The 130000-nt window shown below is 42.2% G+C and overlaps 1 protein-coding gene across 5 annotated transcripts; it reads left to right on the forward strand.

Annotated features, from left to right (window-relative positions):
• The first annotated feature begins 48703 nt into the window (after positions 1-48703).
• On the forward strand, positions 48704-88692 carry LOC147425858 (uncharacterized). Of its 5 annotated transcripts, XR_015186119.1 has the most exons (15): positions 48704-48953; positions 82079-82568; positions 83025-83185; positions 83255-83445; positions 83564-83741; positions 84454-84693; positions 84799-84915; positions 85037-85146; positions 85228-85738; positions 85831-86190; positions 86303-86404; positions 86584-86646; positions 87013-87092; positions 87756-87822; positions 87903-87973. XR_015186119.1 is itself a non-coding variant. In XM_086498012.1 (14 exons), the coding sequence occupies exons 2-14, from the start codon at positions 82160-82162 to the stop codon at positions 88160-88162; spliced, it is 2769 nt and encodes a 922-aa protein (XP_086354138.1). In that variant the 5' UTR covers positions 48705-48953; positions 82079-82159; the 3' UTR covers positions 88163-88692. The 5 variants fall into 5 exon arrangements, 4 of the variants coding, with proteins under 4 accessions (XP_086354140.1, XP_086354138.1, XP_086354139.1 ...); XM_086498012.1 differs by lacking the exon at positions 87013-87092 and having other exon boundaries at positions 48705-48953; positions 87903-88692; XM_086498013.1 differs by lacking the exon at positions 87013-87092 and having other exon boundaries at positions 48706-48953; positions 83046-83185; positions 87903-88692.
• The last annotated feature ends 41308 nt before the right edge of the window (positions 88693-130000 follow it).

A 130000-nucleotide genomic window follows, 5' to 3' on the forward strand; every position in this document is an offset into this window, starting at 1 on the left:
AGTTAGGCTAGCTTGACTATTTGAATAAGTTAGTGAGCTAACTATCACTACGTGGTTGAGACCTAATTAACTCATAGCCTAACTAGATCACAAAGGAAACCTAACTAGATTAGGCTAAGTCTATATCCTAAACATGGATTGAATTGGGCCTTAATGTTGGGGACTTGGGATGTAATATACCCAAGGGCCTATACCCTGGGCCGATTTGAAGGAAGAATCCTTTTGCATGCACGGTGACCTGGGAAATAAAGATACGCCCAACGCACAATTATAACATCTTTACTATAGTTGAAATTGACGACAGACGCCCTTAAAATTTATGACATTTGAAAAGAAGTCCACCTTCATAGCATGGTGCACATGCCTGTTTTACAACACCTTTAAAGCAGAATAGAGTAAGATACTACGAGCAAGAGACGAACAAAGCTACTGGACCATCTGAGATACCATAAAAATTAGTTTTTGCTTTACTTCTCCTCTAAGGTATGGAGTAGTGACTAAACTGAGGAAATGAACATGCATGGTCTATGTATGGTAATTGTTTGTACAAGGTCTCTCTCTCTCTCTCTCTCTCTCTCTCTCTCTCTCTCTCTCAGGTTGTGTGCACTTGTGACGTTTTTAGCGACGGAAATACATTGGGTTTTTATACTCCCCGGCGTCGCTAATAGCGTCACTACGAGAACATCGCTATAAGCGTCACTAAAACCGTCGCTATAATTGTCACTATATAGTGATGCATATAGCAACACTTACAGGCAACCTATAGCGACGCTCATAGCGACGTTGCAGAGCCTTATATAGCGACGCCCGAGAGTAAAATTTTTTGGTGGCAAGGCTAATAGAGTAAACCTAAATGAATCCAAGATAAGCCCAGATTCACATTTGAAAGAAATTGCAAGGTATAGACCCAAAGTAGTCACCCACAAGACAATATAACCATTAACTCCATCATCCATAGTGTTGTTTGCAGAATAAAGATACAAACTGACAAAAGTAAATTGATGAAAGTAAATCAATGACAATTGTACACATCATAGGCAAAATCACTTGATTGTTAAGCTTTGCAAATGTAATAGTTACAACACCGTTGTCATTATTGACAAAATATACATGGTTTTCCACTAGTTACAAAAAGGCGTACACACGTCATCTCATTATACATATGCTACGATAAACGGAAACTAATGCTATCTAGCTACGGCTAGACTGATGTCGTCTAATCAGACGTCTCATCGCGTCCAAGTAGTATATCTGTCGGGTGCTGCAAAAAAAACAATAAGATAGCTTTTTGTAAGTATAAACATATAATTTAGAAAACAATACAACAAATAGAAAAGAGAGAACCCTAATGCTAACCATGCCGCCGCGAGAACTCAGAATGTCCATCAGGGCGTTTAAGCCCTTTTTGCCTACATACTCGTGCTCGTACGGTGTGTGGTCACGTCCTGTCATCAACCACTGTTCAAAACATACAAAGAATCCATTATGTTAGAATTTAAAAATACAAATAGACGTAACTACCAAACCTAAAGAGCAATTCAAAAACACTTACAAAATCGGCCTCAAATGATGCCCACCCGACGCTCCCCAAGTGGTGCGAGCTCCTTGCCTCTACTCGTGCTTTGGGTGCCTCCTTTTGTTGCTCCCACTTGTCAGGATTCTCGTGTGCTGCTCGCTTCGCATTCTTCCAATCTTCTTTGGCCAGCCAATCTGGTGTGTTCCACCCATGCTTTATTGCTTTTTGCACTTCAGAACGCTTGTGCTTGTAGTATTCGTGCATTCGAACCTTCATCGGGTCTTCATTGAAGCGGTCATCCCGTGTTGACACGCGAAACTCGTCATGCAGCATGCTGATGACTCTATCTTTTAATTCACTTAATACTTCACTCTAGGTGTTTAGTATGTAGTGTCTAAACACCTGAGAGCAAAGACCACGCATGCAAAAAATCACCTTCTTGCCTTCATCATCCAAGATGATGCCGCTGCTGAAGTTGACAGAGTACGGCAAGCCTTCTCGCCTGTGATGTGTGAACCTGGGTGGCCCGGCAGGGGTCTCTAGCGGCATGTCGATGGGGGTACGGACGTCAGGTGTCTCCACTAGAGTTTGGGCCCCGAAGCGAGGAGTGTCGAGACTGGGGTGACTCCCGGAGGAGTAGGTAGTGGTGTGTAGCCTGGAACGGCCGATAGACCTGGCATAGATGGCGATGACATGGCTGGTGTGGAGGCGGGCAAAGAAGGAGAAGGTGAAGAGCCTCGTCCAACACGAGACGGTGTCGAGGCATCAGCGACGGCATCCCCACAACAAGCGCCGCCGCCACCACTAGAGCGTCGATGCCTAGACGAGTGTGAAGATCGTCTCGTTGACACCGAAGCTTCGGAGCGCGCTGAATGCTCCGAAACAGGGGGAGACGCTAAAGGAGTAGAACGACGTGATGGTGCTCCAGAGCAATGACTATCCTCGTACCATTGCCTTTGCTGAGGTGACAAAGAAGAAAGAAACTCGTCATCATCTATGCCTGCATTAAGCACACGAACATTTAATCTTACTATTGAATGGAGAAGAAAACATGGACAAGTAGAGAGAGAGAGAGAGAGAGAGAGAGAGAGAGAGAGAGAGAGAGAGAGAGAGAGGACTCATAAAGGGGGAGGGATTCCTGTGTAGAGAAATTCATGTGAAGTTCTAATGAATTTGTCTCCCTTGTGCATTCTACGTATCTTGTAAAAGCACTGCGCTTCGAGTGAGATGGAGACTAAGACTGGGAATGTGGTCTGCATGATCATCCTCCAAGCTGTCAAAGGCTACATCTTGTGGCCTCACGTATGCTGCTTGACCAAAGCGCTTGCAAACACGTCTATTGGGTTGCAAGATTGTTGCCTGTTGGCCAGCGTCAGAGTCCGACGAGTTATAAGTGGCAACAACTCGATCTATAATACATGGATCAAACTCGCCAAATTTACGAACGTGCTGCAAAGAAACGGGTCTTGTCCATCGCACAACATGCATTGATTACAAGGACATATGATCCTTGTTGAGAGATAGGTGTTTCAGTTGGACGGCCCCACATCCTCGTCACTACTCATAATGAAGGTAAAAACCTTATAACGTGGACATAAATTTAATCTTCTATTGGCATCCTCCGTCTTTCTCCGTGTCTCTCTCTCTCTCTCTCTCTCTCTCTCTCTCTCTCTCTCTCTCTCTCTCTCTCTCTGTTCACACTGTAAACTACCTCACATTCTCTAGTCATGTCCAATCCTCGCACATCTTGGTCTAGAGGTGCACGGAGATCAGAACAACCGGGTTATAATCTTGTCTTATTGGTCAATGCCTATATTTGTGGGTATGAGAAATCTACACACCCACGTCTACATGATAGTGCATGTAGTGGACCAAACCCCTTTGCCTCTTCTCTAGCTGTAGCAATTCACAGCATCTTGACATCTCTTCACAACAGATCTTTGTTCGAGGGATTACTTAACACATTACATGTTGGCCTCCAGTCTGAGTATCATGCCGTTGAAAGCTTTCCAACTTAAGGTCGCATCTGTAGAGAGGAAGAGAGGGATCACAATTCGCCTAACTCTAATTTTTTGACTGTAATCCCGAAGGTAGACTCTAATAAAAAAACTCAATCCAAAATCTAATCTTAAATCTAACCTAATTGAACATGTGGTGATTCACGGTTAATTGAGTATGGTTAGTGTGTGAGTTAATAGGTGTCAGATTCTAATGGGAATATACATATTGTTGTGTAACGAGTGTTTGCTCTTTGGGCAAAGCGCGCCTTCATTGACATGCACTAAAATCTAACCTAAATTTACTCTAATCTTAAATCGAACATAAACCTAGATCTAATCTAATCTTAAACTCAAAATAAAGCTAAATCTAATCTAATTTTAAATCTAACGTAAACCTAAACATAATATAACTTAAATCTAAATTTAATTTAATTAATCTTAAATCTTGTCTTAATCTTAAAGCTAAATCTAATCAAATAAATTTAAACTCAACATAAACCTAAATCTAATCCAATCTTAAATCCTAAACCTAAATGTAATCGAACTTAAATTTAACATATCTTACTAATTTTAAATTTTGCCCTAATTTTAAATCTAACATAATCTTAATCTAACGTAAATCTAAATTTAACATAATCTTAAACTCAACATAAACATAAATCTAAATGTAATCTAATCTAATCTTAAATCTAATTTGAATCTTAATCTAATCTCTCTCTCTTTGTTTTCTCCCCTTACCTCTCTCTTTCGTCTTCTCCCCTCTCTCTCTCTTTGGTTTTTTATTCTCTCTCTCTCTTTCTCCCTCTTTCTCTTTCTCTTTGTTTTCTCCTCTCTCTCTCTCTCTCTCTCTCTCTCTCTCCGTCTCTCAATGTGTGTGGGTATGCATTCTTTGTTTATGCATGAATGTTTTTTGTTTATGCATGTGCTCTCTCTCTCTCTCTCTCAAAGACACAAAGTGTGTGTGTGTGTGAGAGTGAGACAGAGAGAAAGAGGGGAAGGGAACGTGAGAGAGAGGAGAGGGAAGGAGCATACCTGGCTATCCTTCCTCTCCTCGTGTATGTGTGTGTGTTGGGGGGGGGGGGGGGGGGGGGGGGGGGGGGGGGGGGGGGGGGGGGGGGAGAAAAAGAGAGAGAGAGAGAGAGAGAGAGGGAGAGCGCGGGTTACCTCTTTTGCTTGAGCGCCGAAAACTCAGATATGAGATTTGAGTTTTTGGTGCTCTCGGTTTATTTTTTACCCCTCTCCGCGTCACTATGGGCGTCGCTATGTAACAAATAGAATAACGACGCCCATAGCTACACTGTGGATTTTCACTTTTGAGCGTCGCCCTACGAGCATCGCTACTGTGAAGTACCTCTTGTACTCTCTCTCTCTCTCTCTCTCTCTCCCCCCTTCAACAAAAAACGCAGTCGTTTTTTGACCTAGTAGACAACAATTCACTCTTTTGATCATAACTTCTTCATCCGAACTCCGATTTGGGTGATAGCCTCAATTGAAGAGTACGACGCCCTCTACGCATTGATGTAAAGACATACACATTGATGTAAAGACAAAAAATTCACAGTTATGGAAGGCGCTTTTGTAGCAACATTTCCGAAGTGAACAGGTTCAAGAAAGTTGACTCTCATCTCTTATTTTACATACAATGTCTTTCGACACTCGCAAAGGTTCTTCTTCTTCAACAAGGTCCACAACCATTGTGAAAAATGATCCAAAATTTCCTAAGTGTGGAGATAGCCACACAATCACCCAATCAACGACATCAAAAACCATGATCATGGTATACTTGGTATCATTGCAAGAAACTGTAAACAAACAAGTTACGAGCACTTGCAATGGAGAATGGAACACTAAGGGTACTTGTGGTTGAGAATGAGAATCTCAAGAGGACACTTGAGATGCAAACAACACATTTGATGCCACTTGAAGAGGAAGTCAAGAAATGTAAACACTCTCTTGTGGACTTGAATGCTTTGAAGGAGCGCATGAGCAAAGTAGAGCATGACCATGTATTGAAAGAGGAGAAATTTGACACCATGATCCGCGATGTATGCGACTGATGTATATGGTAACAATGTGGTTCCTAATTCCTCACTCATGTAAGCTATGGTTCAAACAAAGAATGTTGAGAATGTGGATGTGGAGGAGTTGAAGGAACGGGAGCGACTTTCCAAGAACATTGTTATTCGTGGAATTCCTGAAGAGAAGTTAGAGACACCTCCTTCTCTTGCCATTGTTATCAAAGATTTCTTCAAAGCCCACTTGGACATGTCCGGAGTTATGGTCTATGGAGCGCATAAAGTAGGGAAGCAAGGAGCTCCTCCCTCAGGAAAACGGCCAATTGTATGCACCATGTTGGATGAGACCAAACAAAATATTATCCGGGCACCAATGTATATTGAAATGGTTGAGCAAAAGTTATGGATGACAAAGCTTCAATATGACGTACCAAGAAAGTTATTTGTTCTTGTGCCGAAGAATTCTTTGCCATAAAGCATCTCCATGGTATCAACAAAGATAGATAACGCAAAAGGTAGTTTGATAAAGAATGTCAAGATGCTCAAAAGTCCATGATAAAGGTTGATGCAACTATGGACAAAGACAACTATCAAATTCATTTGCATACATGATTCAAAAGAAGAGAAGAAGATGGAAAGTAAAGTAATAACTTTTTCAAGTCCAAGAAAAGGCACATGCATGTGGAAGATTTTGGAGAAACTTGACGGGCAAGCGGGTTGTTAATTTTGGTAACTTGAGTCTTGTGGATATGTATACACATTGTAGGCAATTATATGAGCAAGCAGATGCTGAGAAAATGTCATTCTATGGTTCACTCTCATGTATGCCCTCTTTTTTACTATTTACGATGTATGTGGCAGGCTTGAAAAGTTGGCCACTCGCAAAGAGGGAGATCTTCAAGGTATCAAGCCGGAGATGATCAAATGGACGGGAGATTTTACCCATCAGTGGATGTGTGATATGTTCAACCTTGCACTTCAACATGTTATGCCTTATGATTGCAGTACTAATTGGGTTAAGCCTTTGCATAAAGGAGGGGATGTAAATAATGTAAACAACTATCGGACTATAATGATTGGGTCTCTTATGGAAAAGTTGTTTGGGTGCATAATGAAGATGAAATTGAGTGATTGGACTAAAGAGAATGACAAGCATGAAAAAGGACAAGAAGGTTTTTGTCGATGCCATAGCACCATTGATCATCTTGTCACTCTTTGTGTTCTCATGGAGGAAAGTCAGTTGAAAGGCAAGCGATTGTACTGTTGTTTTGTGGACTTTAAGAAAGCCTTTAATATGATTCCATGTAACAATTTGTGGAGAAGGATAGAAGAACTCCAAGTGCCAAGTGAGTTTATGCTTGCGGTGAATCTATGAGAAGGTGATTTGTCAATTGCACATGGGAAGAGAAATTTTAGAAATTTTTGTAAGCATTATTGGGGTTAAACAAGGATGTCCGTTGTCACCAACTCTCTTTGGTCTATGCATGGATCAATTGGAACAAATGGTACTTGACTTTGTGCAACAAGAAGGCATTGAAGAGGTCACTATTTGCAATGTGGTAATCATGCTTTTGTTGTATGCGGATGACGTAGTGCTTCTAGCACACACTTTAGAAGATGCACAAAAGCTTACGGTTGTCCTTGAGAACTTTTGCTTGCATAGTGGGTTGATTGTGTTTGTACAAGTCTCTCTCTCTCTCTCTCTCTCTCTCTCTCTACCTTCACAATGGAGACTTTCATAACTTCTAGAGTCTCCATTTCTCTTGCTCTCTCATTTTCTTTCTTTCTCTTTTATAACTTTCCTAACTTTCAAGATTTTGTTGTATGGCGTGATGACATATTTTTGAATGTCTTTGAAACTTCTCAGCATGCCATTTGGACAATTGGCAATGATGCAACTATACTTCTCTCTCTCTCTCTCTCTCTCTCTCTCTCTCTCTCTCTCTCTCTCCACATTCACTGAGATAGACACTCCATGCCTATAAATGCTTAAATCTCGTATTTCTTGAAAATATACACTATGATATGGGCACATGGCTCTACAATTGAACTTAGAACTAATTGTTAGTCAAGTTAGTTATGCTAGTTACCCGCTAGTTAGGCTAACTTGACTATTTGAATAAGTTAGTGGGCTAACTACCACTACCTGGTTGAGACCTAATTAACTCATAGCCTAACTAGATCACAAAGGAAACCTAACTAAGGAAATCTAACTAGATTAGGCTAAGGCTATACCCTAAACATGGACTGAACTGGGCCTTAATGTTTTTTGGCTTGGGGACTTGGGATGTAATATACCCAAGGGCCGATTTGAAGGAAGAATCCTTTTGCAGGCATGGTGACCTGTGCAGTTAAGATAGGCCCGAAGCACATTTATAACATCGTTACTAGTTGAAGTCGATGACAGGCGCCCTCAAAGATTTATTAGGTTTGAAAAGAAGTCCACCTTCATAGCATAGTGCGCATGCCTGTTTTACGACACCTTTGAAGCAGAATAGAGTAAGATACTCTGAGCAAGAGAAGCATTACTTAAAGGTGAGCTCATTAATTTGAGCTCACTTAGTTTCCATTTCGATATTTCCTAACAGCAAATGCTTACTATGTGCGCATAGCACGGGCTTCCTTTATAGTATAACATTTATGAGTAAGATATCAAGTAAGAGTAAATCATTAGCTTTACACCTCCTTCTCTGAGTGAGTGGGTAAGTAGAATATACTAACATTGAACTTGGAAGTTTGAAGTTTCAAACCACTCTGCCATGGTGTTGAACAAAGCTACTGGACCATCTGAGGTACCATAACAATTAGTTTTTGCTTTACTTCTTCTCTAAGGTATGGAGTAGTGACTAAACTAGGGAATGGACATGCATGGTAATTGTTTGTACAAGTCTCTCTCTCTCTCTCTCTCTCTCTCTCTCTCTCTCTCTCTTCACAATGGAGACTTTCATAACTTCTACCCTCTCCATTTCTCTTGCTCTCTCATTTTCTCTCTTTCTCTTTTATAACTTTCCTAACTTTCAAGATGTGGCTGTATGGTGCGATGGCATATTTTTGGATGTCTCGGATACTTCTCCGCACGCCATTTGGACATTGGCAATGATGCAACTATACTTCTCTCTCTCTCTCTCTCTCTCTCTCTCTCTCTCTCTCTCTCTCTCTCAGTGCAGCCGTTTTTAAACCTAGTAGACAGCAGTCCACTCTTTTGATCATAACTTCTTCATCCGAACTCCAATTTGGGTGATCTATAGCCTCAATCGAAGAGCACAAAGTCCTCTACGCATTGATGTAAAAACAGAAATTTTCAGAGTTATGGAAGGCGTTTTTGTAGCAGCATTTCCGAAGTGAACAGGTTCAACAAAATTTATTCTCATCTCCTATTTTACATACAATGTCTTCCGGCACTCGCAAGGGTTCTTCTTCTTCAACAAGGTCCACAACCATTGTGGAAAATGATCCAAAATCTCCTAAGTGTGGAGATAGCAACACAACCACCCAACCAACGACATCGGAAACCATGATCATGGCGTACTTGGGTCATTGCAAGAGACCGTAAACAAACAAGGCGAAGACTTACGAGCACTTGCAATGGAGAATGGCACACTAAGGGTACTTGTGGTTGAGAATGAGAATCTCAAGAGGACACTTGAGATGCAAACAACACGTTTGATGCAACTTGAAGAGGAAGTCAAGGAATGTAAACGTTCTCTTGTGGACTTGAATGCTTTGAAGGAGCGGATGAGCAAAGTAGAGCATGACCATGTATTGAAAGAGGAGAAATTTGACACTATGAGCCGGGATGTATGCGACATGAAAAATGTATGCACAAACAAGTCTTGGGCTGATGTATGTGGTAGCAATGTGGTTTCTAATTCCTCACTCATGCAAGCTATGGTTCAAACAAAGAATGTTGAGAATGTAGATGTGGAGGAGTTGAAGGAACGGGAGCGACGTTCCAAGAACATTGTTATTCGTGGAATTCCCGAAGAGAAGTTAGAGACACCTCCTTCTCTTGCCATTGTTATTGAAGATTTCTTCAAAACCCACTTTGGCATGTCCGGAGTTATAGTCTATGGAGCACATAGAGTGGGGAAGCAAGGAGCTCCTCGCTCGGGAGAACGGCCAATTGTATGCACCATGCCGGATGAGACCAAGCGAAAGATTATCCTTGATAATAGTTGGATCTATTTGAGGAATACAAAATGTTTTGTATGTGAAGATCGCACTATTAAGCAACAAAATATGCGTCGCAAGGCATATGAGGAAAAGAATAATAAAAACAAGGAAATCTCTTATGAAGAAAATGTGCCCAAGGAGGAGGCAAGTCTCTCAAGCAAATAGGGATGCGTGACCTATGAGACCGAGTTACAATTGAAAATATGCTTTTGGAATTGTAATGGATACCCATGGAATGCGGGGGTTGGCATTGATGAACTAACAAGCAAAGCCGATGTTGTACTTCTTGTTGAAACTTGGGAGCATGATACACAAAGGATTAACGGCTTGGAGGACTACAATGTACATTCATTGATGTTGTCAAAGAATCTCAAGCAACGAAGAGGACAAGGAGGGTTAGCATGTATGGTTAAGAAAGGATTGGAAGATTTTGTATCAATTGTGAAAGATGACAAGTACAAACGTTATGTATGGCTTAAAATTATGACACCAAAAAGAGCACCCATTTTTGTAGCCGGTTGCTACATTCCTCATCATGATTCTCCCTTTTATGCTTGCATGGATAGAGATCAACCATTTTTTGATTTGGAAGAGGACATTGCTTATTTCAAAGGTGAAGGTGATGTTATTGTATTTGGGGATATGAATGCTCGCACAAAAACATTGCAACATGATACTCAACAATTTGATATGCCATACATTTCAAGGGAGTTGGAGGAATTTCACTTGTATGATCGTACTTCAATGGATGAGAAAGAGCCGGATCACTATGGAAAGTTACTTTTACACATGTGTAATAGCACGGGTATGCTCATTGCCAATGGTGTATCTTTGTGGAGTGGAACCAATGGATTTACGTGTAGAACACATAATGGGGATAGTGTGATTGACTATATGCTACTCTCTGAAGCCATCATGTATCGCATAAAGAGTTTTATGTTTGGTCAATGGACCCCGGAATCCGACCATCACACCTTATGTATTGACCTTTCATGTGGAGAAGCAACTAAGCATGATAATCAAAGCCAAAGGAAAGAGAAGTTATAACTATGTATGGATTTCAAACGGGCACCAATGTACATTGAAATGGTTGAGCAAAAATTATGGATGACAAAGCTTCAATGTGATGCACCATTGGAAACTAAATGGGAAGCTTTGAAGAAAGCTATTTGTTCTTGTGTGGAAGAATGCTTTGCCATGAAGCATCTCCATGGTATCAACAAAGATAGATCTCGCAAAAGGTGGTTTGATAAAGAATGTCAAGATGCTCGAAAGTCCTTGATAAAGCTTGATGCAACTATGGACAAAGACAACTATCAAAGTCATTTGCATACATACAAGGCATTGATTCAAAAGAAGAGAAGAAGATGGGAAGTAAAGCAACAAGAATTTCAAGTCCAAGAAAAGGCACATGCATGTGGAAGATTTTGGAGAAACTTGAGAGGCAAGCGGGTTGAGAATTTTGGTAACTTGAGTCTAGTGGATATGTACACACATTGTAGGCAATTATATGAGCAAGAAAATACTGAAAAAATGCCATTTTATGGTTCACTCCCATGTATGCCGTCTTTTTTTACTATTGAGGATGTATGCGGTGGGCTTGAAAAGTTGGCCACTCGCAAAGCGGGAGATCTTCAAGGTATCAAGCCGGAGATGATCAAATGGACGGGAGATTTTACCCATGAGTGGATGTGTGATATGTTCAACCTTGCACTTCAACATGGTATGCCTTATGATTGGAGTACTAATTGGGTTAAGCCTTTGCATAAAGGAGGGGATGTAAAGAATGTAAGCAACTACCGGACTATAATGATTGGGTCTCTTATGGCAAAGTTATTTGGGTGCATAATGGAGATGAAATTGAGTGATTGGGCTGAAGAGAATGACAAGCGTGCAAAGGGACAAGCGGGTTTTCGTCGATGCCATAGCACCATTGATCATCTTGTCACTCTTCGTGTTCTCATGGAGGAAAGTCGGTTGAAAGGCAAGCGATTGTATTGTTGTTTCGTGGAATTTAAGAAAGCCTTTGATATGATTCCACGTAACAATTTGTGGAGAAGGATGGAAGAACTCCAAGTGCCAAGTGAGTTTATGCTTGCGGTTTCTCGAATCTATGAGAAGGTGATTTGTCAATTGCGCATGGGAAGAGAAATTTCAGAAATTTTTGTAAGCACTATTGGGGTTAAACAAGGATGTCCATTGTCACCAGCTCTCTTTGGTCTATGCATCGATCGATTGGAACAAATGGTACTTGACTTTATGCAAGAAGAAGGCATTGAAGAGGTCACTATTTGCAATGCGGTAATCATGCTTTTGTTGTATGCGGATGATGTAGTGCTTCTAGCACACACTTTAGAAGATGCACAAAAGCTTATGGTTGTCCTTGAGAACTTTTGCTTGCATAGTGGGCTGATTGTAAATGAATCCAAAACAAAGGTTATGCTTGTGAAAACCAACCATAAGGAGAAGCCATGCATTGTGTACAACAACGAGACACTTGAAGTTGTTGAGAGCTTTAAGTACCTTGGCCTTGAGGTTCCATCCAATCACAAGTGGCATGAATGTGCTATGCGTCGTTTGGAAGCGGGAAAGAGAGCATATTATGCATTTGAGAACATGTGTAATGCGGGAAACATCAAGTGTTGGGTTCTCAAGAAGTATCTTTTTGATGCATTTGTGACACCGGTTCTTCTTTATGGAGTTGAAGTGTGGGGTGGGAGCATCTCAAAGTCTACTTGGAAAGAGTTTGAGAATGTCCAAAAGCGTTTTCTTACAAACTTTCTCCAAGTTAAGACACAAACACCATATATGCTCCTACTTCTTGAGTCGGGATCTCTTCCAATTGAGGTTATGGGCATGGAAAGGGTTGTGGAGTACATGATAAAGATGCGTCAAAACCCCTCACATCGACTTCCTACAATTGCATGGGAAGCAAGCAAAAAATTTCAAAAGACGCATAAAAGCAAGATCTTGAGCACGGGATGGATGTAAGACATAAAGAAGTGGTTTGGGAGATGGGATGCATTACACTTGCTACATGATGCTTCAATTGACTCTCAAGTGAATGAAGCTTTTCTACAACGCCAATGTATTATGGCTTGGGAGAAATCCGGTGGGTCACGCTTCATACATTACACCACCTATATTGCCCCCAACTACAAAACCATGTTCTTCGTTGAGAGAGGAAACTGTACTCACACTTACATGCTTGAGCCTATTCCCTTGTCCGCGATACGCACTATCGCAGCAATTCGGCTTAGCTCCCATTTCCTTCAATGCGAGATAGGGCGTTGGGGCAATGGAGAAGAGTCAAATCGATTGTGCACATTATGCTCACTGCAAGTTCGAGAGTCTGAGTACCACACACTACTAGAGTGCTCAGCTTTTGATCACATCCGAACTTGCTTCTCTCACATTTTCAGCCATAACTTAGACCTACACACTTTCCTCTCCCAGCCAAAGTGTGGGCTCTCCATTGCGACTCTCATCACTACAATTTTGGAGCATCGAGAGTCACTCATCAGCCATACACATACTACATCACATGTAACTTTGGTCCCATAGGTCATATTTGACCTCCGAGGACGATAATAAAATCTATCTATCTATCTCTCTTAAATTTCATAAAAATTGTCAGGATGTGGTTGTATGGCACGATGGCGTATTTTTAAGTTTCTTTGAAAACTCCTCGCGTGCCATTCGAACAATTGGCAATAGTGAAACTATCTCTCTCTCTCTCTCTCTATATATATATATATATACACACACACACACACACACACACACACATTCACTAAAATAGACACTCCATGCCTATAAATGCTGAAATCTGGTATTTCTTGAAGAAATACACTATGATGAGCACATGGCCCTAAAATTGAACTTAGAACTAATTGTTAGTCAAGTTAGTTATGCTAGTTAGGCTAACTTGACTATTTGAATAAGTTAGTGGGCCAGCTACCACTACCTGGCTGAGACTACTTGGTTGAGACCTAATTAACTCATAGCCTAACTAGATCACAAAGGAAACCTAACTATATTAGGCTAAGGCTATACCCTAAACATGGACTAAACTCTGCCTTAATGTCTTTTGGCTTGGGGACTTGGGCATGGGCCGATTTTAAGGAAGAATCCTTTTGCAGGTGTGGTGACCTAAGCAATTAAGATAGGCCCGGAGACACAATTATAACATCTTTACTATAATTGAAATCAATGATAGACGCCCTTAAAATTTAGGAGGTTTGACAAGAAGTCCACCTTCATAGCATGATGCGCATGCCTGTTTTACGACACCTTTGAAGCAGAATAGAGTAAGATACTCTGAGCAAGAGAAGCGTTACTTAAATGTGAGCTCATTATTTTGAGCTCACTTAGTTTCCATTTCAATATTTCCTAACAACAAATGCTTAAATGTGCGCATAGCAAGGGCTTTTGCTATAGTAGAACATTGCTGAGTAAGATAGCAAGTAAGAGTAAATCATTAGCTTTACACCTCCTTCTTCTCTGAGTGAGTGGCTAAGTAGAATATACCTACATTGACCTTGGAAGTTTGAAGTTTCAAACCACTCTGCCATGGCGTTGAACAAAGCTATTGGACCATTTGAGGTACCATAACAATTAGTTTTTGCTTTACTTCTTCTCTAAGGTATGGAGTAGTGACTAAACTCAGGAAATGGACATGCATGGTCTATGCATGGTAATTGTTTGTACAAGTCTCTCTCTCTCTCTCTCTCTCTCTCTCTCTCTCTCTCTCTCTCTCTCTCTCTCTCTCTCTCTCTCTCCCCCCCCCTTCACAATGGAGACTTTCATAACTTCTACCCTCTCCATTTCTCTTGCTCTCTCATTTTCTCTCTTTCTCTTTTATAACTTTCCTAACTTTCAAGAGTTTGTTGTATGGCACGAGGGCATATTTTTGAATGTCTTTGAAACTTCTCCGCATGCCATTTTGACAATTGTCAATGATGTTTTAACTCTCTCTCTCTCTCTCTCTCTCTCTCTCTCTCTCTCTCTCTCTCTCTCTCTCTCTCTCTCTCTCTCTCTCTCTCTAACTTTCAATAAAAATTGTCAAGCCGTGTCTGTATGGCACGATGGCGTATTAATAAGTTGTATTTAAGAACTCCTTGCGTGCCATTCGGACAATTGGCAATAGTGAAACTATACTTCTCTCTCTCTCTCTCTCTCTCTCTCTCTCTCTCTCTCTCTCTCTCTCTCTCTCTCTCTCTCTCTCTCTCTCTCTCTCTCTCTCTCTCTTCGTTTGAACTCCGATTTAGGTGATCTATAGCCTCAATCAAAGAGCACGAATCTCTCTATGCATTGACGTAAAGAGAGAATTTTTTTGAGCAATGGAAGGCTTTGCTGTAACAGCATCTCAAAATTGAAAAAACTGTCAAAACTTTGCATTTTTGTTGCCGACTTGAAGGCAATGTCGGACAAAACTTGCAAGGGTGGAAAATCCACACTCGCCATGAAAAATGATGCAAAATCTCCAAGGAATTTGGATGCTAATCCAACCACATCGTCTACGACAAAGGAAGCAATGATCATGGCTTACTTGGTCTCATTACAAGAAATCGTCAACAAGCAAGGTGAAGAGTTGCGCGCACTTGCAATGGAGAATGGCACTTTAAGAGTTCTTGTTGTGGAAAATGAGCACCTCAAGACGGTTCTTGAAATGCAAACAACACCCTTGATGCATCTTGAGAATGAAGTTCAAGAATGTAAGCGCTCTCTTGTTGACATGAATGTATTGAAAGAGTGCTTGAGCAAAGTTGAGAGTGATCATGTATTGAAAGAGGAAACGATAGATACAATACGACATGATGTATGTGAGATGAGAAATGCATCTAAATCATGGGCTGATATATGTAAGGATAACATGGTTTCTACATCTCCTATCGTGCACTCCATTGTCCAAGCAAAGAATGTAGAGAATGTGGACACTCAAGAATTGCAAGAATGGCAAAAAACACTCAAAAAAACATCATCATTCATGGAATCAAGGAGGAAAGCATGGAAACACCCCCAATCTCTTGTTGTTGCTATTGAAGAGTTTTTTGCTACATACTTTGGCATGCCGTCTGGAATCATGGCTTATGTTGCACATCAAGTTGGAAAACAAGGAGTCCCTCGCTCGGGAGAAAGACCTATTGTATGTACCATGGCTGATGAGGTAAAGAGAAAGATCATCCTCGACAATAGTTGTATCTACCTCAAAGGAACAGGTTGTAATGTATATGAGGATCGCACTCTTATGCAACAAAATGTACGTCGCAAAGCATATGAGGAAAGAAGCAAGAAGGTTAAGGTGTCATCTCAAGAAGAAAAATCACTTGAGAAGGATGTAAGTCCACCCAACAAATAGGGACACATGATCTATGAGACCAACTCACGCTAGTGAATAAGCTTTTGAAATTGTAACAGGTATCCATGGAATGCGGGAATTGGCATTGATGAGCTTACCAATGATTCTGATGTGATACTTCTTGTCAAAACATTGGAGCATGATGTGCAACGAATTCTTGGATTTGACAAATATGATGTGCATTCTTTGATGTGGGCCAAAAATGCAAAGCAACATAGAGGTCAAGGAGGCGTAGCATGTATGATCAAAAAGGGTTTGAAAGATGTTTCCATTGTCAAAGAAGATAAGTATAAACTCTAATTATGGCTGAAAATCAGCCCACCAAATGGTCAAGTCATGTTTGTGGCTGGTTGCTAGATTCCTCACTATGACTCCAACTTTTATGCTTGTTTGGATATGGATAGAGATCAACCCTTTGTTGAACTAGAGGAAGACATTGCTCATCACAAGGACCAAGGGGAAATCATTGTCTTTGGAGACATGAATGCTCGCACAAATAACACGACACACAACAAGTTGACATGCCGCATGTCTTAAGAAGAATGGATGACTCATACATGTATAATCAAAGGTCTAATGATGCAAAAGAAATGGATCACTATGGAAAGCCACTTCTATATATGTGCAATAGTATTGGAATGCTCATTGCAAATGGTATATCTTTATGGCAAGGCACCAATGACTTTACATGTAGAAAGCACAACGGTGATAGCGTGATTGACTATATGTTGTTTTTGAAAGCCACTCTAGAATGCACACAAAGCTTTACACTTGGTGAATGGAATTTGGAATCGGATCATAGGATCTTATATATTGACCTCAAGTGTGGTAAACGACTCCAACATGTAGCCTCCAATCATGATGTGAATCATTCGTACCTACGTCTAGACTTCAAACAAGCACTTATACATGCTAATATGGTGGACCAAATGTTAAGCATGACAGAGCCTCAAGAGAGCCCAACATTAGAATGCAAGTGGAAAGGTTTTAAAGAAGTAATTTGCTCTTGTGCGAAGGAATGATTTTTGGTGAAACACATGTCTTGCAAAAGGTCTAAGAAGGGTAGCACCAAGAAGAAATGGTTTGACATGGAATGTAGTCAAGCCCAAAAACACTTGCTAAGGTTGGATGCAAGCAAAGACAAGGAATTTTACTTGGAACGTTCTCACACATACAAAGCACTTGTTAAAAAAAAGCGGAGAAGGTGGGAAGTAAAAAAAAAAAACTCTTTTTAGCGCAAGAGAAAGCACATGCATGTGGCAAGTTTTGGTGAAATCTAAAAGGCAAGCGTGTTGAGAGCTTTGATGACTTGACTCTTGAGGATATGTATAGGCATTGCAAGAATCTCTATGAGCAACCCAATGTTGATAAGATGGAGTGTTGTAGCTCCCTTTCGTTTATGCCTCCCTTCTTTACCATTAAAGATGTATGCCGTGTACTTGAGAAACTTGGTACTCGCAAGGCACGGGACCTTCAAGGTGTCAAGGCTAAAATGATTAAATGGACAAGGAAGAAAACACGATATTGGATATATGATATGTTTAACCTTGCACTTGAGCATGGCATGCCTCATGATTGGAGTGTCAATTGGATCAAACCTTTGCACAAAGGAGGAGATGTAAACAATGTGAAAAACTATCACACTATAATGATTGGTTCTTTGATGGCAAAGTTATTTGGATGTATCATGGAGATGAAGATAAGTGAATGGGCTGAAAAGAACGACAAACGTGCGCAGGTTCAGCCATTACACCAAACACATTGCCCCAAACTAAAAATCTCTCTTCTTCTCTGAACGAGGTAACCAAACCCATCCCTACATCCTTGAGCCCATCCCGTTGAGTGCAATCCTCACCATTGCCTCCATTCGTTTTAGGTCCCATTCTCTACGCTGCGAGATAGGACATTGAGGCACTGGCAAGGAGTCTCATCGACTTTGCACCTTATGCCCTCGTCAAGTGCGAGAGAGTGAGTACCACACACTACTTGAGTGCTCAGCTTTTGACCCCATTAAGTCCTCTTTTCCCCATATATTCAGCCATGAGCTCTCCCTAAATACCTTCCTCTCCCAACCACGATGTGTGGACTCTCTATTGTGACGCTCATTTCAGCCATTTTTGAGCATCGAGAGTCACTTATGACCTCCACTCACATCACGTGACATGTTCATTTGGTCCCATAGGTCATATTTGACCTCCGAGGACAATAATAGAACTCTCTCTCTCTCTCTCTCTCTCTCTCTCTCTCTCTCTCTCTCTCTCTCTCTCTCTCTCTCCACATTCATTGAGATAGACACTCCATGCCTATAAATGCTTAAATTTGGTATTTCTTGAAGATATACAATATGATATGGGCACATGGCCCTACAATTGAACTTGGAACTAATTGTAATCAAGTTAGTAATGCTAGTTAGGCTAACTTGCCTATTTGAATAAGTTAGTGGTCTATCTACCACTACCTGGTTGAGACCTAATTAACTCATAGTCTAACTAGATCACAAAGGAAACCTAACTAAGGAAACCTAACTAGATTAGGCTAAGGCTATACCCTAAACATGGATTGAACTGGGCCTTAATGTTTTTTGGCTTGGGGACTTGGGATGTAATATACCCAAGGGCCGATTTGAAGGAAGAATCCTTTTGCAGGCATGGTGACCTGTGCAGTTAAGATAGGCCCGTCGATGGCACATTTACAACATCGTTACTCTAGTTGAAATCGATGACAGACGCCCTTAAAATTTATTAGGTTTGAAAAGAAGTCCATCTTCATAGCATGGTGCACATGCCTGTTTTACGACACCTTTGAAGCAGAATAGAGTAAGATACTTTGAGCAAGAGAAGCATTACTTAAACGTGAGCTCATTAGTTTGAGCTCACTTAGTTTCCATTTCAATATTTCCTAACAGCAAATGTTTAATATGTGCGAATAGCAATGGCTTCCTTTACAGTAGAACATTACTGAGTAAGATATCAAGTAAGAGTAAATCATTAGCTTTACAGCTCCTTCTTTTCTGAGTGAGTGGGTAAGTAGATTTTCGTTGCGCATAGCCTAAGCAGGTTATCATTTCCTCGACCAACATTGAACTTGGAAGTTTGAAGTTTCAAACCACTCTGCCATGGTGTTGAACAAAGCTATTGGACCATCTGAGGTACCATAAGAATTAGTTTTTGCTTTACTTCTTCTCTAACGTATGAAGTAGTGACTAAACTCAAGAAATGGACATGCATGGTAATTGTTTGTACAAGGTCTCTCTCTCTCTCTCTTTCTCTCTCTCTCTCTCTCTCTCTCTCTCTCTCTCTCTCTCTCTCTCTCTCTCTTCTCTCTCTCTCTCTCTCTCTCTCTCTCTCTCTCTCTCTCTCTCTCTCTCTCTACCTTCACAATGAAGTCTTTCATAACTTCTACCCTCTCCATTTCTCTTGCTCTCTCGTTTTCTCTCTTTCTCTTTTATAACTTTCCTAATTTTTAAGATGTGGTTGTATAGTGCGATGGCGTATTTTTGAATGTCTTTGAAACTTCCCCATGCGCCATTTGGACAATTGGCAATGATGCAATTATACTTCTCTCTCTCTCTCTCTCTCTCTCTCTCTCTCTCTCTCTCTCTCTCTCTCTACCTTCACAATGAAGTCTTTCATAACTTCTACCCTCTCCATTTCTCTTGCTCTCTCGTTTTCTCTCTTTCTCTTTTATAACTTTCCTAATTTTTAAGATGTGGTTGTATAGTGCGATGGCGTATTTTTGAATGTCTTTGAAACTTCCCCATGCGCCATTTGGACAATTGGCAATGATGCAATTATACTTCTCTCTCTCTCTCTCTCTCTCTCTCTCTCTCTCCCCTAAATTTCATAAAAATTGTCCGGATGTGGTTGTATGGCACAATGGCGTATGTTTTAATTTCTTTGAGAACTCCTCACGTGCCGTTCAGACAATTGGCAATAGTGAAACTATACTTCTCTCTCTATCTCTCTCTCTCTCTCTCTCTCTCTCTCTCCTAAATTTCATAAAAATTGTCAGGATGTGGTCGTATGGCACAATGGCATATGTTTTCAGACAATTGGCAATAGTGAAACTATACTTCTCTCTCTCTCTCTCTCTCTCTCTCTCTCTCTCTCTCTCTCTCTCTCTCTCTCTCTCTCTCTCTCTTCACATTCACTGAGATAGGCACTCCATGCCTATAAATGCTTAAATCTGGTATTTCTTGAAGAAATACACTATGACATGGGCACATGGCCCTAAAATTGAACTTAGAACTAATTGTTAATCAAGTTAGTTATGCTAGTTAGGCTAGCTTGACTATTTGAATAAGTCAGTGGGCTAACAACCACTACGTGGCTAACTAGTTGAGACCTAATTAACTCATAGCCTAAATAGATCACAAAGGAAACTTAACTAGATTAGGCTAAGGCTATACCTTAAACATGGACTAAACTAGGCCTTAATGTCTTTTGGCTTGGGGACTTGGGATGTAATACACCCAAGGGGCTATACCATGGGCCGATTTAAAGGAAGAATCCATTTGCAAGCGTGGTGACCTGGGCAATTAAGATAGGCCCAATGACACAACTATAACATCTTTACTATAGTTGAAATCGGTGACACACACCCTTAAAATATATGAGGTTTGAAAAGATGTCCACCTTCATATTTATGACACCTTTGAAGCAGAATAGAGTAAGATACTTTGAGCAAGAGAATCAATACTTCAAGGTGAACTCATTATTTTGAGCTCACTTAGTTTCCATTTCATTAGTTCCTAAAAGAAAATGCTTAATATGTGTGCATGCATAACAAGGGCTTTATTTATAGTAGAACATTGCTAAGTAAGATATCAAGTAAGAGTAAATCATTAGCTTTACACCTCCTTCTTCTTTGAGTGAGTGGGTAAGTAGAATATACCAACATTGAATTTCCCATGTACTTTTATTGGCCTACCATGAAAGCGAACATACAAGAGTATGTTTCAAAATGTGTGGTTTGCCAAAAGACAAAGTTTGATAGAGAGAAGCAACCTGGTTTGCTTCAACCTTTGCCAATCCCTAATTCACCCTGGGAGAGCAAATCCATGGATTTTATCTTTGGATTGCCTAAGTCTATCTATGGGAATATGGACAATAGTAGACAGGTTGAGCAAACAAGTGCATTTCATACCTGTCAAAAAGACTATTAAGGCCCATCAAATGGAAACCCTCTGTATATCATAAATATTTAAGTACCATGGCTTGCCAATGTCAATAGTGTCGGATAGAGATCCTAGAATGACCAACAATTTTTGGAAGGGTCTCTTTGAGAATTTAGGTACAAGGCTAAATCTCTCTTCGGCCTATCACCCGCAAACGGATGGCCAAAGTGAGATAGCTAACCTAACAATTCTTGATCTACTAAAAGCTTATGTCACTGAAGTACATCAAAGGTCCCAATGGGAGAAGTACTTACCTTTAGTGAAGTATGCTTACAATAACACAGTACATACATCCATGGGAAAAGCACTTTTGAGGTAATTGAGGGAAGATCATAAAGTCCCCTACTACTTAAGGTACATGGGAAGATCTTCGATGTAGAGAATATAGCCGTGACCTACGAGAATCTTTCCAAAAGATTAAAGATGCTATATCCATCTCACAGCAAAGGCAAAAGGCTGCTGCTAACAAGCACAGAAGAGCCTTGACCTTTAAAGAAAATGATTGGGTCTTGCTTAAATTTCCCAAGGCTCGATTAAGGCACACGGCGGGCAAGAATCCTACGGGACACCAAAAGTACTATGCTAAACTAGCAAAAAGGTACTATGGCCCCTTTCAAATTCTTAAGCCAATCAATGAGACTACTTATCAGCTCAAGTTGCCCAACCACTGGCTCATACACAATGCTTTTTTCCATGTGAGCATGTTAAAGCCTTACCAAGGAGAGCCATCCCAAGAAGCAACCATAGAAGACCCACCGGAGATTGAAGACCAAGAAGAGGTACTACAGCTCGAGTCCATTCTCTGACACGAAGCCAAGGTGTTGAGAGGTGGTAAGATTATCCGACGATATCTTATTAAGTTTAAGAATTATCCTTTTGAAGATGCTAGATGGATGCAAGGCATACAATTAAAGGATAAGCTAAACCTTGTCAATACTTACAATGATTCCTTAGAGTAAGCAAATGTAAATATGTTTTCAATGATCAATGAATTTGTCTTATAAGAATCTCTTTTTCTTTATTGTGCACAAATGTTAAGAAGTATGCATGCTTAGAATCATGTAGAGCTTGTCACTCTACTATGAAAGATTGATACGGACTAATGAGCAGACATGCTTGCGGGAGCTAAGTCTCTCAAGCACCAAATGGATTAGTCATCCATTCTAGAATGATGTCGTAGGGTAAAATAGGGATCCTCTATCCACTAGCAAACGGACTAATGATTAGGCTTTATCTTCTCTACCTCATAGTTGAGGACGACTATGATATCAAGAGAGAGGTAATGTCATAAAAACCTAATATCTACTTTCCCCAAATGATTTTCTCATATTAAACTGATCATTTGATATAAGAAAAAACCAGGGGGGATAAAAGGTTGGATATTGGAACGGTTGCCAAACCGGTCTCAACAGAGGATCCAACAGACGGGAATTGGGGATGATGGGGATGTTCTGCTAAAGAGCACAATACATCAATGGAGTTTAAAAGACCCCTAGGTTTAACCCCATTAAGACTTCCATAGGGAAAAGTTCCAATTTTTTAACTCTACAGGTCATAGGCCATGGGAACTTGGCTTAGTGACTAAAAGGGCTAACTCTAGAAGTCAACAAAAGACAATCAGCAAGAAGACAAAGGAGAGGGCGAGCTAGGAAGAGGACAGATTGGGAATCATACACACACACACACTACACTTTCCACAAAGCAAATAGGACACATGTCAAGCATGCATGAAAACCCCAATTCTTGTCTGAATCCTAAGGTGGACCAATGAGGGCTCAGCTAGTGTAAACTAAATTTCTTATTTTATAAATGCTTTAAAAAACAACCAACAAGAAATAGTCTCCCTAAAAGACTATTGGATAGTCAAAAGGTCCAATGAGAATTAAGCAGCTCCTAAATTTGCTTAATTCTATTCGCCAGAAGACTAAAAGTTCCAATAGGAATTCAGATAATTAAATTTATTATTTGAGCATTTACAAAAAATGGAAAAGGGTGCACACTTGTCACAAGGATTTTGAGTGGGCCTCTCAAAGTCTATTGGCTAAAATATTCACGGGCCAATAGGAAGCCAACTAGAGTAAAACTCTTGCTCAAATGCTATTGGCCAGGCTTTTCAAGGGCCAATAGGAAGCTAGCATGAGTAAGTGGCAATAGGGGTCGACCAAGATGAGAGAGGGGGCTGATTTGGAAAGGCATTATTCCACACACACACACAAGCTCATGTATGAAGCGAAGAAATTCCATCTCCTTCTCAAACTTTAATGGAAAGCTCTTCATCTACTCCAAGCTTGTGAGAAGTGAGGCCTACACCAACAAACTCTTGGCTTGGGATGCAAATCCGACCAAGAGAAAAGCTCCAATGCATGCTCATCTCCTCTACCATGCTAATTACTAAGCTATGCTAAGCTATTATGAGTGATTATGAGAGGAGAAATACTTCTTTCTCGTAAGACTACTTCTTTTTCTTCTATGATCTACTTTCATACCCCGCTAGCTCTCACCATCTTCAAAGGTGTGTGAGGTCTTGGGTCTGAGACCAACGAGAAATTGATGTTGTGTTTTAATAAGTGTAAACTTAGTGCCTGAAGCTTCTATCTTCATTGCACTAGCAAGTTATTGAAGGAACACAAAGAATGTATTGTAAAATGTCTCCATTGATGGGGAAAACCTATAATACAAAGCCTATTGGAGGGGGGACCGGCTCCATGTGCATCCGGTCCTCAATTGTTGTCAAGTATTAATCTCTCTCTCTCTCTCTCTCTCTCTCTCTCTCTCTCTCTCTCTCTCTCTCTCTCTCTCTCCAACCAAGCACTCTTGCTATGCTCATTAGGAATCTCTCTTAATGAAATGCTCACTATGTCTATGTAATTTTCGCTACACATGAGTAATTATCCATTAAATGTTACATTGGTATCAGAGCACAAGGTTTCTCTTTTCTTGCTCAAGAAGGGAGGTCCTCAAACTTACTATAAATGGTTGGTATTATTAATTGCATGAGGGTAAGTAGAATAGGGATTTATTATCCTTGAGGTGCATCTGCTTCATGCAGTTAACGAAGTATCACCATCGAGAGCTATGGTCTTAATAATGGAGTCCCAAGGGGCTTGACTACGGCTTAACCATTATTGAGCTATTAGAAGCTTCACAGGAACCGGTGTCGACTGGGCTATGATAAACCCTCTCTTCTCTTCCTTACAATTAATGATATTCGAGCTGCATGTACAACAGGTTGAGTGCTTATCTTTATAAGTGAAGAGGAGTAGCAACTAGGGCTTGAAGTGCCAAAGTACAAGTAAAAATTTACACCTAAAACTTAGTTAGAATGGCTGACAATAGTTGCGAGAGTGAAATTAATGTTGATGGCTTTGATTTTGCTAATGATCAAGCTACTAATGATGCTCCTATGCTTGTGAACTATCTTGTTACTAGGCTTCAACAAGCCATGGGCAACCCATCCCTCCAAGGAGAAGTGCAACAGCAACTACGCATCCATGGGATTCTCCAATCTCCTCACCTAGAAGAGGGAGTGCCTATGAAAGCTCCTAGTGAGATTTCTAAAAGAGGCCTCTCTACGGTGAGGGAACATGAGGACCCATATGAAGGGCTCGAAAGCTTACAAGTTGATGGGGCAACTCCCTCACAAAGGAGATCCCAAATCTCAACGGTAAAGCCCCCACCGAAAGAACGAGAAAGAAGTGAATCTCCTGCCACCTCAACGGAGATGGCACCACAAAGACGGCAGGAAAAACGCTCTGCAACACCCCCTAAACGAAGAAGACCATCGCATAGTCCTTCACACCATAATTCAAAGAAGGAAGAAAGGAAGTATGAGAAGAAAAGGTGAGAAAGAGATCACCCTCTTCTCCATCTTCATCATCCTCCTTTTCTTCTAAAGGAAGTGATGGTGCAGCTCCCAAAGAACTCAAAAGGAGAGGCCATAGGAAATCCTATGCCGCTTGGAAGAGGTTGTCCAAGCTCAAACAGTTCAAGGAGGGAGGAAAGAGTATCTCTTTTCTTATCTACGATGGCATCTTTGGTGCTACAGACAAAGTCTTGGCCTTTATTCAATAATTTGATGCGGCATTCAGAGATGAGGGCTTCGCGGCGTCCTCTAAGATACGTCATGTAGCCATGCATCTCCAAAAGTCCGTCAGGCAATGGTGGTTTAGCCTACGAGTAAACGGTGAATCTCCACGAACATAGAAAGCTTTAACAACTTCCATTCTGAAGCAGTTTTTGGCTAGCGATGCCAAAAACAAAGTGCTCACCGAATGGCGAAGCTTGAAGCTCTCTCCCTACGAATCTATTCACAAATACGTAGGCAATTTTGCGATCTACATCTCAAAGCCACTGTCTACAAAAAGATAGATTTTGCAGAGCAAAAACAACAATTTTGTGCGATTTTATCTGAAGATATGACGGAGTATGTCAACTCCCAAAGGCCTCGCACTATTTCAGCGGTCATACACCATACTATGGTGGCTTCATGAATCAACTTCCAACAAGGGGCTAAGAAAAATCTTAAGCCCATGGAAAGCAAAGACCGTAATGAGCCTAAGGGGAAGGACCATGTCCAAAAGTCTCCCAAGGGCAGCTTCAACAACAACAAAGCTAAGGAGAAGGGAGTCTACAAAGGCAAAAATAGACTCAAATGTGGGGAGCAAGGGCATGCTTATCGTGCTTGCCCACAAAAGAATACATGCAATGAGCCTCCTAGAGCTTCCATAGTTGAAGTTCAAGAAGAAGATGCTCATCGCAAAGGATTTCCTCTATGCCATGCTTGGGGAAAGGTAAGAGAACATGATGCTTTCATTCTCTTCGACAATGACTCTACTCACAATTTCATATCCACGAGTTGGCCACTAAGCTAGGCATCCAAGCCTTTGAGATGGGAAATACCCTATTAGCCGATGGTGCTTTCAAGGGAGAAGAAGTCCAAGTTACTCCCTTAATTGGGAAATTGAGGCTTCATGTCCAAAGCTATGTGGACAGAGAGGATTTCTCCATCTCTCCCCTTAAGCAAGAGGACATAATCCTAGGGGCACCATGGTTTGATCGCATGGCGGCCAACATCAAGTTCCCTGAAAGGCAAATTTACTTTAAGTACATGGACAAAGACATGTACATATATGCTAACGAGTCAAGTAACACTATACCTCTTGTACATAAGCAAGCTTTTGATAAGTCAATAAAGAGCTCTATTTCCATGTACATGATATTTGTAAAAGACTCTTAAAATGAACCTAATGTTTTGTCAAAAAATAAATAAAGGGAATAAAAAAGAATTAGGGTTATCTAATTTCCTTAATGAATTCCAAGATGTTTTTATTGACGACATCCCTAATGAATTGCCTCCAAAACGAGGGGATGATGACCATGCAATTGAGTTTCTTCCAGGAAGCTCACCGCCTAATAAATCTCCTTATTGAGTTTCTCAAGCTCAATAAGAGGAAATTATGCGGCAAGTGCATGAGTTGGCTGATAAAGGAATGGTTAGGCCTAGTTCATCTCCATTTTATTCACCAATTTTGTTAGTGCAAAAGAAAGACGGCACATATCGTATGTGTGTCGACTATAGAGCACTAGATAGGATTACTATCAAAAATAGGTTTCCCGTTCCGCGGGTAGAAGACCTATTTGATAAGCTACAAGGATCGACCTACTTCAATAGGATTGACCTCAAAAGTGGCTATCACCAAATAAGGATAGTGGATCAAGACATTGTAAAGACCGCATTTCGCACTACGTTTTGGTCTCTACGAATTCATTGTCATGCCTTTTGGCTTGACCAATGCACCAACTACATTCAACCACATGATGGAGAAGCTCTTTAGGCCTCACCGCAGTTACACTAGAGTGTTCTTTGATGATATAATCATCTACTCCAATTCCTTGGACGAACACAAACAGCACCTCTAGAGAAGTTTTCAAGTTCTGCAAGAGAATAAGCTTTACAGAAATCAAAAGAAAAGTGATTTTTTCTTACAAGAGATTCAATATTTACATCATATTATCTCTACAGATGGCATCCAAATGGATCCATCAAAGTTAGAAGTTCACTCATAGCAGGACCATTGCATGACCTAACAAAAAGAACGTTAAGTATGCATGGTCTACCAAGGAGAACACTGCTTTTGAAAAGCTTAAAGAGAAGCTTATCTCTCAACCTGTGCTTACACTACCGGATCTCTCAAAGCCATTTGAGGTCCAATGCGATGCTTGTGGTGATTGCCTTGGAGCCGTGCTGCTCCAAGAAGGGCATGCCACAACATATGAAAGTCTAAGGCTCGACCCAGTTGAGCAAGCACTAGGCATATATGAAAAGGAACTATTAGCAGCTCTACATGCCCTAGACATGTGGAAGCACTATTTATTGGAGACTCCTTTCATTCTGCGAACGGATCACCAAAGCCTTAAGTACTTCATGATGCAGACCAGGCTCTCTCTCTCTCTCTCTCTCTCTCTCTCTCTCTCTCTCTCTCTCTCTCTCTCTCTCTCTCTCTCTCTCTCTCTCTCTCTCTCTCTCTCTCTCTCTCTCTCTCTCTCTCTCTCTCTCTCTCTCTCTCTCTCTCTCTCTCTCTCTCTCTCTCATAACCCTAGCGCAGACCAACATCTTCTCCCTCAGCCCCCCCTGGGCGAAGGGCTGCCCTGGGGGAGGCGTTAAAGCTTTAGCCTAGCCCCTCAACAGCCAACGAAGATCTGTGCCAAGCTCTACGCCTGCCCTACGACGGCCTCAACCCTGTGAAGTACAGCAGGCCGTGGCGCCCATCGACAGGGAGAGACTCCAGCATTGCGCACCCTTGCAGACCGAGCTTCCACTCTACGCTGCTGCTTTTCGACAGGGGAAGGGTCTGCGTGTCATGATACACTCAATAGAAAACCTTTTCAAAGGTTAGTTAAAGCCTTGAGCATTACAGAGGCCTTTTTCGGCACTGGTTTTTTTTTTTTGCCTCGGCCATGCAAAGTAGAGCAGGTCGTGATGCCCTCCACACAGTTAAATCTGCAGGTCACGACACAGTTAAAGCCTTCTCAAAGTTTTGAAGTTCATAACTTTTTCAAAGGTTGAAGCCTTGAACATCCTCAAAGGCTTTTCCCTCTGGAATTCCCAAGTCACTGGTTGGTTCCCTTTATTTCCTCAAGCACAAGGATGGCTACTCCAAAGACCCCCGCCAAAGCAAGACCGAGCTTTGCAACAGTGCTGGCAGCCCCTAACAAACTTGATCGCATCGCGCAGTTGCAATCAACTCTTGATAGAGTCTTGGAGGAAAACTTTGAACTCAAATCTCGCTTGAGCAAATTAGAAGAACAATTCAAGTCTATGGCTGACCGCACCACCGACAAAGTAAAGGAGGTTGAGGCAAAGGTTAGCCAAGTTCACTCAACAACCATCGCCCAAGTAAAGACGTGTGTAACAAAGGAAATCTCCGAACAAAAATCTCAAGAAGATAATGCCCTCAAGGTTCGCATCGGTGGGCTCCCTTTGCAGTGGTGCACTGTTGAGGACACCCTTGAAGAGGCAATCATCAAACTTAACAACATTATTGAGCCAGTCAACATCAAGTCAGAGGATGTTGCTTGGATCAATGATACACATCGTCATGTGCGTCCCGAGCATTGTGTCCTTACCTTCAAGACCAAAGAGGAGCGGGTGAAGTTTCTATGTCAATCCCGCCTTCTCAAAGAAACCAAGCTTTGGATTGCAGAAGAGTTGACTATGAATCAACTCAAGAGTAAAGCGAGCGAGCTTAAGAAGGTGCATGAAGCGCGTAAGCAAGGCAAATGGGCAGTCTATCGAGGTGGCAAAGCGATCATCCAGGAATTCCGAAATCCCAAACCAACTCTCCCCCCAACCGACCCTTAGGTTTTTGTTTGTTTTCTCCTTCCTCCTTTTTCCTACCCTACCCTCTTGATGGACCCTCAGTCCTTAGCTGATATGTATCAACCCACACTGAGAATGAATCGTTGTAATGTTGTGTTTTTGGTCCCATAAGTCATATATGACCTCCGTGGACGATAATCTATCTCTCTCTCTCTCTCTCTCTCTCTCTCTCTCTCTCTCTCTCTCTCTCTCTCTCTCTCTCTCTCTCTCTCTCTCTCTCTCTCTCTCTAAAAGTCCACAATACATCGAATATTCAAGCCCCAATGAATGCTAGCATGAGCAAGCTCTTTTCACCAGCACTTGAGAAGATAGTTCTCGTCAAAGTCGACGATGTGGAAGCGTACACAAGCAAGGAGAATATGTGTGTGTGTGTGTGTGTGTGTGTGTGTGTGTGTTTGTGTGTGTGTGTGTGTGTGTGTGTGTGTGTGTGTGTGTGTGTGTGTGTGTGTGTGTGCACATTACAAGAATAACATAACTTCACTTATGCTGAAGACAAAGGGGGTAGGAGAATTAAGGAATATTCGATTGAATAAGCCATGGTTATGGGAACAAAGAGAGTGGCAAGTAGGTAATTCATCAAGAGCTTAGAGACAAGTTTTTTGTAGAAGTACATAGAGCAAGAGAATCCTCTATACCTGCCACCATCACAGCCAACAACACAAAGAGGGAGGTTAGTCAGTGGAAGGCAGGTGTTAAAAAGAATTCTTCAGTGGAAGGCAGGTGTTAAAAAGAATTCTCACATGTTATAGATGTCCACACTAAGCACAAAGCAAAAGAGTAGAGTGCTCTTGTTGAGATAAAATAAACTTGAGAAGAGCTATCCATGGCCACCTTGGGTTGTATATAAGAGTAAGGTCCAAGCATCTTTTCTTCAAAAGAGAGCTTCCTAATGTCGTGTACTACTACTCTTAAGTAGTAGGTCTCTTTCTGCACCAGATCAGAGAAAGTAACCTCCTTTTAAGCCATACCTCTTCAATCGAGAGAAGGTGGGGAGAGGAAGTAGGTTTTTTTAACAGAAAAAACGCTTTAAGAGTGGGGTGTAATAGGCCGAAATCGTGGGTAGTAAAAGTGCCCATGCATGCAAGGAGTACCCCAACAATAGTGGGGGTGTAACTTCAATAAGTATGTTTTTGCAAAAATGATTACCTCCACACGTTTTTTTTTAAAAGTCCTTTTTGTACCCTCTAAGTAGTCTTTTAACTAAACAAGGCTTTTTATGAAGTGATCAAGTGCATAAGCCAAATAAGTTGGCTTATATGATATGTGTGTGTGTGTGTGTGTGTGTGTGTGTGTGTGTGTGTGTGAGAGAGAGAGAGAGAGAGAGAGAGGAACCAACCTTGGCAATGAATTGATACATGATACAATGGGGCCAATGGGTTGCATACACCTAAGTAAACTTCCCTACCCAAACTTTTACAAATGTGTAAAATAAATGCCTAAAAGCCAATATAAATAGCTAGATCACATTTAACAGTTCACTTGTGATGCCATAACTTTAACACTCTCTCTGCAGCTCATAGTGGACATATACAAGCCGATGAAGAAGCTACCATGGACACTCCAATAGTTGATCATTTTGATGGATACACCTCGGGTATGCTATCATCAACTTTTTACCTTAGAAGAATGCCATCTTCAGCATCGATTGCTTTTAGAAAATTGATTTGTAGAGCACACTACATCCAAGAATCCCCATTCATGAACTGTGAATACATCACATCCAAAATACTCTAAGATATTGAACTTTGAAACACATTCGATCCATAATCTGGTCAACAACAATGGATTGGTGCACTCATTCAGAGTGTTTTAGATATGTCTGATTGTGGTTCCCTACCAGATACATGTGCTTTGAGCTCTGACCCCGGGTTCAAACACCGATAACTTGAACTCCAACACAAGGTTCCAAACTTTTGATAGGGAGCTTTCTTTTACCCTTCTCTGCCACTCACAAGCCTCTCCCTGGCTGAATCTAGTTGCGACAACTACCATCTAACTAGAAATCTGGTGTCGTTGCCACTATGGTCACGACCACATGTGCCATGCCAATCTCTCTGTCAAATCTTTATCACCATTATCTCTGTTCAACTTGCCTTTGCCTTTGTCTCTTTGTGAGTTCCTGCTTTTGTCTTCAACTTAGAGATGCTGATAGTAGAGCGGGTAGACTCCACATTGGAAATTGATGGAGAGCCATAGTGCTTGGCATATGAGGAGCCTTCAAAGAGGGTGCAATGCCCCAACGGTGTGGAGGGCAAGACCATTGAAGTTTTTGGCTTCCCCATCAAGCTCCTGGAGCCAAGACATGGTTGTGGAACTTTTTGCTTCTACAACAACCAATTTTGGACCAACACCAATTATTGGCTATGCATCGCCCAACACCTAGTTAGCTGCCTATGCTCGACCAAAGTTCTCAAGTAAACCGACAAATTATTTGGCTCAAGATTGTGAAGCCAAAAGCAAATGCACAAGTTTGCTAGAGGACAAAGGCAAAGGCAAGCTTGACAAGGACAACAATACAAGTACTCGGTTAGCTACCTCGGTACCCACGAGGTCCGACAACAGTTGTTATAATTGTGACACTTGTCTTTGTTTGGCTTGAGAGTTAAGATGCAAGCAAAACACTGAATCTCTTCCCAATTGTCTATGCAAAATGCAGCAAAACCTAGCCCGTTAACATGTAGCATTTCAACACGCTACTGAAATGGCTTGTCTCCTTTGCACAATGAAGAAGCACCTCTATTAGCATTTCAAAAAGCAATGCCTATAGCTTGTGAACGCTCCTAATGGCCACTACCACAAAATAGACAGCATTTCAAAACGCACTGCTTGCAAGTTCGGAACGCTTTGGGCGGCCACCACCACAAAACATGCAGTGTTTCAAAACGCTATCGTGGGTCAAAAAAGTGGAGACAGTTTCTTTTAGTAGTATTTTAAAACGCGTCCGGTGAGGTCCAATGTTTGCAGCCATGGTGCTCAACCAAAATGCTAGTGTTTTGCAATGCCACTTTCAAGAGACTCCAAGATTCACCATCATCTTCCAATCGTCTTCTCCATGGCGAGCTCCTCCCTCCTTGCCATCACGGAGCTCATTGCTCTGATACCATGTCAAAGTTGATAATATGAAAGCGTACACAAGCGGGGAGAATACACAAGAGAGAGAAAGAGAGTGAGATATTGTTGAACCAACCAACCTTGGGAATGAATTGAGTAATGATACAATGGGAATGAACCACCTAAGTATTTCCCTACCCAAGCTTTGAAAAATAAGTAAAACAAACACTTAAAAGCCAAAATAAATATTGGGGTCACAGTGGGCAGTTCACTTGAGATGCCATAACTTTAACAATTATTATAGCGACCCATTGCACGTCAATGCAGAGAATGTAAGTGACACTTTTAGTCGCATAGTAGACAACCATATTTCAGCCACATGGGTGGATGATATGACGGCATTTCAATGCCGTCTTCCTTGTATCCCCTTGTGTTGGCTCTTACAAAATCCTACAATCTATACAAATACTGACCACATTGAGAATTTGGTTTCATATATCCATGATAAGCTGTATCAACCAAGTATGACACGATTCATCATTAGAGAGAGACTTCCCGGAAAAGAGTCCATACCTTTTGATCGACAAGCCACAGATGGTTGGGACTTGCAACTCTCTTATGACTTGGATGTGCAATTGGAGTCCATTTTAGACGAGATTTTAAAATTGAGCCACATGGTATAGAAGATGTTCATAGCTTGAGATGGCAACCACCGTCTCTATGCTTGAAATGAGTGGACCAAGCATGATAAAGTGGCTAAGGAGCACGTACCTAAAGTAGACTACACATGCTTCAAGTTTGAAGAGAATGAGGAAGCCAGGTTTTTGATGGTACTGTACACTATGAATAAGTAAGTATTGATAGTGTAAGTATTTTAATTTATTGAATTGATATTAATGAGAGGTATTTCTATCAATATTGTAATGATTAAGGGATTATGATTTTTTATGTGGACAAAGTGATCTTTGTACACGTACCGAATATCCTAAGCACTATATTTTCATGATGTAAAAGGTGGGCTTGGCCGATCTACGTTTAGTTATTTCAAAATTCACTGATGCTTATCACAAATGGGGTGAAAAGGTAGTGAATTATACAAATCCAAGTGACTAAAGATTCCATTGGCTCTATTGTCGCAATTGGTTTTCAAGGTAAGTGATTGACAACACAACGTAGGTGAAGATGGGTCATTTTTAATGTTTGAAAAGGATTTTGAGATCATGAGCACTAAAATTGTTTTTCCCATGCATTGGTCGTTAGAGAGTTTGATGTGACATATAATGCAAAGGCTAGTTCATTGCCAAAGAAAGATTCATTTGACTACCTATTGGCCCTAGTTGACTATGTCAAATATTATGACAATGCACTCAAGAATATTGAAGCCCTCTTTTTAAAGCGAGGTTATGAACTTGCACATATCATCAACCCTAACAATGATAAAGAATTCTTTTGCAAAGCAATTTCTTATACGGCCGGAATGAAAAGGGGAAAAAGTTCACCCTACCAAAGCTTGCAAGAGCACATATATCCAGTGAGGAGTAAGTTTTCACAACTCATGACATTGTGTGCATTATGTATCATTCATTTGTTTAATAATTAAAATATTGAAATGCAAGAAGTGTCGATTGATAGATATTATGTTTGAAGGCGAGGAAGCATTTAAGGAGGCTAGAATCCTCTTAGCATACAAGAATTGCTTTATATTATTCTAATGCCAGACACATTGGTGGAAACTACAAGAATTTACTCTTGAAATTGTTGCAAAGCTTGAGAGCTCCTATCCAGAGGTGGAAAAAGCACATAGACATGCTAGAAAGAAATTAGGGGTTAGTTTAGCATCCAGCTTACAATCCTATCACACATGCCATTTTGAGATGGCCTTCAGCAAGTGGAAGAGTCAAATGCATGCCACCAACGAGACACAAGAACAACCGCACATGATATGCACAACAAGACACCTTATTTATAGGTAAATTGCAAAGGAAATGATGTTATCATAATGTAGATGTTTTCTACTTCTTTCTCAAGTTGAATTGCAAACCATGTATTTGGTGGATAAAGTGCATAAAGAGCTAGTTGCTGCACATAGATTTCCATCTGATGCATGGATTGAGGAGACCAGACTTTACCCAGAGGATTGGATCAAAAAGTTTCAAAAATAGCTTTGTAGAGGATATCCGGGAAGGTGAACCCTCTAGTGGACAGCGCAAAAAGAGGGCGAGACGTGAACAAAATTCGGATAGCAACGAGGATTGGCCAGTTATGAGGCAACAAAGAGAGCATCACCCACATCACACGCTAACATGTGAACATCGATGATGATGGGGGAGTAGAGTCTTAGGGTGAGGAGGGTGATCTTAGCATGGCAACTGTAGATGTGGATCAATGTGGATTCAAGCTTTGTCGCACACTATGCTTGGAATTGCCGCATCCTTAATTCTTGATGCGGGATAATGGACAAGAGCAATTATTTTAATTTATGTTTGTACTTTGAGTTGTTATTGTGTATGCCATATATATATATATATATATATATATATATAAAAGAAAAAATTTCATTGGTTGTTACATATGTCATTTCTCACCATGGTCGTGTTTACTATAGCCGATAGTGATAGCTATGTGCATCATCACTATGATCAAGAAGCCGGGGACGTCGTTGCCAATGCCGAGGGTTTTGAAGTAGAGGAGGACATACTCAAGGAGTCAGATCCTTTTGTTGGGTCACAACCATACAACATAGACAATGATGGGAATCCAACCCGTTACGGGGCCAAGTGTGGCGAGGCTTTTGCGAGGTATTTTTGGCTAGCACAACCACTCGCTTAAGGAAATAAAAAATTGTTATATTACCTCTATGTTATTTTGTGACAGATATTCCGTGGATAAATATGCAAGTGGATGCTGAGCACTTTCACTCAAGGATAGTGCTTGATTGTTTTGTTGGGGCATGCACTATGGCAAGAACGTGTAAAACTCTCAATCGGCATTGCATTAGCATAAAGATGGAAAAGGTTTGCTTCCGGAAATGCATTTCTCCCATCATGCATTGCCCTACTTTGGGGGAGAAATTTCATATATGCAAGGTTTCTTGCTTCGCATCAATGCATCCACCATTAGGTTCTATACCTATGCATCCATCCACCCATGTTTCCTACTAGAACTTCTGCCATGAGCCACACACTCCACATCCACTATGCCACCTGGTGTTCCATTGGATCCTACACTGGCATCTCATCACCACATGATTGGACGTCTCTTCCTACCACTTATGATGGTTGTTCCCCCAATTCCTTCTTTGCATGGATACAAAGGTTTTGTTCCATAACAGGGACCATATGGCATTCAATAAGAGATGTTTGCACAATTTCCTTACCCCCATCCACCTCCCTGTTGAAGGTCTCTCTTTAGGGTCAACTATAGATGTCTTTGAGGGCAGAGAGAGAGAGAGAGAGAGAGAGAGAGAGAGAGAGAGAGTACTACCATTTTGTATTTTTTGTTAACCACAATTCTTGATATTGTAAGTCTGGACCCCATAAAATTATAGCATGAAATCCTCACGATAATCGCTTGCATTGGTTCATGGTCTTCAATGTATATGAGACATATTTTGGAAGATATAGTATCGTACTAAAAAAATGTAGAGATTCCTTGTTATTGTTTGATACGCCAAAAAGGATTCTCTAGTCATGTTTTTATAGAAAGGATTTGTTGGTAATGTTGGGAGGGAGGGGGTTCCCTTCAACAGATGGATAGACAGAGAGACTCCAAAGAGAGCATCTTAATTTTTGTGATATCCTCAACATTTATGAGGGGAGAGAAAGAGTATGTGGGAAAGAGAGTGTAATGGCTTAAGAGCAACAAATGGTATGGCTTGTATTTCATTAATTACACAACATTATTAAGGGAGATAGAGAGAGAAATAGAGGGGGGGAGGTAGCCATCAATCCCAATGCAAGATGGAATTAAAGAGAAAGAAGAGGGGGGGGGGGGGGGAGAGAGAGAGAGAGAGAGAGACAGGGGGTCTATCAATGGCATATGAGAGAGAGAATCTTAATTTTGTCAATCTCTCACCATCATTAATAGAGAAGAGAGAGTGCTAGTGGAACTTGGAATGGCATAAGAGAGTGAGAGGGCATCTTAATTTTGTTAATCTCTCACAATTATTGTATAGAGAGAGAGAGAGAGAGAGAGAGAAAGAGTTTGAAAATTTTCTTGGGAAATGGTGGTGCCAAGGTAATGGGGAGAAAGAATATTTTTAGAATATGCTTGCTTGATTCCAAAAAAACGCTCGTCAAAAATAAAAGAGAGGGGGGGGGGAGAGATAGGGGGTTTGTCAATGGCAGAGAGAGAGCATCTAAATTTTTATAATATGTCACCATCATTGATAGAGAAAGAGAGAGAGATAGTGTGGCATAAGAGATTAAGAGGGCATCTTAATTTTGTTAATTTCTCACAATGAGAGAGAGAGAGAGAGAGGAAGAGTTTGCAATTTTTCTTTGGGCAATGGTGGTGCCAAGAAAATAGGAGAGACTTTTGGAATCTGCTCGCCTGATTCCAAAAAAGCAATCACCAAAAAATGCTCGCCAAAATAATCCCCCATGCATGCATGGAATGCGTCTTAGGAGTTGAGCCAAGGAATTCTGCTTGAGGAATTTGGATGGGAGGAGATCACCATGCAAGAACCCAAGGTCTTACACTTGACTTTCCTGGTCCCATTGCATTCATACTGTCTTGGTTAGCCTTAGGGTCAACTTTGAATAATTTGGGTTTCTTTGGCTTGTAATTCAATAAATATTACCATTATGGACAAAGCAATATGATTTTGGAATTTTTGCCAGCATCAATAGAAATGTAGATCTTTATATCATCACATATTTGGCTTCCCATGAAGCATGCTTCCCAACAGAGGAAGATTGCAGAAAGTGTATGTCAACATTGTCATAGGCAAGTTTATGGACAAGCAGAGTAGGATCATCAGACTACATGGTACGATAATCAAGACTACCATCTTCCCACAAACATTTTGGGTGCTCTAGAGAGAACGACACATGATAGAGATGTAAAAAAGGATTTAGTTTGCCAAGTATTTTATGCTACACCATGGGGTACGGATTACATGAGAGCCCATGAGCTCATGATCAATATTCAATATGAAGGAAAAGGTACCATTATTGGAAAGACAAGGATCCTACTATGGCAAAGCTCATAGACAACCTGATCATGAAATCTTTAGCTTTACCAAAGGGGACATAAACCTTGGCAAGCCTTGCCCAACCCTTAGATAACAATAAAGTTTTCCTGAAGATGACATGGTAGATTGAAGGGCTTGGACCATAATGAAACCAAGCTACCCTTGCGAGCTATCTCATAGCACTTTTAGGTACCCAAGCAAACCAGCTATATCATACCACAAAGGCATGTAGCAGTAGCTATGTTGATGGATATTTCATAAGAGTGTAGCAACCAATGCAAACTTGCAAGCTACATTTTGGACTCTTTAGCAGATGCAGCACTCAAGGCTTTAATAGCATTTCAAGTAGTGGACCATTGTAGAAGAGGAGGCCCAAAAGAAGCCTCACAGCAAACTTCCACCGTCATCTCTTAGGGTTCCATCACTATTGCGATGCCATCCCCATCCAAAGAAACGGAGACTAAGAAATAGCCAAAAAAAGAGGATGCAACACAAAAGATAGCAAGCACTTTAACAAGGGGTGAATCAAGGCCTCCTACCTTTACACAAACAAAGCAATGTTACTTAGTTTGTCGCAAGATGACCACTAACATTCAGTGTTTTGATTTTTCACCAGCAATGGCACCAATGTTAGCAGCTCGTGGCGGTGGACGATGCCAAGATACTATTCTTATGTGGGATGGTGCTAGCCTAGACATCAAAGGTGATACACACATAATAAAACTTTGCAAGAAAAAGAAAGAAAGAAATAGAGAAGATGAAGGAAGCATACTTTATTCATGAGTTAGAACATATAGATTGGGCCTCATCCATAGTGGTCATGACCAAGAATAATGGAAAATTGAGAATACTTGAATCTCAAGAAAGTAGATGTTGCAACCATTAGGGAAAACTATCCTCTCCCCACCATCACATAACATATCTTAAAAAGGGTGGGAAAAAAAGGAGCCTATAGTTTCTCAGATGGATTATTGAGGTATAACTAATTGGTTATTCACCCCAAAGACCAACATTTGATAGCTTTTGTTACAAAGTGGAACATTTGCGCTTATCATGTGGTGCCTTTTAGGCTAAAAAATGGACTTGCTACTTTCCAAAGACTTATGAGTCATGATTTTTAAGACTATTTGAGGATATTCTTGAGAATCTATATGTATGACTTATGTTTTTAATCAATCAATTTGTTTATGTATGAAAGGTCTTATAGAAGTATGTATAATTTAAAATTTTCTAAAACATTAAGAAATGTGTTTTCATGGTTAGACAAAGAAAGATTATGGGGTATATAGTCCTTAAAAACAAAATCTCCACATATTTGGATAGAATAAAGCTATTGCTCAACAGCCATGACCTGCTGTAGTCCGTGAAATGCAAGCTTTGATTGGAAATTGTGGATACTAGCAATGCTTCATTTATATGTGTGTCGGGCAACCAAGCCATGCTATGGTTTGATAATTGAGATTTTAGGGGGAGGGACTGCGACGAAGAGTCTTTCCAAAAGTTGAAGAATGCTTAAACCTTGCTCCAATCCTTAAAGCTCTATTCTGGAATAAAATTTCATGTGCATGTGGATTCTTGTAACTATGCCATTGGATGTGTCTTGACACAACTTGATGAAGAAAATATGGATTTTTCTATCAGCTATACAGGTAGACATATGAACACGAATGAGAAAAATACACCACTACAGAGAGAGAAGGTCTAGGTATAATATATGTGGTAAAGAAATTTTGGTTGGTAAACAAATATAAATTCTCTATGGATCATGATGTATTGTCAAATGGTTAATTCTTCTAGGATTTGACTTTCACGATGGTGGTCAAAAAAGGTACAACACATGCACAAGTGTTGGGGTACAGGTGCATGTGCCTTGCCTGGCCGCCCAGATGATGGACGCCCATCCATTGACACCACTTATCTTGTACATTTATCAAGAATAAGGAGCTCCTCATTTGTGAGGTTGACTCCACCCGCACACTCTCTCCCTCTCCTTCTCCCCTTCTCGCACATCCACCGCACGCACGCACGCACGCATATGCGCGCACACACACACACACACACACACACACACACACACACACACACACACACACACACACACACTTTAACAAGTATCAGAGCTTTGGTGGCGGCGACGACGATAGACACACACGATGGCTTCCCGGCGAGACACGGAAGCACAGAGCTTAGCTATGGCAGCTTGAGCTTGGCGACAGAAGATCTGGCACGGATCGGGGCTTGATTGGAGAAGATTGGCAGATCTCAAACCTTGTCTATTCCTATCGCGTGTGCAACCCCTCTCAGGCAAGAGGGTATCTTGAGAGGCTTGAAGGAATCTCTACAAAGAAGGTGGATCTGCAGAGAAATGGGGAAAAGCCTGCACAGTGCAGAGATTGGGAGAGTTTTGGAGCTTGAAAGTTTGAAGGAGTCTCGACAGGTCTCAACATTCGAGTTGTAGAAGCGAGCTTGATGTCATCTAGCTTTGAACGGGAATTTGGGCAGCTAGCAATCAAGCAAGAAATTTGCAAAAGCAAGCAAGCAGGAGCTCAAAAACCAAAGCTAGTAGCCGAGCTTGAAAGAGCATGGAAGTGTGTGTTGACACACACACACACACACGCAATCGAGCTTGGTAGTGCAAGGGGGAGTCGAACAAGGAGGCTCTCACAGATTTGAAAGCAAAGAGCTTAAAATTTGGCAACGAGCATTGGATTCAATGGTGCATAGCAAACTTGAGGGTAGCGTCGGGCAACCTGCAAAATTGAGCAACAATTGGGAGCTTGCTAATGTGGTGTTGAACACACACACACACACACACATAGAGTCGTAAACTTTGACAACGGCATCAGAGTCTGGAAACTTGACAAAGAAGCTAAATTTTTTTATCAAAAAAATTTTGTGTGTCAAGAGAGAGGGAAAGAGACAGCAAGAGTTTTGACTCTCTTGGTCCCAACAATGAGAGCGGACGCGTACGCTCTCGGCACGGGCGCACACATATATCTAGATGGCGTGTGTGGACACATACGAGTAAACCTGGATTTTTTCCTTGGCATCGGAACTACATATTTCGACAACGGCTCCTTGATTTTTCCGGTTCTTTTCCCGATTGAGAGCTCTTCTCCTGGGCGATTCTCTCGGTGATCCTCCTCTACGGCTTCGTGTTGAGGACTCAACATCCATTTAGACACCCAGTTGCGACGGCTATAACCATCGATGATCGCTTCCGTTCGGTGGCAAAAGGTGTTGGGTTCAAGCCCTGTATCGTCTACTCGTGGGAACATAACCGTGTAGCATGCAATTGCAACTCCACTACTTTTAGGAGTGTGCATGGCACTTTTCTTTATATGTAAGGGTTTCACAAGAAATATACACAGAACAAAAAAGGCGTTATTTTTTGCCTTGTTGTGTCGATCTCTCTCTCTCCTCTCTCGATCTCATGTTCTCTGCACCCTTCACGCCATGCCTGCTCACCAATACCCCCCACCATAGCTTCCCAACCTAACACTGGTATCAGAGCTTTGGCTCAACCTCGGCGCTCGACAAGCAACACGCGCGTACAATCGCTTAAGTAAGGAGTGAGCAACATGTCGACTTGCATCAAATTGCACACAAATTGCATCAACAGCATCGCCCTGGCCTAAGCAGCAAATTTCGTCACTTCAATTGCTCCCAGTTCCGCCTGTACAGCACGCCCTGAGCGTCTCTATTGCTCGAACTGTCGCCTGCGCCATTGCTGTGTTACAGAGGCTTTTTTTTGTGTGTTGATTTTCACACTTGTTTCAAGTGGCCACCCAATTAATCTTTCAAGCAGGGCACTATTCCCACACTTGGGTACCCTCGACCCTGCAGCATGGTGCTCGTCAACGCTAATAGTTGAATAGTCGATTAGCAGATTAAGCAATTGTGAATTTCCAGATTGCAGGTGTTGAATTGGCAAGGCGTGTTTGGGACATATCAAAACGCTGCTACCTTTGGCAGTTTTGCAAGGCGTTTAAAATATTGTCTAAAGCACTTGCAACCCATTGAAGGGCTTCTCAAAACATTGTCTCCAGCAAGGCCATGGTGCAAGAGTTATACCAAACGGTGGGTGATGCCTTTGGCAAGCCTTCGTCTTATCGACGACAAGGTAATAGGCAAAAATATTCAAGGTCACGGGTCGCGGTTGCAATCGAGGCGACGCATTGACATGTTCAACATGCCAAGAAAGATTTACAACACGCTCAAACACATAGACAACCACTCAAGCACAGAAGTCAAAGGCTTGATAGAAGGAGCTGGTCCATCAACATCAATTTTCTCACCAAAAAAAAAATCATGTTCAGTATCATAGATTTGTTTTGTTTGTCTATTGTCAAAACAATCATACATTTTTAGTCCAAGTTTATTTTTACTTTATTTGTTGTCAGTCATGCCATGCTAAAAATTTGTACGGGTTATAGACACTGCCACACATGAGTGGTAAGACCTCCCAAATCATCAGATTTTATTTTCAAGTCCCATTTGTTGTTATCACTTCTCATGAGGTTATTGGGTACACCTTAAACCCAAGGTTTGGCAGTGAACCAAAAAATCCATTTTTGGTAGCTAATTTTTGACCTACACCCTATTTGTTCAAGGGGGGGTTTAGCATAGCACCAGGTTATGGATACACCAGAAATCCTTGGTTGTGAGAAAACCTAAAACTCACGGTTGACGAGTACACCAAAAACTCGAGGGTATCATGAGAGGGTTTGTCTAGTTCGGGCTTGAGGGGGGATTGTTGGGTTTAAGCCCTGTATCGTCTACGCGTGGGAACATAACCCTATAGCATGCAATTGCAACTCCACTACTTTTAGGAGTGTGCATGGCACTTTTCTTTATATGTAAGGGTTTCACAAGAAATATACACACAACAAAAAAGGCGTTATTTTTTGCCTTGCTGTGTCGATCTCTCTCCCTCTCCTCTCTCGCTCTTGTGTTCTCTGCACCCTTCACGCCATGCCTGCTCACCGCTACCACCCACCATAGCTTCCCAACCTAACAAAAGGAAGCATCGACCAGTTTCTCTCGTCTTTGACATAGGAAGAGAGATTTGGCTCAGCTCTAGCATAGCTTTGCCAGTGACTCCCCTCCCACGCCCATTTCGGAGCGGATTTGCTCAGACGATTTCACCCAGCATCCCATTTCGTCGATGTGTGCCACCGATACCGACGCATAGCGGCTTCGATGGTCCATTCTGGAGCACTTTTTCTCATGAGCACGACTCTCAAATGGTGATTTCGACCACAGGAAGCTGGTCGTACTTTGTGCTTGGTTTTTTATCGACGTGCTTACTAATCGATGACATAGTGTGCCAATTTCTCGAGGATTTTGCTCGCATCTTGCACTTGCTTGTAGTGCAGACTATGTATGATTGTGTGGGGCATTCCAAAGAGCAGTTTTTGGCATGGTTTGGTGTAGTTTCATGCTATGTATGCATTTGCGATTACAGCTTGAGCTGAATCAGCTCACATGTACGAGGTTCACAGGTTTATAACTTTTTTGGACAGGTACATGTCCATAGAGCCATTTGTTTAGGAGTGAGCCAGTTTGTTAGGGTTTGGCAGTGCATGTATGCCATTTGTGGATCTGTTTATATTGAGATAATGGGTGTCTGTTTTAGTGAGATGTTGCTCAAAATACAAGGGGAACTCTTTCCATTTTTCCTTAGATTCTCGCCATGTTTTGCACATATTTGCAGCTTACTCTCTGATGGTTAAATGGTCAAGTTTGACTCCCACTTTGACAGTGATCAAGTGTTCACTCTCACTTTGACAAGTTTTGTCAGTTTGGACACAATTTAGTGTTCTTGTACCCACTCTCGTAGGAGTGAGGATTGCCTATGCTTGTGTGGCTACATATAGATAGTCTCACAGGTTTCACAAGTTTTTCTGTAGATTTTTGCAAGCAGTTTCTTTTGTGGGATGCGTTTTGAGCTAGTTTGCTCTCTACTTGCGTATATGATTATGCGCTTTAGCTCAGTTAAACAATTTGTCGTAGATTGTGTGCTTGCAAAGTTTGCAGATTGTGGAGTTGGTTTTATGCATATGTGAGCATCGGGTTTGATGCAGTTTGATCATGGCTGCATGATTGTATAGTGGTAGATTTATTCCCACTTTGACAATGATTGAGTGTTGACTCTCACTTTAACGCTTGGACACATGTTTAGTGTTTTTGTACCCACCCTTGCAGGAGTGCATTATGGTATGCTCTTAGTGGTTACAAGTTTCCTTTGATTTTGCCTCATGTTCTCACGTCGATGCATATTTCGAGCGTGAGACTACAACATGCAGGTTACAGGTTTTGACCATTGAGCTACTGGTTTGTTTATGCTTGATTAGCACAGTGGTCAAATGATCTCCCACTTTTGACACGTATGCATTGACATGATGTGTGACACAATTGAGTCTACAATGACGGCTCACGAGAGATGGTCTCAATCTTCCCGACATATGCGATGTTGGTATTGTGGTCGCACATGGCACATTAGATGTTAGTTTAGATGCATGAGACAACAACGAAGACAAATATGTGACGCACAGATAGTTATGACACATACTAGAGAGACGGCTACATATGCTAGTGATGGCGATGTCACACTTACCTCTAGCCTCCACCCACGATACATGTCTGACAGAGATGGCACTCGCTCCCAATGGCTGCTAAATACATTTCATGTCACACCATGTCGTGACTGGTTCATCACATTTGCTAGTGGGAGTTATGGTCGTTTTCATCTGACTGATGGTTCAACATATGACATGGAGGGTGCAAGAGATATATGTATGTTACTACCTTGTGGTGCATCTTATATGCTTACACATGTACGTTATGTTCTTGGGATTGTGCAAAGCTTGATCTTAGTGAGATGCGTGAGAGACAATGGGTGTTAGGTACTACTTCAAGAGCAGTCTTTCCAGATGCAGATGGGTCGCCTAGTCATTGCACGAGGTGCTAGGTCATACATTGTATATCCACAGCAGGTTTCTCAGGTGTGAGACGATATAGTCTCCATTACTACTGTGGCATGTGAGGAGCGAGAGACCATATGCTTCTCCTTTGCGAGTGAGCTCTAACATGCTCAAGAGACATAGCATTTAACTGTGCAGGACATGTCAGTGGACTCTGTAGCGACAGAGGTGGAGTGGGATTGCTCTGGTGAGACACAAAGCATCATCAGAGTGTGTGCAGACAAAGGTAGAGCGGGTCTGCGCCATAGAGGCACATGCCGAGATGACATATATGGAATTTTTGATATGCTCATGCTAGAGGTTGATGAGGTGATATCAGGACACACACATCGAGTCCCTATGGATGAGGGGGAGGTGGTCCTCCAAGGGTCAAAGTCAACACATCCATTCATGACAACTAGTCCTAATGATGTAGAGTATGCAAATAGCACTAAGGTGGCTGGGATAGCTAGGATTGCGCAATTTTGTCAGCGTTCGGGTGTCTCATGTATGGCCTATTAGTGTCGAGGCCCGACATAGCAGGTGTAGTGGGAGCATTTGCAGTAGGGATTGTTAGTTGTACGATGACTGACACTAGCATGATGCATAGTGGAGTTTTGCAGACCATACAAAGTGTCTATGGGATTTGCATGCAGGCTCTACCGTGGGTATGCACGCTCGCCTATCCCTAGAGCCGATACTACATGTAAATCGACTGAGCAATTCAATGGGCGTAGGTTGAGAGAGTCTCTCACTTGTTTTCTTGTACATACTAGTAGTTTAGCTAGTAGGACCCACTTATCGGCACATTCACCTTTAAGTGGGAGATTATTGGGGTACAAGTGCATGCCTTGCCCGACTGCCTAGATGATGGGCGCCCGCCCACTGACACCACTTATTATTGTCCATATATCAAGAATAAGGAGCTCCTCATTTGTGAGGTTAACTCCACCCACACACTCTCTCCCTCCCCTTCTCGCACATACACCGCACCGTGCACGCACGCATCCACGCACACACACTCTTCAACAAGTAGACCACCTATTGAAATTTTCATTAGGTGAAACACCAAATGGGATGGAAGATTATCTTCTAGATGCTTACCTTTTCTTTGTGGAGATGATACCCAAATGCTCTAGAGAAATTGTATTCCAAGTTTGATGTAGTCATATGAGTGCTTATAGCTTCCTTGTAGCCTTGTATTTGCTTGCCTCCTCATGTTCATGCTCTAGAATGGTCTTACCCTTATCCTTGGAGCTAAATCTCCCTTTCTCCCTCTTTTGATAAGAGGATTGTTCTTTGTCGCCAGGGACTGATGCGGAGTACACTCTTGTTGTTGGGTGCACCCTTAGCATGAAAGAGAGACGGAGTGTGTGTGTGTGTGTGTGTGTGAGAGAGAGAGAGAGAGAGAGAGAGAGAGAGAGAGAGAGAGAGAGAGAAAGAGAGAGAATTATCGTCCAAGAAGGTCATATATGACCCACGGGACCAAAAGGAGCACTACAACAATTCCTTCTTAGAGTGAAGGGTGATACATATCAGTTAAGGACTGAGGGTCCATCAAGATGGTAAAGTAAAGAAAAAGAGAGACAAAACCTAAGGGGGTTCAGTTGAGGGGATAGTTGGCTTAGGATTTTGAAACTCTTGGATGATCGCTTTGCCACCTCAGTAGACTGCCCATTTGCCTCGCTTACGTGCTTCATGCATCTTCTTGAGCTCACTTGCTTTACTCTTGAGTTGATTCATGGTGAATTCTTTAGCAATCCATAGATTTTCCCCCTTGAAAAGTCGAGATTGGCGTAGCAGCTTCATACACTCATCTTTGTCCTTGAAAGTGAGTATGCAATGCTCGGGTGGCACATGCCTATGTGTGTCATTGATTGATGAAACAATTTCGGGCTTGATGTAGACAGGTTGAAGAATGTCATTGAGCTTGGTGATTGCTTCCTCGAGGGTGTCCTCGCTGGTGCACCGCGGTGAGTGGAGCCCCCCAATCCCGACCTTGAGGCCAAGAGAGTCTTGTAGTCGGCATTCATGTAGGGGCGCTTGTATCTTGCTATCTATCTTCTTATGTGTTGCTTCATGTGATTCTTTTTGTACTGCGGCCATGACAGTCTTGGTGAGTGAGGTTTGAACCTTCTGTGCTTTTGCAAGTAGAGCTTGGCTCTCTACTTCCTTTGCGTCTAAATTTTGCTAGAATCAAGCATGGCCACTCCTACATTATGGGAGTTTTCTCTCTCTAGCCTTAAGAGACAAAGTCTTGTTTTACAGCTTGAACATTTACACTAACATCATTTAGTACAGAAAATGATGATAAAAAATTAAATTCCTTGGAGCTCTTAAATAATTGTAATGTTGATAAAGTTTCCTCATCATAGTTGCCCTCAACTATGAGTCTTGATGCTCATGGGATAAACATTTGATCAATGACAACATCGTAGGTGGTAAAGCATTATAATAGTAGCTAAAGGAACATTGACCGCCATACGTGTGTTTCCATGGATTTAGCCCTTTCAACTTCTTGCGCAGCAAATGGCTAGTCTACTTGGTGCTTGAGAGACTAAGTATGTGCCAAGCACGTGCTTTGCTTCCATTTGCTACATTTTTTGTGGCATTGTTTCAAACTTTTGGCAATTTCTTTCTCTTAACGGTGATAAACTTGAAAGTCATGTTGGGTGGTGTCAAATACAACAATATCTTCTTGGATCGTTGAAGTTCCTTGGTAGTGTGGATAAAAGATGTAAGTGTTGTTCTTTTGCCACTAAGCGATTCCCACTCACCAAATTCTTGTGGCAACCTTTCAAACTCTTAGGGAATTTGCAAGATTAGTATTGTGAAGTCAAAGTATACGGTAACTTATGATGTAATTTTTTATTGTTGTTCCAGACAATCGTGGATAGATAGGCATTGGGTGCGTGCATGACTATCCTGCATCTTCTCCTTCTCCTTTATCCTTGCTCTGTGACCCTTGTCTGACTCACTCTCTCTCTCTCTCTCTCTCTCTCTCTCTCTCTCTCTCCTTTTCGCGCGCTACAATCGGGACCTCCACGACCAGAATCTCACTTTTTTTCGCATATGCCAAGATTCACACTCATTTTCTTTTTCAATATTTGTAGGACCTATACATACTATTGGATAACACTTAAACAAATCAATTGTTGAGCTCGATACTCTCAAATATTCCTCCCTCCCCTCTTTCCACGTCAGGTCGTGACGTCCACCTCTCCTTGGTTGCTCGTCCTAGACTTGTGATGCACACACACACACGCACACACACACACACACACACATAGAGAGAGAGAGAGAGAGAGAGAGAGAGAGAGAGAGAGAGAGAGAGAGAGAGGTTACAATGTCGATTTACCGAGACGCTTCGACATTCTTCCACAGGCGTAGACTTCCACGAATCCATTTTCCTTTCAATTTATAAAATTGGCATATTGCTTCGATTTGCCTTTTGCTCGATTGTTTGAAGATTGACTAGACATATTGGTGGCTTTGTTATTTTATTCAATTGTTTCTAGATCCCATTAGAATTCCTTTGATTCTCTTCATTAAGCAAAAACTCTTTCCACAATCAAGAATAGAACCCACGAGCCAGCCTTCAAAGAGGTCGAACTGAGCTAACCATCCCAACCATAGCTTAGCAGTGCCGAGGGAGTGAAGCCCTTTGTATAAGAAAAAAGTCTTGGCCTTGTCCTACGCTGCTGTCATGCCCTCGATGCCTGGAGTTGTCCACCCTTTACATAGGCCTCGTGCTCTGATCTGTCCCACCTTAGCAGCCTCCTTGTTGTGCCTTCCCTAGCCACCTCTCTTCCGTCGATGGCCTGCACCCGCCCTTGGCTGGCCCCTCCTGCCTATGCCCCTTGCCCATCGCCACGCAACCCTCCATATTTTAATGCAAAGTATCTGGACAAATTCGTATTTTCAAAGATTCTTTAAAAATCGTTATCACATTATTAGGCCCCTGTCACATTGGGACGGGCATCCCTCGCCATTTGCAGTGTGCCCGCCCTTGGTTACTGTCACATTTGGCTCAATTCAAAGAACTGCGAAAATTTCACAACCAGCCAACCCTAGCCAAGTGGTTCGACGTCTGGATTTCTCGTTGCCAGTCAGAGTTCGAATCCAGTCCGATGCCCTCGCGCCATACCTTTTGGCAGATGGCCTCCCATTTTGAAAGTTGGCCGATGTGGGAAGGCCGCCCCTCTGACAAATCCCACGGGCCTTCCCACATCGAATGGAAACGCGCCATTTCAGCATGCCCATCCTCCCCCTGCCCTAGTGTGACACACGCCTTACTAGTTATCCCTCTGGATGTTTCGCTCACTACTACAACATACCATTATGCTGTAACCCTTAAGACTTTTAGGCAGACCTGATCAAATGCGTAACTGACCGATCTTCTACAGAAAAGATTTTGGATTATTATTAGACTAGAGCTTCGACGCTGGTGGGCGCCTTTTTTGGGCGGGGCGCCATCAGAGCTGTAGTGAAGCTCCGCCAGCCCATGTCAACTACCTGACCCGCGATCCCCACTCGCAAGGGACTTCTCCTTCAAACGCAACGACGCTCCCGGCCGTTCGAGGTGGAAGTACAATGTTATAGAATCAATCAGGGTTTCAAAAGGTTATGATGACTCCTTGTTAGCTCACATTTTGCTCGAAATTGTTTGTGCGCACAGTTTTATTTTTTCTGAGCTTGTTTCTCGTTTCAGCAATTGTGGTCTTTTCCTTTGGTGGATTTCTTTTCGTCAATTTTTGCACTCCTACAGGAAATTAGTCACACAACGGTGGTCATCACGAAGGGCTAAATAAAGCTGGATCAGTGCCTTGAAATGTTGAATAACAGATCTCTGGTGCTGGGCTCCCTCAAACATACAATCTCTGAGAGAATGACCGCATTCATCTAGCTTTTAGTACACATGTGCTGTAATCTTGCCTACCACGCTCAAAGTAGAACATAGTAGCAGGTCTTCTTTCTTTTTAAGTACAAAAGGTTCTCTTGTTGAAGGTTTTCTCTCTTAGTAACAACCATGTTGGTTGTCTGCCCCTTTTGGTTGGTTCATTACACCATGCCATTTGCTTGTGTCACCTTGTGAGCCTTACTAAGTAAAAAATGGTTGGCCGATGAGCTTGTAAACCTTGGGTGAAAACTGACTTGTTATGATGGGGAGTAGTCATTGGGTTACATCGGAATTTTGCTTTTTAATGAGTTCATGGTTTTCCATTGTAGCTTCTTCACCTTCATACTCATGTTCAGGAGTGCCTCCTATTTTCTTTGCCTTGCTCTTTGTATTTGAGGTGTTTGTTGGTGGTTGCTGGACCAGATTGTGGACAGCTGTTACTTAGAGCAGTTCTCACCACTCTCATCGACCATTGGCTTCCTTTGGCTCCCTTACCACAGGAGTCTTCAAGGATTCAGTGGTTCAAGCTGCCAGTCTTTTTTGCTGAGATTCGCATAAGGTGGCAAGGCGGCTAGGGACTTTTTACTCTTGTTAGGAGAGAGTTTTTCCATGGCCTCCTTCAAGGATTTTGGTCATTGGCCTTGTAGCTCAGTTGTATTGGTTTTTGTTTTTCACTATTAGCTTGTTGGAGATATGTCGTCATCAAATGGTGGCCTCTTAGGTTACATTGTCATGGTTGTATGGCGAGACTGGCCCTTGCCCCTCCATATGCTTACATGAAAGCAGAAACTCTAGTCCAAAAGCAAGCGCCCAGACGGCTGTCTGCATGCTGATGCCATATCATCAGCCATCAGCACAATTCGCGGATTTTACAGTTGCCACATCATCAGCCTTTTACGCTATTTGAAGAGTGTGTGTGTGTGTGTGTGTGTGACCTGCTTTATTTTACGTTGGGCCCCTTGGCCAAGGTTCTTTAAGTTGGTCAGTGGTTAGAGTTTTTAATCCTAACCCATTATAGCAATAGGGCTACTCGGGTAGGAACTAGGGTTTGGGCCCCTCGGTCGGGATATGCAGGCTGGCCAGGGTTAAGTTGAGGGAGTCCTAACCCTCTAGGTCTTCAATGGCTGGACACGTGAGCAGTTTGTGACATCCCCCCTTCTTGAAAGAAAAGTAATTGTCCATGATTATATTTGCAAAACAACTCAAGTCAGATAAAAAATATCCAAGGGTCATTGCGAGGGTGATTCATTTTTCTCATTCTATATCAGAGCTGTTGATATTTTGGCGTAGCAAAATTAGCCATCACACCTAGACCGCATTGATTACATCACGATGCAACACACGTGCTTACATATGCATGTTACAAGACAAACGCCGCTGAGCACTCCTCCCAGACAGACGGTCTTAGGTATGAAGTCACTTAACAACTACCTCCTCACTCTCCCCACAAATAACTTAAAAAGGTTCAGGCCATGAGCTTAGAGGATTGATACAACCAAATGCTCCCCAGACCGTAGCTTGTGTCGCTTGGAGGCTCCAAATATAACTAAATGCTCCTCAGACCACAAGCCTGCATCGTTTAGAGGTTTTCCAACATACAACTGGAAAACTCCTATTATCACTTCCTGATCAGAGTATCTCTATCCTTTGATGTATCTTGTGGTTTGTTTTGGGTTTTCCCCCATGATCTCATTGTATATCTTTGAGGGTTTTCCCCATGTCTCTTGTATATGGACCTATTGTAGTATGTAATGCAAAGGGTTAGAAGAGCCATGTTTTTGTGTGTGTGTGAGAGAGAGAGAGAGAGAGAGAGAGAGAGAGAGAGAGAGAGAGAGAGAGAGAGAGAGAGAGAGAGAGAGAGAGAGCTGCTGAGAGTTGCAATGCCTCCAAATGCAGTTGACCAAAACGTCTCATAGCGACCACACAAAATTTGACCACACCGTCTTATGCGGCTCTCACAAAGATGATGCTCTTGTAGCATAAGAATGTCAATCTCACCACCCACAAGGCATCCCTGAATCTCCTGATGCAGCCGACGACGCTGAAACTGGGGCCCTCCTAATCCATGCACATTCCATGAGATGATCTTCATGGAGTCAGTGACGAGAAAACAGATGCAGCCAACCTCGCTATCTTTGAGGCTGGTTTGGAGGGGGAGTAATCCGCATGCGAACGATCTCTAGACAAGCGCGAAAGAAGTGATTGTCCTGCCTAGGCCCAAGCCGAGTGTGCAGCCCGAAGGGCTACATCCTCTGTTTAAGAATCCTCATGTACAAATACATAACAAGGAGGGCTCTGAGTGTCAGCAAACAAATGCACCACAATGTGCTTGCAACCCGCTGCATCCGGAGGCGTCACGTTGAACTTGGCAAGAGGCCAAAGCGTCTGTACCAGATCTGTCACCCCTAAGTCCCCTGTGTGGTGTGAGAACTCAGTAGCGTGAATCTGGAGCCAGTCAAGAACTGTGTGCAGGGTCCACTTTGTGGAATCCCTACTGCACAGCGGGAAGGAGAAACCCACCGCTGTGTCCAAAGCCTCAATGCCTCTAGCTGCAAGAAAGAGGATGTGGACTCCAAAGCAAGCCTCCTCCAGGTCAAGAGAAGAGTCATTCAGGAACCGTGTGAAGCTGTAGTCGAAGAAGTCCCAGCGTTTGCGAATGTCAAAGCTAGTGAAACCTCTAGGGACTGCTGCAAAAGGAGAAGCTTGCACCAAAAAAGGTGGCGTCACATGGGGCTGTCCCTCTTGAGCCACACGGCTCGTAGCGAATGCACTACCAAGAGATCGCCTCGCGGCAGACGCGTGTCGAGTCCCTTGCGTCTGAGGCAGAATGGGGGAGGGGTCGAGAGATGAGGCTGTGGGCCCTACCGGGGAGAGAGGTGGGGGTGGAGGTGGGGGAGGGGGAGGAGGCGGAGCGGCAACGTCTGAGGGAGGAGGAGGTGGAGGAACTGAAGTGGACGGGGCTTCCTCAGGTAGGTCTTGCTGAAGGGGTCAAAACGGTTCCCAGTCGGAACGGAGTGTTGCTGAGCTGCAGAAGGTCGGCCACAAGGGGGAGCAGTGGGGCGAGCCTGCCCCTGTCGACGGCGGCCAAGCACTTGCTGCCAACCGTCAGATGTCTGATCGTTGGTCTTAGTCGAGGTACCAGCCTGTGCGTTCTATGTATCTGGTTGTTGGGCATGCTCAGCCTTGAGAAGCTGCACATTCGATGTGGGTCGTCTCCTGCGAGGACAAGCCTTTGCCAAATGGCCCATCTGTCTGCAAATGAAACACTAATTCGAGAGACCCGAATACTCCACACTCTGTCTGATCCATCCCCCACTCACCCGAGGCAGTAGTTCCACCTTGGGGAGGGAGTGTGTCTCGAACAAGAACCGGCACAGTAGGTATACCTGCGGCCTTGGCCACAATTGAAGTTGCAGTGCCCGGAGACTCCAGAACTGTCCCGAACATGGAACCAATCCTGGGGAAAAGAGGAAAATACTCTCTTCAGGCCTGGGAAGCAAACCGAGATAGGCAAATCGGCCTCCTCCTCAAGTACATCTGTACTCGGGTCGAAACCATAATGCCACCGTGTGAAGTAGGCTCGAGTTGCTTGGATACCAAGCGGGCTCATCGAAATTACCTTGGCGGTCATCTCTGAAGACTCAAACTCTATCTGATAGTACCCTCTCCCGAGGATCTAGACATCGGTAATCTTACCCACATCGGAGAGCAGTCGGGCCTGGAGTAAGTCCCGAGCCTCGCCACGGTTGGGTCGAGTGCCAATGATCTTACAGATAACCGAGGAGGCTTGCAAGCGTTCCACCTCGGCCACCAAGCTCGCTTGCTCTTTTGGCGAAAGAGCAAGTTGAAGGGTCGGCTCCGCGGGTCGGGCGAGGGGGCTTCTGAGGAGTCCCTCTGTGATGGAGCAGAGGCCGCCATTCTGTGTCTGCTGTGGTGGAAGAAGGGGGACCAGGTGAAGACAGCTCCTTCGAGAGCTTCGACAAGCAAAGACAGAAACCTGTCACTTGTCGAAGCAGAGGTAGAAAAAGGCTTCAGTTTTGGGGGGGGGGGGGGGGGGGGGGGGGGGTGGTGGCACTGTATGAAACAAAGGGAGGCAGGCGGACAGGAGGGTTGCGAAGGGGTAGTAGCCAGCAGGCGTGCGGGTAGGGGGGAGCAACACGAGGGCAGGGCAGGCGGGAGCAATGTGGGGGGGGGGGGGGGGGGGACTGTATGAAACAAAGGGAGGCAGGCGGACAGGAGGGCTGCGAAGGGGTAGCAGCCAGCAGGCGTGCGGGTAGGGGGGAGCAACACGAGGGTAGGGCAGGCGGGAGCAATGTGGGGGGGGGGGGGGGGGTGTGCGGGGGCGAGGAGAGGGCAGCGCGTGAGAGGGGAGGTGATGGCGATGGCAGGCTAGCAGGGTGCCCAGCAGTAGCGAGCTCTTTCTGCTCCGAAGTGATTCCAATTCTTGGTGGTGATATACAAAAGTAATTGCATTCACCTTGGCCATTTAGACAGTGCGTCCGCAACCACTTTCTTACTCTCAGCCGTATGAAGGATCTGGAAGTGAAATATGGACAAAAAGTTGGCCCATCTCATTTGCTTCTCAGATATCTTTCGTTGCGTGAGGAAATACTACAAACTCTGATGATCGGTTTTGTTCACAACATCCGCTCCTAGAAGATAATGCTTCCAGGTAGACAATGTGTGAATTACAACCATAAGCTCCTCATAGATCGAGGCATGCAATTCTGCATCCTTAAGCCGTCTACTTTCATAAGCCAGGGCATGGGATTCTTTGTTAAGCATTGCGCCGATGCAATCACCTGAAGCATTGCAGTGAACCTCAAATGGTTTCCTCAAGTCTGGCTCTATCAAAATAGAGCCATGGCTTAATAAATACTTTAGCTTGTCAAAGGCACCTTGTTGTTTCAATCCCCATTTGAAAGGGATCTTCTTCCGTGTTAGGTCATGGAGTGGTCTTGTTACATGACCAAAGCCTCGGATAAATCTTCGATGCTAGGAGCACAATCCCTTGTTGTTTGATCCCCATTTGAAAGGGATCTTCTTTTGTGTTAGGTTATGGAGTGGTCTTGTTACATGACCAAAGCCTTGGATAAATGTTTGATACTAGGAACACAATCCCAAAAAGCTACGTACATCATGTACCATAGTGGGAGTTGGCCAGTCTTGTACCACATGGATCTTGGCTGGATCCATACTTGGTTGTGAGGCCGAGATAGTGTATCTCCATTAGAAAGAACTCACTTACCTTTGCATTGACATGCAACTGATGCTTCCGTAATTTCTGAAACACTATATTCAAGTGCTTCCGATGTTCCTCCTTTGTCTTCAAAAGACGAGTATGTCATCAAACAACACTCCTTTAAAAGCTTGGTGTGGGCTGAAAATTCGATCCATCATGCGACTGAATGTGGAAGGAGCATTGGTCAAGCCGAAAGGCATTATAAAAAATTCATTAAGTCCAACAGTAGTGCTAAAAGCAGTCATATTGACATCCTCAGGGGCTATTCGTATTTGATGATACCCGCTCTTTAAGTCAATGCGACTAAAGATGCTTGCACCTTGTAACTTATGGAGAATATTATCAATCGGAGGAATCGAAAAGTGATTCTTGATGGTGATCTTGTTTAAAGATCGGTAATCTATATACATTCGAAACGTGCCATCTTTCTTCTGCACTAGTAAAACTGGAGAGCAATAGGGTGAAGTTCTCGGTCGTATTAGACCTTTTTCCAAAAGCTCGTTGATTTGCTTCGAAATTTCATCTTGCTGAGCAAGACTTACCTTGTAAGGGGGTTGGTGTCACAAGGACGTGGCAATTGCTAACTTGAGTTGTTGGTTTCTTTCTGATGATTTTTGTTTAATTTTTGGGACCCTCTTTTTGAAGTTGCAAATGTCCGGACATTGTATGGCCAGTGTTAAACGACCAACGGCCGAGAGTTTTACCCGCAGTCGAGAAGGGCAGGTCACCACGAGTTGGTCAGGCCAATCGACACTGGAATCTGAGCAGTAAAAGGGTGTCTAGGCTCAGATTCAAAGTCATTCAGGCCCCTTGCTACACTTGTTAGTCAGTGGGTACTAGGGAATTAACTCAAAAGAGGCAAACTGGACACATGGCGACGCCAGAGCGACTTGCCAAGTCTGCAAGAAGAGGGGGCACCCAACATTGAAGTGGGGGCTGTTTTTTGCTCATAAGAGTGCTACAGTGTGTGTGAGTAGTGGGTGCAGGTGATCACAGCTTTAATGGAAAGTTTGCCTTCTCCCTTTTATGTAGTGCGACGATTTGCTCTCGCGCATCTCTCTCTCCCCTTTGCACATATGGTAATGTCCCACTAGTTGGGCTTCTCAGATGACCATGTACAATTCTGGGGTTTTTATGCGCGTTTGCCAAGGCAAGAGCCTTCTGTACAAGAACCAGATTAGCTAATTGCTAATCCCCATAGTTCCACCGCGAAGGAATGCGAAAACGGAGAGTTTTCTCGTGGGAAAACTCGCCCCATTTACAAGGGAATTGTCCCATTGCGTACGGGAGCACCTGAGACACGCGTAGGCGTGCTCGCTCCGCTGGAAACGGTCCAAAACAGAGAATTACAGCCTCCTGTGTTTTTCTGCAGGTTTAGGGTTCCGTACCTAAACTGCAGGGAATCGCCAAGGGAGCCTCGGAAAAGCCTTGGGATGCGTGTACAGGGCAGTAGGCACCTAACAGTGGCAAAACAGAAAATTACAGCATGCTGAAATTGACTTACAGCTCACTTGAAAGCTTCCATACCGCAAGGGAAAGTGTCCTTGACGTGTACTTTTGACCTGCAGGTATATTTGCGTCGTTATGCTAGCAAAATTGGGTCAAAAATCTGCAATTACAGCCATGGACAGGTTTGGACAGTGGTGAGGGTTAGGTGGAAGCGTTCGGATCCTTTATTTGCCAGGGGAGCCTCGGGAAAGCATTGGGTGCTTGTACAAGACATTTTAGAGAGAAATTTCCTGTGAAGAATCTTGTTTAATTCAAGGGGCAAGGGACCCTACAAATGCGAGAGCTCGAGGGCTATCCACAGAGTGATCGGCACGCGAATCGGAGCGCAAAACAGAGAATTTAGCGAGTTGTAATCTCTTGTCAGGTTTTGTAAAGTGCTGTAAAGTGCGTAGAAAGTCACCGTGTACTTGGGATTTTGTCCGTGGAGACTTCTACTATGGTTATGTGGCCGAAATTGGGTTAGAGTAGAGGAATTTCAGCCCGATAAAAGTGGGACAGCTTGTAGAAGTTTACAGGTTTTTCTCAAGTGTAATAAGAATAAAGAAATACCAAAAGGGGCGCCAGTCTTTGGGGCCAATAGCGTGTCGCTGTCTACTTGGGAGCGCTCTAGCTAGCAATTGGGATGGGAATGGGGAACCGGGACCTGACAAATGCCATTTCCTGTTACTATGGCTCTAGCTACCAAGTCGTGAAATGTCTTGAAGTGTTGAATTCCAATCACAGGCTTATTCGTGAAGTTCCTTTGTGTCATAAAGTTAAAGTAAAGATTGGGTGAAAGCCAAAGTCTACCGCCCTACGGGCCAGTTTTAGTTTGTTAGGAGGTGAGGTACTCAGTACAAGATCAATATGGTGATCTTCCGGACGTTCCGGGGGTAGTCTAACCGGAAGAGTGTCCGTGAAATAGTCCTTATATCTTTCAATAAATTGAAAACGTTTAATTTTCAAACTAGAGAGTGAAACCTCTTTAGTTTTACCCTTTTCAAGTGCGAAAATCAAGTAAGTAGAAACGTTCTTTTTTATTTCTTTTTTAATGGAGAAATGGCTTACTATAGCATCACCCAAAATTTAATGTTCTTGCCCTCATGCTCAAAAGCGAGGGTCTTTTCCACATAATCTAGGACCGGTTGTGTCACAAATTACTGACGTGTCAAGCCACTGAAGAACGAAGCCAACTTGCAGATCCCGGCCGAGGGGCCTAAACTTTAGAAGCAGCAGCAGAAGAAAGAGAAGCAGAAAACGTTCCCACCAACTTATGGGACCCCGTTCGATGGGGCCCAAGTGACCTAAAGAGATTAAATAGTGTGACCCATATTTGTGTGGAGCATGATGACGTGGCAGTTGTACGGACACCCGTGTTTTGCGTTGCAGTGCCACGTGGCAGATTGTATTGATGTTTGTAATTTGCACTGACATGCTGATGTGGCAGCTGTACGGATTTTTGCAAAATACGCTTGCAGCTTTTGGCGCTAGAGCTTTTGAAGACTAGATGCTTTTAGAGTTTGATGCTTTTCATGGGCCAAGGGCCTTTAAATATGAGCCAAGGGCTGATTTTCTGGCACTCTTCCGGGTGAAGGTGCAGAGCGCGAGTACCGACATTGTACCGAGTTCAAGCAATATAAAGAAATACCGAAAGGTGCGCCATGGTTTGGGGCTTGTGCTTGTTTGGGGTGGAACTCCGCACTCCCCGTCTCGTCGTGCATCTCTTTCGCTTAAAGTTGTTTAGTCTCTTCTTTCCCGTTGGCACGTGGGGTAAGGATTCTAGGTATTAATTCTCAATTAAGTACTTAAACTCATGATTAAGACTTAAGAAACTTGAACTGTACTCAGAAACAAGACTTAGAAGACTCTGTGTTGATTGTTTGAATGTGTGATACAAGGGGACGAAGAGACACAACTGAAAAGACATGTCTCCTGGTGAAGAGACATGACTTTAGACGTAAAGACACATCCTTTCGGCGAAGAGCTGCAAACATTGGGTGAAGAGTTGCACCCATAGAGCAAAGGGGTGTGACCAGTCGTCGAAGGAGTGTGGCTTTTGGCGAAGAGGCACGTCTCTAGGGCGAAGGGGTGTGACCATCCAAGGGCAGGGGTCCTCCTTGGTATGGCACTTCACGTATCTGCAATTAGGAGTAGATGTAATACTGCAACATAGTCACAATCGTGACACGTGGTGCACGTCCCTGTGACAGGTTGCATATGGTAGTGCCATGGCATACCCGGGATGATATCACATCCCTTGATGGGTGCCATAAAAAATGATTTGCGGTCCTTGTACTTGCCAATCCGAAGATGACTTGGTGTGAGACAAGCGTTCTGCCGTATCCAACAAGATAAAGTTGTCTGTTGATCTAGGGTCAGAGTATCAATACCCGTTGGTTATTCACAGTCTACAAATCCCCAACCTTTAGAAGTTGACGCTTCCCTTTTTCCGCTTCCGTATTCCCTTGAGCACCAGGAATAGAATTCAAGCTCGGTGGAGCGGGTTCCTTCTTCGATTGTTCTTTCTTCAAAGATGCTTGTTCCTGCTGTTGCTGCTAAAGAGGGGAGTCGGTCTTCATGTTTCCTTTCTCACCATAGTAAAAACACCTTCCTTGCTCTTTGAAGGTTTGTACTTGGTTAGGCGTGAGATACCTGAGCCGTTTTCTAGTACCCTATGGCTTCTTAGGCTGATCTGGGTCCTCAGGGGGACGCTTTTTACCGTTATCGCCATGGTCATCATAGACCGTGTCACCAGCGTGTGACTACTATCTATCCTTTTTGTTGATTTCTTTCTTATTATCTATTTACTTTCACTTTTTGGAAACACCCCTCGGGAAATCTAACTGCCCTGCATTGCATAGCTAGTGTGGAACTGTCCAGAGGGAGTCCAGGCCTGAGGGCAAGAGAGCACTAAGGTTGGACAAAGACTATGGTTAGCCAAAGTGGGGTCATTGACTAGGCAAAGTGGAATCCTTTGCTACAGAGGCTACATTTCAGTTCTGGATGTGGCCGCAGTGTACAAAGAGGGTCGGATGACCTAGAAAGATACAATGGCAGCATCTCCTAAAATTTAGGGAACTGCTATTTTGGGACCTGAAAATGTCTTCCTGTCATTACGTGCGGTTTGACATGGGGATCATTTTGTTACTCTGTGGCCAAGTCAACAGAGGCTGCAGGTGAGATATTTTTAGATCCGAGGGTCTTAAGCGAGAAAATGCACAAATGAGTGACACTTGGCACTCTGAGGCCAATTTACTACTTATAGAGAAGGCAAAAACGTGATTTATAGCTGGGAGGCTCATTTTGCAAGTCTCTCTCACAGGTTAAGAGCTATGGAGTGCTTGCTTTCCCTCCTATGTACAGTGCGGTGCCAGGAGTGATGCCCTGCACGCTACGCACAGCCCTCTCTCTCCCCTTTGGCAGTATGTTATGCCCCACTAGTGGGCTCTTCATTTGACCAATGTACAGTTGTGTGGGTTCATGCGCGATTGCCGAGGCAAGAGCCTCTTGCACAGGTACTGGATTAGCTAGCGGCTAATCCCCCGCAGGTACAAGTGATTCGGAGAGGTTTCACGCTCGAAATCTCGTCCGATTCAAAGGGCAAGTAGCCCTACAGGTGCGGGAGCTCGAGGACTTGCTACGGATGCGACCGGCACGCGAAACGGAGCCCGAAACAGTGAATTACAGCCTGCTGTGTATTTTTGCAGGTTTAGGGTTTTGGCCCTAAACGGACCCTAATACCCCCACGACATTCGGGGACGAAAGGGGACCGCTGTACAGGTGATCTGGCGCATTTTCAGGGCTGAAAACAGATAATTCAGCGTGTTGCAGATTCTCGCCAGGTTTTGCAAAGTGCCTGTATGCGTCGGGAAAGTCATATAATGCGTGGGAATACTGACCGTGAAGGGTTCTAGTACAGTTATGTTACCGAAATGAGGCCGGAACAATCAAACTTCAGCCAAGGTTGTGCAGGGCAGCTTATAGGGATCCATAGCGTTAATTCCCTCTTTTGAACAATGAAGAAATACCGGAAGGGGCGCCTAAGTTAGGGGCCAATCTGGTGTCGGTCTACTCATACAGGTGCAATCTAGCAGCCTATATCCCTCTCCCCTTTGTTGTGTCTTGAAAGTACAGGTAAAATAGACGACTAATAATGGGTGAAAGCTAAATCAAGGTTTAAAGTAAAGTCTACCGCCCTTTTTGGATTGAATTACATGGTTCCATCCCCGGGATTAAATCACTTTTTCCCATAGAAGTGAGCCTTGGTCAGATTGGGCTTGAAGACACAGGGGATCATAGACCAGACATAGGGAATTGTAATTATGGCTGACAGACCAGATGATGTGACTGAAGAGGTTTCCTCTTCACAACGTCAACAGACACATGAAGTGGGTGAGTCCTCAAGACCACCACAGACGGATGATGATATATTCAAGACCGAGTTGGCTACTGCTGTGGCTATGTTCACACAAGTAATGTAGAACCCGAGGTTTTTAGCCTTTCTGCAACCTCCTGTTCCGTCTCACCAAGTTGGGTCACTGGATCATATTCAAAATATTGTTAAGGCTCGAGCACAGGTGATTCATACTACACAGTCAATGGAAACACCTGTACACTTGACGGAGAACATGTAGTCTCCACAACCTGTGCCTAAGGTGCAAGAACAGGTGGCTGAGATGCCAGTCTTTCAAGCTGTACCAGTTCAGCCCGCCACCTTTCAGCAGCCTATAGCTGGTTCTAATGGGCAGGGAAGCAACCTACAGGCTATGCAACAGGTCTTCCCACCACCTTCAGTACACCCTAGCTATTTTGGAGGTGGATCGGTATTCCAGAGCATGGCTGGTCATGCACCTGGAAATCAGTTTTACACGCCAGGAACAGTGTTTGGGGGTGCTCAAACGATGATGCCTAACCCCATGTACAGTGTCATGGGTATGCAACCAGGGTTTCAGAGCACTCAGGGCCAATTTGGGATGCCACAGGCAAATTTTGGTATGGCTGGAATTACAAATCAGCAGCCAAATATGGCATTTCCAGGTCAAGTTAATAGCGGCCAAGGAACACAGATGAACCCTAATAGTGTTCCCATGTTTCAGTCACTTCCATATGACAATTTAACGCCGCTGGAGAGGCCAACTCCGTACAAAGAAAGTGGCAAAGGTGTGACTTTCACGACCTTTACAGGGTTTGATGACAGGAAGAAGGCTCTCTCATTCCTCCAGCAGTTTGACAAGGCCTATGCAGGGGGAAACTTTACAGAGGCTTCAAAGGTCCACAAGGCAGCCACTTTCTTGACAGGGAATGCGGGACAACTTTATTGCTTCAAGGGCAAGCTTCGTCCACATGGATTTACTTCAAGCAGGTTTTTGCAGCAGCTTGGTTATCTGATGACTTTGAAGCAGATGTCATGACAGAATGGCACTAGCTCAATGCTGCCACTTGCAGAAATCTGGATGATTACAATCGGAAGTTTTGGAAAGCTCTACTTCTAGTAACTTCCTATAGATTTGTGCCATTGACAGAACAGATTGAAAAATACTGTTGTGGCCTACCTAAAGGATTGAGAAAGTACTGTACGAAGACAAAAGTCACTACTTTGACGCAGCTCATCGAGGTAGCAAACACTGGCAATGGTTTGCTCAAGGGAGAAGATTGTGAATTTAACACTGGCGTCAAGGCAGGATCATGCAAGAAAAATTCAGCCAAGAAGCACGTTCCCAATGAGGCTCCTATAGGGACTCAGGAGTCAGCCAACGCAGGGAAAGATAAAGCTACGACTGAATCAGAAAAGGGACCAGCGAAGAAATGGAAAAGACGTTGTCCTCGCAAGTCAGAAGAGCAAAAGAAGGTCCCGAGGACAGAAAACAAATGCTTTATATGTGAGCAGCCTGGCCACATTGCTTACAACTGTCCTACAAAGAAAAGGCGAGCTGATTCTGAAGACAAGGAGGACAGGAAAGGAAAGAAGCCCATGGCTGGTCTAGTGCCAGATATGGTGGGCGACAAGCCAAATTCAGATGCAAGTGAGCTTTGCAGAGCATGGGGAAAGGTCAGGGATCAAACAGTGCTTATCTTCTTTGATCCAGGTGCCAAAGCCAACTTCATTTCCCCAGAATTGGCTTCAAAGTTGCGAATCAGACCTGAAGAGATGGGGTATACAGCAGAGGCAGTTTGGCATGTCCTGGCCATACAGAGGCTGTGACACCCATCATTGGAAAGTTGCGTCTACATATCCAGTCCTATGTAGATGCTGAAGAATTTTACATCATGCCACTGGACGGATGTGATGTGTTGTTAGGTATTCCTTGGTTATTTCGTGTATAGGAAATCATGGATGCCCACAACAAAAAGATCACTGTACAGAGCAGGGGAAAGACTCACATTCTGGATGTAAAGCTTAAAGGGGAGTCTATTCCTACTGTATCAGCTTCTGCTATTACTTCTGTAATGAAAAAGCATCTTTCTGCGTACTTGGTTTTTGCACATGAAGTATCAGATTGTGATGAATCAAATTTATCTATGCTAGATAAAGAAAGGTCAATGTTTTTACAACAGTATAGTGACTGTTTTTCCGATTCATTACTGTCTCAATTACCGCCAGAGAGACCCGAGGACCGTGCGATAGATTTGGTGCCAGGCAGTAGCCCACCAAATAAGCCTCCGTACAGGGTTAGTGCGGCTCAGCAGAAAGAGATAATGGGCCAAGTACAAGAGCTGGTAGAAAAGCGGCTGATTCAGCCCAGTTCATCTCCATTCTGTTCTCTAGTGTTGTTGGTGCAGAAAAAGGATGGCTCATGGCGTATGTGCATCGACTACCGTGCACTGAACAAGAATACCATCAAGAATAGGTTCCCTATACCTAGAATTGATGATATTATGGACAAATTAGAAGCAGCAGCTATGTTTAGCAGGATAGATCTAAAGAGTGGGTACCATCAGATCCGCATTAGATAAGAGGATGTGCACAAGACTGCGTTTAGAACGACGTTTGGCCTTGACGAATTTTTAGTGATGCCCTTTGGTCTCACAAATGCTCTTGCTACGTTCAATAGGATGATGGACAGAATTTTCCGTCCACACCAGCAGTTTGTTGGTACATTCTTTGATGACATGATAGTCTACTCAAAGAATGAAGAGGAGCATAGGCATTACTTGGCCATTGTGTTCAAAGAGCTACGCAGTCATAGGTTGCTCATCAATGCAAAAAAAAGTGAGTTTTTTCTGGAAGAGATTCACTTTCTGGGACACATTGTCTCAAAGGATGGTGTCAGAATGGATCCTGCAAAAGTTGAAGCGATCAAGTCATGGCCAAATTTGAAGACAGTGCATGATGTCCGAAGCTTTTTGGGACTATCCTCCTATTACAGAAGGTTTATTCGAAATTTCGCTGAGATTGCTTCACCTCTACATGCTCTTCAAAAGAAGGCAGTCACCTTTAGATGGACACAGAAAGAGATTTCAGCTTTTAATCTCTTAAAGGAAAAGATGACTTCAGATCGAATCATTGTGTTGCCAGATCTTAGGAAGTCATTTGTGGTCCAGTGTGATGCCTGCGGTAGTTTGTGCGGGGCAGCTTGTAGGAACCACCGCGTTTATTCCCTCTTTTGAACAATAAAGAAATACCGAAAGGGGCGCCTAAGTTAGGGGCCAATCTGGTGTCGGTCTACTCATACAGGTGCAATCTAGCAGCCTGTATCCCTCTCCCCTTTGTTGTGTCTTGAAAGTACAGGTAAAATAGACGACTAATAATGGGTGAAAGCTAAATCAAGGTTTAAAGTAAAGTCTACCGCCCTTTTTGGATTGAACAGGCCGGTTTCAGACCGCTCTTTGCTTTGCACGATATGTGATGTTTTCCATCCGTCTGGGGGTACCAGTGGAATGTAGATCCTGGACAATGATTGTCAACTCCATCATCGGCTGAAAGGTATCATGGGGATACACCTTCATACTCTTTCGAAGCGGTGGTTGAAGGCCTTCTTTGAATTTCCTGTAAGGTGCAGCGGAAGTGAAAGTTAAACTTTGCTCAAGATGAGTGCTCCGAATTGTGCTCAAGGTTCCTTTTACTTACGGAAGGGAGAGCCTTTCGTTCCTTCAGTGAGAGAGTGCAATGGACACAAACAAAGTGAATGGACACTGTGAATGGAAGTGCATGAGACTGAGAGATAGAGAGAGAAGAGAATACGACACCAGAGACGTTGTAAAACCCTCCTCCAAGGGCCCCACTCTTGATGGCGAGAGTGGTCTACTATTGATTGCACAATCTGGTATAATGGCTGATGCAATGAGTCTAAATGCTGTGATGTCGATGTTGACGGTGTGGAGTCTGGACGACGAGGACGAGGCTAATGCTGAAAACTAAGTTCTTGAATCGGACTTGCTGCTGCTTCCTATGGCTGAAAACGCTGTTTTGTTGTGGCTTGAAAACGCTGGATCTGGTGGGTTCAACTGCTGAATTTGCTGATGCAAAACGCTGATATGTTGCTGCTCAAAACGCTGCCAAGCTGCTGAGGAAACGCTGCTGAAAACGCTGTTAACTGCTGTGGAATCGCTATTGCAGAAAACACCAATGCAGGGGGTTGCAAAACGCTAAGTGTAGAGGTTTCTTCTTGCTGAATTTCCTGGCTGAAAACGTTTATGAGGCTGCTTGAAAAACGCTGAGTTGCTTGGTGGAAAACGCCGCTGTGGGGTTCTTGTTCTTGTTGAGAGTGGGCCCGTTGAGCAATGCTCCTGTTGCCTCCTTTGCCAGAAAGTGCTAACTCTGGTTTGCTTATATATTATCTTAGCAAAATTGCCCTACCTAGTTTCCAACAAAAGTCACTTAATAAATAAGTGAAAAATGTCAAAAATAGGGAAAATAGGTCTAATGCACTGGAAAATTCCCCTGATGGATTCTGATGGGAATGCTGTGTGCAACCGGAGGATATGCATCTAATCTAAGTGTTTGGACATGCACGGTCTACGAATAGACTCACAAAAGTGCCAGATCACTTCCTATTTTAGACTGACTTGATTGAACTGAACCCTGCTCATGCTGTAGCTTGTGCACGGACACATAGGGTTGGATGTGTCACGTGACATCCCCTCCTTTTCAAAGTAAGGTACTGGTACCGAACTGTATGGCGTCGAGGGAGATCGCCAACAGGGTCTGGAATCTTGGGAAGGACTCTTCGCCGGCCCACTCTGATGCGTGGGTCGTGCGATACTTGAATCTCATAAAGGTCTGCAACGCTTGCTTCTTTGGGCCGCGCCGAAAGCGATACAAAGTCTTCTGTGCTCCTTCAATGCGTCAACTTCGTCTAGAGTCATGCTTCTTCCTTCTTCCAAAAGCTCCATGGCTGAAAATTCCTGAAACCGCTTTCAACACAAAACCATGAACATACCTATTCCATGTAAGGTAACTGGAAAAACTTGTCTTTTCGAAAGACTGTGCATGCAATGTAGATGAACAAAGAGACGGAGTGCCAGACCGTTCACCACACACACGCAAACAATGAGATCGAATCTTTCTTTTCTGATTCAAATCAATCAATGGTGGCAATTCACAATGGAAATGCCGATGCTTGGTGCTCATACTTTCTCGTGCTCTTTCTACAACTGTGTCGTGCCAAGGAAGAGACATGGAATATGACTTCCTTAAATGCATACTTTTCAGCTTTTCATGAATAATCCGCATACATCCGTGCTCATTCATGAGTGAAACGTGCTCAACGTACAATATGTCATGCCTAGGAAAAGGGATCACATAAATACGCTGACTAAAATACAGGAAACAATCACGAATGAAACACTCGAACAATGCGTGCCGACAAATCATTCGAACACATAGTACTTCCTGTAAGGGTTCTTTGGACCTAGGCTCGAGAGCCAAGATCGGTTCGTCATGTTTGATCAAACTTGCCTGGGGGGGTGCTATGGACCTTCACTCGAAATCCAAGATAGGTTCTTCGTGATTGATCGAATCTGCAATGAGGTTAGCTTCACTAGAGAAAGTATCAACTCGCACATCATCCTTGTGAACAATCATACCATCTTCATGCAATTCATCATACTTGTGAGAAATGACATCGTGATCATCATGCAAATCATCATGCTTGTCCTTATCATTCAAATCATCATGCTCATCATTATCATGCAATTCAACATGCTTATCATCATGCAAATCCTGTGTGTCATGCTTGGGAGAAGAAGAGACTGAGAGAGTCTCCTTCTCTTGAATCCTTTCAATCTTCGCCTGCACATTAGAAATGAGAGATGGAGAATGAACAACTTGCTCTCCACGAATGACAAGGGGAGAGTCACTTTTGGCATTGAAAGTGAACGTATTTTCCGCCCAATCAATGAGAGGGTTATGCTCACAAAACCATCGAATGCCCAAAATCATATCACATCCTGAGAGAGGAGAGACTACAAATTTTCTATGCAAAGCAGCTTGTTGAACTGTAAACAACACATCAAGGCACTCTTTCGTGATGAGAGAGTCCATACTGGGAGCGAAGCTAGAGACCTCAAGAGGAGATTTCTGACTAACCTCTAGGCGGGCTTTCTCAACAAGAGAGGGACTGATCACATCATGCATATTGCTTGGGTCAAACAATACGACAAAACATTGCCCCGTCGTATGACCATAACATTTAATGAGAGACTCATCAATGGGAGAATCATGAGAAACTTGGGGTACACTCGTGTTCTCATTTATTGAATTGACAGAGGAAGTGGATTATGTGGATTCTTTAGATTCATTCGATTCAAGCTTAGGACATGTTCTTTTTATGTGACCCTTAATGTGACAATGAAAACAACGACCTTCCGTAGAATAAGTGCTTTGCTCTTCCGACGTGATGTATTCTCCTAAAATTCCTTGTGAGCTACCTGTTCATTTGAAGCGAGCTTAGGTTTAGCAATTGTGTTATCTTTACCCTTAGGTTCACTTTGAGAGTTCTTTTCTGAGAGACTATCGGAAGATTGGTTAGAAGAGTTACCATTCTTACCATTCTTACCGTTCTGAGGGTTCTGAGAAGTCTGAGAGGTACTTGTGGAAGTCTTGTTTTCCTTAGGCTTTCCCTTGTTGTACTTTATCTCCTGTGCGAGAGCAATCTTTACCGCCTTGTTGAGATCGTTTGGATCGAGCACCTCGACATCATACTTGATGTACTCGTCCAATCCATAGAGAAATGCCTCCTTGCGCTTTGCATCCGATTTGCGTAATTGAGCGCCGAGCTGCAAAATACGATTAGAGAAAGACATAACTGGCATACCATTTTGCTTGAGACCGGGCCAATCGTCCTTCAATCGTGCGAGGTACTGGGGTGGCATAAACCGCGCCTTGAGTTTGTCTTGGAAATCAGCCCAATTGAAGGGAAGGGGCGTGAATTCATCGACTTCCTCTAGGTGCGCGGCTAACTGTGCCTCTTGCCATGCGTGGTACCAATTGATGGCATCACCGGCAAGATACATAGCTGCCGTCAAAACCTTGCTATTTCCTGTCTTCTTAGTTGTCGCAAAATAAGCATTAAATTGATGCAACCAAGAATGACCTTAGCATCCATCTTACCATCATACTTACTGAACTGGATCTTCTCTGTGACTGGGTTGTTGGAGTCCGAATCTCGGCTTGCACCACTTGATGAACTACCAACATCTTTGGCTGGCTCGGACTTCGAGGCGAGAACATGTCGTACCAACTCTTGCATGCGTCGTTCACTCTGTGCCGCACGCTCTGCTTGTCTTTCTTCGGCCGCCAAACGATTCGCTTCTTGTTGTGCAATCATGTCCAACATTGTCTTGACCAAAGCCTCCATAGGATTTGGTACAATCCGTGGCGTAGATGGGGAAGGGGGAGGGTCGGGAAAACCTTTTGGTGGGGAAAGCTTTTCTTCGCCACTCCCATGCTGAGTGCTCACCACCTCCATGCGAAGTATCCATTCTGCTTCGAGTGACGACCATACACTGTGATCTTGGTTCTTAAGCTCTCGAGGAACTTGGGTTCTTGTGGGTCTTGGGTTCTTGGGTTCTTGGGGTCTTGAGTTCTTGAGGGTCTTGAGTTCTTGAGTTCTTGAGGTTCTTGTTTCGCTTGCAATCTGTGTTAGAGAAGGATCTTCTCTTCACCCGAGTTCTGCTCTTTTTCGCGGGCGCACCCCTTGGCGGCCTTGCGCTCACACCAAGGTTGCTCTTTCCCACCTCACGTCGATTGGCCGGCCGATAAGTGCACGGTCCGCTCTCAATGAGTGAAAAGAGGCACAAGGGGAGGCTGGACAAGCCCTTTTTTCTTGGGTTTCCTGTCACTCTTCAAAAACACGATTAGGAATTGACACGCCCAAGAGAACATGGGTTACGTGCGATCGCAACAAGCAAAAAAATTCTTGTGGTTCTTTCCTTGAGTGATACAGAACACTTCCAAATCTCTGATACCAATGTAAGGTGCAACGGAAGTGAAAGTTGAACTTCGCTCAAGATGAGTGCTCCGAACTGTGCTCAAGGTTCCTTTTACTTACGGAAGGGAGAGCCTTCTGTTCCTTTAGTGAGAGAGTGCAATGGACACAAACAAAGTGAATGGACACTGTGAATGGAAGTGCATGAGATTGAGAGATAGAGAGAAGAGAATACGACACCAGAGACGTAAAACCCTCTTCCAAGGGCCCCACTCTCGATGGCGAGAGTGGTCTACTATTGATTGTACAATCTGGTACAATGGCTGATGCAATGAGTCTAAATGCTGTGATGTCGATGTCGACGGTGTGGACGACGAGGACGAGGCCAATGCTGAAAACTGAGTGGTTGAATCGGACTTGTTGCTGTTGCAAAAAGGCTGTTTCCTATGGCTTGAAAACACTCTTTTCTTGTGGCTTGAAAACGCTGGATCTGGTGGGTTCAACTGGTGAATTTGCTGATGCAAAATGCTGATATGCTGCTGCTGAAAACGCTGCCAAGCTGCTGTGGAATCTCTGCTGAAAACGCTGTCAACTGCTGTGGAATCGCTGTTGCAGAAAACGCCAATGCAGGGGGTTGCAAAACGCTAAGTGCAGAGGTTTTTTCTTGCTGAATTTCCTGGCTGAAAACGCTGATGAGGTTGCTTGAAAAACGCTGATTTGCTTGGTGGGAAACGCCAGCTGCGGGGTTCTTGTTCTTGTTGAGAGTGGGCCTGTTGAGCAATGCTCCTGCTGCCTCCTCTGCCAGAAAGTGCTAACTCTGGTTTGCTTATATATTATCTTAGCAAAATTGCCCTACCTAGTTTCCAACAAAAGTCACTTAATAAATAAGTGAAAAATGTCAAAAATAGGGAAAATAGGTCTAATGCACTGGAAAATTCCCGTGATGGATTCTGATGGGAATGCTGATGATCATGCTGTGTGCAACCGGAGGATATGCATCTAATCTAAGTGTTTGGACATGCACGGTCTACGAATAGACTCACAAAAGTGCCAGATCACTTCCTATTTTAGACTGACTTGACCGAACTGAACCTTGGTCATGCTGTAGCTTGTCCACGGACACATAGGTTGGATGTGTCACGTGACATTTGCGCATTTTTTTATCGTTGAAAATCTTCATGAAAGGCTTAACTTTCAGAAGAACCAACCAATACTTGTCAACATAAGCCGTTACTTTTTCATGTTCCTTTTGGGCGAGCAAGTCCCATTCCTTTTGAATGTCCTTCTCGAAGTCGGACAGAAGGAATTTTTCATAAAATTCAGATTTGAATCGAGTCCATGTTCTGGCTTGTGTACCTTCCAGAATCTTGGCTAACAACCAGCTGCTTGCCGGCAGCCGTCTCCTTGAGATACATCCCAACATGATGCAACTTGTATTTTTCGGTAAAGTTCCCGTTGGCAAAAGCAACTTCAAATTGCCTAATAAAAGACAGTGCCTTGGAGATGTCTCTCTGTCCTGTGTAACTACCATACTTGACATCCTGGTCACTGGATTTGAAAACCAGCAACTTGTGGTAACGCTTGTGGTTATCCTTCTTGAACTTGGGCTTCTCTTTAGTATCTTGTAGGGAAATAGTAGGAGTTAGTATCTTTGAAGAAGTCTTAGATACTGTATGAGCAGTGGAACTAGTAGTATAATCAGGAGAGTATGATGGAGAAGAGATAGAGACAGCCTTGCTGTCATTCAATAGAGCGAGTTCTTTTTCCTGGCCCTTGCTCTTGGAAGGTCGTTTGTTCTGATCTGGAGATCCCTTGTGTGCTTCAACACCTCTTTTTGCGTTTTCCTCCTACGGTTTGTTACTAAAACTGGTCTATGGACTCATAAAGCGGTGATTCCTTCAAAGAATACTTGGACTTATTCACTCACACACAGACTTCAAATCTCACTTCCTCGCTCACACACCCGATTGGCCCCGAAGTTCAGCGTCCCTTGCAATATTTCTTTATTAATTAACAGAGTGAAACTTTACAAGTCTAAAGCTCTAAATCCAACAAAGCTGTCCACACTTGTAATTGGCAGCCATAACCTGTTTTTTGGCCAAATTTCGGCAACCTAACGGCTCCGAAGCTCAATATGACCGAAATTTCATTGAAAGGACAACTTCCCGCGCCGTCTAGCATGCTTTCCAAAACCTGTAAGAAAATTACAGCAAGCTGTGATTCTCTGTTTAGCCCTGTACCTGCTGCCCAAACTTTGTGGAACACTCTCTGGACTCTTGCCCAAGCTCTACGGCACCTATATGAGCAAATAAGGCCAAAACCTAAGACCAGCAATTTCTGTACAGCAGCCTGTTTTGCCCTAATTTCGGACTTGTACCTGTCAGTGAGGGCTTCTACATGATCCTCTCACTATTCCCCACGCACAGGGCTACCTGCCCTTTGATTTCCTCGCAATTTCACAGCCTGAAATGCGAGAAATCAACATAAAACAGTGGGGAGAATTCCTGTACCTGTTTGGGGGTTGCAGTTAGCTACCTCAGGCACCTGTTCAAGAGGCTCTTGCCTCAATGTTTAAGCATTAAACCCACATGACTGTACATGTTCAGTTGCGAAAGCCCTCTTGTGGGCATTATGGTATGTATTTATGTGGGAGAGTGAGAGAGACCAAAGGGAGCGAATCACCTCCGTACATAAAGCAAGGGAAGAGGGAAGCACACCACACTGCTTGTGTACCTGAAAATCCACCATGCGGCTGAAAAATGCAGCCCAGCGTTCAATTTCAACGCCCTCTCTCTCTCTCTCTCTCTCTCTCTCTCTAGGTGGAAAGTACCCAAAAATGTGCCAAGTGGCACTCATGCATGGTTTTCCCGCTTTGTACCTTCGGGTCTAAAAATATCTCAACCGGTTGCTCAGTTGACTTAGCGCCAGAGTAATAAAATGTTCCTCTTGTCATTCTGGAGCTAATGACGCCAACACATTTCAAGGTCCAAAAATAGTAACTCCCTAAATTTTAGGGATCACTTCCATCGCATTCCCTCGGGTCTTCTGACCATCTTTCAACATTGTGATCGCATCTAAACATGCATTGTGGCACAGATACAGTGACTTTCAATGAGTGTCCACTCACAGGAGTGCACGTTCATTTCCAGCCAGGCACTCTGTCTTGCACCTTTTCTGGTGGCCAAGCACACAATCCCGATCCATTGTCATTCTATTCTTCAGTGCCAATTCTAAGGCTCAAACAAACCATTAGTCCAATGTCCCAAGGGCCGTCTTCTATGGCCATGCAATGGTCCAAACTTATTCCAAGAAAATTGGGGGAAAGCAACAACAACAAAAGAAGAAAAAAAAGATATATCTATATATCTATATAAATAGAGAAAGCAATTGCAAAAATATCACCACCTGGTGACATACCCCCCTCTTGAAAGAAGCAAGCGACCTCGATTGCAAGCCACGCATGCTAACGGATGACACCGGAGGATAACAAGATTCCCTAGGTTATTTGTGTCATCGCATGTATCTCTTGCTAACGGATGACACGGGGCGATGATAGGAATTCCCCACTACCATTTGTGCCATCGCAAGTTCAAGCCTCACATAAATGTAGTCAACTATGCTTACTTGGAGCCTTTCATATACATGCTTCCGGATGCAACACAGTGTCACAACACGTATAATCATTCGTTTGAAGCGTAACAAATACAAATTCAAAGCACTGAAATTTCATTTGATGACAACATATGTCAATTATGTACTTTATTCAAACGAATTGCACCATACAAGTGTACAATACATAATGTACACCGCTTCAGCAAGCATTTCATGTCACTGTACATTCCAATTGGAAAGCCTCTATGTAAAGTTGCAACAGCTGAGGCGAATCGGCCAGTTCAACCTCGTCCATCCATTTGGCATTCATTGGTGAATAGTTCTTGAACGTCGCCAAAAATTGTCTTGCAACTTGACCTTTGACTCTCCTATCGTTGTGTGCCAGAATTTGCTCAGGAATTTCATCTAATTCCTCGTCTTCAGGCTATTTTTCTTGAACCATCTCTTCTGGCACTTCTCCAACAAAGGCCCTCAACAGGCTTACATGTAATGCATTATGGATCTTCTAGTTCTTAGGCAACTTCTTCTTTCTCAGTCGTGCCTTTTCAAAACGTAGCAAGACCCAATCGTTCTCTTTAAACAAGAGCTCTCGACGATGGCTGTCAGCAGCTCTTTTCTGTTTAGCTTGTGACTTTTCTAAGGCATACTTGACCTTTTTGTAGCTTCTTGCCATCCTTCCACATAACGATCCGCTTCAAATATCTTGTCCTTTGTTTGCAAAATGGGAGACACTTTCTTTACACCTTCAACTATTTCAAAAGGTGCTTTGCTAGTAGAGGAATGCACTGTATTGTTGTAAGCATACTCAACCAGTGGCAAATAATGCTCCGAAGATGCTTTATGCTCTAAAACTAGCACTTCAGCAGATCCAAGACAGTAGAGTTCGCTTCTTCAGACTGCCCATGTTTGTGGATGAAAAGAAGATGAGAACTTTAGAGTAGTGCCCATGTTCTCAAACAATGCTTTCCAAAACAAGCTAGTCATTCTTGGGTCTCGGTCACTGACAATTGACTGTGGCATGAATATCTTGACCATGTCTTCAGGCTTAATCTTCTTTCTGATAGGAATGAAGTGTGCTTGCTTGCTGAATCTGCAAATGATTGTCCAGATTCCAGCATTCCCTGTAGTTGTTCTTGGAAGATCGAAAATGAAGTCCATGGCAATACTTTCCCATAGCCTCTCTGAATAGGCAGCGGTTGCAATAACCCTGGTGCCTTTTGTCTGTCAAACTTGACCTTTTGACACATATTAGGCAATATCTGACATATGCATCTACGTTTGATCTCAAATGTCATAAAATCTAATATCTAACCAACCCAAATGATTTTCTCATATTAAACTGATCATTTAATGTGGGAGAATAAACGGGAACAGGGGTTAGGATGTAGACATGTGTTTATAGATCTATCTCAACATGGGGCCAATGGTAAAGGGGTCCAAATGAGAGATGGTCTATCAAAGAGCAAGGCTAACCAATGGAGCATAAAGACCTTAGGGTTAGCTTCATTGAAGACCTCCAATAGTTAGTGTTAAAAGTTCTTTGACCTTAGGTAAGCTAGAGCTGTGCTTGAGGTTGGAACCCGGCCCAAGCTTGAGGTGCTTGTCGTGCCTGATGATTGAGACGCTTGAAGTGCTTGAGGATTGAGATGCTTGAGGTGCTTGTCATGCTTGAGATGCTAGGGCTGTACTTGAGGTGAGAACCCGGTCCAAGCTTGAGGGGCTTAAAGGCCAAGCTTGTGGTGAGAACTAGGCCCAAGGTTGAGGGGCTTGAGGTGGCACAAAGGTCAAAGCAAATCCCTACAAGAAGGGGGCGAGCCATGCAAGAAGGGGGGGTGGTTGTGTTAGGAATTGGATTGTGCTAGCTATGGTGGATGAAAGAGAAACATAGCGTCAATGTGTGAGTGTGTGTGTAAGCAAGGTTATCACTCAAGTGAATTAGGTTCCAAGATAGAATTAGCTTGGACTCATAAACACAATCTTGAGTATTGACTTAGCTTAGCACAAGCTCACCATAGAGAAGCATGTAGTCACACAGCAGCATTAATGCCACGATGTCTAGCATACGGTGAAGCATGACTTTCAAGCACAAGTTTTGACCTTAATGGCTTTGTAACGCATAGGCGGCCATGCATCATGATAAACCCATCTTTAAGAATGTAATGATCATGATGTTGTCCGTTGATCAGCTGTTCATAGATTCGAGAAAAATCTTCGTCAGTTGTATTGCGCTCTTTCATATCATGAAGTTCCTGATGATAAGGAATTGAAAAAGCTGACACTTGGTTTGCGAGATAAGGCATCAACAACCACATTTTTCTTGCCTTCCACATGCACTATCTAAAAATGGAACATTGACAGAAAATTTGCCCTGTGCATGTGTTTCTTTGACAACTTAGCTTGTGTGAGAAAGTATCTGAGAGTCTGGTGATCCGTTTGTACTACAAAATCAGCACCAAGCAAATAGTGCTTCCAAGTGAAAAGTGCATGGATTATAGCCATCAATTCTTTCTCGTAAACCTGAGAAGTCTTTTCACTGTCAGAGAGTACTCTACTCTCATATGCCACAACTCGGCCATTCTGCATCGACAACACCAATGCTTTTTCCACATGCATCACACTGCACGATGAATGACTTAGACAGATCTGGCAAAACAAGCACTGGATCTGTAGTCATTTTGGTTTTCAGACATCTAAATGCTGATTTCTCTTTGTCAGTCCAACGGTCTTCTTTTGAAGTGCATGTAAGGGAGAAGCAATCTTTGCAAAGTGTCTTACAAATCTTCTGTAGTAAGAGCATAGGCCAAGAAAACTATGGACATCATGTACAGTATTCAGGTCTGGCCATGAAACGATTACTTCTATCTTAGCAGGATCCATTCTGACACCATCTTTGGAAACTATGTGCCCAAGAAAGTGTATCTCTTCCAGAAAGAATTCACTCTTTTTGCCATTGATGAGCAACCTATTACGTTTGAGCTCATTGAAGAATGCAATAAGATGGTCTTTGTGCTCCTCTTCATTCTTTGAGAAGATAATCATATCGTCAAAGAATGTGCCGCAAATTTTCTGTAAGGGCGAAAGATTCTGTCCATCATTCTTTTAAATGTGGTAGGAGCATTAGTCAAACCAAACGGCATCACTAAGAATTCATAAAGACCAAATGTAGTTCTGAAAGCAGTCTTGTGAATATCCTTGGGCCTTATTCTAATCTGATGGTATCCGCTTTTCAAATCTATCATGCTAAATATTCCCGCTCCTTGTAGTCAATCAAGATGTCATCTATTCGAGGAATCGAAAACCTATTCTTGATTGTGTTCTTCTTCAAGGCTTTGTAGGCTATACACATTCGCCAAGAACCGTCTTTTGAACTAATAACACAGGTGAACAAAACGGTGAACTATTGGGCTGAATTAAACCCTTTTCTATTAGCTCACTAACCTGCATCATTATCTCTTTCTATTGTGCTCGTTAACCTTGTACGGTGGCCTATTGGGTGGACTAGACCCTGGAACGAGATCTATAGTATGATCTTCAGGCCTCTCAGGGGGTAACTCTCCTGGTAAAGAATCTGAAAAAGAAAGCCCTTCTACTTTCATCTAGTGTAGACAAATCATTTTCAACTTCATTAACTTGCTTTGTGAAAACCAAGTATGCAGAAAGATGACTTTCCATTACTGAAGTAATAGCAGAAGCAAAAAGCACTGGGACAGACTCCCCTTTTAGCTTTACATCTAGGGTGTGAGTCTTGCCCCTATGTACAAGAGTGATTGTTCTGTTGAAGACATCCAAAACAGCATGCTTCCTGTGGCACCAAGGTATAACAGAACATCACAGCCTTCCAAAGGCATAATATGAAACTCCTCTATGTCCACATAACTTTGAATGTGCATACGGAGTTTGGTGACGGGTTCAGAATGCCCAGGGCATGCCAAATCAGCCTGTCCAACTGGTCCCATTTGTTCGGGACAATTTCCTAGCTTGGCTGCCAATGCCGGTGTAATAAAATCAGCACGAGCTCCAAGATCAAAGAAAATAAGCACTGTAGAATCTCTGATCTTGCCCCAAGCTCTGCATAACTCTGAAGCATCAGTACATGGCTGATCACCAACCATGTCAAACACACAACCTGCACTCGGCATTGTCTTCTTCTTTGGCGGTGCATCTTTATCCTCCGTATCCTTATGCTGTTGCTGTGGACACTTTGAAGCAATATGCCCCTTTTCTTCGCAAATGAAGCATTTCCTAGCTTGCATTAAAGCCTTTCTTTCTTCAAATGACTTTCCAAATAATGGCCTCTTCTATCCTATGCCTTATCTGAAGAATTTCTGAGGCTATTCCTGAAAGGTCTTCTTTCCAAATTGCTTCTTTCCATAAAAGGTCTTTGCTGGAAAATCCTTTTTGGCAGTACTCTTGAATCCACCTGAACCTCCTTGCAATAGTGCATTAGCCATGTTTGCATTCTCAATCATCTGAGTCATGTTTGCAACATTGGTCTTTAATGCAGTAGTCTCTGATTTCTTTGGGCAAACCACAACAATATTTCTCAGTCTGCTTTGACAGTGGCACTATCTTGTATGACGTAGCTGGTAGGAGTGCATTCCAAAATTTCTTGTTATACTCTTCCAGATTTGCACAATTTGCTGCATCCAGCTTGTGCCATGTTGTCATGACATCTACTTCGAATGTGTTTGTCAGCCAAGCAAATGAGAACTGCTGTTTAAATCGGACCCAAGTAGCAGGTGCTAATCCTTGCATTAACAGTGAGGTCCACCACTGTAAAGGATTACCCTTTAAAAATGTTGCTGCCTTCCGCACCTTAGAAGACTTTGTGCAATTACCTCAAGAGTATGCGGCATCACAGTGTTGGATAAAAGTCAAAGCTTTCAGCTTGTCCTGCATACCACCGAAGTCTCGAACTTCACTGCTTGACCACCTTCCTTATAGTCCTTGGCCTTTACGCTCTGAGGTGTCAAGTGATCATAGATTGGTGGCAGTAAGAATAGCAAATCCTTAGGCATCTTCTTCTCTGCACTGACCTCACCAGTCTTTGCTGCCAAATGCTCACTGGGCTGAAGAATTTCAGCCATGCTCATAGGTGGTGCAGGCATCAGAACTGGACTGTAGAAGGGGGTTCATTGCCTCAGTAGGCAACATTCCTGATGACCCTCTTGGCAAGAATCCTGGGAAACCAGTGGGCTGCCTTGATATGGCCTGAAAAATTGACCCACAACCAAAGTACATATGTAGGGTGGGCGGCAATCCGAGTGGAATAGTTCTTTGAGGCAGATCGATATGTTGAGAACATGGATGAGATGTATAAGAAGATTAAAATTGCCTTGGAGAAGACTCAGGCAAAAGCTGCTGATCGTCACCGTGGTGAATTGTTGTTATCACCTGGTGATTGGGTTCTGTTAAGATTCGAAAAGGCAAGGTTAAAGAAGATGAAGGGCAAGGAACGGCTGTTTCCTAAGCTCAACATGCGTTACTATGGGCCTTTTCAAGTGCTTGACAAGTTCAGCCATGTGGCTTACAGGCTGAAATTGCCTGATGCGTGGAAGATTCATAATGCGTTTCACGTGAGTCTTCTAAGACCCTTCGTGGGTGATGTGCCAGAAGATATGCCAGATGAGGATCAGCCAGAAGTTGAGGAACTTGATGAGATCCTGGTACCTGAGCAAGTTTTGGCACATAAGGACAGAAAAGTTAAAGGACAAGTTGCAAGATGCTACTTGGTGAAGTTCAAGAACTATCCACCTATGGATGCAAAGTGAATGGAAGAGCATGAACTATCAGAGTCATCAAATGTATTGCAGCTTTACCTTGAGGCCTTTGGGTTACAGCCTACGTATGCCCCAACACAATGTTTGCAGAGGAGGGGTAATGATAGAGCTAGCACATCAAATGTCCTCATGGATTCAGTGCAACAGCAGTGTACAGTTTGACAAAAGTATGAAGGTCTCATTAAGTCATTTGTACATATGTTTTGACAGTCTTTCTTGCAGATACATGCGATGATAAAAGGGTGCTTACCACACAAGATCATCTATGGCATGTATTTATGATATGCAATCGAGGACGTTTGCGGTTTCAAGAGGGGGTTATGTCACGAGGACGTGGCAACTGCTAACCTTAGTTGTTGGTTTCTTTCCAATTATTTTTGTTTAATTTTTGAGACACTCTTTTGTAAGTTGCAAATAGTCGGACATTGTATGGCCAATGTGAACGGTAGTTTCATCCCCAGATGGGAAGTGGGTCGGCACTGGAATTCGTGTAGTAAAAGGATGTCTAGGCTCAATGCAAGGTCATGTAGGTCCCTCCGTCGCACTTAGCAAGTTGGTGGATACTAGGAAGTGAACTCAATAAAGGCATAAAGTCAAGGTGGGATCACCAACAGAAAGTATCCAACAATTGGGCCCCATTGTACTTTTGGATGCGGTCTCAATGAGGATAGATGGTCAGATGACCAGTGGGAGCCCAACGGAAGCATCTCCTAAAAATTAGGGAACTGCTATTTTGGGCCATGAAATGTGTTCGCGTCATTATGTTCGGTATGACCAAAGGAACATTTTATTACTCTGCTGCAAAGTCAACTGATGCACCAGTTGAGAGATTTTTAAGCAGGAAGCCCAATGCGGGGAAATTGCATGTATAAGTGCCAAGTGGCACTTTTTGGCCAATTTACCAAGTTTGGGAGAAGAGAACTCGTAACTTACTTTTTAGAGCAGTTTTGGAGGATGATAACTCTTATTTTCAGCCATTTCTCTCCATTTTTGAGCTTCCCATGACTTTGCCTAGGTTCATGACTTTGCCTAGGTTCAAGGAGCTCATTTTCAGCATTGGAAGGCATCAGATGCGTGTTTATAGAGCTGTTTTGTTGCGTTTTCAGCGATACGTAGGTTTTGGCAGCCATGAAAATCTTCCCCTTTTTGCATCTATTTGTTCACAGATGCATTACAGGTCAAGGGCAGCAGAGGGGGCGCTCGATTTATGTTGGGGGGATGCTTCATTGAGAACCTGTCTCACAGGTTAAGAGCTATGGAGTGCTTGCTTTCCTCTCTATGTACAGTGTGGTGCTAGGAGCGATGACCTGCACGCTACACACTGCTCTCTCTCTCCCCTACATGCAGTTATGTGATGTCCCACAAGAGGGCTCTTCATTTGATTGATGTACAGCTGTGTGGGTTCATGCTTTTGTGCTGAGGCAAGAGCCTCCTTGAGCGGGAACAGGGGTAGCTAACTGCTACTCCAAAGCAGGCACCGGTGAGGTCGTAACCTCACGGTACAGGTGCGTTTTCAGCGGTGTGTATGCGCTGTAAATTGACTGTTTTTCAGCCATACGGATGCCAAAACCATTGGGAATATTGCTCCACTGGCAGAGGACAGTTAGGAGACTGTTTGGGGCTGAAAACAGGGCAAAAACCAGTAAATACAGCGTGCTGAATTTACTGTTTTTGGGCAGGAATCAGAGGGTTTATGCTAGTGGAAGTGAGTTCTAGCAGGGGAATTGGTTTCTTGCAAGTTTTGGGGCTGTTATGTTGCCGAAATTTGGCCAAATCAAGTGGTATCTAATTGGACATAGACAAAGGATTCCCAGGACTCTACTTTGTAAATTTACCCTCTCAAAGTATAAAGAAATACCGAAAGGGGCGCCAATTTTGGGGCCTACAGGTCGTCGGCGTCTGCTCGGAGCATTCTAGCTTCCGAGCCGTGTGTGTATTCAAGTGTTAATTCCCATCGCAGGTTCCCTTTGCAAAGTGCTGTGTTTGTGTCTAAAGTAAAGTAAAGAATTTCGGGTGAAAGCCAACGCCTACCGCCCCACGGGCTGGTTCCATGGTTCCGTTGCCGGGACATCAATCACTTTTTCCTTAAAGAGTGAGCCTGGATTGTTTTGGGTAAAGACACAGAGTGCAGGAACGCGGGGATTACACTATGGCCGACAAGGTGAAGGGAAGTTTGGAAGAGGGTTCCTCTTCAAAGGACAGTCAGGAGATTCCTATGGTTTTTGAGATTAGCTAAAGCTCACGGCCACGTCAGTCTGTACCTCCTGTCAACGTGAATGTCCCTCCCGTGGTACAGGGCTTTATGACTGGGCAACTTGAGGTTAGACAGAGAAAGCGTGCGGGTAGCGATAGACTCTTAAGTATAATTGAAAGATTCATTTTTTTTGGTTGAATTATAGGACTGTTTTCATTAGGCTTTGTCTGAGAAAGAATGGTTTTGGTGATGTTTGAAGGGCTGTATGAAAGAACCTGTGCCCGGAATTAATAAAGGAACCCTGTTTGTATATGTAAAACAATGTGGTAGTAATTAAAAAACAAGGACGGATGAGTGAGATGTGGAAAGTGGGAGACTAGTATCCAAACAGACCTATGTCTACGGACGGGTGGACCCGATTAGTCGGGTACTTTTCACAAGATTACTAGTTAGTTAGAATAAGTCTTATATCACATTTAGGATTTATGAACAGCAGCCGTGCCTCTTAAACGTGAGAAAAAAGTGTTGTTTATAGATCCTAAATATGTCAATGAGATTTTATGTTTATGATATAGGAATTAGCTTCCATTAGAATCTTTGATTTTTCGACCTGGATTGTGGTGTATGACCCTTACAACCACGAAAGCGATGGATAGAGGTCTTCTTCTCTTCTGTTGCTCGTATCCTTGCTTCACGGAATTGGAGTAGGGTGTCGTCAACGGAACTTGAGAATAAAGGATGGCTAACTATCAAATCGTCCCAATCTTTCGAGTTGGGGACCTGACACTTCACCTGCTCAAGTTTCTCTGGGTGTGTCGATAGATCCCTATTGCAGTTGCAAACCGCAATGTGGATCTCCTTATGTGTCTCATAGGCCGCGAGTCCCTATGCGACAGCCTTGCCATCGATGATGACCCTACCATCTCGGTATACCGCCTTCTTCCCTCCTTTGCGAGCTTTTTTGACTCTAGGCATGCATGCACGCCGGTTGTCTTGTTGCATCTTTGTGAGGTCGTTGTCAAGGTAGATAGGTGAGCCTGCTAGCCCTCTCAAGATGACCCTCTTTCGGATGAAGGAGGTTCGGGATTCCTCGGAGGGGAATTGGAGGATGAGGGCTCTTTTTTGTAGGTCTTTGCCGGCTCTCCAAGCTTTGGAGAAGGGTAGCTCCTTGTCTTCCTTGTACGTGAGCTTCATGCATAGGGCTTTTCCGTTGCTCTTGGGTGTGGACCCATCCTCTTCTTTGATCCCCGTCACTCGTACATTGAGGCGGCGGGCTTGTTGCATCTTCTCTTCCTCAATGGTTGTGTGTATGATGAACGCCTCATCTATTTGGGCTTTCGCTCTCACCTCTTTTTTGATATTCTTCTTGACTACTTCGACCCATCCTTCCTTGGTGGCCTCCAATTTGTCGTCGATGCTCGCCATGAGAGCTTTGGTGATCTCCTCCTCGAGGACTTGGCTTCCACTTTGATCTCTCCTTCTTCGGGGGTGAGGGAAATGATAGAGGCATGGGGGAGTTCGATTTGCTCCTTCAACTCTTCTTCCATTCTTCTTTCTCTTCTCCTCCCACTTCTCTTTCTTCGTCTTCCATTCTTCCTTCTCCTTGGTCAATCCTTCGACCTCTTTCTCAAGCTTGTATAGTCGGTTGGCGATGACGTTGAGGGTGTCCGCACTGTAGGACATCGCCTTATCATCAGGCTTGGCCGCCGCCCCCTTCGCGGCACTCTTCGGCATGTCGGCATTTGGGGGAGGGGGTGGTGGGGTGCTTCAATGTGATACCCTCATAAAGGAAAGTAAGTGTGTGTATGTGTGCGCGCGTGCGTGCGTGCGGCTGAAGAGGCTGGCAGCAGCGAAACAGAGCAGGGGTGGGTGGGCAGCAAGCGGATGGAGGGTGCAGGCGTGAGGGGGCAGCACGAGGCGTGCGAGGCGGTCCAAGAAATTCAAAAAAGACAGTAATTTGGTTCACATAAGGGCTGCTAATAGGATAGAAGTTTCCCTCTTCATGCATGGTCTTTGAGTTTAAATACTTATCATTTTCTGTACTGTCCTTTTTGTAGGGTAGTACCAACTTTTTTCTTATCAGTTTCAAAAGAAAGATGTCTGATACATGATAATATGGTATGTTTTGATTTTGAAGTTTTTTGTTTTGTGTAACTTACTGCAGCAACTCACATAAAAGGCCTTCATTTTCTGGAACCACCTCTAAGCAACTGGAGTAACAGGTTACATAAGTAATTAGAAAAACATGAGTCTCTCACAGATCCAAAGCAGGCCTTCTCTGGCCAATGGAGTAGGTCGGCGTCAAGGGGATCGAGATCTTGGCAATCGCTCAGAAAATTTGAAAAATGAACAGCAGAATCACAGGCCTTTTAGGCCCAGTTCAAGCCTCACTGCAAGCACAGCTGTTGGACAGCAACATGTTAACCAAACTAATTGTACTTTTGCTGGCCAATCTGCCATTTTCAAATCTTCTGGGGATAGTAAGGTGGAAGCATCTGCAGGAGGTGAGAGCAGAGATGGGGGTCAGGAACCATTAAATCAGCATCTATTATATCTGACAGCATGCTTGATCGGCCAGCTTGTTGAAGTTCAGGTGAAAAATGGGTCCATCTATTCAGGAGTCTTTCACACAGCAAGTGCTGAAAAAGACTACGGTTTGTCTTTATTTTCCATGTCTTTCTAAATACAGGACAACAATTTTAGCTCTTTGAAATGGCGCGTGTTTATTTAAGACAGACGAAGTCAAAAATAACTTCATTGGAATATGTCCACCAAGACTCTAGGTTTCTTGTTTAAAGCTTATCATAAGGGCCGTACAATTTTGCTTGTTAAGTGCAACATCTATATTATGCAAAAAAGAAAATTGCATCAACTCTTGCGGTGCTGTTTGTTTTATGTATGCGCAAAAGTTGTAATGATCTAATTTTTTGCATGCTTATTATGCCGTGTGCATGCACCAGTGCCACTTTTAGAATGAAACAAAGTTTGATACTTTTCTGACATTTTGAACAAGAGCATTTGTGTGTTGCTCATTTTCAGAAGGAAAGAAAAATTGGCACTTTTCTGACAATTGATTAAAAGCTTTTGTCACATTGTGGTAAAATGTTCAGCCATGGGGCTTTCTAAAGCAGGTGTTGTGTTGAAAATCGCACGGCTTGTAAGAGATGGGCTATCAAGAGGAAAGAGCGAACTTATGGCCAAGGATTCAACCAAGAGACCTGTAAAGACGCTTGTTATCCAGGCAAAAGATCTAGTGCAGATAAATGCCAAGGTACCATACAACAGATGTAAATTAGCAGCCAGGTTGTACTTCAATAAACCCTGTCATTTACTTTTGTAGGATGTTCCCGTCAGTGGAGAACTGCTGCAGAATGGTCGGGCTCGAGAAAATCGGGCAGAGATTGTCACGGACTCTTTTCTGTCACAAGGCAGGCATGGTGAGGTGGAGCGGGAACTTAAGCCATGGACTCCTGATAATGATGATTTCAGAGATCTGGGACTGGATTCTACTTTCCAGAACACCTGGAATAGGTAAGAGATTTTTGTTTCTGTTGCGGCTCTAGCTGGCCTGATGTTCTGTTGTGCCGTGATTCTTTTTAATTGCAGTATTTGAGACCTCTGTAACTTTGCCCTGTCTCACAACTGCCAGAAACTGGGACCAGTTTGAGATCAATAAAACACTGTTTGGTGTGAAGAGCACTTTTGATGAGGAGCTGTATACGACCAAGCTGAATAGGGGTCCTCAATTACGAGAACGGGAAAGAGAAGCATGGCGGATTGCACGTGAGATTGAAGCACAGAGCACAAAGAACCTCCATGTGGTGGAGGTGCATCATCTGTACATCTCTGAAATGTCTTTCTTTCTTTATGATGTGGAATTGTTACTTTAAGACTTTTTTTAGGTTCATTGAGACAAACTCGATTCTTTCTTTCCCCTGAATCTGCTTGTCTACATTAGTAACTCAAAATGCAGTTTAAAGTTCCAAGAAACACTATTTGTGATTTCTTTAACAACTGCAAGCACATTTGATTTGGTAGATCAAAATAAAAGATTGGCAGCAGATATATATTATTTAGTTTGACACTGAGGTATCGAGTGGGACAGTATGTATTTAGTTAATACTACGCATGATGGAGTTGATGGTTAATAGTCCTGTAGATGACCACCAGGAGTTATATTCCTTTTCAAGGGGACTTGGGATTTTCCTTTTGTATCTATGTGGATGTATCTGGAGACTTTGCGACTGGAAAATTTGAAGTCATACACCAGAGAGAAGAATTTTCAACTTGAAATCTAATCAGGGGAATGAGAGGAAGTAAAGAAATTTAAAGCAATGAGTGATTCAAAATCTTATAAAATTTGTGAGGGTGGGGACACTTTCACCAAGTTGTTGCTTCTACTAAAGTAAGCATAAGTTTGTAGAAATTGCAACAGAAACAAAGTAGCTTTTGCGCTAATGTCTCTGAATAAATGAAGCTGAGTGTTTGTCTTATTCCTGGTTACGAATCAGTTTGTTTGTTGGTTTTCTGATCTATCAGGAAAGGACTACGGATGACTTTGATGTGCTGGATGAAGAGAGTAAATTCTCATCAGTACTGCGATCATCTGATGCTGAAGAGATACCTGAGAATACAAGTTTTAATATTTGCAATGACGAAACTTCGAACTTCTCTCGCCAAGCTGCTACAAGCTCTCTAGGTGATACTAGCCCAGACAACTTTGGTGAAGCAGAAAGCAGGAATTTTAACAAGCTGGATTCAACCAAATCTAATGATGCGGTAAATCGTAATAGTCTGCGATCCGCTAACATAACAACTCGCAATCTCAATCGATTACCAAATTATGGCAAATTCAAATACTGAGGAAGACTTTCTTTTGTACAGGATTCACTATCATCCTCTGTGGACTTGATTACTTTAAGCAATGACAATTTTCCCGTATTGAGCAAGGGCAAGTTGCAGAACACAGCTGCTGGGGATTCTAACAAACGTGTCATGAAGGTAATGAGGCTGGCTTCTCACTGTTTTTGTCAGAATGGTTGTAAAATACTGTTTTTATACTTGGTTGCCTTTTTTTCATGTAAGAATTAATAATCAAAGTGGTTTTTTGCTTGTGGCAAAGGTTGGTGGGCTGACCTCACCTGCAGCATCTATTATAGTAGAAGATGTAACAAACATACAGGCTCTCAATCTGGATCCCGGTTGTCGACAAGTTACTGAGGATGTTTACAGGTAGTTAATATATGTTGAGCTCAGAAAATGTCTTGAAGCTGGTAGTCTGTGACATTGTTTTCTTGAAAATTTCATTTGCAGAGATTTTAACGAGTTTAGGCAGCAAGAAAATGCAAAGCGTGGCAAGAAGCATCGAGAAGACCAGGTCAACGAGTTGAAATCTTTTAGTGAGAGCTTGAAGGAGTTGACAGTGAAGCAACAGGTGACCACAATAGCGGGTAGCAATCATAAGACAGCAGCTGTGCAGACCTCTCCTCCGTTTGGCTTACCTGCCTCACCGAGCATAAGTACGTCTTTAAGCACAGTAATTGGAAGAGATGCTAGCAGTTTGATTGCATCTAGTCGATCTTTGCCATCTGGTAGTAGTGAGGGGTTGATTAGGGTTTTGAGCAATGAAGTGGAGCCTGTGACTGATTTTGCTCAAAGTGAAGCACCCATCAAGCAGTCTTTAGCACAACATTCATCTGAAACTGCCAGCACTTCTTTGATTTCAATTCCTTCAACAACCACCCCATCGTCTCCATCTTCTTCCTCTGGAGTGTCCACCGGTGCTGACTCCTTCAGAAGGTCAACACTGAATCCCAATGCAAAGGTTATATTTTCTTTTTCAAAGCACCTTCTCGTTCTTCTTTGAAGTAAACAGAGGCAGTGGAGGAACAGGTTTTAAGCTGCTTTCTTATGCAGGAATTCAAGCTGAACCCAAATGCGAAGGCTTTCACTCCAAGTTTCACGCCTTTAAGACCACCTTCTCCAGTTGTTCAGACTCCTGTATATGTCCCAGGGGTATTACCTCCGATTGCGCCATTACCAAATATGCCAGTTGGAGTCGGTGTTAGTTCTATGATGCAATCAGGAGGGCAATCAGCAACCAAGTATACACCCTACCAGCCGGTTGCTGTAGCACCTTCCCCAGGATCAAATCCCTATTTACCTTCTCCAGGGACGTATACGCCAGGGGCTGGAGTCACAGGAACAGCACTTTCACCTGCTTTGGTAGGAGGGCAGTCCGCTATAAAAGTACCACCTCAGCTGCAACAGTCAGCAGTATGTTCTCATCTTGTCTTAAGTTTTTGCGTTCAGCTTGTTATGGTCGTGAACTTGAAACTTACAACTTGAACTGCTATGAGGATTTTTTGTTGCCTGTGTGAAATGGCAGGTGGCAGCACAAGCATATGGATCGCAACAGCCAATTCGCTACACTTCCCAAGCCCAAGCTGTGCAGCCAACATCAGCCTATATACATCCAAGTGGACATATGGTGAGTCCGGGTCAGTCTCATTTTGTTTGCACGGTAGTGCTGTCTGTTTGATTTTGGAAATTTATGTCATCGAACCTGTTTGTGTGACCAGCCTTCCAATTTTGTAGAATGGTTGGATAAAACAAATGTTGCTGCTTGAGAGTTGATTGAGTTTCATTTGATTTTTGTCTGGCTTGCAGTATTCCCAACAAATGATGTTTGGGCAGCCTGGACAAGTTGTCTACATCCAGCCCTACCCACAGGTATACTGTTCCAGGAAAAGTATGTAAATTTATGTAAATCGAAGCATGTTAAAGCAAGTGGTTGCAGGGTGCGAAAGAAATCTTCTCGTCATTGTTGCCTGCATGCAAAGTTGTCCACCCATCTATTATGTTTTTAGCCTGGCAGCTTTTTTTCCCTTTTCCAGTTCAATTTATTTCACAATTCATTTGTTATTTTAGGGTAGGGCATAGAGCGTGCACGGTTTTTTCACTTCTCTGATAACAGAACAAGCCTCGCAATACTTATTTTTGATTGGCTTTTCCCACTTGGCGTTACGTTGGTCTATGTAAATCCTCCATTTTCTCTTTATTTCTCGTTTTTTACAATTTGAACTATTTTATGCCCAGGTCAATCTGTCTATGCTTTGGCATATCAAGATCTAATTTGCTGCCAATTACATCCCCATGCTCTTCAATTACTAAATTTGGTATTCTCCCTCCGGACCTTGGATTGACTCTGCTCTTTCTTGGTTTGCATGGCAACGGTTACCAAGAACTCCGTTTCTGTTTCTGGCTTCTGATGTAATACGATGCTAGGTCCAGAGTCATTAAACTAAAATACAGAGACACAATGGGGTCTGCATTCCTATCATACACGTTTGTTGGTTGATTATATCTTTGAGATGAATATTTCTTTGTTGCGTCAAATTTTTTTGGACGTGATACCTAGCATCAAAGAATATACATCCCAAAGACAAGAACAAATTTGCCCTCATAAAGAGAACAGGTTTGCCGAAGTCATTAAGATTAAAGTTTTTGACAAAGAACTAATAAAAATACTCTTTGAATGTCAATGTAACTATCTTCAAATTGCTAATTGCTTGCATAAGGGCCACACATGCAATGTAACGTGACGGCTTTCACGAAGGCTAGGTGAACTAATAAGTCGAACTAAGGCTTAAACTGATGAATTAACTGAGAGAAGACGGTGAGCTTATCTCAGGGTCGTTTCATGTAGTTGAAGATGTTAAGCCATTGAATCTTGTGTGGCAATGTGATACGTGTGTCTCGAAGATCAAGGTGAAGACAATTTGTTTGATTGATGTCTCCCTGCAGTTGAGCTTTTTTGTGTGACATGAAAAACCATGCAGGCAGCATCAATTCCACACCCTCAGCCAGGTCAGCCGTCGTCACAACAGCCACAGCCCAAGCACCGCAGTGAGCTCTCTTTGCTCGTTTAGTTTTCAGTGTTATCAAATTATTACCATAACCTTCTTATTATATGATGGTATCTCCAGGTACTGGTGTTCAAGGAGTGCAGCTTTGTGTGGCGCCCCCTTTTATTGCAGGGCAGCAACACTTCCTTCCCCAAGTGCAGGTCCCTCAGCTCTCTAATCCCCTCCAGTCTACTCCTGGAGTGCTTGTGCCAACCACAATGTCTGCAATCCAGCCACCCCAGGGTGTGATAGGAGGCTTAGTGACTCCTACACAAGCAAACGCTGGTGCAAGTGTCGTGAGGGTGGGCGGGAAGTTCGTCGGGATGAATTATCAGCAATGAGAGACAGTTTTGGCGTTGTCTAAGATGGGTAGAGGGAATGGTGTTATAGAACATCAATTTTGTATATTATGTGTATTTGGTAGTTCATCTAGGAGGAGGGTTTGTTAGGTTTTCTTTGTTTTAGGGGTCTTCACAAATGCAGCCCTTGTTTTGTGAAAGGGTGATTGATGTTTATGACCCATAAAAGGGATCATAGCTGCAGAAATTCAGTTTGTTTGAGATTTTTCAGATTCTAAGACCATGCTAGGCATGCGCTTGACTGGTGCACTTGCATGGGTTTTCTTGATCCCCCTAAGAAAAAAAATGATTTTGGAGGTTTCTTAAAGCTGCATTTATCAAAAGCCTTAAGATTCATATTATGCTGTTGTATAGAGGTTTCAAAGTATTATTGACACAATGATATCTCTCAGGCAGTGTAATGGTTGAAAGACGTTAACACCGAACTATACGAAAACATATTACCTTGTTTTGAAAAGAATTGCCACAATGTAGCTTGAACATTTTCTATTACTGTGATGATTTGTGTCTCATGGATGCCTGGTCTTCAGTATGAATGAGGAGCACAAGTTGGCCTAGCCTAATGAGCCAGCCAACTATTGTCTACTTCAAGTCAATTGATCATCTGGGTGCAGATCAGTACAAATAATCCATGAGGCCTGTGAAAGCTTTATACTAAATTGGTTGTTATCATTGAAAGGTTACTAATGATCTAATAAGATAGGATCACCAGCTTACTTTTGCATCCATTATTCACATTGGCCTTTCAGGGAGGCTAATAAATATCATTTATTCCAGAGAGAAGCTGCCAAGTTGTGAAAGCATTCACAACACAAAATGCTCTCGTCTCAAGAAGAGAATTGTAACACAACCAGATCAAAATAGAAGATGATGCTGAATAATACAATCATAAAAAGCTCCACATTGGAAAAATAATCGGATTGAATATCCTTGCAAGTTTGCGTGCTTTCGATATCCATGTACGAACACTTTTACATGTCCAAAGGACACATGACTCCCCTTATCAAGATATTGAGTACAAAACTTATATCGTATTTAAAAATTATGCACTTCAAGGTTAGAATGTCAAGTTAATTCTAGTTTTCCTATATATCAAAAACTTCAAATTACAAAAGTAAATGTTGTTGGTCTTCATTTTCAATGTCGAACAGCAACTATCCTACACATATTCAAGAAAGGATATCACTCACTTGCATCCATGTAAACACAACAATCAAGTGATTAGTTTTGAATGCTTTTATTAGTTTCACTAGCCTATCCGTTGCTATCTATGTCAAAGTTAAAACATTTTCAAATCTTTTGCAATTTAAAGTTTTATTACTTCGTTCATGCTAAGCCATCAAGAAGCAATGATTCCCTCTTAATGTACATTGAGGTTTGAACATTTTTTGAGGTATTCTTTGCATTTCGTTTATTTTGGTCACAAAAAGGTGTTGCAATAGTAAGAAAGCGTAGCATATCTGCCTATCAAAATTCACATCTTTTACATTCTTCTTGTCTGTGAAAAGTAAAGCTTTTTTGTCGACAACCTTTGATTCAAGTCAAATGATACACATGTATGTATGACATAATGTGTGTTTATTTGTGCTCGCCATTACTACATGAGTGTTATAGGAATGCTAAATATCTGTATGCTAATGTGTGTGTGTGTGTGTGTGAGAGAGAGAGAGAGAGAGAGAGAGATGATGAGATGAAATGAAATATAACATTAATGTTTGTGAAAGGCCAAATGATCCATGAAACAAAGGTTATAATCTCCATGTGTGTGATAACACTCTTTGGAACAAAAGTGAATAGGAAAATGAAATATATGTAATAGGGGTGACAAGGTGTATCAAATAGAGACGGGAGTTTATAATACAAGGGCTCAAATTGTCAAGGAGGAAGAGGGTAACATATGAGGGGCGGCATAAATTGTTGCATGGATCTTCACAATATGGTATCTATCTTTTGTAAAGTAAAGTTACAAGTAGGTATCACTTGATGTGCAATCCTTATAGCTCGCACCCTCTTCTATAGGGGGCGTTCGCACACTCGAAATCTATGCCATCTTGAGCATTGTATCTAAAGGGATTGATCCACTAGGATGCCCTGTGTGGAGCACTGATTGTATCCTACATGCTTTCCTATGAGGTGAAAAAATCAATCACTTGTCTATGTGAAGGCTCTCGGTGCATAGGTGTGCTATCTCTCAAAAGTGTAATGTAAAGTTTGCAAATCTCTAGCAAGTATAAACCAAGGCATATCTGGTTTCGTAGTCCATGCATTTGGAAAACCGTCCAAATCCCTCCCTCAATAAGAAATGCAAACATCCTCTCACCTCAAAATTAGCAAGACTATATATTGTGGGCATTAACATCGATGGAGAGACCCTTGGTCACTATGACATCCAGAATGCTGCAAGGTAAAGGTTCCGTCCCTCGTGAGATTGTTAAAGCAATGATGAGTAGTGCAACTCTCATACTGGAGACACTGACTATATTGGTATTACTTATGCGTAGCAAATGAGAGAATCCAAGATAGATATTTGGTTTAATAGACCGAGGAGCATTTTGTTTACCATAGTAGTATTGAACACCATAAGCGTGATTTTGCTAAGGTTGAATGACAAACATATTGAGATGCCTCTATATGATACTTTGGAGAGTCATCTATCAATACAATGTCATTTGTATAGAATAAAAGAGGGATCCATATGGTGCTCCTTTGTCTCCTCCATTGCCAATATATTTTACAAGCTCATCAATGTATAGACCAAAGAGAGTAGGCAACAAGGGGCATCTCCGTTTTACGCCATAATGGAATAATATCAATAAACCCTCGAATGGTCCTCACTCTGGAAAAAACTCTCTCACACAATGCAGTGAACCTCCAAACAATTTCACTAGGAACCCCCAAGTCATACATCCTCTATAATGGCCTTGCCCTAGGGGAATGTGTCAAAGCCTTTGCAAAAATCACTAAACAACAATGTTTTCATGTCCATGAGATCTACCCTCCTCAATAATTACTATTAACGCAAGATGTGATCCAAAGTGGAGTACCCTCTCCTAGCCCTGCCTATTCCTAAGATCATACCTACATCCTCTCTATCCATCTTTGTATCCCATGGTCAATAATGGGAGACATATAGCTTGGATAGTGTGTGACCAATCATGACGGTATGGTAGTCGGTAGAAAGGATAGGATCTTTGGAATTATGTATCAACACAATGGTATTTATGTTCCAGCTCTCAAACATCCTTCACATATAGCCTTATTGAACATATGTGCCAACAATGGTACCAACATGTCTTGGAGTGTATAAAATGCTTTGTCTCTAAATCATCATGATCCTAAGCCTTACATGTACCAAGCCTACACATAGCATCTCACACCATGCTTTGGAATTGGTAGAAATTGAAGGACAAGGCTCTTGTGGGCCTAGAATGGAGACTGCCCCAAACAAAATAGATTGGCATGGGTGTGTGTGTATGTATGAGGGATCATGGGGATTGAGCTCTAGCTTTAATGAATGTGGAACCATATGCCTTGTGGAGCACAATGATGATATGCAAAGGGATCGCCAGCTCTAGCTGCTACAGAATTGGGGGTGAAATATGGCATGCAAAGGCATCTTGCCCAACAACATAGTAGCAGGGTCTAAGAAGGTATGCTTTATCTCCCTTTGTCTTGTATGCTCGTTGGGGGGGGGGGGGGGGGGGGGAGAGAGAGAGAGAGAGAGAGAGAGAGAGAGAGAGAGAGAGAGAGAGAGAGAGAGAGAGAGAAGAAGAAGAAGAAGAAGAAGAAGAAGAAGAAGAAGAAGAAGGAGAAGAAGATTATTTTAACATCATAAGAAACTATCCGAAGAGACCTTAAAAGATCTATCCGATGAAGGGAGTTGAACTCAAATCCCTGTTATGAGAGAGAGAGAGAGAGAGAGAGAGAGAGAGAGAGAGAGAGAGAGAGAGAGAGAGAGAGAGAGAGAGAGAGAGAGAGAGAGAGAGAGAGCAATTTGAACAAGGTGGAATCTTAGTATGACTTGTTGAAAATATGGTTTTGATAGAGGGAAAGAGGTAGTAAAGGAAAGAGAAATAACATTCTTAGCGTCTCCTAAAGGTCAAAGTTGGCGTATGAAATAGATCAATGTACGTGAGTACGTCCTCTGCCTACCCAAAAAGGACAAAAAGTACAAAACAAAAACGCGACTAGAAAGAGCCGAGCTATAAGGCAAGGTTAGTGCATACATGTGTGGGGACATGGTGATTATTTGGGGAGGGGGCTCTAGCTCAGGGAGTGCAATCATAATATTGTATCTAGGTATATCCATCTAGTACCAAATGGAGCATGTAGGATAGCATGCATCAACGGGTAGGGAATGACGAGCCCAAGAAGGATATGTGTAGCGTCTGAGAAGGCCTACTCCAGCCACTTGTGTCTAGTAGTTGGTGTTGTGCTCCAGTCTATCTATTCTCCCTTTGATGTACCCCCGAGGCTGAATAGCCCGATGCTGTAGGTCGATGCTACAAGGTGGCTCTTGTGAGAAGAAAGGTGATGAGTTGGGATTGTTGTCCTCCACTAGAGGTAGTGGGTGATTGGAAGTCTTTGTATCTCTGGATCGCGAGTAGGAAGCAACCTAGCTATCTTTGATCTCTCGATTCGATACCTTAAAGTGTAGGCTATCCTGCAAATAGAGTGGTGTATCTGCTCCATATGCTCTTATATCTGCATACATAGTGCTCTAACTCTCCATCTCAACTTTACATATTTTGCAGGTCCTTTAGGCTCTTGAGGATGCATGTAGCTTGTCTTCTCTCTCTCTCTCTCTCTCTCTCTCTCTCTCTCTCTCTCTCTCTCTCTCTCTCCCCCCCCCCCCCCCCCCCCCCCCCTCCCTCTTGGGGATTTGTCAGGTATGCCACCATGAGCAAGGGACAAAGGAGCACAAAATATGTTGATGTACCGCCTATTATGAGATTAAAGGATGCTTTGACTGGGATTTGCACCATTGGCCAGGGTCATGGATTATTGTGACAAGAGATGTGTGGGGATGTACCTCTTAGAGATGCGGAGACTCGTAGATTCAGAGAGACTCTTCTCAGAGGTGGACACCCCACACTAAGAGAGGGTCTACACAAAGACAGATCGTGGGTTTCTATAGACCCCCTACTGAGCAGCAACACAACAAAGTGGGAACACTACTGGCTAGGCAAGGGACATAACTTGATAGAGCTGTCCAGGTAGGACGAGCCAGATGCCCCAGGCTATGAGGATCCTCACATCATAGGAGATGCATACATAGGTGGATTAGGATCATCATTGATCGACATCGAGCACAACCTACCAAGCTTCCCTATTCCCCCACTCCTCCCGTGTATTGATATATTTGATAGTCTCTAGCTCTCATCTCCCCTACCTTGTTCACAAGTAGATGTTTGGAGCGACCTTCAAAGGAAGCTTTTTTCGAATATTTCTCTACTAACCAAGTATAGTAAAAAATTACGCTCCAAAAAGCTCTTCCAAACAAGTAACATGAAAAGCTTCCTTACAAAATTTCGCTCCATGCTCTTCTCTCCCTCCCTCCATGTGTCTCTATGTACCTATACATATCTCTCTTTCTGTCTCCTTTGCTCTCTTTCTCTATCCCTCTCTCAATCAGGCTCTTTATCACTATCTCTCTCTCTCTCTCTCTCTCTCTCTCTCTCTCTCTCTCTCTCTCTCTCTCTCTCTCTCTCTCTCTCTCTCTCTCTCTCTCTCTCTGTGGTCTCATAGGTCATCTTGGACTTTTGAAGACGTTGATATAACATTTCATTTCTCTCTACGCGCCTATACATCTCTTTCTCTCTCTACAGGTCCCAAAACAAGTTCAAAATCCATTTATTTAAAATTAAGAAATTTTAAACAATAACAAAGAGCATAACACATCTCTCTCTCCGTCTCCCTTCTCTATGGGTCTCTCTCCCTCTTTGCAACTATACGTCTTGCACACACTCTCTCTAGCTCTATGCACCTATATATCTCTATCTCTCTCTTCCTTTCTCTCACTACAAGGCCCTATCAAGTTCAAAACAACTTTATTTGAAATTAAGAAATTTAAACAATTTCAGAGAGAACTACACCTCTCTCTCTCTCTCTCTATGTCGTATTTTGACCTAGTAGACAACATTTGACTTTTTTTATCATAACTTTTTCATTTAACTCCGATTTAGGTGATCTATAGCCTCAATCAAAGAGCATGACATCCTCTATGCATTGATGTAAAGACATAATTTTTATGAGCAATGGAAGGCTTTGTCGTAATAACATTTGAGAATTGAAAAAACTGTCAAAACTTTGCGTTTTTGTCACTGACTTGAAGGCAATGTCGGACAAAACTTGCAAGGGTGGAAAATCCACACTCGTCATGGAGAATGGTGCAAAATCTCCAAGGAATTTGGATGCTAATCCAACCACATTGTCTACAACGGAAGCAATGATCATGGCTTACTTGGTCTCATTACAAAAAACCGTGAACAAGCAAGGTGAAGAGTTGCGCGCACTTGCAATGGAGAATGGCACTTTAAGAGTTCTTGTTGTGGATAATGAGCACCTCAAAGAAGGTTCTTGAAATGCAAACAACATGCTTGATGAATCTTGAGAATGAAGTTCAAGAATGTAAGCGCTCTCTTGTTGACATGAATGTATTGAAAGAGCGCTTGAACAAAGTTGAGAGTGATCATGTATTGAAAGAGGAAACGACAGATAAAATACGATATGATGTATATGAGATGAGGAATGCATCCAAATCATGGGTTGATATATTTAAGGACGATGTGGTTTCTACATCTCCTATCACGTAAGCCGTTGTCCAAGCAAACAATGTAGAGAATGTGGACACTCAAGAACTGCATGAACGACAAAAACACTCAAAGAACATCGTCATTCATGGAATCAAGGAGGAAAGCATGGAAACACCCCAATCTCTAGAGGTTGCTATTGAAGAGTTTTTTGCTACATACTTTGGCATGTCAGGAATCATGCCATATGGTGCACATCAAGTTGGAAAACTAGGAGTCCCTCACTCGGGAGAAAGAACTATTGTATGTACCATGACTAATGAGGTAAAGAGAAAGATCATCCTTGACAACAGTTGGATCTATCTCAAAGGAACGGGTTCTAATGTATATGAGGATCACACTCTTATGCAACAAAATACACGTCGCAAAGAATATGAGGAAAGAAGCAAGAAGGTAAAGGTGTCGTCTCAACAAGAAAAGTCACTTGAGGAGGATGCAAGTCCACCCAACAAATAGGGACACATGATCTATGAGACCAACTCACATTGCGAATAAGCTTAGGATTGTAACGGGTATCCATGGAATGCGGGAATTGACATTGATGAGCTTACCAATGACTCCAATGTGATACTTCTTATCGAAACATGGGAGCATGATGCGCAACGAATTCTTGGATTTGACAAATACGATGTGCATTTTTTGATGTGGGCCAAAAATGCAAAGCAATGTAGAGGCCAAGGAGGCATAGCATCTATGATAAAAAAGGGTTTGAAAGATGTTTCCATTGTCAAAGAAGATAAGTATAAACGCTACTTATGACTGAAAATCAGTCCACCAAATGGTCAACTCATGTTGGTGGTTGGTTGCTACATTTCTCACTATGACTCCAACTTTTTATGCTCGCTTGGATATGGATAGAGATCATCCCTTTGTTGAACTAGAGGAGACATTGCTCATTACAAAGACCAGGGTAAAGTCATTTTCTTTGGATACATGAATGCTCGCACAATTATGTTACAACACGACACACAACAAGTCGACATGCCACATGTTTCAAGAAGAATGGATGACTCATACATGTATAATCGAAGTTCTAATGATGCAAAAGAACTGGATCACTATGGAAAGTCACTTCTACAGATGTGCAATAGTATCGGAATGCTCATTGCAAATGGTGTATCTTTATGGCAAGGCACCAATGACTTTACATGTCGAAAGCACAATGATGATAACATGATTGACTATATGTTATTTTCAGAAGCCACTCTAGAATGCATACAAAGCTTTATACTTGGTGACTGGAATCCGAAATTGGATCATAGGATGTTATGTATTGACCTTAAGTGTGGTAAAAGACCCGAGCATGTAGCTTCCAATCATGATGTAAATCATTCATACCTATGTCTAGACTTCAAACGAGCACTTATATATGCTGATATGGTGGACCAAATGTTAAGCATGATAGAGCATCAAGAGAACCCAACATTAGAATGCAAGTGGAAATTTTTCAAAGAATTAATTTTCTCTTGTGCGAAGGAATGCTTTTCGGTGAAACACATGTCTTGCAAAAGGTCTAAGAATGATTTGACATGGAATGTAGTCAAGCCTTAAAACACTTGCTAAGTTTGGATGCAAGCAAAGACAAGGAAGTTTACTTGGAATGCTTACACACATACAAAGCACTTGTTCAAAAAAAGAGGAGAAGGTGGGAAGTCAAAAAACAACTTCTTTTAGCGCAAGAGAAAGCACATGCATGTGGCAAGTTTTGACAAAATCTAAAAGGCAAGCGTGTTGAGAGCTTTGGTGACTTGACTCTTGAGGATATGTATACGCATTGCAAGAACCTCTATGAGCAACCCAATGTTGATAAGATGGAGTTTGTAGCTCCCTTCCATTTATGCCTCCCTTTTTTACCATTGAAGATGTATGCCGCGCGCTTGAGAAACTTGATACTCGCAAGGCAGGGGACCTTCAAGGTGCCAAGGCTGAAATGATTAAATGGAAAAGCAAGAAAACACGATATTGGATACGCGATATGTTTAACCTTGTACTTGAACATGGCATGCCTCATGATTGGAGTGTCAATTGGATCAAACCTTTGCACAAAGGAGGAGATGTAAACAATGTGAACAACTATCGCACTATAATGGTTGGTTCTTTGATGGCAAAGTTATTTGGATGTATCATGGAGATGAAGATAAGTGAATGGGTTGAAAAGAACGACAAATGTGCGCTTGGCCAAGCAGGTTTTCGAAAGCATCATAACACTATTGATCACCTTGTCACTCTTCGTATGGAAGTGTCTCGATTGAAAGGAAAAAAGTTGTATTGTTGCTTTGTGGATTCCAAGAAAGCTTTTTTGACATGGTACCGCGAGGAAATATTTGGAGATGTATGCAAACATTCAAGTGCCGAGAGAATTTATGCATGTAGTTTTTTGCATCTACCAAAAAGTGACATGTCGACTACGTATGGGAGATGGAATTTCAAATTTTTTGGCAAGCACCATTGGTGTCAAACAAGGATGCCCACTTTCCCACCCTCTTTGGGCTACTCATTGATGAATTGGAATGCATGGTTCTTGATTTTATGTAGCAAGAAGGCATAGAAGAGATCAAGATTGGATATGCGGTGATCATGCTTTTGCTTAATGCCGATGATGTAGTGCTCTTGGCACATACTTTAGAAGATGCACAAAAGCTTATGAGTGTCTTGGAACGCTTTTGCCTACATAGCGGGGCCAAAACCAAGCTTATGCTTGTAAAGACCCTCAATGACAAAAATCCATGCATTGTATACAACAATAAGCAACTTGAAGTGATAGATAAAGTCAAATACCTTGGCCTTGAGGTTCCATCCAATCATAAATGGAAAGTTTGCGCAATGCATTGCTTGGAAGCCGGAAAGAGGACTTATTATGCATTTGAGAACATGTGCAATGCTGGAGAGATCAAGTGTTGGGCTCTCAAAAAGTACCTCTTTGACACATTGGTGACACCGATGCTTCTTTATGGAGTAGAGGTGTGGGGTGGTAGCATCGGGAAGTCTACTTGGAAAGAGTTTGAGAATGTCCAAAAGTGTTTTCTCACCAACTTTCTCCAAGTCAAGACACAAACACTCTACATGCTCTTACTTCTTGAGTCCGGATCTCTTCCCATTGAGTCTTGGGCATGCAAAGGGTTGTGGAGTACATGCTTAAGACACAACGTAGCCCTTTGTATCGACTTCCTAGAATCGCATATGAAGCAAGTCAAAAGATCCAAAAGACATGCAAGAGCAAAATACTAAGTTCGGGGTGGATGCTTGACATCAAGAAATGGTTTGGAAGATGGGATGCATGTCACTTGGTCAAGGATGCATCGATCGACTCCCAAGTTAATGAGGCCTTCTTACAATGCCAATGTATCACGACTTGGGAGAAATCCAGAGGTTCTTACTTCAGCCATTATACCACACACATTGTCCCAAACTACAAATCTCTCTTCTTCTCTGAACGAGGTAACCAAACCCATCCCTACATCCTTGAACCCATCCCGTTGAGTGCGATCCGCACCATTGCCTCCATTCATCTTAGCTCCCATTCTCTCCGCTGCGAGACAGGACGTTGGGGCACTGGCGAGGAGTCTCATCCACTTTGCACCTTATGCCCTCATAAGGTGCGAGAGAATGAGTACCACACACTACTTGAGTGCTCACCTATTTGGTTTGTATTGCCGAGCTCTTTCCATAGATATGCTACATGATATAGTTTTGAGGTACGTAGATATGGGCTATCCATGACCCCCCTTTTATGTTCTAGTGTTGATTGAAATCTGATTGGTTACTCTTACAAGGCCCTTTTGGGGTTCATATTTTTCCTAATGGTACAGTTGGATCCATACATATGGATAGCATGTGTATGGATGTTAGAAAAAACATGAAAAATTGTGCCCAATTGATTTGATCACCTCTAGTTATTTGGGCAAAGATCCTTCCCCAAATATTTACTAAGGGTCAATATTTAATGAAATCAAATATTCTACAAAGATTTTTACTAAAATAAAATATTCTCAAATAGTCCGAACATTTTCCTAATTGAAGTGGTGTAAAAGCCTAAAAAAACTCTTTTGACATTGTCTGGAGGTTCTTAGAACGTTATGGGCAAGACCTGAGGAAGCAGAAAATAGTGTAGACCTATGTACCTCCTCATGCTATCGACCTGTTGTCTTTTGACAATGGCTCGCAAAGGCCGGCCCCCAATAAGGTAAATCAGAAACACGTCGCTAAATCTACCCCTACTGAATTGGCACAAAACTGGTCTGAGAACCCCTTAAATCTGCCCGTGGTGCCGCGGATGGATTTGGGGGGGTGCTTTTGTTGTTAATTGATGTTGTGAAGTTGCTTTGATGTTCTGATTGTGCACCCCTTTGTTCTTGAACCTCCTCATGCGGCCCGGTTATCTTGAATTCATAATTTCTTCTTCAAAAATTATTCAAAATGCATAGACAGAGCAGGTAGTAAAAACCCCCAAATCTGCCCATGGTGCCATAAATATAATAGGAGGAATTTCTTAAGTGAGAAAATAGGTGTCGGGTTGAGCTTCGAGTCCCAAATGCAGATTTTTTGATTATGTCTGACTCGATTGTCAGAACTCGTCGATTGTAGATGTCAAAGGTGTATGGTTTAAAACACTCATTATTGCCCAATAGGTTTTGAGACTCAATTTTCAACTGTCCATAGTAGACGAGTATATTTAATTGCCAGTTAAGTATGGAAACCCCCCTAAATCTATCCACGACGTCGCAGATAGATTGTGTCCCTTTGGACTTGTCAAAGAGAACAAAATTCTAGTGACATGTATGTTTATGTTTTTTTTTTGAGCTTGCATTCTTAACAGTAGTCTCTTGTTGAATGTTGTTAGTATATTGGGTTTCTTGTGTTTTAAATGATATTTGTGAAACTTGGGACCCAATTTGGATTGAAATAAACAATGAGTTTGAGGATGACTTGGCAGCAAAGCCATACTTGCAATATTTGTCCAACAAGATGTTTTATGTTTGGGAGGGCAACCACCAAACTGTTGCATGGCAAGCGACAATTAAAGAGAATTTCATTATGGTAAAAAGAAAAGCATTTTCGTGTGCTATGCACAATTATTGATCTGACAAAAGTTTTTGAAATAGCTTTGCTAACAAGTCTTCAACGTATGAACTTGTAAGTGGAATTGTCTACTAATCATGAGATTGTTGTAGAGATGTTCTATTGTGATTGATATTTTACATGTTTCCTACTTAGCATGAACACACATGCTTTGGTTGCAACTCATTTGAGGGATGAAATGGTAAATTGTTCAAATATTTGTGCGACCAATCATGATGAGTATTTACGAGCTTTGCCAAAGAAAGATTAACAAATAATTGCATTTGTGAGAAAGAAGTATTCAAAAGGAGCTGAGCCTTGGTACCCTTCGACGAGGCGATACCTTGGGAAGTTGTTGTATGATGTAAATATTCTTTGATTATTTTATTAACTTTAGATCCTTTTTTAATAAAATTATTTAATTAAAGAGCATTGGTTGTTGTTTAATATGAAGGTTCAAATGTCTAAGAGTTCCATTTTCAAATGGAGAAATCAAAGTTGAGAATATCAGAAGATGATCTCAAGAAAGAGGAGGAGAAAATCAAGAATGATCTTGCTTGTAAATATGGAGATCGAATTGGGAAGGTGAGTTTGAATCTAAATTTAGTTTTATAAGTTTTTCTTCTCCTGGTTGTTATTGTAATTAGCTTTTTGTTGTAGATTTAAAATATTGTGGATCCTCATCTTGGAAAAGAGTGGTTAGATCGCATTTGGGCCCTTTTCAAATAGGGGCCAAATAGTTGGGCTACTCTTGAGAAGCTCAACCTCATTGCCTTCCATGATGCATACAAAGAGAATAAAGTTTTATGGACTAGTCTATTGGAGGCGAATAAAATTACTCGAGTTGCGTATGGATTAAAACGAAGAGATCACATGTTTCGTGTGTAAGACTCGCAAATGTACATATTTCTAAGAGCTAACATACTTTTCACTCACAAATTTAATGTTTTTTTATTTTTATAGTTGGCTTCGTTGTGAGGGCTTGCTTTGAAGACTTCTAGATAGATCCACTAGATTGTTAGTTGATTATGTCGATGTGCCAGGAGGTGTTGTTGTGCCCCTGCTTGCACAATTGATATGTATTTTGTGGAGGTGAAGTTGGAAGCAAGGGTACACCTCTTTCACTTGGAGATATCTCTTGAATCCAAGACAAGGGATGCTGACGTTCAAACATTAAAAAGGGATGATGCTTTGTGGATGGCAGCTCAACGTGTGATCTATATGTTATATCGTAATATATTTATTTTTTTGCTCTTTGATTAGGTGCTGTGTTTTCTTAATCATATATATTTCTTTGCAAATACCTCTCTCATTTGAAATCTCAAGGTCACATTGCTGCCATCCCTATTATGGCAAAACAATGGGCTATTACTGTGAGTGGTGAAGGATGCATGTGGGCTCCCGCTATGCATCAACTCTCAAAGTGGGAGTTGGATCATTGTCCTTGGTGGGTGGACATGGTTTAGGTAGTATATGGTGAGATTTCATTGTGACACTCTTATTTTTATGTACATGTAGTGCAAAACTTCTACTCTACTTTTGGTTCATAGGAGGGGTGTCCATCCACCATGTTTCATTAAGGAAAGCATGCCAATGTTTCACTTATTGGGCATGAGGCCAACATATTCACTAATGAAGCATTACCTCCCCGATGATTCTCGAGTTTTATCTTTGTTGAGAGAGCCATGGCGTGGTGCATTACAGAGGAGCCATGGACTAGTGGCATGCTTTGTAGAGATGCTGTGTAGGCCGAAGGGTATATGTTTGGAATTTGGGTGTGGAACTTCTCCTATTCTTGCTGGTTGTTTGGAAATAGGACGCTCTTGTGCTTCCATTGATGGTGATGAGGATCTGATTGCATCATGTGTGTCGCTTTTGCTCCACTCAAAAAAGCGAGGCAGAGATGAGGCTTCTATCTCCATGGATGTGGATGATGAGGGAGATAGATTTTTAGGTGGTAACCCATTTGATGATTTGTGAGGCTCCCACCCTCTAGTAGGACATCATTTATGGTTTTGATTGACAGATTTTGGAGTACATTTTGTTTGGGAGACTTTGATGGTCATGTATTTTGTTTCGATTTGCCTGTCATCTATGCTTGATGTATTTTTGTGGTTAAGTTGGTAGTCATTATTGTTTCTTGTTTTATATGTTAGTGTGTTGCAATTGTACATTGAGGAGGTTGCTCAAAGGATGGCATTAGAAAAACGATACGATTGTGACTCTGGAGATGAACAACAACGATGCAATGTCTTTGTAGATGATGAGTGCGACTGATCTTAGTTTCAATGCTTACCATACGTACACTTGTAGTGGATATTTGTAGCAATTACTTGTGGTAATGGACTTTTGGTATCAAAAATGTTGAAAATGAAGAAGTGTAATGTTTGATATGTGTTAAAACTTTATACATTTCTTGTTTGGAAGAGTTTGATTTGGTTACTCACGTGGTAGGATTATGGCTCTCGGAATGGATGACAAGGATGCAATGTCTTTGTGGATGATGATTGTCACTTATCTTAGTTTCCATGAGTATCATACATACAATTGTAGTGGATATTTTTAGCAGCTACTTCTTGTGATTATGGATTTTTTAATAAAAAATGTCATGATAACTTGGTTCTTTTGTCCTTTTTGTTTCGAAAAGTTCTTTTGTCTACAAATAAATGCAAATATTCACACGTATAGATTATATTTAAACATATACATGTGTGTATGAAGTTATTTCTTGAATTGATTTGCTCAATTTTTGATTTGCTTGGATAACTTCACTTGATGATTGGTAAGACTCCTATGACCACATGCGGCTCGTTGTTCTATGTGTTTGGTTTTTGATCGACGTGTTATTTGACCGATGAGGTAGTGTGCCAGATTCCGGGCGTTTCGCTCACAAGTTGCGCATTTTTTTGAGTGCAGATTATGCGGCATAGGTAGTGCTCATGCATGACGATGTGGGTCACTCCAAAGAGTAGTTTGAGCATGGTCTTGTGTAATTCATCTGTAGATACAATGTGAACTAGCTATAGCTCATAAGTGGCCAATTCACACGTTTACATGATTTTTTTGGACAGTGTGGTCATCCATAGAGCCACTCATTTAGAATGAGCTAGTTTGCCAAGGTTTTGGTAGTTTCTGTTTACCATTTGTGGATCTGTCTATTGAGACACTTAGTATCTGTTCACGCTTTATGCAATTTCGGTGATATTTTTGAGTTTTTACTCAGTTTATAGGGGAAACTCTACCTTAATTTTTCCAAATTCTTGCCATGTTTTGTGGATATCTACAGTTTACTCTATGATGCTTTAGTGGTTAAGTTTGACTCCCACTTTGACAGGTTTTGTTGGTTGCATATGCTTGTGTGGCTACACTACAGGTAGTCACAAGCTTTATAGCTTCTATAGGTTTTTGCAAATCTTTGTGTGCAATTTTCTTATGGGATGTGTTTTGAGCATGTTTGCTCACTACTTGGGTATATGGTTATCCGCTTTACACTCGTATGAGTTGTTTGTCTTGTTGGAATTAGGGTTGCAGAGAAACACACACAGCTTGGAGAAGACGAAGGAAGCTCAAGGCACACAATAGAGAGTGTGTTACTTAGTGTGCAATGGAAAGATTGATAGCCCTAGAGTGATGGGCGTATATACAATGCACGGGGGAAAAAACCTCCTAAAGAGGGAAAAAATGCCCCGGCGGTCCTAGTGTGTTCACACACATCACTACCACATGTATATGGTAACAAATCCCCCCTGGAGTGATGCGGTGAACGAGAGCTGGCACATGAGTAAAGGGAAGTGCCATGCCCTGAGGACAGGATCAGTCCACAAAGGGGAGTAAGCCCAAAGCTTTGCGGAAAGCTTCAAGCTTCTCACGAGACAATGCCTTTGTGAAAAGATCTACAAGGTTGTCCTGTGTTGGCACATAAGCCAAGCTGATCTCTCCTGCTGAGAGCCTCTCCCTGACATAGTGGTAATGCACCTCAATGTGCTTTGTGCGAGCATGAAAAACTGGGTTCCTCGCAACTGCCAATGCGCTCTGACTGTCAGTGTAGATAGTGTTGGCAGTGTCCTGTCCAACACCCAAGTCAGCCATAAGGCGTCTGAGCCATACACACTCAACCGTAGCTGTGAAGACTGCCCTGTACTCAGCCTCACAACTCGAAGTGGCCACAGTAGGTTGCTTCTTGCTCAGCCATGATATACATGAACTGCCAAGCATGAAACAAAAACCACTTGTGGACACTCGCGTGTCAAAACAACCAGCCCAATCTGAGTCCAAAAAAGCATGTAAGTCTGGCGGCAATGATCCCCCCTTGGGATAAAACAAGCCAAGGTGTAAAGTGCCACTAAGGTAGCGGAAAATCCTCTTGACAGCCTGCCAATGCTTAGACCCTGGGCTATGCATAAATCTGCTGACCTGTGAGACTGCAAACTGAATATCTGGCCTCGTGTTGCATACATAAATGAGGCAGCCAACAGCAGTTTGGTAAAGAGTGACATCAGCAGGATCGCCAGCATCATGTAGACTCAATTTCAAACCTGTTTCCATGGGAGTGGCAATAGGTTTGCAATCCTCAAGTCCAAACTTACATAGCAATGTCTCTATGTAACTTTTCTGACACAAGGCAATACCACCATCACACTGCTTAAACTGTATACCCAAGTAATGATGCAACAGCCCCAAATCTTTCATCTTGAAAGTAGCATTCAAATCAGCCTTAAATTCAGCAATATGTCTCTCATTTGGTCCAGTGATCAGCAAATCATCAACATAAAGAACCACAATGAGAAATACATCATCCTCACGCTTTACATACAATGTGCTTCCTGTTGGACTGTTACGAAAGCCTCGTTTAACCAAATGAGTGTCAGCTTTCTCATACCAAGCACGAGGAGATTGCTTCAACCCATACAAAGCCTTCTTACATTTGCACACTTTGTCCTCTTGTCCTTTTATGACAAAACCGCGAGGCTGCGTTACATAAACTTCCTCAAATATGTCACCATTCAAGAAAGCAGTAACAATGTCTGATTGATGTACATCCCAACCAAAATGAGCTGCCAATGCACATAGAAAACGCACAGTAGTCATACGACAAGTGGGAGCAAAAGTCTCTTCATAATCTATGCCTTTTTGTTGTGCATAACCCTTTGCAACAAGTCGAGCCTTATGGCGATCGATCTCACCATCTGGCTTGCGTTTCAACTTGTAAACCCACTTCGTACCAATGGCCTTTTTGCGAGGAGGCAAATCACATAAAGTCCATGTGTCATTCTCTATAAGTGCATCATATTCTGATTTCATGGCAGCAATCCAATTTTCTGAATTCTGTGCTTCATCAAAAGACAGAGGCTCCTCAACATCATGTAAACTAGACACAGCCAAAGCATAACAATCTGATGCATAAGATGCATGGTGAGAGCCTGAACGAGTACGACTAGATAAAGGTGCATCCAATTTACTGTCACGCAAAGTGTGCACCAGCCATTTTGGCATACCTCTAGCCTGCTCATTTTCAGCCCTTTCCTCATCAAGTACATCATGTACATCTGCATCAGTAATAGGCTGTTCTAAAACATTTTCAGAAACCCCCATAGGCTATACATTTGCCTCATTGGAACTTACATTCTTATTTCCACCACTGAAAAGAGGCAACAAAGTGTCATAAATGTCCTGTGAGCTTACATTACTGTCTCTAGTACATGACAGCAAGGGCTGAACAGAGTCTTCCACAAACACTACATCCCGTGAAACCAGAATACGTTTTGTTTGCGGATGATACAACCTGTAACCTTTGCTTTTAGCAGTATAACCAACAAAAATACATTTGACAGCCTTATCATCCAATTTTCTGCGCTGCACTTGTGGCACCAAAGCATATGCCAAACAGCCAAAAACACGCATGTGCTCAATAGAAGGCTTTCTATCATGCCATGCTTCATATGGAGTAATAGACTGCAAAGCTTTCGTAGGACACATGTTAAGTACATAAGTGGCACACATGATGGCCTCAACTTAGGACACGACTTGATCAAGTGATCATTGGCTTTACAATAATGGCAACGCATCTTCTTTTTGCCCTTATCACCAGAATTGCCAGACGAAGTGCTGCCAGCAGAAGCATTAGGAACAGAATTTTTGCCACTCGCAGCAGAACCATAAGAAGTGGCTGCATTACTGTTACCACCCTTTCTTTGAGAAGCAATAAAAGCCTGTTCAACTGCACGCTGCCTAGTCCTGTTTTTGCTAGAAAGTGACTCTTGCAACAGCAATGTGCATAATGCATCAAACTTGACAACTTCAGGATTTCCTTGGGTCATCAGTCTCCAAGTACTAGCAAAAGTCTGGTAGGAATTTGGTAAGGCATCAAGAACAGTCTGCACAAGGGAACTGTCCGAAATGACTTCACCTGCAGAAATGAGTTGCTCATTGATATCCTTGACACTAGCAAGGAAAGTGTCCATATCATCTTCCTCATGCATAATCTTCGACTCTAGCTCTTTACGCAGCAAAGCAATTTTAGCCTCATTGCGGCTTGCATAAAGACCTGCTAGAATATCCCAAGCCTGTTTTGCAGATTTTGCTGAACGGATGTGAGGAATAATGGTGCGCTTCACAGACAAGGCAATCAATGCATGAGCCTGCGCATCCTTAACATCCCAACGAGCTTGTTCTTCCGTAGGCAAAACAACTCTAACAGCTGCAATCCTTGCAGCAAGACCTGCAACATCCTCAACATCGCCTACATCTTCAGAACCAAGACGTACATCAATGCCCTGCACAATGTTCCAGACACCTTTTGACACAAGAACATGTTGCATCATATAAGCCCACATAGGGTAGTTGTCCCCATCCAACCTGTCCTCAGCAGCAAACATCTTGAACACATCTGTGTTGTTGTTGTCAGCCATGGTAAATGCTGCACTTGATATGAAAACTGCCCGAAAATAGGAGAAATGGAGCGGGAACAACACGTGCTATATAGCACAAACCGTACAAGACTATAAGGCACCTGTTATGCAGAAAACAACACTGACAGAAAATCTGCACAAAATGACGAAATAGCCTGTGCAGTACTGCCTGTAGTGGAAACGGAGGCCGAAATGAGCCCAAATCAAAATTTTGAGCAGACCGAGCTATTCGAGCTCTCCCAAAATATTTGTCGACCTGCGAACGCTCGCCAAAGCTCACTGAAATCGGAGAAAGTGAGCAGGCGTGTGCTGGAGCAGCTGGCGACTAAGCCCGGGAGGACGTGACCTGCTCTGATACCAATTGTTGGAATTAGGGTTGCAGAGAAACACACACAGCTTGGAGAAGACGAAGGAAGCTCAAGGCACACAACAGAGAGTGTGTTACTTAGTGTGCAATGGAAAGATTGATAGCCCTAGAGTGATGGGCGTATATACAATGCACGGGGGAAAAAACCTCCTAAAGAGGGAAAAAATGCCCCGGCGGTCCTAGTGTGTTCACACACATCACTACCACATGTATATGGTAACATGTCCCAGATTGGCTCACTTGGTTTAGCAATACTATTTATGCATGCAATTTGTGGAGCTGCTCTATGCATATGTGAGCAGTAATTTTGATGCTTTGATCATAACTATGGTTATGATCTTATAGTGGTCAAGTGCTCTCCCACTTTGTTGCCATTTGGTATGGTTTGTGGTTGAGATTTTTCTTGAGTTCTTACTCAGTTTACATGGGAGACTCTATCAGTTTTCTCCCAAGATTTCTTGCCATAGTTTTGGTTTCTTAGCATCCATATATTAGACATATGTGATAGTTTATAGTCAACACTAATGACTTGTGAGAGATGGAGGTGTCATAGTTGTCGATACTTGCGTTGTTGGAATTGTGGTCACAGAGGGCACATTAAACCAATAGTTTTAGATGTATGAGGAAGCAACAAATGTGTATGCATGATGCAAATGAGGTTTTGAAACATACTAAAGTGATTGCTTCATATGTCAGTTATAATGAGGACACGTTTGCCTTTAGTGTTCATGCTTACATGTCTTTGAAAGGTGACACTTCTCCTTGTTGGTTGCTAGATGAGGATGCAATTTTCCATGTCAAACCACATCGTGAGTAGTTTAACACTTTCTCTTGATGATGATTTGGTGTTTGACATTGTAGGTGCATAGATGTTTGCTTGTCATTGCCTAGTGGCCAGTGGTGCATCATATATGCCATGACATGTGCACTATGTTCCTCAACAGAGATAGAGTTTGATCAATGAGACAGCTAGCAGATTGTGGGTGGTAGACACTACTTAGAGAGCAGTCTTTTTGGATGCATTGTGGATCATTAGTGATTTCCAGAGGAGCCCTCAATGGCTTGGTATATCCTATGCATGTATCTAAGGTACGAGACGACATGCTCTTGATTTTGTTGCTGCATGCATTGAGCGAGAGACGAGACATGTCTCCTTTGCGAGTGAGCTCCACCATGTTCACAAGACATAGCATGTAGTTTTGCAGGACATGTCAAAAGAATATGTAGAGATAGAGGTCAAGCGACAGTGCTCTAGTGAGACACAACAAGTGTTGTTCTTGTATGTGCAGACAGAGGCTGAGTGGGTTTTCAACTTAGATACACAAACAAAGATTCCAGACATGGAGTTCTTGGATATGCTCATGCTAGAGGGTGATGAGTTGATGCCAAAACACACAGTTTTTCCTATGGGTGAGAGAGATGTAGCCATCCAATGTTGGACTTTTGCTTAAAGGTGAGGGGGATGTAGCCATCCCAGTGTCAACAATGACACACCCATACGTGATAAGAAGTGTTGATGAAACCTACAAAACCTGGCTACTAGCCTCCCTTTTGCTATCAGCATGCACTGCATCATGCCATGACATGTGCACTATGTTCCTCAACAGAGATAGAGTTTGATCAATGAGACAGCTAGCAGATTGTGGGTGGTAGACACTACTTAGAGAGCAGTCTTTTTGGATGCATTGTGGATCATTAGTGATTTCCAGAGGAGCCCTCAATGGCTTGGTATATCCTATGCATGTATCTAAGGTACGAGACGACATGCTCTTGATTTTGTTGCTGCATGCATTGAGCGAGAGACGAGACATGTCTCCTTTGCGAGTGAGCTCCACCATGTTCACAAGACATAGCATGTAGTTTTGCAGGACATGTCAAAAGAATATGTAGAGATAGAGGTCAAGCGACAGTGCTCTAGTGAGACACAACAAGTGTTGTTCTTGTATGTGCAGACAGAGGCTGAGTGGGTTTTCAACTTAGATACACAAACAAAGATTCCAGACATGGAGTTCTTGGATATGCTCATGCTAGAGGGTGATGAGTTGATGCCAAAACACACAGTTTTTCCTATGGGTGAGAGAGATGTAGCCATCCAATGTTGGACTTTTGCTTAAAGGTGAGGGGGATGTAGCCATCCCAGTGTCAACAATGACACACCCATACGTGATAAGAAGTGTTGATGATGCAGTGCATGCTGATAGCAAAAGGGAGGCTAGTAGCCAGGTTTTGTAGGTTTCATCAATGTTCGGGCATCTCATGTACGACCTACTAGTGTGTCGAGGCCTAGACTAGTAGCTACAGTGGGAGCATTTGTAGCAAGGATTGTCAGTTGTAAGGTGATTGGCACTAGCATGATGCACTGTGGAGCTATGCTTACCATACAAAGTTATCTGTGGGATTTACATGCAAGCTTTAGCATAGATACACATGCTTGTCTATCACTAGAGCTGATACAATTGCATGTAGATCGATTGAGCAAGCCAATGGGTGTAGGTTGAGAGGGTTTCTTACCTATTTCCTTGTACATACTAGTAGTTTAGGTAGTATCACTCACTGATCGGCACATCACCTTTAAGTGGGGGGTAAAGGCGTTATGTCTCTACCCAGGTCGGCAACCGCTTATCCACAATTCAATATGTTGTGTTACGTCTCTGTCCACAATCGGCGGCCACTTATCCACGGTCGACTGTCTGCCCCTATACCATTCCCTTATTCTTTTTATACCTAAAAGAACAAGGATCTCCTCCACTTCTTGGAGGTTGCTCCACCCACACATCAATGCACTTTTCCTCTTCCCTTCACTTCTCTTCTTGGAGGTTGCTCCACCCACACATCAATGCACTTTTCCTCTTCCCTTATTCTTTTTATACCTAAAAGAACAAGGATCTCCTCCACTTCTTGGAGGTTGCTCCACCCACACATCAATGCACTTTTCAAATGGTCCAATATCATTTTGTGCAAGACTGAGTGGCAATCCAGTGATAAAATCCATAGAAATGTGTTGCCAAGGAGAGTCAAGAGTATGTAAAGGCATCAACAAACTATATTTCTTACCATGATTATGCTTGTTTTTTTGACAACAAACAAAATAATGTGAAACATATATAACAACATTTTTCTAAGGTAGGGCCAATAAAATTGAGATTCTACTATATGAATAGTTGTGGCAATCCCACGGTTGGCCTATATATGGTGGTTCATGTCACTCTTTGACAAGTTGATGAAATGCAATAGTTATACATAGTTGCTTCTCAAAGAATAAATACCCATTATGAAAGGAGTATTGTGCATGAACAAATTATGTATGGTTAAAAGTTAAGCATGAATGTAAGCAAAGTCAGAGTCATGAGCATAAGTATCAACCATTTTTGAAAAAAAAAAGCACACAATATAGAAATGTTATTAATTGATGGCATGTAACTTAGTGTATCTACAACCTTATTTTCATGCCTTGGTTGATATTGATTGAGTGGATGTAAAATTTAAATAAATGATGGCCACTTGACGATCAAAGATAGTTGGTTGTGAAAGCAAATGACAAATGCTTTATTGATCAATTTTAATCAAAATTTTAAATCCCATCAAGTAATGTTTCCATAATTTCAAAGTATACACAATGACTAACATTCATAAGTGCTATAATTCAGCTCATTAAGATTCAACTTTCTGCTTTCATATGCAATGGGATGATTATCTTGCATAATATAGTACCAATAGCACACCCACTATCATCAATTATAACCAAAAAGAGAAGTTGTATCAAATTAGGAACATATAAGAAGATAGGGGCATGCACGAGTGCATATTTGAGTGTTTTGAATTTTTTTAACATTGGTAATTCCAAGTGAAAGATGCATTCTTTTTTAAATGGTTTGTGAGTGGTAAAGCTATGTAAGAAATTTTTTGAAATGAATTTTTTATAATAACCACACAAACCAAGGAAATAACAAATCTCATGAATAGATTGAGGTCTAAGCCAGTGCTTGATGCATTTAGTTTTCTTGAAATTTTCACACAAATTCCTTCACCAGAGACAATGTGAGCTAAATATTCAACCTCAGATTGAAGGACAAGCTTTTCTCAAGCTTCAAATAAAGTTGATTTTTATGCAAAAAATCAAAAACCAAATCACATGTACGTAATGCTCGTTTTCGTTCCTACTAAAAACCAAATTCTCATAAAAGAAAATCACAACACAATTGTGATGCTTCAAAAAGATGCAATTCATCATGCGTAAAAATATAACAGGTGCATTTGTTAAACCAAAAGGAATTACAAGGAATTCATATTGATCAAATTGTGTTCAAAATGCACTTTAATGAACACCACTTTCCATCATAGACACTTGATAATATCAAGATTAAAGATCTATCTCAGTAATAATGGATGCACCACTTAACTTATCAAGTAAGTCACAAACACGAGGAATAAAAAAATGATTCTCTACTGTGATTTTATTAAGTGCTCTATAGTATTACTGTGCCTACTACTCGGTCCAAACTCGCAAGAACCCATTAATTTCTTTGGTATATTTCTAACGAATCTACGAATTGGAAAGCAAAGTCCTTCCACATGTCGCCATCAGAGGCACCCTCTTGCCTTCCTCTGCACAACCCAACACCCTAGCGAATTTCTTGCTCTGTTCAGTAGTGCCACGATGGCTTGTTGCTTGCATCACCTTCATAACATCATTGGTGGCAGAACGAGTGCAGCACGCTAGGGGAGAGGAGGGCGCTTTGTGTGCAATGATGCAAAAAACAAGGTCTAAAAATGCACAAAGCTCCCACCTCCCTATCACCCTTACCATAGCAAAACACGGACATACACACACAAACCCTCTAACAATAGATACGCCCCCACGTCAACACTAGCAGTACCTCTCTCTCTCTCTCTCTCTCTCCGTTTTCACCCTAACACACAACATGGCTCTCTCTGTCTTTCTTTCCCATTGAAACAAACGGGTTCAAAAATATTGAAGTGACCTACCCAGGGACCTCCTTTGCCTTTCTAATTCGCTGCGTGAACCTGTTACCTCTGCCTGTACTCAATCATTCCTCTCTCTCCTACGTGCCTCCCTACAAGCAGGCCATGCCTTGTATACAAACCAGACTCCGAGAGAGAGAGAGAGAGAGAGAGAGAGAGAGAGAGAGAGAGAGAGAGAGAGAGAGAGAGAGAGCGAGAGAGAGTGCACCATTCGCATCTCCTCCGGTGGGCAGAAACAAAATGGAAAGGAACAGAGTCGGTGCGCCTATCAGGCTGCAAACCACTCTTCGCAAGAGACCCTCCTCTCTCTCTCTCTCTCTCTCATATCGCCTTGATAGCGCACTTGCAAAAAGAAATACACCAGTGTTGCCCTGGTCCCTGCGTCGCCCTGTTTCTCCATTTGTTCCCACCCAAAAAATCTGATGCTACCTCTCTCGTTTCTTTCAACTCACTTCATCGTTCGCCTTTTACATTTTGTATTAATTCATTTATATTACACTCCAACCTCAGGGAAAAGTAGACCTCAACTTCTCAACTTCCCACCTAAACCAACCATGAGCATCTCCCTTTCCCTTTCTTTTTTCTTTTCTGCTTCATTGCAAAGTGAGCATCTTACTAGATTCGTGTTAATAAACCCTATTTCCAAAATTGGCACGGCCTATTTATCATTTTTCTTTTTGAATAAAAGAATTGGTACACCTACTTGGCTTTATTAAATTATGACCTAATAATTTCTAAATTTGATGTTGAATTTCTCTGTTCAATTTGGTTCAACATGGTGCTTGACAAGGTGGTGCAATACATGAAAATCAACTTTATTATGTGGTCTTTCACTCTAGAAGGAGGTAATCCTAGAGGTAGATCTTAAACAAAAATTTCTTTATATCTAATAAAAAAATTCTCTTAAGAAGGGTCTTCGTGTGTTTTAATTTCATTGGTTAGAAACAAAAATTGTTTATATTTTCGAGCTAACTTTTAAACTTGAGTGTGACTAAGAAGGGGTTCTAGTTCTAGCTTTTGGTTGACACAAAATATTTTTAATTATGTATGATATGACTGTTATCATACCCAATATTTGGATTAAAATGATGTCTCCAAGGCATACCCAAAATTAAATCTGTGTTTTGATAAAGTCTCTTAATTGCTAGTGCAATTTTTTTACCATATACATTAATTTGATTCCTTGGAAAGTTGCTTTTAGTTTATAAGTTGTGGGAATAATATGCATTTCAACTTTTGTGCAACATGTGTAGAAATGAAATCATATTTGCTTCCATCATCATCATGTAATTACTTAAAAGAAATGAAATCATATTTGCTTCCATCATCATCATGTTATTACTTAAAAGAATCTATCACCAATCTTAACTTACATGCCTAAGAGACTATGTATTTGAGAAGGCGTACGTATGTGATCTTGGTAGAGTTAGGATATGGAGCGAGCTTGTGGAAGTAAGCTTTGGAGTAGATTTTTATTTTTTTGGGAGGGGGGCCACTGGTGCACCACCATTGCCACCCTCATTGGCCACCAAAGCCATGATATTTTCTCCTCCACCTTCTCCTCCTCCATCATCTCTTTGGCCACCACTATGGCCGCCCTCCTTGACTAACAAAGCCACTTACTCTTCTCCTCCTACCTCTCCTCCTCCACCACCTCCACCTATCCCCTCTTATCCTCTGTTCTCCACTCTCTTTCTCTCTCCTTGCCTCCACTCCTCTTTTTCACTAACTTCTCTCTCTCTCTCTCTCTCTCTCTCATTGTACCCACCCTTGATTTCACTCACTCCCTCAATCTCATTGCCATATCCTCTGCCCATTATGTATCTTTGCTACTCTCTCCTTCCCTCGGTCTTCACGTGTCATTTTAACCTACTTCTTTCCTCTCTCTCATCCATTCACTCTCTCCCTCCCTTGGTCTCCACATGTCAATTTAACCTACTTCTTCTTCTCTTCTCTCTCTCTCTCTCTCTCTCTCTCTCTCTCTCTCTCACCCCCCGATTTTCCTCCCCCCCCCCCCCCCCGCCCCCTTCTCTCTCTCTCTCATGGAGATTTTTCATTCTATCCCTCTATTTCTATACCTCCTACACTCTAAATATGCTCTCTCTCTCTCTCTCTCTCTCTCTCTCTCTCTCTCCCTCCTCCTGGCATCACCTTGCTTAACCACATCCCTATTCTACACCCTTCCTCATTGTTTCTCTCTTCATCCCTTTCTTTAGAAAGATCTCACTCCTATGATGTCTCCCTCCCTCCTTCCCTCCCCCCCCCCCCTCTCTCTCTCTAGCTATGGACATAGAGAGAGAGAGAGAGAGAGAGAGAGAGAGAGAGAGAGAGAGAGAGAGAGAGAGGAAGGAGAAAGAGAATATAGTAGAGGTGATATATATGTGTGTGTGTGTGTTTATTTGTGTATATATACATGTGTACATACACACATATTTATATCTTATATATGTATTTATACATACATGCATATATATACATATGCATGTGTGTCTGTGTGTGTATTTGCCACCTCCCCAATATTGATATCGCTAATGGGAAAATCCAGAGCAGGGAGAGCTGAAGGGGGAGGAGGATTATGGGGTGGGAGGGGACCAAAGAGAGGGAGGGAGGGTTCGGGGGGGGGGGCGGGATGGGCAAGAGGAATATAAGGTGGGAGGGGGCAAAGCGCAAAAACCAAGTGTCCATATCTAGGACTCCCTTGTCCATCAGCCAACAACCATGCCATCCAAGGAGGCCCGGGCCGCACACAGAGTAGCTCCCATGCGCGTTTGCAACATGAGAAGGAGTGGCTCCTAGTCTGCCTACTTGTGAGAGCCCCCACCTCAATGCACAACAGCCAGGATTGGCGCCTGATTTGCACGGCTGCAAAGAAAGCCCATCCTTGCTCTTGGCTCTCATAGAAAGGGTTTTTGGTCAATTAACTTTACACCTTCCTAAAGTCTCCTTGGAAAGGGAATACAGATATGAAGGTAGGCAAATAGAATATGGAAGAGATTACAACTAGGAAGGTAGGAAAATGCAATTTACTACAACCACCAAGTCAAATTACTATCAAAACTAACTCTTATTACATTGATGCGGTTTCCTTCATGGAACAATGTCTTTCCAAAAGGATAACGTAAGAGAGGAGACATGTTATAAGAAAACTACGGCATGTGTGGAGCCTGTAGTATACCTTGTCTCCTCTCTTTAACGTAAGAGAGGAGACATGTTATGAGAAACAAAACTAAGGCATGTGTGGAGCCTTTTAGTAACAAAGTTGGGAATGCCTATTGCACTATCTATACAATCCAAGTTATTTTTGTTTGTACGAGTTAAATTTTATTGAAAACCAAATGGGAATAAAGTGAGACACGAGGGGTAAGGACAACCTGCAAAAAATTCTATATTAGAGTTGGGTCGTATCCAAGGATAGTAGGGGGAAGGTGCAGGCAATGCTTAAAACTTAACAAGGTGGTCATACTTGCGGGAAAACCTTGGGATTGATCGCTTAAGAGAAAATCTAGCTGAAAAGCAATCCTTGCGGTGAATCGTCATTGGCTTCATGCTGCAGTGAATTGTGTTACGCAAATCCTTTTCAAAAAGATAGCTTAGCACCCTCAAAATTGAGAGGATCAGTGCAGCGCTTGCAAGACTTCAAGAACCACGGTGACCTGGCTATATTAGGCAAATAAGGCCGTGCCTTCTCCCTGCTACCCCTGGGTGCGACCCGGCTCTTAGTTCAATATGGTCGCTAGTGGAGTCTTGGAATAGCAATATACTAAAATAGAAGCGGTAACAAACTGGAGGATCAAGAGGTGGCAGGGTCTACATTTGTTCATGTGGCAGCAAGATGTGAACATGCAAGACACATCACGATTAGTTATTAGTGAACATAGGCATATTTGAAGGGGCACACAGGTGAGGCTTTGATATCTGTCTCTCTCTCTCTCATAGACACACACACATGGGTTGTCCATGTCTATCTATGTCTCACCAAGGGCTATCACAGAAGGTCAACGAGATTGTTAGCTAGTGAATATCACAAAGAGAAGTCTCTTCTCTCTCTCTCTCTCTCTCTCTCTCTCTCTCTCTCTCTCTCTCTCTTTGTTGGTGGCTATCATAGGAGCCTTAACAAAGAGATGTTAGGCAGGGGTGTCATTGGAGGCTTCAAGAGGAAATTGTTAGCGAGTGGCGCAAGAGAATTCACAAGCTGTTCGAAGAAGACTAGTATGTGACCCGTGCATTGCCGCGGCCAAGAAAAAGGTGTCCTTCAATTGAAGCAACCGTTGATCTCCTTCCATCCACAATGTACAATGTGGGGCTAGCTGTACATGAAGTAAGTGGGGGCTTGTGGGGGACTTTCGAGACTGCTGCAATGGTATTGGAGATGAAGCCAAAGGTACTCTCTCGCGTTGCTTGGGGAAGCCTCACACACGCGCCCCATGTTTGTGGACGGGTTGATTCATTGGGGCTGAATGCATGATCGAGTTTGGGGAGGGAGGGGCAGTTGTAGGACACGTGGCCATGTCAAAACCAACCACCATGATATTTAGACTTCCCATACACCTCCACCCCTCCTACACCTGAAACACTTGAGTCTCCGCCCTTGTCAGTGACTCCCACTCGGCCACCATCGTTATCTCCCATGCCACTACCTCTGCCTCTGCTTCCAAACCACCTAACCATGCCCATCTCTCCTCCTCCTCCTCCAATCCCAAGGACCCTCCATCTGACCCGGCAAGCTTTTCTTCGCCCAAGCTTCTCCCATCCCCTCTTCCCCTTCTCATATCTTCCCTCCCTACACGGCTACTTAGTGTTAGAAAAAACCGGGCTCTAGTGACCTAAAAACCAGGAGAATTTCAAGTTTGGCAAAAGCTTCAAATTTTGACCTAAAAATCGAGAGAATTTCTAGTTTGCCCTTATTTTCATTGATTAGGGAAAATGTATTTTTCTAGCCCTAGAGCTACTCTTTGCTTGCATCCAATCGTCGATCTTGTATGGCTCTAGGCAAGCCTCAAGGAAAACCTCTCATTCGCGGAGAGTGAACTTTACAATTGGTAGCCATGCCAACTGACTCAGCTCCCTATTGATGATTCTCTCTCTCTCTCTCTCTCTCTCTCTCTCTCTCTCTCTCTCTCTCTCTCTCTCTCTCTCTCCACATACACGCGCTAGCTAACCTGTGATCAGCATGAACCCCCTCCTCTCATGCGCCTTGACGTCATGCCCACTATATTCTTCGTCACGGGCCAAGGGTAATCTCTCTCTCTCTCTCTCTCTCTCTCTCTCTCTCTCTCTTTCTCTCTCTCTCTACAAAGTTAGGGTGCATGTACAGTTGGCACATGGAACACAATAGGTGGGGGTGAATTATGTTAGGCTTTAGGTGATGCTTGCAGTTGAACGCTAACCCATCCAATTTTTATAGGGTAGTTTACATGATAATGGGCAACATTTATTTTTGGTTGCCATCTCTAGCGGACAACGCGTGAAGTTAAAAAACAATGTATTTTCTTTTGATTGAATAGGCTAGAAAAGAAGTTATGTGCCTTATTTGTGCGTGCAATCGTGTAGTTATGATTGAGAATGTGGGTGCATGATTGTTTGTTTTCATGCATGTGGCTTTTTTTGCATGAAATTGGAATCTGTGCATTATTGATGCAGAAAGAATGGCCGAAATTGGTAACTAATGCTTTTTATATTATAAATTAAAAAATGATTGCTTTTGATGCTTTTTTTCTGCATGGAAGGTTACTTCGTTACCCAAATGTGCTTGCATTGGTAGCCATTAAGGATATGAAACTTGTTCGAATGGATGTCAAAAAGGCATTCTTACATTTATGTAAATGGTTCAAAACATAATCAAACTCTTTTGAGTTCAGGATTTACAAGGCAAAAAATTAATGAGTAAAGGAAAAAAGGTTTTGCAAGCTCGTTCAGATCGGTGTGGTTGGGCTCCTTTGCTTCAACACTCCCCCCTCCCGGCTTCTTGTTGTCCTTGAAAATACTTCAATCTTTCAGCGGGGGTTTCCTTTGCTTTTTCTCATTGACATACTGTTGGAATGCCAGCATCATCTGCTGCACTGATCTTCTTCTTGTGGCTTGTAGATTCTAGTTTTCTCATTCATGTAGGGTGTAAGCCACAAATCTTAATCTGAGATCTTTGCAGATGGGCATGAATATGGTGGAGTCCATCTCAAAGTAGCCCGTATAGAAAGCTTCCTTAAAAGTTTGCATGAAGTGGCTAGACACGAATATGATCCTTGAGAATAGGTCGTAAATTACCTTCATCGTGGGGGTATCATTCAAATTGAAGATCAGACCGTTGTAGCCCTCCAAGAATGAAGTCCATTTGAGTTTAGTGGCCTCTGTGTTCTTGAAAGTGTTGCCAAGAGCATATAGCATATTTTCAGCATCATCTCACATGAAATGTTTGGCTTTCCCCAAACCAGGCTGATCATTTACTGTATGGTTTTCCTCATGTAGGTGAGCGAAGATGCCTCTCTTGGTTTGGGAAATACTGGGTAATTTATCCATGTTGGGTGAGATACAAGTAGCTGCTCAAAGTCAACCCAACTTTTCCTCTCAATGATTGGGAAATATGTTGGGTCGATTTGAAGGTGGGTGGGAGCAAATGAATTTACTCTGAATGCTTGCTTGTTCTCCTCCATGAATTTCTCTTTTCATTCAGGTCTGGCTTCCTTGATTAGTTATGTGGTCCATTCTAAAAGATTTACGTCTTTGTAGCTTCCCTAGTCATCTAGATAAACTGATGGCAGCAGTTCTTTCTTCTTCTCTATTGTTAGCCATTTGAGTAGTGGGTAGGGGAGTCCTGGCTCAGGCACCTCCTCTCTTAGCTCCTCTAGAGTGATGTGTTTTAATAAATTTGATTTCAACAAATGGTGCTCGTAGCAGAGGTTTCTGGCCACAACTTCCTTAGTCACTGCCCACCGATAGATGCAGGCAATTTGTGGGAATCTGTTGAAGTACCCACATCTAGCAGTCCTTCAAATTGTCTATCCTCCTGCTCCGTCTCTTCTTCTTTTTGCTCAAACTCAAGCCTTGTTTCCAAGGGTCCTTTCTCTCTAGGTGAAAGGTTTTGCAATTGCTCTATCATTGATAGATGTTTCTTAACTCCTCCACCTTCTTCATCAACATCTCAATGCTCTCGTCCTTTGCTTTTCCCTCTTTATCCATGGCTTTACTCTTGGTGTGTAAAGCTTCTTCTAAAGTGATTCTCATTGTTTGGGAAACCTCTAAGTCCTGCTACAAATATGTTATTTTCTTTTTGTAAATATCGGTCTGCTTTGAACTGCTTGCTGGGATGAGCAAAGGATCTTGCATGAATGCTTCGAGTTGTCGGTTCTAATCACCTATCTGGCTTTTTAGTACATCTAGTGAGATCCTTTGCTTCTAAGCAAGTGCTGCAAATTCCTTGGCACTTTTGTGTGCTTGTTGATATTGTTTCTCTTTTTGTTCAAAGGCAAGCTTGCTGCTTTGAGCTATGTCCTCTTATACTTGTCTGGCCATCTTCTCTTTCTCATACATCTCTTTGTATTTTTCCATCTCTTTGCTGACATGTTCTAGATGTGCATCCCTTCTGTGAAGATCTTCTACTAGAAGAGTGTTGGTCACAACCAAATCCTTGTTTTCACTCCTTGCTTTCTCCATCTCTTCTTGTATGCTGACCGTCGTTGAACTGAGATTGGTGTTGTTTTCTTCTGCTCTCTCATACTTGAGAGTTGTCTGCATGATCTCTTTGTTTAGATCCTCAACTAGCTTGGATATAAGTGCTACCTTGGACATACTAGACATACATTCTTGGCCCTTGAACAAAAACTTGTGTCGCCTTGATGGTGGTTTCTGGCACAAATTTCTTGCCTTCATCTTTCTTGGTAAGAGTAATCTCCATTGGAGCCGTAGTCTCAATACTTTGCTTTGGTCTCTCTCCATGTGGAATGTCCTTAAGAGAATGTCTGGGCAAGGACTTTAGTCCCACCCTTTGGTTTTTTCTCCACATTTCCTAGATGATCTTCACTACATAGATGACTTGCTGTTGTTGAACTCCTAATAAAATTGGTAAACTAGCCATCCCGAGGTTTTCTTGTATTTTTAACAAGCCCTCAGGCTGATTTACTTTGTCTTGTACCTCTTCAATTTTTAGTTCCTGTTCATGGTTGGTCATCATGGGGTTTTCTTGTGCTTTTTGCAAGCCCTCTAATTGATCATCTTCACATGTAGTTTGCTGAGGTGTTTTTGGCTCTGGACTACGATCCTTTAAGAAGGATTTTGGTAGTTCTACTGTAGCTTGGGCTTTTAGATTGTAGCCTGCATCTAACAAATCTTGGATGGTCTTTTTGGCATGTTCTTCTTCAATGAGGGGTTTGTATGGAATATCCACCTTTGTGCTTCCTTGTGGACTTGGCTTGTCTGTTCTGGCTGAAAGCCTTTGTTTTGTTGGTGGGGACTCCATGTGAATAAAATTTGTAGGCACAGGGGTTGGTATTTCTTTTTCTTCTTGTTGTCGAGTTTCCTGTTGTTGCCCTTGCCTTGCCTGCTCCTCTTGCTGGTAGATATGGTCCATCATATCTATGACATTGTTGTGATCAAAAGTTTCTTCTTCTGTAGTGGTCTTGGTAGGTTGTTGGCGGTCTAATCTTCTTTTTGTTCTCAATTCTTTGGCGGAGGCACCTTCCTCAGGTTGATCCCGAGTCTTTATTATTTTTGTCTCCTTCCCTTCTGCTTCTTCTTTTGTTGGTCTTTTGGTGTCTGGCTAGTTTGTTCTTTAATTTTGGCCCTCATCATGTCTGATAGGCTATGGGCCTGCTCTTCCTTTTTGGTCTTCTTTGTATCTCTTCTTCTTTAAGAAACCTCTCTTTGCTTATGTTTCCTCTCTTCTTCTGCCTTCAACTTTCTTTCTTGCTCATCCTTAGCCTTTTGTTCTCTTTGCTCCACCCTCCTGATGTATGCCGACAATGGCTTCCTTTCTTGAGTAGTGGGGTCTAGTTGTTTGAGCTTTATCTTTTCCTCATCATTCTCTGATCCTACCGACTCAAAGTTGGTGGCCCCATCTCTCACATATTTTGTTGTGTTCTCTTAGCTCTTGTGGTTCATGAAAATGTAGATGGTGATGCCACCTTCTTTTCTCTTACCTTTTCTGCCCATTCATTAGAGTTTGGGACATCCTCCAATGAATCTCGCTCTCCGACTAAGCATGCCTCAATCTTAGTCAAGAATTCGGTTCCCTTGAGGTGTTGGATGTCGGACGATTTGGCCCATTTCTTTTCCTCGGCCGCTACTACAAGCCGGTCGAAGCCCCATTTGGCTAGATCTATAGGCACATGCCTGTGTTGTGGTACTAACTCGTGGAATGTTGAAACCAAATTCATGTCGAGCCTCGTGTATCTGGTTTGTCTGTCAAAGTGTAGGTGCTAGTGCAGAACCCACATCAAATGTTATGTCCTTTTTTCTTTGATGCTAATGAATGTAGGCAACTTCATAGAATTGGAATCTTCATCAGTGCAACCTTGTGGATTTATCAGTTCCCCCCTTGGCAACTTCGTGATTTTTGCTATGGAATCCACGGTGATCTCTACCGTAACCTTCTCTCCGTCAGCCTTTGTAAGAGTAGTCGTCATCTTTTCTTCATCCACCTTTTGGAGAGTGATAATCAACTCATGAGCCCTTTTATAAGTAGCTTGTACTATTGGTTTGGAGATGAAATCCTTGACTTCTAGCCTCGATATGGCTCTCTTGGCATTTTGAGGTGTGTATGCAATGATATTGAAATCCTTGGGCATCTTTGGTGCTTTCCATCTCTTTCCTTGCTCATCTTTCCATACACGAATAAGGACTCTTAGGCTTTGTTGTGCTTGAATATCCTCATTGACAAAACAAGCCCTGAACCTTGTGATGTGGTCCATGTTGACTTGATAGCTTTTCTTTTCTTCGAGTTCGTAGATGCTACGGTGTCGCATTTTCCTACGAGTATCTGAACCTAAGGCAAACAAATGATAAAAATCCAATTTTTAGCTAGATAATCATCACTTGTCATTCAATTGTGCAGTTAGTACACTGAAAGTTAGTTTGGTGCATATCTTGAGCTCAGAGTGTCCAATTTTGACATATGAGGTGTCATTGGAATTGTACTTCCTCATGGTCAACTCCAATCCAAAAAATCTGACAAATGGCAAAAATCACGATAGGTGTCATCTATGCCAAATCTGACATCTTTCTCACATATTTTGTATATTCACCTCTCCATGATACCATCCATGCTATGCATGATCAATTTGGACACCTAAATCTTCAAATTAGACCCAAAAAGTGTATGGATCCCTTCTTACTTGGTCTTTCTGGAGTCAACTTGGAATTTTTTATTTTTGAACTGCCTTGTGACTTTATTTTTGCATTCTACTCTTCAAATGGTTTCTCTGGATTGGCAACATGCCATAGCTTGACTACTTTCCTGTCTTAAGTGCAATTTTCAAGTCATGTGGCAACAACCGCGATACTTGTCAACCAATTGAGCCTATTTTTAGCATGAGTGGTACCCTTTGATTCCTCTTGATGTGTAGAGTCTATTGCCACCTTGCATGGTCAATTTGGATCACTGGTTTGATCACCACTGAATTATTCCTCTTGTCGAGAGTCTGACTTGTTAAGTAAGCCCGAGTTATGGTTTTGCAGTTGGATTCAAACCTTCCCTGGAGCTTCCTATGGTCATTTGTGTGCTCCTCAAGGGTTGGGTTGTAAACTTTGTCCCATGGGCTAGCTACTTTGCCTGTTTATAAAAAAGGCATTGAAAACCCACTTTCTATGAAAGTTCAGTCAACTTTTTGCCCTATTCCTTATGGCAATTGGTTCCTTATGGTTAGGTTGAGCTTATGGTCCAAAAATTCGAGGCTTTTGCACAAGTTTGGCCTACTCTTGCAATTATTTTGACCGTTGGACTCTGAAATAAGCAAATCTTTGATTGGAATTCCCCTATTGGTCCAATTTGAGCAAAAAAGGTGTCATTGGGATCCTTTTCACTTGTAGAACCTTTTGGTGCCAAAATTTTCCAGGACTGATCCCATTGGCAACTATCGTGGTCGATGTCAATTGTTCCAAATTTGCACGAAATTGATATGGTTGGGTTCCCTATGCCAAGGAGGTCCTGTTATGGCCATGCACTTGTAGTTTGGTCACATGCACTCTGTGTGAGGGTCATTTATGAGTCCCTATGCACTGTTGTTGTTCTTGTTGGGTTTTAGGTAATTAATATGGTCATGGTCTCATTGGGATCCATTGTGGATGTACAACCTGTGAAAGAAATTCTTAAAAATGTATTTTAAAAACAGAGATAAATCATTAAAACTTAACAAAATTACGCCAAAATATCCAAAAATGACCTAAAATTAGGTAAATTATTCCCACTTAAGAACATAAGCTTTCTGCCATGTACAATGTGTTTAAGACATCCTTGGTCTATTTTTGTGTTTTTATTCAATTTTTGACCAAGAAACAAACTTCAAAAAGCTTTTATGTATGGAGTATATACAAGAGTATGGGTTATTTTGGTCTTGACATGATTTGATTCCCCTTTACTTACTTTTTAGGCATTACTTAGCATTTTTAGAAAAATCAAATCGCAATAAAGCACAACAAAGTTTAAACCATTGTAAAACAGTGCTTGGTTGTTAGCAGCAAGCTAACTCGGATAACATTTTTCGGAGCTTTTATTGTAAAAACATTTATTATTTTGATGAATTGGGAATGTTGTAACTCCTACTTTCCAGATAAACAGTGTAATTGATGAGCTGGGCTACAAGCTTCCAGATTGTATCAGCCTATCGTTAGTTAGAGCTCCCAGATTATTAGTTTTGAACACAAAAACCTTGGCTAAGGTATAAAAGCCAATTTTTGTAAGTATTTTTATAAGTTTTGGATAATGAAATACAGCGTGAGCTAACGACGCTCACTTCTCTCCTTCTGCACTTCCTACTCCCTTCCTAGTTGTCACATTGTAGTGCTATCTATTGCGTTGCGATCGGAGGTAAGAGCTCTCCGTGTTGGCGTAAACATTTCATGGTAATCCGTAGCTTTTGGCGTCATCGACATGCGGCCTAATTTTATCATAAGTAGTAATTTAAGCTTAAAAATCATAAAATAAGTATAGGCAGGGTATTTGGGCATCATTGCTAAGCATTTAGATGCATTCTGGGTTGAAAATGACTAGGTCAAAAACTCACTGCTGTTAATAATCGCGATTTTTGCACTTGACCTAACGTGAGATTTGAGACCATAAGCGTGTGTGCTTAGGTCTTATAAACATATCCTAGAAGTTTTGTAACGTTTGGATGTCGTTTGATGCTGTAACAATTATGATTTGTTTGCCGATTAGCGACTAGCTCTTGGTGACTTTTGTCATTTGAGTGTAGCTTGAGTTAGATGCGAGCTGTCTAATGTTTTATAAGATATTGACAACCACTTGTAGCCTCTATGCACTAGTCGAGTCAGCTTCGTCCCATGGATTGACAATTATATTCGTGGTTCTTGCTATGTCTGCAATAAGATAGGAGTGAGGTTAGACACCCGTCCCAGCGTCTTGTGTAGTTGTCATTTAACTTCCTCTAGGATCACCTAGAGTCAAAACTTTCTTTTTGAAATCGCATAGCTTAAGATTGTCGTCTTTTGCTGTGTAGAGGTAGCTTTGGAAGTAAGCGTACTTGCTAAGTACCTTTTAGGATTGTACGATTGTAGGATTAGATTGGATCTTGAGAAATGACTGATGGATGAGACAAGTCTTAAGGTCAAGGCTCAAAGAACCATTAAAAACAAGAAAATAAGTGTTTGTGGACACTTTCCACAACGCCAATGCAATAGAATCTAGGAGTAGGGTAAGTAGAATCTGAGGTGGAATCTCAGGACATTGCTCTCTCCAGAAGAATCAATTGTGAGTTGTTTATGTGAAGTTGCAGAATTTCAGGTCTATAGCTAGAAACAACATCAAAAGACTGTCAACCACTGAATCTGGCTAGAGATTATGATTTAAAAGTTGTATGAACCAATGGGTAAGCTTAAGGACGTATTTGAGATAATGTTTCAAGAGTTTGCAAAAACTCAGATTATTTACTTTTTCTTGACATTTTAGGCCAAATTAAGTTTTGACTTGTCTCAGAGGCTTAAACTAGATCATAAAAAGTCTGTCCACTGAAAAAGTTGAAAAAAATGCTCATTTTAGGCCAAAAGTAAATAATTGTGATTATTTACTTTGAGCTAAAAAATGACCAAGGTTGATACTAGAGACTCCATGCATGTGTATAAACATCTTTTGTAAAGGCCCATAGAATTTGGATCACCAAACTGACCAAAACCTTGGTAAAAACTGAAATCATTGATTGTCGAGAACTTGAGTGTGAACTGAGAAAATCTTGTTCAAACTTAGTGAAACTTGACTCATAGGCTTATATTGAAGTGTCAAATAAGTGTACATGCTGAGTTGACCAAAAATATGCAAAAATTTACCAAAAGTAAATAATCGTAATTATTTACTTTTGTCCCATTTTTTAAATTTTTTGACCAACCCAGCATAGCATACCACTAGTTTTAGCATGTTATATTAAGCCCACAAATCAAATTTGGTAAGATTTGGATCATTGAAGTAAAAATTGTGGCCAAATTTGATAAGTCAGTCTACAGACACAAAATTCTTGACCATTTGAACAGGGATTATCTAAACTTGATGAAACTTGGCTAGGGAGCTTAAGTTGAGCTGCTTAACCATTTTGTGTCAACATTGTGGCAAAAAATTTCATAAAAATATCAGAAGTAAATAATCGTGATTATTTATATCTACTAAAAATTGGACATTTTTGCACATTTGAGTATACCACAAGGTCAAGCATATCAAGTAGACCACACAAATCAAATTTGGATCACAAAAGTGTGAGTTAAACCAGATTTTTGAAAACTGAGTCTGCGGACACGAAACAGTTGATAACTTGAACAAATTTTGTTCAAACTCAGTGAAACTTGTCCAGAGACCTTAACAAGTTGACTACTTGGCAAAACAAGCCAAAAAGTGTAGAAAATTAAGAAAAGTAAATAATTACGATTATTTACTTCTGATACACAGAGACAAAGTTTTGAACTTTTGAGCTTGTACAATATTAGAACAACATAATACAAGACTTCCGGTCAATTTTGGATTCAATCGGATCCAAATTAATACATGTTCACTCAGTTTCTAGGTTGCAGATTAGTCCTTTGGCTTTTTGCAAAAGTAGAATCTGAAAGTCTTAAGTGCTGACTCACTTAGCTCAAATTGAAGCGATACACATAGAACAGTCACAATAGTTAGCAAAAATTATACAGTCTTTGGGAAAGAATAGCTAACTTGATTAAAACTGATACAGAAATAAGGTTGCAGACAAGGAATTGAAAGCTTGACAAGAGTTGCAATCAAGTCAAGTGGAAGAACTGATAACAAATCAATCCAACAGTAAGTACTCTATCCAGGGCTTCACAAGTCTATATGAACCTTAATCTGATCATATACTATGGAGAGACCGCTAGTAGAGTATCCATCGAAGAGAGTGTGAATCAAGACGATCACTTGGACACTATCTTTGAAGAAGTCTCAGCAAAGAATTTTTCAGAATCAACATCTGAAATGTCTTCCTATTCAACTCATTCAGGAACCTGAACGAAAGTGCGATATAAGCACATACTCACCTTTTATAAGACTAATGGCCATGAAGCTCAGGTATACCTAGATCCTAATGAAGAGTATACCATTCGCATTGATGACCATGACATAGAGTTTGAAGAGGAAACCAGGTCAAACAAACAAGGAAAAATGTACATGGATAAAAATGGAACTCAATATTTACAAGCTAAAAACCCTGATGTGATAGACAAATGGGGTTTAGAAGTAAATACCATAATTCCAAATATGACAGCAAAAGAAGGACCACCGACTTTAAAATTTGAGGGATATGATCAATTTGATTTGAAGACTTTGAAACGGCTTAGCGTGGATAATTCTAGGATCAGAGTCTATTGTTAAGAGGATAGAAACGTCAAAGATCTTCTATGGACTTCTCATGCCAAATGAGGACAATTATCGCCCATGACGATCATCTATATCTTCAAAATCAAAGACAAGGGTTGAGCAGATCTACCAACCTACCGATTTAGGGATTGTTATAACAATAATTTTGTTATGATGAGTCCTGAGGAGGTGGAACAAACCAAATACCAAGGGTACTCCATAAGAGATTGGATATTGGGCCAAGGACCAAAAACTATTCCAAGAGAGGAACTCCGAGAGAGATCTTTTGGGAGCAATACTAGAAAACCAAAAACTACTTCATCACGAAGAAAAGCAAGTGACACTAAAGCCAATCCAGGGCTACATGAGTGACTATTTCCAACCAGCTGGTTTGAAGGACTTGGGACATGACCAACTGCCAGGAGACCAGGAGTTGAACCAAATAGACGTGTCAGACCAACTGATTTTCAAAAATGGGTCAGAAAATACAGTGGACCTGGGGATCCATATGACCACTTAGCAAGCTTTAAACAAGTGCTAAGAGCAGAATGCATATTTGATTTTCATACTCAGTTTGAGGGATTTGAAATGACATTAGAAGGAAAAGCACTGACATGGTTCCAAAACATTCCACCAAGGTCAATCATGGACTTAAATATGTTAGCTCAAGGATTTGTAGCTGCATGCTTTAAAACAAGGATCAAACATAATATTGTAGCTCAAATCTATAGCTTCAAACAGAAACAAGGTGAGTCTGTTAGAGATTGTGCAACTAGAATGAAACAATACATTGCAAGATGCCTAGAACTAGAAATATTTGCAGAAGAAAGATTAGTATCATTGTTTCTAGAGGGATTGCTAAATAAAGAACTTCATGCTATATTGTATAGCAAGAAACATATGGACCCTAGAAGAGTGCGTGTCAGACGCTATTGACTTAGGAGACAATTGTGATATTTTCAATGAAGAAGATGTCCCTAAGGATAATCAAAAACAGCATCCACTAAACCAGCACAAGTGGTAACTGCTACTGCGGCATCGCTTATAGCCATAGAAGACATGCTCAAAAGGATGATGAAATGATGAATAACATGCAAAAAGCACCTATAAGGGGACCAGGGCAAGGGATACCTCAACAAGGACAACCAATTAGGCCACAAAAAAATGGTGTGCAATCGAGGGAAAATGGACCAACCATGAGACCATTGAGTGCTATTACCGACCAAAGTATGATGGGAATGTTCAATATGTACCTATGAGGCCACAAGGACAACCCATGTACAGATAGCAGCCTAATATGGCCCCAACTTAAAGACCACCGATGGTATGGAAAAACCTCAACCTGTGTTGGGTCAACGGCTAGAGCTTTTGCAAAATGGGGTATAGACTTTGTTGGGCCAATACAACCACTTGCTTATAGAACCAATCTCAATATATCATTGTAGCTACACAAAGAAGAGCATCTTTGAGCAGAGAACCTAACACAAGAAGGATTTGGAGGAAAAAGGAGCACTTATCTTCTCCGCAAACTGTAAAACCGATGAAGTAGTGGAGAGTTAAGTCTCAAAACACTCAACCGTAACATTTCATTGAAGAAAAACCAAGATACCAATGGCGAGTTAAAGCTCCACAACCATCATTATTGATATCAACGGCTCAGGAAATCAGCGTGCCAAAGCATCCTGACGGTACAATAATGCAAAGAGCACAAAAGCTACAAGAATTGGTCTTTGGGAGACAACAAAAGAAAACCTCGACCTCAGAAATCCTTGAGTTAATTACTCAAGGCCCAATTTCTGCACAACATAATGGTTTGAATTGCATTGATCTTCAAAGCATGGTAAAGCAAACCAAGGCTATGCATAGACACGATTATTCAACCCATGTACACAGTCGTCCGAAGTACGCCATCTAGGAGGGGTGGAAGGGAACTAAGTAATTAAGGGCAATGTTTGAAGAGGGAAAAAAAGTTGGATGTTAACGTGTAATTTTTTCCAAAATTACCTAATAATGCCCTTAATAAGTCATCAACAGGGAAAATTTAACTGATAACATCTCCTCAATGAGTGTAAATAGTGTATATACTATCAAAAAATCATAAAAAATGGTCTTTTTTTTGTTATTTTATCTTTTTTTTTCTTGATATTAGGATTTAAAAATGGAGAAATCTACCAAAAAAACAATAAAGCAGTGTTTTTCAATGGATTTTCTTAATTATTGATTTTTCACTTTGCTTTTTTAGAACATTTTATTATTTTCTTTGAATTTTTTCAATAAACAGGTCAAAAAAAATAATAAACAACAAATGAGCTCAGATGGAGAAACTGAAGGTACGTTGATGATCAGAAGGACAAGATAGACAGGCACAAAAAATTTCAATCGAATCGACAGATGGAAACGAGAAGCCTAAATTAGGCCGTCAAGGCCTACTTTCGCAAATTCTTGCAGAATGAGCTAACGAAATCCAATTGAAGAAATTTTTGAGTCTAACATAGATTTCACGGCCTAGTAGGACTAACAGGGGAATTTGGGAAAAAATAGTTTGAGAAGTCCGAGTATAGATATCCAAGGTAGCCCAAAATCACCTCATTTTCACTAGTCACTCTTAGAGGAGAGAGCTCACTGCCTTCTTCGCGTGCGATTTCCGGAGTCCACAGTCGTCCATTTGCAGCGCCGTCT

This window comes from Adiantum capillus-veneris, chromosome 24 (genome assembly GCF_014529385.1).
Source record: "Adiantum capillus-veneris isolate H3 chromosome 24, ASM1452938v2, whole genome shotgun sequence".
Lineage (NCBI taxonomy): Eukaryota > Viridiplantae > Streptophyta > Polypodiopsida > Polypodiales > Pteridaceae > Adiantum > Adiantum capillus-veneris.

Excerpts from the sequence above, each read along its gene's own strand:
- LOC147425858 (XM_086498012.1), top strand. The coding sequence starts at position 82,160 with ATGAGTCTCTCACAGATCCAAAGCAGGCCTTCTCTGGCCAATGGAGTA. Across the intron at positions 84,694-84,798 it reads CAACCAAATCTAATGATGCG|GATTCACTATCATCCTCTGT; the intron begins GTAAATCGTAAT and ends TCTTTTGTACAG. Across the intron at positions 86,647-87,755 it reads ACATCCAGCCCTACCCACAG|GCAGCATCAATTCCACACCC; the intron begins GTATACTGTTCC and ends AAAACCATGCAG.